Source organism: Athene noctua, chromosome 11, assembly GCF_965140245.1.
Source record: "Athene noctua chromosome 11, bAthNoc1.hap1.1, whole genome shotgun sequence".
Lineage (NCBI taxonomy): Eukaryota > Metazoa > Chordata > Aves > Strigiformes > Strigidae > Athene > Athene noctua.
The window spans coordinates 17150040-17292997 of NC_134047.1; the positions used below are offsets into that span (position 1 = coordinate 17150040).

The window sequence follows — 142958 nt, forward strand, 5'->3', positions numbered from 1 at the left end:
TCCTCGCATCAGAGGGGTGATCAGTGGCTAAGGAAGGACTACTGATTTCAAGCCAGAGTGCAGGTAAGGCACCAGTGGTGCTCTGGTCTTGGTGACCCGAATCTGCTCACCACACTGTCCTTCTCCCACTTCTGCAGGTAGAGGACCCTCTGCCTGTGGACCATTTCATTCCCCTGTGGAAGGGATGTTGGCTACCACCATCAAATTTGGACCTGCCTTCTCTCCTGAGACCCCTCCTACCCTAGGAGGAGGACCAGGAAAGCATGGGGGGGGGGAGGGGGAAAACCAACTGCTTCTTCCCAAGTCCTCCAAGGTGCATGTGCAGAGCATCTGGCTGTCCTCAGTGAGAACACGCCCACAGTGGCACTTTTCCTGGAGCTCCAGGAAAGCAGGACTGTGCATACAGGCAGGTTCTCCTCTCAGGGAGGGGTACCTGAGTGACACTGTACACTGGAGTCTCCTTGACCCTCTTCTTCAGCTTGCCCCACAGGGAAGGTGAGCTGAGCAACATCAAGGCACAAGGATGTCGATGCAGCATTTTTTAAAAGCATCTAAAGATGTCCAAATTTGCAAACCTGGTGCATTTGGTTGTACCGGTCACACTTGTCAGAGTGTAAAAGATTGGAAGCCAACAGGTTTGCAAGTGGAAGAGCTTTCAGATTTCAGCAATCTTTAGGCTTTGCTTGCCTGGAGGCTGCAGGTCTGGTCCTAACACAGTGCCCAAGTGCCACCACTGCTGGGATGGACGGGGCTGTCTGCACAACTCATTGCAGTGCTGAGTGCCTGGCATGGCCCCCTCCCAAAGTCAGTAGAGGAGAGCTCAGGTCCAGTCTGGTTTTACTATAATGTAATATGTATTTGTTGTTTTTTTTCTCCATTGTTGGCTTTTCTCCAGAACTGCCTAACTTTGTCAGGGAATGGACCACTCTTTTCTGACACCGCATATAAAAATTATTTATTTAACTAAACCCATCTTATGTTCATAAATAGAGGGGGACTGCGTGTGGCTGTAGCTGTGTTGTGCAGTGTATTACAAAGCTCATGGTTCCCCCTTTCCAAGTGTGAGGTTTCATCCACTGTCACCCTACAACTGATACAATTTATGAATTAAGAGATAGGGTGCTTTGTATGCTTTGAACACGGCTCACCCATCTCAGCCCCAGGCTGGGATTCCCCAGGGTCCTGCTTGGGGTCTGGGGACTGAGGGAGCAGTGGGGTGACACTGGGGGGCATAGTGGGGACAGCCAGTCCCCAAAACCTCTGGGGGCAGTCATCCCACCCTGTTCTTTGGGGATGTTGGGGTGCCAGGGCCAGGCAGTGCTGGGGGCATTTTGGCTGGAAGACGGACCAGGGACCCACCCGCCCTGGGAAGGCAGAGAGGAACCTGGGCTGGAGCTCCCAGCACAGCTGTGGAGCAGAGGGGTGGGGGCTAATTTAGGGGGATTTAGGACACCTGGTTAAAGAGGACTCCTCCTGTCTGCCCTAAGGTCACAGAGCCTGCAGGAACATCTCTGCTTTGGAGCAAAGGGATGGATGCTGCACAAGGTGGGATCCTGTGGCCACTGCATGGGGGGCAGCAGGGGCTGGGCTGCCACTGCCTGTGTGGTGGTGTGGGTCTGACCACATCCCCACTGCTGCCAAAACCTGGCCAGATCTTGTGGTTGGGTTTGCGGAGGCAGCGCTGGCATGGCTGGAGAGCCCCAAACCTCCACAGGGGAGGTGGAGGTGCCTGCCCATGGTGGGACTGTGGGTGGGAGCCACAGGAAAAACCAAAGATCTTGCTAACAGGCATCATCTGAGAGAGGGAGAAAAGCTGGCTGGGAGCAAGCAGATGGGGAGAGGAGGGGAGAGCTGCAAGGAGTGTGTGTGTGGCCACTCTTGGGTGCCCAAAACCTTCAGGAGCAGAAATACTGTTTGTCACAGGTGAGGAGAAATCACAATCAGAGTACAGCCTTGAAACCCCCTGCAGGCTCCCAGCTTCAGTGCCTGGGAACACCTGCCAGAGGGTTTGGGCTGGGCTGCAATCCCTGGCCCAAATCACCAGGAGGGGATCCAGGAGCTGCAAATCCCATGGAGAAATAGATTTTCATGCGTGGTTGGGTGAAAAAAATTAGAGGGGAGTGAAAAAAACCAGGCATAAAACCACTCACTGAGTTCTGCAGCAAGAGCAGCAGATGCCAGCTGCTGTCTCCCCTGCCTGTGGGCTGCCTGCTCGGCCCCTGTGCCGCTGCCTTTCCTGGGGCTTTTGTTTCTTGCCTCTGTTTCTTCGCTTGCCAAAAATAGCCTGTGGGATTCAGATGTGAGGTAGCGCGTGGGAGGGGAGGAGATGCGATTGCTACCCATCCAGCTGTGGCCTTCTCCCGAGCAGCTTTGTGCTCCTCCCCGGCCCCTGCCCGGTGCCGTGGCAGGTGCAGGTTTCCTCTCTCCGTGGAAAGTTTGAAGGTTGTCAATACATTGATTTTTCCCTTGACGTGGGGCCTCTCTGTCACTCCTTTGGCTATGAATTCTATGATTTCTCAACTGATTTTCTGAGTAGAGAAGGGGATGAGAGCGTAATGAGTACATCGGGCACATCAGCAGGACTGGCACGGGGGGTCGTGGGCGAACGGTGGCAGGAGCAAGCAGCTGCATGGTCATCTCCTGGGAGAGGTGCTTGCATGGCTCAAGACACACTGAGATCACTGTGAAATATATGTGGTTTTTTCTTAGTTTTGCATAAGAAATAAGATTTTGTTGTTTGCTTGGGGTTTTTTTCCTCAAAAATATTGGGATGCCAGTTTTCAAGCAGGGTCTCTCCAGCTCGTGCCACTGAGCTCAGGGCTGCCGCGCAGCAGGAGCTGGAGGGTAGCTGTCCACATGCCATGTGGTTGTGCACAGTGGCAACTCGGGTGACAGGCCTGTCCTAGCATCTCTGTGCACTACTTTGTGGTCTTGTTCTTTTTTATCCCCCTTTCCAGTTAGGCACTGTGTGTCCAGGTGCCAGCCTTACCTCAGGACCCCTCGCACCCCTCGTCAGGGCAGGGTCTCATCTCTTCTAAGAGACCAAATCTATTGCATGCACCCCTGCCTGGGCGTAAAGGTGTCTTCTCCTCCCCCATTTTGGTTTAGGTTTGGGCACACTCGTGCGTGGAGCTGGGGCTGTTGGCGAGAGCAGCCCACCACAAATGGGCACCTCCAGGGCATCCCCAGCTGCAGTGGTGGTTTGGGCTGTGCAGATTAAGTTGTCAGGGTGTTTTTTCTGTTTTTTCACATTGATAGTCGTTTGGAGCCAAACCCCACCGCTTGGAGGATGATGGTGCTGCCTACATCAGAGCTGGGTCATGCAAAGGGGCCATTTGGGACTTGGCGCAAGGAAGAGGCCAAAGGGACAACAACGTATTCAGCAGGAGCAGGATGGAGGGTCTCTGGTTAAGGCCTGGATCTGGCCTCATGGGGACCCGGGAGTGGAGATGTTCCCTCCAAAAGGAGACTGGGGGATGCCTCCTTCTTGTTCTCCTGCCTGGTGCAGGCTCCAGGGCACTCGTGTCTGGATGTAGCCTGGTTCTGCCTTTGCAATAATTCCTCCAAATGTCACTTGGGTTCAAGCAGGCTCCCTTGCAGACTTCCATGTTTTCCCACAATGTGCCCAAGGTCAGTGTTTCTTTTTAACTTGTTCTTTTTCCCTCTCCAACTGCCGTGTTTGGGGAGGGAAAGCAGGGTCTAGCCCTCCTGCCCTTGATCCTCCTCCCACTTTGGCTGTGGGCTGAGAGCATGGCATGTCTCTATCAAAGAGTTAAAAATACCAGTGTGCAGGAGAGGTCTTGTCCAAGCGGTAGACCAAAGGAAATCCTGTCACCACACCTAATCACAGAAAAAAAAAAAAAAAAAGAAAGCACTAACTAAAAAAAAAATCAATCTCAAAACAAGCAGGAAGTCACTTATCTACAGCAATCCGCCAGTGCAGCGGAGAGCTAGTTCTCCATAAAGCATCCTTGTTAGCAGAGTGCAAGCGGGCTTGAGGGATGGAAATGCATCTCCTTCCCCTGGGCCCAGGTGCCCACTGGGTGATGGTGAGAGCAAAAGCCCGAGTGTCAGCATCACCATTCACACTGGTACCCCTGCCAGCACCCAGTAAATCGCAGGGTGGATGATGCAGCCACAGGCATTTTGAGCAAATTGGGGATGTCCAGAGCAAGCTCTGGATTTGCTTTTCTGGTGGAAACAAAGGAAGCAGCACCGAAAGCTAAAAAGGCATTTTTATCCTTCTTTATTTGTTGAAAATGTCAATTAAAAAACTGTTCAAAATAAAAACATGTTAGAAAAGTTGAACTTGCATAAGTAGTTACAGTAAATAAACCTACATGACAAAGATAAACTGGAAGGCAGCTGACACAACATCCATCTAAAGACAGACTCACTGGAACCTATTTACAAAGCACTGTAAACAAAGTAAATATGGAAACATTGCTGTCCATCCGGCATGGCTTCTTTTCCTTTTTATTTTATTTTCTTGTCTTTTTTGGCTTCTAGCTCTTGACAAATGCTTGATCCAAAATGTCCCAGTGTGCCCTCCATCACATTACAGCTTACAAACATGCATATGTACACAGCACAGGTTTCAACTAAACAGGGAAACATTTCTACCCTCTCCTTGAAGTGTAAATGGCCCCTGGCTTGCATCCTTGCACTGGCTGCACACGTGAGTCCGGGCCCCAGCCCACCTTTGGGCAGGCAGCAGGACTGGTAAGTGCTGGTGTGTCCAGGCAGGGCCTCCCAGAACAGCAGCGTGAGCTGCTCAGTGTGCAGCAAAGGCTGTTATCCTGGAAAACAATTAACCAGCACAGCAGGCCTTGACTGCTGACCAAACCACTCAACTGTGAGCCTGGGCGGGGATGTGGAGAGCTGCCATCCAGCTGGGATGCTCTGGAGATGGCAAATGTAGCCAGAGCAGAAAAGACCTCTGTTTTGTCCTAGAAACAGCTTAGACTTAAAGAGCATTTCCTTTTACACTCCTTGTGATGTTTTCGAGTCTAGCTTTCCCCAGACACCATTTACTATGTTCTGGCTGAATTTTAATTGCAAGGAGGGAGTTGTAATTATTGCCTCTATTACATCCTTCATGACCAACGTAACAGTATGACTGTAATGAGCTGTGGTGCATCTGCACACCCTGGGATGATGCTGCCCTGTGATATACTTGTAAGACTTATCATTAACAGGAGATTACTTTTATAATGCTGCTAAGGAAGGAAGGAAAACATCAGTTCTAAACTAGGGTATAACACCAAATAAGATGAAGATAGCTGATACATATGCATGTTGCCTGTGTGCTGTGTTTGAGGAGCTGTGCAGGGATCTAGAAGGGTGCTGCACGTCCTTGCCCCAGGAGCATTCCAGCCCTTGTCAAAGCATAAATATAAATATCTTTCCTATCCCAAGAGAAAGTTCCTTTTTCCCAGCCGAAAGCCCCTTTGGGGCGATGGGGGGAGAAGTGGCTGTTGGCTACGCTCCCAGCCTTCGGGAAGGAGCGATGGGGAGCCTAACGTGGGCAGAAGGGAGCAGGGAACCAGCACATTTGGGGGTTGTTTTTTGTCATCAAGCAGTGTTTACATTTCATACAGAGAAAAGCATGTCCTGCAAGGGGAAGCACAGCAAAACTATAAACTCATACGATACCTGGACACTCAATGTGAAAACAAAGCAGGGGGTGGGGAGTTATAGTTCATGCATAAGAAAAGGGATGGGGGGGCAGAACAGCAGTTACCTGTTGTGCTAATCACGAGCTGTTAGGAGGCAGCACTGTGCAACATACCTTCCCATGCGCTCTGACAGGTGCTCCAGATCTGACTTCCCCAAGGAGTTCAAATGTCTTCATGTTAATTGCACATTTTAATCAGTATCAAGGCCACACGGGAACCACAGTATTGCTGGGCTCTAGTTCGCTACAGTCAACTAATGGGGAAAAAGAAGGTGGATGGGAAAAGCTTCCCCAGTTGTGATTATCTGAAAAGAGGAGCATGGTGCTTTTTGGTTTCTGCTCAATGCCACCTCAATAATGTTTTCATTCAATAAATAGGTACCGGTGCTTTTGAAAAGAATGAAAGCATTAAAAAGTGCTTAAGCTTCCTCTAGGAAACTGCTGCCAAACCCTTTGTGAGCAGCAATCATTAGCAGAGTTTGTATTTGCTCCCAGTAGCAGGTACGATGAGGTATTAGTTGCTGCAGATGAATTGTGAATCATGGACCGCTTGCTTACCGGTTTAGTTGTGATCGATTGTTTCTGGTTTATTTCCTTACTGGATGGAAGAAAAACTATTTTTTTTTCTCTATGACTTTTTTTTGGTAACAAAATTCCCAAAACCAACAAAATAAGGAGCAAGAAGAGGCAAAGGATCCAGTTCCGCTTCCCAGAAAACACCTGAGGTCACACACCACTGCCAGCAGCTTCTCCCCAAATTCAGGCAATCAGGGATGACTTGCGCCCCGTGTCCTCCCTGCCACACTCGTCCGTCTGCTTCAGCAGCCTTCTAACCAGCTTCTCCAAATCCTTCCTGGACTTAAGCTCTTCCTCCAAACACTGTTTCATCCTTTTGTTCTCCTTCAAGGAGAAAAATAAAGGAATAAAGATGCAGTTAATGCCCATGCACTTTACGCAGTGAGGTACTTCTATGCGCCTGGCTGCCTGGTGATGAAGCATCAGGAACATTTGACAGGTCACTGCTGGCTTGTGAGGATGCACAACACGGGTTACTTGTGGTCCGATCCTCTCAAGCAGACCCTTCCTACCTCACAGACCTGCATGAAACTCCCAGTGACTTTGAGCAGGCAGAAGCATCCTGCCACAAACCTAATTTTAGCCTGGGTTGGAAGATCCTTTTCTCCCAGAGTGGTGTCTCCCACCTCCAGGCTTAGGGCTGGAAAAAGGAGGACTCCTCTGAGTCTACAAGAACTGGTATCCACCAGACCCCTATAACATGAACATTCAAATTGAAAGAGCTTCTAGAGTAGGGGGAAAGACCAACCACCCCTTCCCTCCTGCTGGCTCTGGTGCTCAAGAGACTGCGTGGTGAGCTGATTCAGGAGAAAACTAAAGCTGATTCAGGGAGCTGCAGGACTGCATCAGCATCAGCAAGACTTTTCCTGGGCATGGACCAGTCAAAGACAATGACCTGGAGCAGCCTGGCTGGCTTTTGCTCAACTCCCAGCACAAACAATCCCACTCAAATTACCTGCTTCAGTTCTTTGACTTCATCTTTCAGTGCATAAACCGTGTCAACAAGGCTCCTGCAAAAAGAAATGTAAAAAAAAACCAAACCAGAAATAAAAAAAGCTGGAGTGCAGCAAAACAGCAACAGCATGGGAACTTTAAGAGCAAGGTGCTGCTGGGGAAGGTGCTTCCAGATTCTGCTGGACAAGCATCAGGCTGCTCCTACCACTGCTGCCCATGAGGGGACTCTAGAAACACATCCCAGGAGCATTTATAGGCCACCGGTCCAAAATTCAGGGCTCTTTTCTGAAAACTTGAGAATAATACTTTGTTCTGCTATCTTTAAATTATCAACAAAGGTCTGTGGCTTTGGCTTCCTTGTTTATGCTACTGCAATAAATAACAATGATTTTAAAACTGGAAATGCCTGAGCATTTTTTGTAAAATGGCCTTGATTCCTTGAGGTTATGCTGCAGAAAAACAAGCATGAAAGGAATGCACTGTCTGGGTTAGAAAAGGAGCAGATTAATGCAGTCACCCAGCCGCTGAAGCTACTAACAGGCTGGGGTCACTCACAGACAGGGTGCCAGGCAGGCTCCCAAGGGGTAGCAGCAGCCCAGTATGTCAGTAGTTAAAAAAAAAAGAGCCCCTTGTTTGGTTCTGTCTTCCTCAATCCCATTAGCTACATCCGGATAAGCTCTGGGACTCGATAAACTGACTCTTGGGATTTGGCACAGACTCCCAGAGGGCTGTAGCCACGTCACAGCAGCTGGGAAGGCAGCCCTGTTCTTAAAAAGGGACAAAACAGCAACTGAAATAGCCCAGTGGTTCTCACCAGGACTAAGGCAGCAGTCGGTGCTACCAGCCCTGCTCTGCAGAGATGCAGAAGCAGAGGGCACTGGTTTTTAACGTCCTTCCAAAAAGCAACCAGGGGATCTGCAAGTAGAGAGCAGCCACACTTACTTTTCCTCTGTGACAGTCTGGCCATTGCTTCGTGTTTCCTCTATGATGATTTTCTCTTCCTCAGGAAGAAGGACTTGGGGGATGGAGTCTTTACGGGAGCCTGTGTACAAGAATTACTCATCAGGAATTAAAAAGGAGACCTTCCCTGACGCCCAGGCTGCTCCGGAGACAGCACGGCCAATGCAGCCCTTGTTCTCCCGGCTCCTCTGCAAGCCCGGGGCTGGCTGTGACACGGGGGCTGGAGCAGCCGCCGGCTATCTGCCATGGTTTAGTACTGGCTTACACATACCACTAACCTGGACCTAAAGCAGAAAAAGGAAAGTTTTCGCGAGCGTTCACTGCATCTAAAGCTACATCGTGACATAAATGAAATCATTCTATTAGGTTCAAGAGCTCTCAGAAGAAACATGACCTCCCTTTTTCAAATGTGCCATTATTTGATAGTTTGGTGATTTAATTTCACATCTCACCAACAATGATAAATAGTTACATTTCCAGAGTTGAAGATGTTAGATAGGTTCTTATGATGCAGCTTGTTCTTAAACACGCAGCTGATTGAGAGATAATATTCATGCTTCCTTTCTAAAGCTATATGCAACCTGAGATTACCATCAGGTTTTCAGTGCTGACAGCCACAGGCACTGCCTAGGTTTGCTTAATTCCTAACAAGTGCTGGCGAAAGAGCTGTGTCTCATCTGCCCTCCTACCTGCTTCATTCTCTGCGTTTAGAAGAAAAACAATGGCAACTAAACCACTAGGTAGATGAAGCTCCCTTATCTTGAAGGCTGAACACCACACAGTTTCCTAGCATGAGACTTGTTGCTGTATGATGCAACTATCTGGTTTTTCCCAGAGGGGTTATCAGTGTTGCTGGCAGAGTAAGAACTAAATAATCTGGTTGTGTGCCCACCTGAGCTGAGAGCTTGCTGGAAGCCGGCCCCAGTACAGTATGCCTCGATCACCTTCAGGATCTGAGCATCTTCTTCCAGCGCAGCAGTACCTGTAAAACATTGCAGACAAGAGCTATCACAAAAAGCAAAGTGTTCTGGCTTCATCCCTCTCAGCCTTTGCTCCCAAGTCCCTTAAGAGAAGAGCATGCTGTTTCCCTGACTGACACTGTCTCTGGGACTTCGCCTAATTCCCTTTTGCAGTCCTTTACATTTTCTGGCCTTTGCAACATCCTGTGGCATTAAGCACCATGACTAAACAGTATGAAAACACACCTCTAGCTGCTCATCTCAGCAAAGCTCAGGGGGTGATGCCTGACTTTGGGTGCAGGCAACACCAAGAGATGGGTAGGTAGAGCAGCCCTGCTAGGAGGGGTCCAGTGCAGCCACATCAGAGCAGGACTTGGAAATGTGAAGTCTTCATTTCCAGCCTTAGCTCAGCGCTGTCTTCCCGAGGGAGACAACTGACCTTCAAGCTGCACACCGCAACAGCTCACTGCTGGGTGACCATGACCTTTCATGTAAAACCCCAGAGGACTGTCCCAAGAGGACTTCAGAGAGCTGCCAGCACATCCTTCTCTGCAGGTGAACGCCCCTGCAGGGATAAGGCCTTTTTGTGTTCCCTGATCCCCCATGGAAACTGTTCCACGACCTGCTGGCATGACCAGGTAAGGGTTTGTCCCAGCTCTCATATTTTGATGACTGTTAATGTGCAATTTTACTGCAGCTTTTAACTCCTTGGAAGTAGCTCCTTGGCTTCGTACCCAGAACAAGACCACCCACAACCCATGACCTTGTACTAGCAATCATGAGGAGGGTGGTAGCATGTCTGGCAGTCATAGCTGGGAGGGGATCTGTCAGAGGCTGAGGACCAGTGCGCTTCCAGAAGCCTCCTGTGCTCAACAGCACATAGGCTTGTTCACAACGTAAGCATCCTGTGGCATCCTGCACCATAAGAAAGGCTGTTTCCAAAGTCCCAGGGAGATCACCAAGTACACAGAAACCTCCAAATGGAAGAGAAAAAGATAACACTTACTTTTCCGAATAACAAACTCTTCATCAGATGGTTTTCTCTCTGTTTTCCTTTTTGGAAGAAACTTCTTCATTGTTTTTGGACTTTTGCTGGAATCCTATAGAGAAACAGACTCTTGTGTTTAACCAGAACCAAAGGCAGCTCGAACAGAGGAGCAGGGCAGCTGAATGCAGCTATCCGTGTTATGCACAACACATGAGAGCACTACAAAGCAGGCAATGACAAAGTTGGGGAAAATTATGCTTTTTGCCTTTCCCAGGTGGTAGTTGTGGCCCGCTGCTCCCTGGAACAGCAATGGGAACAGCATCCGCAGGTCTGGGCCAGGACAAGCTCCTCTAGCAAATTCAACCCTTGGCTAAGATCCTTTAGCCAAAGAATTCACATTCACAGCACTTTTAGTCCGCTTACCAACTCTGTGGTCTTTGTTAGAAAACCCTATAATATTGTTTATTTCCTTGACTTGATTTGATTTCTAATATAAACCAGTTGGCAAATAACATTGCCTCTAAATGCACACAATTTGTTTGAGAGTATAAATCCCCCACACAGATACACAAACAAATACACACAAAGTTAGTGTTTGCTATGACTCCACAAGTAAGAAACACAAGCTTTTATCTCCTCCACTGAGTTACAAGCCTTGCTGATTTGGAGAGAATTAATGTGTTAGTAGGTTACATGCAATACAGATTTTAAGCAGGAGAAGAGGCATGCCAGGAAGTTTAAGTACCATAATACTAAATCCATATCTCAAAATACGTTTGCCAGCCACTACTGACTCTCATGATAACTTACTGATACAGCCAGGCAAAATTAGGGTCATGCAAGCACGAGAAGCATGAACAGGAACAAGCATTCTTTGCCACAATAAGCCAAAGAGATGTATCTACCCTTACCTTTAAGATATAAGACATCCTCTACAATGAATATGCAAAGAAAGAGAAGATGAGTGTGAGAGACTGATGATTTTATTGACCAAGTCCATTAAATCCACAATTCTAAAACACGTTTAAATGTTAGTCTTGTGATTAATGTGGCACACCTTCTGTGCTGGTTTTAGAGCACTATCAACATGCAAAGGAGAACGGTGTCATGCAAAACTGAAAAAATTACATGTGAAACGCATGGTAAGTGGGCATTAATATACTCTAAACACATCAAAATAGAGAACATGCCTCCTCCGTTAGTAGTAGGTTTCTGTAGATGTTGGTTGGCTAAAACAATGCCTAAAAATGCAGGACCCATTGGTGCTAGGCAATGCTGCAGCCACCCTGTGTGTCCAGCTCCATCTGAGCCCCTCGGGGACTGGCTCCATACTAGTCCTGTGGTCTTAACCCAACGCAGCCGGGATGACGGGATGCTCTGCCATCCTCACTGGAGGCAGCATCAGGCATCGGGATCTCCCAGCTCTGCTGGCAGGACAGGTTGCTCCCTGCACACCCCGTGGAGAGCCCTATCCCTGGGATGCTCGGCACGGGGGCTGCCTGGCTCTCCTGCAGGTCTGGCCAGCCAAGTACTGAATCCCAATATTAGAAACCCTTCACCTAACGCAAAGCAGGCCACTTAAAAAAAAAGTAGAAGAAATAATTCGTGAAACTTCTTCACTTTGCTAACCTGAATCCGGGCACACTGCTTTACCCACAGTACTTGCTCTGTCACTACAAATGATTTACTGGAAACAGAACAGGAAAAATGACCCAATTTCAATGGAAATTTCAGTGCTGTGTGGTACGCAAGCAGGTTCTGGGGTTTCCTGAGCACAGCTAGGTATGAGGAAATGCACAAGACTATGCCATCCCGTCCTACACTACTAGAAGCCAATTAAAGTAACACTGGATGTCTGAAAATCTCTAATCTTTTAATCAAACCCCCCCACTCCCTTCCCTGCAAATAACCTTTGAAATTTGTATTCCTTCATTGTATCTTCATTATAGGAAGGTGTCTGAGCTGTTAGCCTCGTTTATTTTGTACCCTGTTTTTAATTAAAAAACAAACCCAGTGAAATAGGACTTCTGCTTAGCGATTGAGCACGCTGGAGGGAGGGATAAGGCAGATGCAGAGCTGCTTGGGCCAACAACTGAATTTATTTCATATTTGTCATCGCAGCCTCTTGTTTATGATTCCCTCCCCTGAGAAGGAAGCTGCCCCCCAGGCTCAGGTTGGACTGACTGGGTACCAGGCTGAGCCTGCCCAGCTCTGCTCCAGCTCTGGTGGACTCACTGCCTTTGGGTTTCCACCAGTGTGGCCAGCACAGCCCCTCAAGCAGTGGCTGGTCCTAGTGAGCCTCCTCATCAGCCACGTTTTCAGCTGTGAAGTGTTTGCCACAGCCAAGCCCCGTGGTGACATTAAGGTGCTCTGCTGTTGTCCCAGGTCTGGTCCTACCAATTGGCCCTGCAGCAAAGTGACTGCACATCTGTGCCAAACACAAGGACATGACCTGATAAGCTTTTCATTACCTGGGCACTTTCTAGCCTCAGCAGTGCCTTTAAACAAAGGCTCATTAGAGGAAGTGGGGGCTGTCTCTACTGCTTTCCACAGGTGGCCTGTGATACCCCTGTTCCCATGCAAACCACATTTTCGGTCTTTTGACACCTTGCACGATACCATCCAGGCTGCAGCCCTTCGGGGCTCTCTGTCTGCTCAGCTTCTGTGGCAAAAACCTCTTGCCTGGTTTCAACACAGAAAGTTTAACTCCTGCTACGCAGGACAGGGGACAACTGAGAAACCACGAAGAGCCGTGGTATTAATGATATCAATCTGTGATTTTGGCCAAACTTATAAATAAATATCAGCCTTGCACTTTCACACAGAAAAAATTCTCTACTTCAAGCCTCTTCCTATATTTTAATCCACCATGCAAGCAAGAAATGGTTTAGTCTATGTTAGGGATTTGGAACATGCAAAGATTAAGGGTCGTTTCCATTCTGCTTGGTTGGTTTTTGAACAAGTTAATTCCCAAACTGAAAGGCATTGTTTTACAAATTTTAAGAAATAAATGTAAGAAAACACCATGAGGCAACCTAAACTCTTTATCTGGAACAGCAGACCTACAGCCGCCCTGGCTGCCACAGTCTCCATTCCTGAGTGCTGGGGGACTAAGGGGGGGTCCAAGCCCCCTTCCCCATCTCCATGGGGAGCCCAGGCAGTGATGCTCCCAGGGCTGCTGTACCAAGAAAGGTGGCTGACTCAGAACCGGAGTGCTCATTCAGTAAGGGGAACGTTACCCAAACTACTGGTGAGTAATCCCAAAAGTTTAATGTGAGGTAGGGAAGGAGAGCACTGCAACTGCAGCAAGGGGTGAGAATCGGAGCTGGGTTGTATTTTGGGTTTCCCCACGCTGCCTCCTACCTCCCAGGGGTTTCTGCGGGGGAAGCGATCCCTCGCGCTGCTGCCTCCCAGCAAGGTATGGGTGTGTAAAACACTCGGGTGGGCCACGAAGGAGGGTCCAGCCCCACGGCTGCTGCAGGGAGCCCTGCTCCAGCCACTAAAGCACAGGGTGGAAGAGACAAGAAATATCAACAGGCCTTTTTGCTCTTCCTCTTGGTGCAGCATCACTGCTCGATCCTGGGCAATGCTGAGCTGCTGCTAGGCTGGAGCTGGAACATGTCCCAGCAGGGAGCCCAGCTCCCACCCATGGCTCAGAGCAAGGCAGGAGGAGGAGGAGAAGAGGCAGCAGCTCCACCACAGCACTGCCGAAGGAGAGCACTGATGGGATGTGCAAGGCTGTGAGACACCCCGTTGCGGGACTGGTGACATCCAGTAGTCGAGAGCAAACATCAAGCCTGCAAACACGTGCTCACGTTTCACTCACAGCACAAAGTCAGCCACAGAGACAAGCATCCATCGCAGGCCTGGGGCAAAACTTGGCAGAGTGATTTCTCTCAATGTCCCTGTTAACCTCAGCTTCTGTGCCCTTACTACAGGATAAGAAACCTGGACACAAGCACTAGGGATTGCCATGAAATCAGGCTCTTCTGCAGGCACAGGGATGATTACCTCTTTGTAACTCAGCGCTGCCGATGGTCTGAGTGGAGGAGCAGGACGGAGGCAGCTCAAGCTCCAGGGCTTGAGGATTTTGGGGGGTTCTAGAGGTCCACGGATCTGTCCGGCTGAACTAAATGTCTGAAAAAACAGATGAGAAGAAAATGAAGACTGTTAGCCACCAACAATGTAGAGAAGCAGAGGGTGATGGACAAGAGTTCACTGTGAACTCCTTTGTTGCAACAAAAATAGGGCAGGATACACATAAAATGGTACAAGCATGGCATGATTACAAACAAAAATGCGGGATGTGTCTTACAGCTGTACCCATCACCTCGATATCAAGGTGCACTGCCAAAACAGAGAGATCAACCAGCTCCGAGGGACCCCGGGCAGCAGAGAGGCTGGGGAGGCAAGGCGCTTACCGAATGAGTGCTCCAGGACTGCGTTTTGGATACGGTGTTGCACGTCCCTTTGGTGAGCCTTTGCAAGTGGTCAAGCCATTCGTGCAAATCCTGGCTGGTGCTACAGGACACAGTGATCCGCTCTGTCATGTTCCCTGCAACAGAGGGTTAAATAACCATCTTTAGCAAGCCGTAGAGACCCAGGAGGAAACACAGGGTGACCTCAACTTGGCACAGCAGCAAGCAGCTCCTCAGATTGCAAAGTCCAGTGGCTGCAAAAAGGCCAGGGCAAAGATGTGACTGCCCGTCCTGCTCTGGGCACACAGTGCCAGCCAGTGTGGAAGCTGCAGAGAAAAGCTAAGGGAACTGGCGAGATGAATGTGTGAAGAATTATTTAATGTTAAAAGTAAGCAAACACAATATTTCCTGACACCAATTACCACCAGCACAAATAGCTGCAGTGCAGCCAAGGCACTGAACATGAAATGACTGTGTATAGCTAGAGGTAATGAGATAAACTGAAGGGGAAATTTGGGAGAGGCATTAGGAAAGCTACCTGATGATCAGACCTGTTAATCTGACAATAAATGAGGTGCTCGCAGCTGCACAGGATGGATGCTGGACACAGATGGGGCACGCACAGCACAGAGAAGGGCTGCTGGGGCAGGAGATTTGTCTCATATGAAACACTATGATCTCTGAAAGCAGCCCAGTGCCAGAGACATTGCTCAAGAGCACTGGAAGAAGGTTGCCTCAACCAGGAGGGAGATGCTCAGGAACTCAGGCAACACATGGTAAAAGAGCAAAGAGTGTGGTGCAGTGGTTACTGGGAGGAGAAGCACCAGTACCTCCAGTGGCAGATGCTGTTTGGACTGGGAGCACGGCCCCAGGCAGGGGCCCCACTGACCTGCAATTTCAAACGTGTGTTCATTCCCTTCAGCATCTTCCAGCTTTGTCAGCGTCATTCCCGTCAAAGGCAGCTTTCCCTAGGAGAACTGAGGAGTCAGTGTCTGCATCGGCTTCCCAGTGGGCATTGTTCTGCTTGTTTCTGCTGATTCTTTCACTTTGGGAATCGCCATTAAAAACTAATTTGTGAAGGCTTCAGAATGCAGGAAGAGTCTCCTTTAATGGATGGATCTAGATTTCCCTGCACAACTAGGTCAAACCCCTGAAAAGATGTTCCCCTGACAACTGAGTCATACCCGGCTCATCAGCCACCCTTTCCCTTCAATAGGTGCAAACCCTTTTTACAATAGTCAGAAGGATCAACTTCCCCTGTTTTTTCTGAAAGCCTTCCCTGTCCCTCTGTTATGCATGCTGATCTGACTGCTCACCTTACTTCCACTGGTGGGTAAAATAAAAAAAAAACCAGCTAAATCCTTCCTAAATTTTTCCCATCTCCCTTGCATGTGACAAATGATACATCAACACAAGAGCATAGTTTTTCTGGAGGGTACTGATTTTTTCAGGCAACTGGAGAAAAGCCAAGCTCCCAACAGCCTGATTGCAGCCATTCAAATAGTAACACATAAGAAATGCAGAGCTTTGGGGTGCCTCATGCAGTGGAAATTCTGGGTTCTTCACAGTGGGCTTTATAAAAGTGAAATATTTTTCAGGCACAGCACAACACAGAGCTGGCTGGCTGGCCGTGTGGGTCAAAACCCTACAAACTACGTCAGGACACCTTACACATACAAACAACACTCTTGAGAACAGCATGTAGGACAACAGGCTGCAAGGAGTTGGTTTTTTTTTTCTCATTTCACAGCATTCACACCAAATGCTGTTTAACCAGTTGACAGGACAAAGGCACTAACTGTCCTGGCACTCATGGTAAAACCAAGCCCTGGTTCCCAGCCTGGGGCATTTGCATCAAAACAGACAGGTTTAAGGAAGCAGAGGATTTGAATTTGATAAGAGCTATCTGATTTCCTTTTTCACACCTAACGGCTTGCAACTTCAAATTAAGCATGCCTACCTGATAGATGAACCCACTCATCCGTGGGCTTGCAGACAGCATCAGCAAAACGTTTGAAAACAGCAAGAAATATCGCTCTTCTTTCTCCTGCGGGGATAAGAATTCAGGTTAGTCCAGTTTACAATGCATCACAAGTACTTTCCTCCAGCAAAGGGAACCTGTTGCAGCTGGAATCAGACTGTGAGAGATCACCCCCAAACAAATTATTCTGATTTTTTTTTTCCAGCATCTCATTTTTATACTAGTTTTTCCTGCACACATTTTTGTCTGCATCCTGCCAATCCTCTCACAATCATTTCAGAGTGCCTCAGAAGACCATATGTCCCTCAGCATCTCACATCCCAAACAAGACTCCGGGACTAGGCTCTACAGGTCCTTGTTTTACAGATCTTCCCTTCCCAGGGAAAAGTTGCTACAGGGAGCAATTCAGTGATAGCAGGCACTTTCCCACGCCAAACATGCAGTACGCAGGGCTTTAACATCACTGGTGAAGGCCTGTGGCAAGCACTGGTGTGATGCTTTAGGACAGGCAGCACAGGAATCCCTCCAGTTATTTCCAAAGCACAGTCAGCTCTGGAGGGGGACGTCACAGCAGCTGCCACACTGTGCACAGGACATGGCAAAATGGTTATGTCAATGCACACTTTCAAGTCACTCTCATTTCTCAGAGTAAGTCACAGGGGGGAAAGAGGGAAATTAATGTGCTATGCAGCACCCGAGGTGCTTCTTTTGCTTGCAAAGTTTGTCACAAAGGCCTGAAGCTCAGCCCCCAGGGTGCCTGACTCCACAGACATGCAACAGTGCCACTGCACAGCTCTTCTCCAGGTAAAATTATTTATCAGAATTATTTTTCAGCACTTTGCTGGCCTGGAGAGACAGTAGCTGCCACCCTTCATCACTGATCCCGTGAGCAAGGGGATATTTGGACACAATGTCTTTAGGCAGAAGGACCACCACACTCACCTCACTTCCCCCACACTGTACCATAACCTGGGACATGTAGATGATGTTTCCCATTGTTTTTATGTCCTCTCCTTCCCAGCGCTGGATGGATTCAGAGAGGATCTGCAGTTCGAGTTGTTTCCTCTTCCTCAGCTCCTGGCATTGTGACTGGGAATTAGAGCAGGGCGCTTCGTTAGCCAAAGGACAGGCACAAATCTGAACCATCCCAGCGAAGATGGTTTCACCAGCAAAGCACCCACAGCCACGTGGCCTCAGGGCTGGTCACATCAAGGGATCAGGAAAGCCTGCTTTGGCGCTATTACACAAAGTTTGTTAAAAAAAAAAAGAAAAAAAAGACACCCTAGCGATTTATGTAGTAATGAATACATTTAAAATGTCAAAGAAATTGTGAACTGCACCAAGCAGTTCTTTTCTTTCCAAATCAGTCCTACCTCTGAGAGCACAGGGTCACATTTTCCAAACCAAGACAGCCGCAGAGTTAAATGCCTCTAATTTTGCTGCTGCTTAGAGAGATTTTGCCCATTTTGCTCAAACAGCAAAGAGAATTATACTTGCAGAAATGCCAAGCCCCCATGAATCAGATGGGTGGGTCTTTTCTAACCAAAATTTGCAAACCCAAAAGCAAGACTTGGCACAATATTTCAGTGGTGCAGTATAGTAGCGCAAAATGAAGCTTTTGAAGGTGCCATAATTGAAAAGACTGCACCGATGCTCAGCAGCTGGGTCTGGGAGAGCTCCACAGAGCGGCCAGTCCTTCAGCAGCTTTCAGCAAGCAGAGGACCACGCTGACTGAACAAAGACAGCCCTGCAAATCCAAGCAAAACTTGCTTTAACTGACACCTCTGCCAACAGGGAAAATTGCTCCAAAGCCAAACCTGGGCTCAGTTTTCGCTAGCTGTTTGGTTTTTTCCAAACCCCTGTTTCTAACAGAGATTTTTCTCCTTTCCAGTTCAGTTTCATACAAACTCCTTGACTATCCAGATCTTCAAAGAGAGAGGTTGCATTGGGTCTAGTCTGAAAACGAAAAAATTTGAACCAAGCTGTGAGGACTTCCTCTGGTTTTGCAACTGTTTTGATGGCTCCCAGAATGTCCGAATCCAATGCAAATCCCTATAAAATCCACAGCAATCCATCGCAGTCTGTGCAGAGGCACCACCATAAATCACAGCCGCTCTGTGGTCCCCCCCTGCCTTCACTCAGGAGCCTCCCTGATCCTACCACAGGACCACAGGTCCATCTCAAAGGGCATCTCTGCCCGTCTAATCTCAAATCCACACTGAACCTCTTTAGTCGTACCATAATTACATTAAATTACTCAGCACCCAAGTACACATTTCAAGTAAAACTGTCCATCACTTACGAGCATTCCTACAGATCAATGACACCTTGTAATTTAACTGAATGATTCCCCTATTATCTACTAGAATAAATGGAAAGGGAGCTGAGTTTCTAAGTAAATGTAGCATGATCGCCCTTTCCTGTTTTCTATGAACTTTCTCCTCCCCATCTTTTATCTGCACTGCTAAGCACCGAAAACTTGCATCTGCTATGCTAAGGAAGGAAGTTGGACCACATCTGGAGTGGTTATAGTGAAAGGTACTCAGTGGCTACAAAGTGAGATAAACTATAGCTTTTTTAATAACTGAAAAAAGCTTTGCTGGGTAAAACCTTTGTGCACGTGGATGGCTTTTTTCCCCCCTCCTCTTCATCTTGGTGCAGAAGGACTTTGAGGGGTGTAAGAAACACAGCTCACAGAAATAGGTTTGTTATTTCTGACTCATCCCTTCACTGGCAATTGCTCTGTTCCCCGCTGATGGCCACGGCACCCAAAGCCACAAATTACCTGCAATATGGTCAAAGCCTCCTGACGCCCATGGAGCAAACCTCAACAAAACCAAGAGTCACACAATAGTCTCAGAGGGGACCATCCTGCTGGCACCAGCAGTTGAGTCACACACCCCTGTTAACCTTTCACAGCTCATCTCAATAGCAAGGGGCGGTCTAGTTTCAGGTGGCAAATGATTAGGGTATGGAGGCAAAAGGAGATGAAAGGGACCCCGTCGTCACTGCTACCCACACGTGGCTTTCTGCAGCGGAGGAGAAAGTCAGAGGTCCTCCGACTCTGCTGCAGGGACCACAGAGCCAGCATGAAATTGCTGAAACATGCAGCCAGAGGGGCAGCTCTAAGCTTGAAACGTGAAATTAAGATTCTTTATAACCCATCTTTTCCATTCCAAAAGACCTTTTTTTCTAATGAGGACACAAATGTCAGGCTTGACTCATTCTTCATGAAATGCAGCCCTGAAATGGAGCGCTCTATTTTAAGAATTGCCACCTACCACAAGGGACTTGAAGGATGTGACGGCTTTCAAAACCTCTTCGTGATCTGCATGCGCCTCCTAGTGAAGGGAGAGAAAAATCCCTCAGACACCCGCTGCAGCAGCTGCCCTGTGCAGCACCCACTGCCCCAGCACCCAGGGCTGCAGAGCTCACAGGGTGCTGGGGAACGTGGGGCCAAGGGTGCAGACAGCGTGGGCTGCTGAAGGGAGCCCAGGTCCCCCAGATACCTTCCTCACCACCCACTGACTGTGACATGGCTTAAAGCAGCTATGCAATTTGCTGAGACCAATTTAATGAGCGTAAAGTGGCCTGAGCAAAAGCAGATATGATTTTACTTAGAACAGACTCAGCTTACAAAGAAAATCAATCAAAACAGGCTGAGGCGCAGGGTAGATTTCTGGCTTCGCCTTCAGGAAGGAAACTTCCACTGGCATACAAAATATTCCAGCCATCACCCTGTCAAGCATCCCATTTCCATGAGCATCAATGGGAGCTTCAGCTCTGTGTTTAAGGGAGGGCACTCTGAGCAAAGAGCTCGTCCCTTATCTCTGAATGCAGCTGCATGCTAGTACTCTCCTAGCACCTCCTCCTGGATCTAGGGCCCGACATCATAAGCCCTTCACCACCCAGTCCTCATGCCAAGCAAATCCTAAGGTGTCTAGGTTGTGATGGAGCTGTCCTTGAGGCTGTCGGAGGCTGCCTGGGTGTGCTCACCTCTGAACCCATGATAAGGGCTGCCCTGAACATGCCTGTCCTGTCTCCAGCTGCACAGCAGTGCAGAGTGCTACGGTATACCTCCACACTGCATATATCTATATTGCATATATCTATACTCCTCCCACAGTACCACAGCTTAAACCTCAACCCTACTGATTCATGCAACAAAACCCCCACACTCAGATTAGAAACTAAGAGAAATAGGTGACGTGTGTGTCCCCACATCCACTGCCGACCCCCATACAGAATCCATATAGCATCCTGCAAAGAGTGGGCTGTGTCTGGATGGGCAGGGGGGCTGCAGCCAAGCTCAGCTCAGTCCCTGCAGCTGAGCTAAGCCAGGTGAGAGCAGGACAGGTCAGGTCTGGAGTGTGCCCACAGTGCAGGCTCTTATGCCCTCTCACATGCAGAAAAACCCCTGGCTCAAGCACAGAGGTTTTAACCCTCTGGCTGGGATGTTGAATTTGAATGATTGTAGCTAAGTGTGCTGAGTAATTAACTGGTAATTAATACTGGAAGAGGTAAAAAGCAAACCCAGTTAAAAACAGACAGTTACTTCTGTTTTGTTCCCCTCCTTGCACCACCCCTGAGGTTTGCATCCCCACAGCTGGAGTGCACCAGCAGGCGAGTAGCAGAACTCCAGCAGCAGAGACCTCTACAGTCCCCCGGGGGAGAAACGTCCTAAAGCAGATCTGCCACGAGTCGAAGAAGTCTCTGTCCCCCTTCACTGCTCCCCCTGCTTCCAGGCACTCACTCCTCAGCCCCCCCATGTCTCTGCCAGCTGCCAGATCTGTGTCTGCCTGTGCAGCTCTGCCTCCACCCAGGAGCACAAGCGGACAGGCATAGGAATCTCATACAACGATAATAAAACCACTGATTTATTACCCGCTGTGCACATAAACACCAGCTGTAGTCTGACCCTGAACTCTGCTATTACTTGTGCTGGAAATGGCCCATCTTTGAGGAAGGGCTGGGGTGAAGAGCAGGCAATGCCTTTCCACAACATCCCCGAGACTCCTCCACTGCTTTCCCACTTCTAATCTGAAAGGTAGATAACATCCCACGGACACCTCCACGGAGGGGTGGTAAGCACTTTTAGCAACATCGTGCTCAAATACCAACGGGCAGAGGTGCCTCTTGCAGCCGGGGGGGCAGCTCTTGCAGCGTCAGGGCGGGCACAGCCTGCCCAGCAGTCCCACAGCCCACCTACCTCCATGTGCCGCTCCAGCTCCTGCAGCAGCGTCACATATTTATCCAGCCTCAGGAAGGGTTTGCTGAGGCTTGTGGTTAAGATGAGAATGCCTGGGTTGGCCGCACCCTGGCTCTCCATGAACTTCTCCAGCTCATCACTATAAATAGAGACAACAACAACAACAAGGAGGGCTCACCACCGCCGAGGGCTCTGTTTTGCTGCCTCCCACGCTCTCCTGATGGCCGGGGCTCTGCTCTGAGCTGCACCTTTTTAAAGGCAGCCCAGCCTTCCCGCCGAGCATCTCCCACTGCAAAGCCAGCAGGGCAGGCAGGGAACTGTCAGCTTCCAGCCAAGCAAGAGCCTGCTCCCCAGGGATGCAGGGGAGGGTGCTGCGTGGTGGCAGGTGTTGGTGTGCACAGCCTCTGGGGTACAGCAGCTGGTCCCCCGGCACAGCGAGGTGGCACAGGTGGACAGCGTGGGCTGCAGAGGCTGTTGTGTGCTGGAGGATGCTGCAGCAACGCACCGGGACCCTGCTGGGAGCTGGGATGCAGGTGTTAGTGTGTACATCACTCCAGAAAACACAGCCTGTGTGTGTCAGCACATCCGCCAAAGCTGATTCTTTGACTGATTTAGGAAAAGGGAGTCAGACTGAGGAATCACATGCATGAGGCATTTAACAGTCATTTTGTTAGGCTGAATTAAAGCTGGATTTCAGTACGTAAGTTAATATATTGCAAGTTCCCATTAAGGAATGGGGAGACAGCCAGTATAGCCAGGGTCCTGGCTTTCCCATCACTACAGGGAGGACAGGTAAACTGCACTAGGGATGACAGTTGTAGCCTTTTGGCCTGGCATGCTTTTTAGCATGGCATTACACAAATTCAAGCATCTACTCAAGTGGGACAAGCTGAAGAAAGATGTTATTACTGCAAATCAACCATTTAGTTGGACAGCAACTCAATTAATTAACTGGGTAAGTCCGGGTGACTTGCAGACCACCCTCCCTTTTGCAATGATGTGCCACAGGGGAACATACTCCCATCTGCAAGTGTGTGAGCACTTCAGCAGCGGGTGTGAAACAGCATCTGGATCCTTTAGGAAGTAACAATCATAGGAGATGCTACTGCGAGGGCTGAGGTTGCCTCTGTTTTACCCAAGGTAAAAGTCCTGTATGTGCAGGCAGCAGGCAGGACCTGCAAGACCAGCTCTGAACACAAGGAGTGTGAGTTGTCTCCACACTGGAGCTGAGAGCCTATGCTGAAGAGCCCAAAGCCCCAACAGTTTTCTCAGCAGCAGAATCTCATGTTACCCCCTTGCCCTGTTGTGAAAATACAGATCAAAAGCCATGCCAGGCCAAGTATTAATAATAAAAGTAGCTTTTTAAAGGGGGGGGGATTTCAGTCTGAATTTCCTCCTCCATCACTCACCTGTGTTGCGTGAGGACGTTGACTGCGGATGGGTGGTTAGCGCAGTACGTCAGGTACAGGGAGCGGAACTGGGGCATCAGGTTCATGAAACAGCCTCCGACACGCTGCTGGTTCTCTGGGAGCCTACAGACACCAACACACAGCCACAGTGTTAAGTCTCTTGATCTGCATCCTGCAGCTACAGCACAAACAGGTACTCAGGAACGGACCACTGCCCAGGACCACTGCATGAGGACGCTCCCAGGTCACTGTGTAACTACAGCACCAAGCAAAATACCCACACCTGCCATGCAGGAAGGAGGAAGAAGGAGGTCCTCAGATGGGTCTGGGTTTCTGGGGTGCAGACAGTGAGTATCACAACCCATTATCAGCCTGGGACAAGGTGTGACCCAGCCTGTCCTGTCCCACCAGCAGAACTGCAGCTGCTGAGGAAGTGCTGGAAAGAACTGGGTGCAACGCAGGGGTGGTCCCACTGTCTGGGCTGCCCATATGAGAGAGATGGAGAGAGAAAGAGAAGTCACAGCCTAAATATACTTCTAATATTCAGTCTTTTCCCCATCTCTTTTCAGCCCTTCCAAAGGAGAGGCTGAGCTAAAGCTGAACATGTCTGCCAGTCTCCCTGCGGGAAATCACCTCTAATAATTTGCTCTTTGCTCCCTGGAAATCCTCATCTTCATGCCTGCCAGATCACCCACTCTGCATGTGTCCGCATCTTTGGTCTAGGTACACTTTCATGTCAGGTCTAGTGACACTCTCATTCAGCAGATGCCTCAACAGTAGAAGTGTCAGAATTTCTTCTACCTTCCCTCCTGTCAAAGCATTACCTGCCACCTTTCTTCAAACCTGCTATTTTCTCTACATTTAACATGCCTAAGACAGCAGCCAGGAAGAATATTAATGAGCTTGTCTTTCTATTATATTTAGCTGCAGTTTAATAGCTTAACAATCTCAGTGCTGTGGCATGAACTTACTTTGCAACTTCTTCCAAGGCTTGGTTCAGTGTTTGCTGAAATGCAGAGATTTCTTCCACATTTCCCAGCAATGATGCGATGTCCACGGCGCTGAGCCTGAGAGAGTCAAATCACCCATTAGCATCAAAGAGATGTAGCTCTCAGGAGCACCCCCACGGTATTTGTAAGTGGTCCTTCCAAAAAGACCCAATAATTTCTCTCTCCCCAGATACGCCATTAGACATAGGAAAACACAAAATCCATGATCTGTGAGCTACAGACCACAGCCTCCCAGAGAAGATGTCTGCTGTCAAGGATTATCTTAATTGGATTTTAATCACTTAATCACACTAATCTTCTCAGATGCTTAGCTGTCTAATAGGCACAGACAGATGGGATTTCAGACAGGGGTGGGGAGGGAGGTGTGTGCAGACACAGAGACAGCTTTGTCTTCAGGGATTCATGCTGTGGGTTTCCCTATGGGAGAAGGGTCCTACAGAGCAGCCCCTCAGGTAAAGGTTGCTTTGTTCCTTGAACGAGGTTAGAATTTTTCCTAGCCAAAGCTAACGCATCTGCTTCTGTCATCCTTGCTCTCGTACAACCCTCATTTAAGCCATTTGCCGTCTACAAATTTTCACAGCTGAATATATCCCACATGAAGATTTGGGGAAGGGAGGAGAGATGTAAATACAAAGGCCTTAAGACACCACTCTCCCATCAACCTGGACAGGACGATGTCTTAACATCTGCCCTCTGCCCATGATGTCCCAGGCCTGCCCAGTCCTCCCTCAGCATGCTCAGCCAGACGGACCCCGGCCCCAAATGCAGCTGCATGGACAGAGTCACTGAGATGGCACCATTTGGAGGCGATGACTGTAAAGATGAAGCAGTAAGCAGGAGGTGAAGTTAACTGCACCAGATCTTTTATGCAGGGTGAAACCATTGATAGGAATCTGCCGAAAGGCACCTGGGTAAGGACAGGAAGGCACGTGCTGCCTCTGCACCACACTGGCCAGCACGGATGGAAAACACATCAGCTGATTTCTGCAGGTAAGCCCTGACAAAGTGCCCCCGTTGCCCTGGTGTTGCTCAGGCTGTAAGGGATGGCAGCATGCTCTTCCTGAGCAGGGAGGTACTTAATACTGATGGCTGCGCAGACGGGGACACAGGGGAGTCGCTTCTTGCTCAGCAGCAGTTTGGATTTAGCGAGAGGCAATCTCGCCACAGAGAATATGTGTCGTTGTGCGCGGAATGAAGAGATCACTAGGAGATGCCACTTGGGGCTGAGAAGTTACAAGAAGGCAAATGACAAGGGGAGAAGCCATGCAAGGCGTACCGCCGGGAAACATGCATGCTGGGACAGCCACACATGAGCTTGCAGATGGGTTGTAACAGCCAGTCCTCTACCAGATGGAAATGCCCATCTCTGACACAGCCCAAGGCCTGCACGATCTCCAAAAAACAGGAAAGAGCAGAAACCTGTATAACATGGGCTTTTTTTCTGGCTCACAGTGAAGCTGTGAGGCTTTACAAGAAGAGCAGTAACAGTCCCTCAACATTCAAAAGCAGGAAAGTAATGAACTACGGTTGATTTTACAGGGTTCTCTCCACCTCAGATGCCCTTATATCTTACTTATCATAAGACTGGAGGGGTCTTAAGTAAGTTCCCAGAAGTGACTGCAGTTCCTTCGCATAATCTCGTTCTGTTTCCAGAATATTTTGCAACACCTAGGGTGAGAGACAGAGCACTGAGTAGATCTTTGTACTAGCAGCTAGTCAAAGGAACATGACATCAGCTTCCAAGTGCTGAAATGCATGGAAGTGTATTTTAACTTCATAAATCACATTTGTTAATGCAGAACCCAAAACACTCAGCAAAACCCTGGGGGGTCCAATTTTGGGGTTTTACTTTGCAAACTGGGGGAGGCCTGGAAAGCAGGTGTTAAGGGCTGCTGCTTCTTCTCTGGCCAAGCATGAAGACAATGTCAGTTCAGACCTAAGTTTAGTATTTGACCCCCAAGAGGCTCATGCCTAACCCTGCATGCATAACTGGCTGCCAAGGTATGCAAACAAATAATTTGTGCATGCATCCTAGGAGCACTGCTTGCAGGAAGGCAGGCAACAATTTAAATGCAACATTGGCCAGACCAAGGATGGCTCCTGCGGCAGCTCAAGCCAGGGCACAGCTCAACTTGCCACTTCAAGGACGTGCTGAGTTGGGTTTGGTTCTTGTCTCAGCAGCCAATTTGTCACCAGCAGCAGGGTAGGCAAACCCACTGCCTGCACGCTCCCAGTTAGCACTCAAGTTTCTCCGTGTGGATGAGCTTTGGAGACAGTGAAGGTGGCTCACAGCTCTCTGGACATACTGTTTCTGCTTTGCTTTGCTTGAAATATATTTAGACATGCTGATGAGCATGTTTCACCTCCGGCACCAGGAGCCAGAGACATTCACATGCAGGCGTTTTAACTCTCTTACACCACAGGGTTTGCCTGGACACAGCGGGAAGGTACCTGCCCCCCTTTGCCAGACCTCACTGATCCGGTAGCAAGATGGTAGAGGAGGTGATGTTTCTCCACCCCTTCTGCAGCCACAGTTCGTAGCCCGGCAGGCTGACCTGCTCCGAAGCCAAGCCCAGTTAACATGCCAGGCTGTGAGCTGCAGCGGCTTCCCCTTCTCTGCGGGCTGCAGCTGCTGGCAGAGGCACAGGGTAGGCAGCTCAGGGCATAACATCTCCAGCCAAACCCAAGAAAGGGATCATGGATCAGAGCCCTAATTTGGCTTCCTTCACGCCGTGACATTGTCTCCCCATCTTTATCAACAGGAAATAGCCCGCAGGCAATGGCAAGGACTGGAACAGAGACATCGTGCCTTACTCCCCAACACTGATCTCAAAGCTGCCACCTCTGCTGTATTATCTCAGTCGCCTACTTTGAGTCTCTCCTTTTGACATCTTGCAGCAGCTTCCATTTGTGGTTTATTGTCTCGACAGCTTTGAATCAAGGAAATGGCAACAGCTGCATTTAAATACAGAGACACATCCCCAATTGTTACAAATTGCTTCAATGATTTCTAAGGAAAGGAGCCAGTTCAGAAGATTAATAATATGCTACTTATTAAAATGTATGATCAGCACTTTAAAACTTACCACAGGGTAATAATTCTTTGTCAGCTGAGTGCTTTCAAGTCCTTTTAATGCTTTGGGAGAGAGTGGTTTATCTGTACAAAAAAATACATCAATAAATTACAGTGCACAGCTCTCATTATTCCAGCAGCAAAAGCCACTGCCACATCACATCCAGCAAACATAACTTCACCCCTGTGAACACCAAATTTCAATTGCAGGGTTTGTTTGACTGCTTCAGAAAAACTAGGAGCAAACTGAAGGCGTGCATGACACTGAAGGCAGCCGAGCGAGTCGCACCAGAAGCACTGCGCAGCCTCTGCCAACTAACTTACAGGTTTGCTCTGAAATCCCTGGCAGCAGCCCAGTGTCTGGCACTGTTTGGAGCTACAGTGTAGCTTCACCCGGCCCACAAAATTTGGGTTTTGAAACTGGGTGTCTATCAGAAATGCTGGATACAGCGCTTTGTTCCAGGTGATTCACAAGGCACTTGAAGCCAACACCAATCAATATGCTGAACCCTGATCACCGCAGTCATTTGTGCTGCAGAACCCTTCTCTGAGCAAATGTAGGTGTGAACAACAAGCTCCCACAAACCTGGAAGTCAATTCTCATCTTCTTCTGCATTTGCTAAATCCCCATGAATGCCTCTGGCATGGTGCGCACGTGCACACACACACACACACACACACACAAAAATCCCTGCTCCATTTTCCTTCCCTAGAGAAGCCCATTTCCCTCTTTGGGAAAGCTTTGCCAGCTTTCCCAGCACTGTTACCCCTCCGGACTGGGACAGGCTGGCAGCACAAGGCTTCACCTGCCAGCCCTGGCCACACCACACGCCTCATACTGAAATGCCTCTGTGCGTGCGTGTGTGTGCGTGGAGCAGGCAGTCTCTCCTTTCTCCCTGCAGTCACTCACAGAAGGCAATTACTTTCACACCGATAGCAGGAGAGAAGCTTGAAATTGATAAATTTAGCCCCTGGAAACCGCAGCTTGATGTATTGTCTAATTATTGCCCTTGTAGAGTTTTCTGTCACTTCCAGCCGGGAGCTCTGTCCCTCATTTAAAGACTCAGAGGAGCTTTGCTCCATACATCTAGTTATTTCCACCCAAAGCGCACGCTTAGGACACAGTGGAGGTACAGACACTGCTGAAAAACAAGTAACTCCATTTAGAGTGACAAGTCTCACACTTTGGAGGTGAGGAAAGCAGCTCCCGCTGACTTGCAGTGAGACCTCCACCCCCTGCCACCGGACCACAGCCCCCAAGCAGCAGTCCTGGGGCAGGAGAGGGTCAGTTGATGGTCCCTGCATCCATCATTTGCAATATGACCACATGTCCTGAGCAAGTAGAGACCAGGGGAATAAACCCTCCTCCCGTATGAAATGGGTGCTGGAGGAAGTATTTGGAGGGAAAATCTCCTCGGATAAAAAAATGTGATGGGCCTCAATGGGCTGTTATTTCATGCAGCTCTCATCTGATTTTCCCCATAGGAGTGAAGTTTTCTCTCCTTTTTTTAAAGCATTTCTCTTCTCCACTCACTGACTTCATTAGTGATTCCTGGGTTGTGCCAGACAAGCCTTCAATCTCCGCTGCAACGTCCCGCTCCAGCTCAGACATCATTTCCCAGAGGGAAACAGTGGGAGATGAGATATCCTAACAACGATTTTTTTCATTTAGAATTAAATGAAAACTGGCCTAATTCTGAGCACTCACTCATTAATTTTATTTTCCCCTCCTTTGTTTTTTGCTTGCAAGTGTGGGAGCAAGGATGTCTAACAGGGGTTGTACATTTTACAGCAACTTTGCAGACCACTGCTGAGGCCAGTGCTGATCCTGAGCCATAAAACCAGCACCAAGCACACAACAGGTCTTTGTCCAGGGGCAGACCTCAAGGCACATTAAGGAATTAAAGTTGCATTTTGTAAAAAAACAAGTTTACTGTCATACAATGGCCTCAGAAGCACAACAGGGTGAGCTGTGTGAATGGATATATAACGCTAGAAGGCAGCTAGCCAGAGGCATGCTCCACATCACCACCGCTCCACATCTGGTTAAAATCCCATCGCAGAAAATGTTAAGGACACTCAACACAAAGCTCAATAAAGGCAAATGTCATTAGATGGATCGTCCCCTCCCTCTTCCTTTCTCAATATCACATCAGAAGTTGTATCTGGGGAAAATGTACTATGTGAAATCAGCCATCACTATGGTCAAAACCAGGGGACCGTTCCCTGTGGCCATAGAGTTTTTGTTGGTTTCCTCACAGTGACTATGAGAATCCATTCCACCACTGCCAGAAATGGCAGGATCAAAAGCAAATACGTTGCCTGACCGAGGTCTCTAACAAAAAGCTAATTCTGTGCTCAGACACTGGAACAACGTGGCAGCTCCCCAGGACAAAGGGGACCCATGCAGCCACCTTCTGGCTTCATCCTCTGGCGATGTCCCCACTCCTGCGGGGGCTGCTGGGGCTTGGGGGAGCAATGGAAAGGCACGATGTGCTGGGGAAGAGAGCAGCTCTCAATCAACTCAAGCAAAAGACTAGGCTTTACCCTTCTGGCCTCATTCATCCTTCCATTAGCCCCGCTGCTTAAAGGACACAAACAGTCCTTAACAAATAGCAGCAATTTCCCAGAGGCACAAGGATCTACATTGCATTATACCGCTGTCATTCAATCAGCCCTTGAAAGCAATTTGCTTACCGGTGGATTTGATTTCTCTGACGTAGTTGCTTGGGAACCAGCCTGTTTTTCCATTCAAGGTCCCTTCCCACCAGCCCCCTTCTTCAACCCGGGTGACATAAATAATGTCTCCTTTGTTAACGGAGAGTTCATCCTCATTGGTCTGCTTAAAATTGAACCTGGCCTTTACCACCAGCTGATGACTGCCATTCTCGGTCATCTCCTAAGGAAAGAAACATGGAAAAACATCAGTAAATAGTCCAAAAAAGCAGAAACCACTACGACAAGCTATTGTTCTTCTTTGTTGTGACAGCTGCTTTTTCAGTAGTGCTCTTTATAACAGCAATAATGTCTTGCTTTTGTGTAAGCACTCCTGCCAGAGGACCACAAGGTCCCTCCCAAGCATTAATTTATTTTCACAGTGCAATGGAAGGCAGATAAGAATCACTCTTCTCATGTCACAGAGTGGAGCACTGCTGTTTGGAGAAGCTAGGAGACTCTCTCCAGCCAGAGCAGCAAAGCCATGATGGAGACCAGGGGAGAACAAGCCCCTCTGGCATGCTTGACCCAGAGGTACTGCTCATACCCCTTTAACCCCCCAGCCATCAAACCCTTGATGAAATGTTAAATAAAGGATACCACAGGCTTGGACTGCCTCCTTAAAACCCTCGTTGACTGTGAAGCCGTGTCGTTGGAGTCAGTGTGGGGACCTCCAGCCGCAGAGCTAAGAGACGATAGATGTGAACATGGCCGTTTTGACGGCTGATCTGGTGAGGCAAAAACAACATCTGAGTTTTACCCAACTGTCCATCATCCCTCTGCATCACTGCAAAGCAAAGAGTAAAGCCTGTAAAGAAAACGAGAACAGGGCACAACAGTTGAAGGAGCATCTATCAGAGCAGAATAGCAAGCACACTGCATCTCCAGCGAGGGTACTCCTAGTTGATGGTTTTGCTGGGCTGGGTTAACCCTTCCACGATGGAAGAAGTTGAACTGCATCGTGAGGCACTCCTAGGTTATGCCAGCTCTGCAGCCACACATCCAATCACAGTATGTTTTTGAAATCCCCCTTAAAACTGCAGAAAACCAGAATAACACTCAGCCCAATGCTGCCCAAGCAGGAACGTTTCTGGGATCCGAGTAAGCACTGCTGAAGGTGTTTCAAAATTCAGCTCACAAGTGAGCGCTCTTAGGTCACCTCTGCAGCTGCAGCGTGGGCTTCCTCGCTGAGTGGGGAAAAATGCTGAACAGCTGGTCAACACAATCGCTTCTCTATTTAGATAAGTCCTTCTGGGTTCATTATACAGCTGAAAGAGGCTAGGCACAATTTTGATTACTGTTCATGGACCACTGCCATTACCATGTGAGAGACAGATTCAGACCAGACTGAGGAAGGGCAGGAGCATCATCCCCAGGAGACTGGCAGCCTCCAGAAAAGCTCAGACAGTCCCAGCAGCTCTTGGAGTTGCCTCCCTCACATGCCCGAAGCTCAACATTTTGCAAAATAGTCTCTGGGCTTGTTCCTGTCACACCCTGTCTGATACTGGAAATAATGCTGGTGCTCCGACACATACTTAATTTTCACAATTAGTGATTTTTTTCTATATTGATACCAAAAAAACTTGCCAGAGGGTAAAAAGTTTCCTAGTCACAATTGCCCTGTGCTTGAGATTGAGTCAGTGGCCTCATCACCAAAAGCTCCTGACTCCTGCAGAACCTGGCAGCACTCAGCCTCAGAATCCTGCTTGGATGCTGCAAAGCAGTAAAAACAAGGTATTCAAATTACCCAGTATTTCCCAGTACTTCTCTGCTACTGTATCTCATACCACACCACAGGACAACACTCAGATCACCTCCTTTCTATGTGCCATGGTGCTCAAATGAGGCAACAGTAGATGTTATCATTTCAGTAAACTGCGAAGTATTTTTGAGGTTTGCCTTGTAGCTTCTTTTTAGATTTAAAAACATTTCTGTATCCCAGAGCTGTTGTTTTCCACCTGCAATGTGGACCTCGCATGCCCATGGACCTCAAAAGGAGGACAGAGAAGAGCAGTCTGCAGGTATCACTGTGCTGGGTGCACAAGTCCCCTGGATGACGTTTGGAGTTCTTTGAAAACGCTGCAAGAAGAGTGGGTGATCAAACCACGAAGCACGTGCAGTAATCGGAAAACACAAACTTTAAGGCTGCTGTTCCCCCATTCTCATCCAGTCTGAATGTCAACATGGAAAAGTCATTCTGAAAGGGAAGTTTGGTGGGAGTACAGGAACTCAGCTGCGCCATTATTCTCCCCAGAGGATCGTTGTTTCAACAGGAAAACACCTCATCCTTAGATTGGGCCTGGAGCAACACAACGGAGCTCTTGGAGAATGGACTCGATTTGTCCTTCTCCAACGCCTTGCACAATGGGGACCAGGTCTGTGACTACGACTTCCAGGTGCTGCTGCCTTACAAGCCCCCAGCCAGACCATACCCACGCACCAGTCTGCCCAGTCCATGCTCCAGCGATGGACAACATCCACATTAAATCTCGTATGCTGTCAGTGAGTCAGTTTTCTCTCTTGCTCTGCTCATTCATATACAGTTGTGTAACTGCCTGATGACCGCACGGCGAATTCCCAGCTCCCTGGGCTGCAGCAACAGCAAAATCCCTCTGTGTGGAAAACCCACTTTGCAAACACAGAGTGGTTTTTTTCTCTGAAGCATCCTGATATTTGAGCAGGAGCGGTTTCAGCTGCTCCCAGCAACTCACAGGCCAGGAGGGGTGGCCAACTGCCAGTGTGAGATGTTCTTCCCCTGATTCCTTCTAAAAAAGGAGGGCGTAAACCACGAGTCCAGACTTCTCCACTTATTTAAGCCATCAGCAACAGTCCCACGGAAATGACTTGGTTACTGTAAATTTTATGATTCTCCCTGCCCCTCCCAATCTTCCAAAGCTTTTATAAATATCTGCAGCAACCTAGAAACAAATGTAAAACTGACTTTGACAGTTTGGCAGGGAAGTGTATCATTTATATTGCATCATGACAGCGTCCTATTTTATGCCTGGTCCAGCATGGAACACTGCTGCCATATGTTGCTTAAACTATGGTTAAAATAGCTGGGTTTTCTGCTCACATTCCTACACTATTTTTGGCAGATGAGCCTCGCCTGATCCAGCACAGCTGGTTTTCCTCCCCTGCCCTCTCTTTCAGATCAAAGCATCAAGCTCTGTATTGCTGTTATTTGATGGACAGCTGCTGAACTTTCAGTTTATCCACTACAAATGATGCCTCTAGTTACTTGCGTAACAAGATTCAAGAAGACACAAGGATTTGGACTTCAAATGGATGCTCAGAAACACCTTCTCACAGCGTTTCCTTAGCTGTCACCTACTTCCCTCTGCCTCTGACAAGGGTGTTGGGATGCAGCAGCTCTGTGGATGTCGGGATGTGCAGGCATGCTGGAGCCCTGGCCACAGCAGGAGCTGCTGTAGCTGGTACCAGGCTTGTCCTGATGCTCCATTCAGGCCTTGGCCTCTGGTGAGATGGACAAACCAGACTGTCTGCAGTGGCTGTTTGTAGGACACAGGCTTCTGCTTCTCAGGAACTTGGCCAAGCCACCAAAAAGCAAACGTTTTAGACATGTATTTATTTTACCCTGTACTTTTCCCAAGGGTGCTCTCTGCCTGAGCAGCTAATTATATCGTAGGCATTGCGCTTTTTAACATTTAAACAGAGAAAGCATATGTTCAAACAGATGTTTGCCTTGAAACCAAGAGGATCCCGGCTTCCCTATAGCCCCATCAGTAACGTGTGATAGAAACTATTCCCCAGCAAAGCCACATCCTGAGCCTCACTCAGTGACTGCACGGGTGAGCTGGGACATGGGTGGCTGCAAGAATAAGAGTTGGGGCTGTAAATAAGGGGACTGCTGTGATAATGGCACCGTGGCCTCACCGACCCACCGGCACACACCCCATCACCCCCCTCCAGTGCAGGAACGGGCAAGCGCAGAGGCAGGAAAGTTTCTCACTCGTTTTGCTTTCAGAATAACAAAGGTAATCATAATGACAACATTTGAAAAGCTTGCTCCCAGCCTAGGTAACCTGTATTTTATATCCCCCTTCATATTGAACCGCAAGAGCTTTCTCCACGGGGTCACCGGGTGCTGTCATTTAATGGAGCAATTAAAGGCTCCATAGGGAGCGAGCTGGCGGCAGAGCTGAGTGCTGGCTGTAGAAAGGCAGTCTATGAACCCGAATTTCTCCAGAGCAGCATATATGTGTGTGCATGTACGTTTATAAACTATGATTATCATTAGTCATGATATATATTTTATTATACATTATATATTATATGTTGCTGTTTGTATAATATATACAAGATAATTTATACAAGTCCATATAACGTATAAATAGAGTATACATTTTTTGTATGTATTATTTTATAAAACCTTGCATCAGAACAGAACAGAAAAGAGAAAAAAGAGAGGAGAGGGTCCAGTCTCAGCAATAAGGTTGTTTCACTGAATACCTGAGCAGCCCCTGTACGAGCAGAAGAGAACTTAGTTGAAAGAGAGGTGAAAAAACTGAGACCACCACCACAAACCAGATCTAGACAAAACACGGTAAGCCAACAGAAATACCTTCCCATGAAGGGAAAATCGTGGGTTTGGGTTTTGAATTTTCCTCCTTTTTAATTGCCTAAAATGTAATCTGCAACAGGGAAACTGAACTCTTCTCCTGGTGCTGGACTTTGGTGGTTATGAAGGGCTCTCTGTGCAAATCCATTTGTATGACAGGGAGCCATAAACACTTTCTGCCCTGCAAATTCTTCCCAGCTCCATGCAGACCTGCTCCTCATTCCCTCAGAAAAGAGTCCCTGGTCCTCTCACCCCTCCCCAGAGGACCATGCTGTCATCACCCTCCCCATTGAACTTCTTCTTTCACAGCCTATGTGACTGAGTATCAGTTTAAAGCAGCCTGTGAGGAACAGCCACATATTTGGGATCGAAACAAGAGGAGGTGATTTGCTGTGCTTCAGCAGCCCACTCCTGCACCCAGGGAGGCAGGACAAGCCATCAGCTTGACTCCTAAATCCAAGAGCCTATTCCACAGACCCAGAGAGAAACATCAATACAATTGACTGAGCATCTGGCAACGTTTCTTTTGACATTTAGTAAAGATCTTATGCAGATGGATCTGGTTTTCTCTTCGGCTTTAAAACACACTATTTAAAATCTGATATTTGCATTGTGGGAGGTGCATGTTCATTTACACTGAGCCTCTTTTACAATGACCTAATTTGAAATCTCTTAATGCTGTCAAAACTGAGCAGAGGTCCCTTAGCCATAATCATTAAGCTCTGCAAAGTGCGTACAGCTACTCCGGAACACTACATCTAAACCCAAAGTTGGTAGAAGCATGAAATGTCGATCCCACTGTCCAGCATCAGGCATCACTGCTGGCAGCACAATTTGCCTCCAGAAATCATCATAAACTAGGAATTACCAAAAAAACTCACCCAACCCAAGCATACATATGAGACAGAACTTGAAAAGACAGAAAAAAAACACCTTTTTTCTTACCTTCAGTAGCTTTATTTACAGCTGTTAATGTACTCAGGACCTTGGAGAACTGTTCTCCGGTGTATAAATCATGTGGATCAAACACCTGCGAAAGAGGAACTTGGTGAGTTGAGCACGAAACATCTTACTCCAGCCATCTGAGCAGCCCACGTAGAGAGCGACAGTGAGGATTAAGTAGCCCGTATGTCTCTGCAGGGGAAGGGTGTTTATTCAGGGCTGACAAGTCCCATTTCCTTTACAGAGAGTGAATTCCTGGGGCGCCGGTGGCAGGCGGTGTGGGAAGGGCAGGGGCACCCGGCAGCATTTGGAGCGTAACACTGGGGACAGGGAAGGAAGAAATCAGGGCTTGTCTGCAGAGCAGGGGCTCCTCTGAAAACCACGGAGAAGGTTATTGCTTGCCTTGAGGGAAGGAAAGATTTTTGCTGCTATTTTTGTTATCAAAAGCTAAAGAGATTGAGGCTGTACATATACATGTATATATACACACACACACATACTCTCCACAGCAGGAGAAACAAACACACAGAATTTTCTGTTATTGCAATAGGACATATATTATACATCCACATTTTTTTTACAGGAAGCCAAAACCAGTTATTTTACATGCAAAAATTCCGCTCTAATGAATTTTGTGTTGATAAGCCTCAATGGCAAAACAGACACACATAGTTAGCAAGGGTTTCTTTTCTCTGACTGGTAAGCTGGACCCTGTACACCCAGCCTTTCAGAAATCACCACCAGCACAATGAGGGGCAATTTGAGTTTTCAAAACACTGCCACCCCCTCTGACACCTGAAAAATGCCCTCAAGTTCATACAGGCTGTACAAATCCTACCATTCACGAAGCAAAGATAAGCGATAGAAAAAGGACCCTGTTATTGGTACCACCAAGGCACCATCTGCTAATCCCCAAATACATGTTGTCTTGCAGATGGAGACCACAGATCCACAAATCCAATGAACAGGAAAGATGATTTTAAAGCTCTCCCAGCAGACACCAAACACCTCCAATGCACTAAGTGTATCATGCTAAGTACACGAGCCTTAATTACCTCTAGGGTAGTACTGCCCTTTAAAATGGCCCTTCCTTGCTTTCCACATACAGCTCCTTGATTACGCTTGGCATATTTCAAATAGGAAGGGGACTGGCCTCTTCTGCAGCCCTGGATGCTTGCGGCATCTCTTCCTCTCGACACACGCATCAGTGCAGCAACAAAGTCCAACACAGGCGGTACAAAGGCTGTTCTTTGTTGAGGATATATTTAAAAATTGACTCAGCCACCCAATACTTGGAAAAAGGCTTTACCCTAAAGAAATTTAATCCACACTCAGAGGGGGAACAGCCTGCTGTCATTACAAATATTAAAATCAGTAGCTCCACAGCTCTGATCGCATCTACCGCTCTGCACATTTCGGGACATCCCCACCTACCTTGGGCTGTTTCTGAGCTGATCTACTGCCCGCTCTCGCTTGGGTTTGCTCCTTTGGACCCCACGGACCCCATCCCCTCTGCCAACTGGTGCGTGAACTAGTTTTCCTGCCTCGCAATTGCAGGCAGTGCTATCTGAGCATCGCCTCCAGCCCTCAGCAGCCACGCTGGCATCTCCGTGGAAAGGGAGATGGTAATGGAGAGCCCGGGTGTGCGCTGACCCTGTTGGCAGCCACCAGAAGATGCAACGCTACAGCAACGCGCCTTCACCCTCCTGCCAAGCAGAAGGAAAGTAAACAGCGAGGCTGGGATGTTTGCATGCATCTCTCCGGTGTGTCACTTTCTCAGTCATACCCTTTTTCTTCTACTTCAGTAAGTCCAGAAAAACAAGTCCTGCCTTGGATAAATGGCATCTTTTTTTTTTTAAAAGACCAAAGCAGTAAAATACATCTCTGACCCTTCAACAATAATGCTGTAAGCTCAAAGTCACCAGCCTGACAAAGTCCAGAGGAAAATGGTGGTGGGAAGGATATGCAAAAAATTGTAGCACAAAAGCAAGCAGTAACTTTCAGGACTTTCCTCCCATGATGGAGAAATTGTCTGCAATAGCAACTGTGGAACAACAGCTACGTGAAAACTCATCTGGATCAGCTACTGTAATGTAAATACATTCTGCAGCTTGTTCCAGAATAAATTCATCATACAGAAAAGTCCTCATTTATAAGCTAAAATTTACTTTTTCCAGCACAATCCATCTATAATTCCACTCCTGAGTAAAAGAGAAGCTGCAAGGCTAGAAGAAAAATAGAGGGGGGAAAGGCTTTTTTTGCTCTTAGCTCATGGAAGCTCTGCTCGATATAAGTAAAACCCTGCTTGTATCTATGGCTGTCATCTGAGGATTTCCACCAAAACGCTTTTCCAACTCTCAGAGTCACAGACTGCAGCTGCCTTGGGGAAACACGCCGGCTGCTCCGCCAGGCATCACACCGGGTGAGAGAAAACCTGCACTGCTGCTGCGCTGTCCTCCTTCCCAAAGCCTGACAGCGGGAAGGCGAGGAGGGGCTGGTGCTCGCAGGGCAGAGACCAGAGGAGCACCCGGCTTGTTTGGCAAGGGCGAAAAAAAAAATCAAAGCCAGGTGCATCCAGCACCCCAAAATCCCAGTAGCGGGATGGGAGGCGCGGAAAAGTTCGGGGAAGCCGGCTCGTGTTTCGCGCCCGAGCTGTTTTATCCGCACAAACTATTTCCACAGTTAGACAAACCCCAGCAAACCCCAAGCTGGGTGCAAAGCCCAAAGCTCGGCGCGCCCAAAGCCGAGGGTGGGGGCTGGAGCCAGGCCGAACCACGGCGCTCCCCCCGCCACCGATGCCGCCGTTTCGGGCGCGTCCCGTTTCCCCGGACTCCGCCGGCCCCGCGGAACCGGCGAGACGGAGCCAGGCCGGCGGCCGGGGAGAGCCCCCGCCACGGCACAGCCCCCCCCCGACGGCAGGGCACAGCCCGCCCGCAGCCCCCCCGGTTCGGAAGCCCCCGGGAACCCCCGGCTTCGGTGCGGCAGAGCGTTCAGACCCCCCGGCAGCCCCCAAACCCGGTTTGCGGCAACGAGCCGCGCTCCAACCTCTGGCGACGCTCAGGGGGGACACCCGTGGGTGCTGCCCGGCGGAGGGTGACACCCGTGAGAGCTGCCCCGTGAGGGGCGACACTCCAGGGGACCGGCTGGGGACACCCGCGGGGACCACCCGGAGACACCGGCGGGGCTGCCGGAGGATGGGGACGCCGGCGAGGCCGGGCCATGCTCAGCGGCGGGGACACGGCGGGGCCCGCCCGGTGCCGGGGCCCGCCCGGTGCGGTCGGTTACTCACGGCGGCGGACGGGCGGTCGCGCAGCCCCGGGACATGGCGGCGGCGGCGGGCGGTGCTGCGGGCCGCGGGGCGGCCGCTGCGGCTCTGACCCGGAGCCGGATCGCGGGCGGGGAAGGGAAGGGAAGGGGAAGTGACAGGCGGCGCCGCCGCCCCGCTCCGCCCCGCCGCTCGCTGCGGGACGCGGCCGGGCCGTGCGGGCGCAGCTCCCTCCGCCGGCCGCGGGCGGGAGGGGGGAGACGGACGGGAAAGGGGGAAGGGAGATGGGAATGGGAAGGAAAGAAGGGCTAGGGGATGGGAGAGAGTAAGTTAGGAAAGAAGGGGAAGAAGAAAGGAGAAAAAAGGGAAAGGGAAGGGGAAAGGGAAGGGGAAAGGGAAGGGGAAAGGGAAGGGGAAAGGGAAGGGGAAAGGGAAGGGGAAAGGGAAGGGGAAAGGGAAGGGGAAAGGGAAGGGGAAAGGGAAGGGGAAAGGGAAGGGGAAAGGGAAGGGGAAAGGGAAGGGGAAAGGGAAGGGGAAAGGGAAGGGGAAAGGGAAGGGGAAAGGGAAGGGGAAAGGGAAGGGGAAAGGGAAGGGGAAAGGGAAGGGGAAAGGGAAGGGGAAAGGGAAGGGGAAAGGGAAGGGGAAAGGAAAGGGAAGGGAAGGGGAAAGGGAAGGGAAGGGGAAAGGGAAGGGAAGGGGAAAGGGAAGGGAAGGGGAAAGGGAAGGAAAGGAAAGGAAAGGAAAGGAAAGGAAAGGAAAGGAAAGGAAAGGAAAGGAAAGGAAAGGAAAGGAAAGGAAAGGAAAGGAAAGGAAAGGGGAAAAAGGAAAGGAAAGGGGAAAAAGGAAAGGGGAAAAAGGAAAGGGGAAAAAGGAAAGGGGAAAAAGGAAAGGGGAAAAAGGAAAGGGGAAAAAGGAAAGGGGAAAAAGGAAAGGGGAAAAAGGAAAGGGGAAAAAGGAAAGGGGAAAAAGGAAAGGGGAAAAAGGAAAGGGGAAAAAGGAAAGGGGAAAAAGGAAAGGGGAAAAAGGAAAGGGGAAAAAGGAAAGGGGAAAAAGGAAAGGGGAAAAAGGAAAGGGGAAAAAGGAAAGGGGAAAAAGGAAAGGGGAAAGGGGAAAGAGGAAAGGGGAAAAAGGAAAGGGGAAAGGAGAAAAAGGAAAGGGGAAAGGAGAAAAAGGAAAGGGGAAAGGAGAAAAAGGAAAGGGGAAAGGAGAAAAAGGAAAGGGGAAAGGAGAAAAAGGAAAGGGGAAAGGAGAAAAAGGAAAGGGGAAAGGAGAAAAAGGAAAGGAGAAAGGAGAAAAAGGAAAGGGGAAAGGAGAAAAAGGAAAGGGGAAAGGAGAAAAAGGAAAGGGGAAAGGGGAAAGAAGGAAAGGGGAAAGGAGAAAAAGGAAAAAGGGGAAGGGAAAAGTAAAAATGAGAGGGAAAGGAAAATCCAGGCTATTTGAATGGTAATTACAGCAGGTTTGCACCACTGAAGCGAGAAATCCTGCAGAAGGGCCTGTAGCTGAGGCACACTTCGGTTGAGGCAGTGCGTTCTCAGAGACAGCACGTCCTGGCCACGGCGAGCACGGTGCCTCTGCTGCGTGTGCCCATCTGTTCGGGGAACACTGCTGCGGGGAGCATGACATCCCCCGGCACCTCAGCACAACAGCGGGCTGCAGCGTGGAGAGGAACCCAGCCCTGTGCTGACATCCAGGGTGAAACCCGGGTGTAGGCCCTGACCCCATGCAGGGCCACGGGGGTGTCAGAGATAGCCCCTCCCTGCTCCGGGACACGGGGTCACTCTGAATTCAGACACACCCATTCCCCAGGGCTTGTGCTGTCGAGGCTGGGCAGGAGCTCTCGCTTTTGATGTCTCCCAGCTAGGAAAGGTAACGTCACTTTGGAGCAAAGCCAAAGCAGAGCACGCTTTGGGATCACAGGGATGGAGAACCAAGGGGATGATGATTTTTCATCTGCTCTCCCACGCCCTCAGTCCAGGTACGAACAGTTTGGTGAAAATTGCAACCACCTCCAACTACAGAAATAGCTTCAGTTCTGCCCACAATAGCAACGACACACTGCATGCTCTATGATCGTTCTGGACAGTCAGGTTGAATCCAGCTATTGATTTATCTTGCAGATCTTAGCCCACAAAATTCAGCTCCTTGCCAGAATTTTTGTAGTCGTATTAACAATAAAATGCTGCTGCTGAATGAAGGTCTTGTGCTTCTTCAGCAGTAAATGATGCTTCAGCTGCTGTTGTTATATGCACAATGGTGTCAAGAACAAAAGCAAAGACTAATAGTTCCCACTTGTGCCTTCAAGAACAAGCTAGGCCAGGAGCTTTCTACCTGATTTTTCTCTTTCCTCATGATCTTTTCCCTGTATACACTACACTAGACTCCACCTGGCTGTCAGGACAGAACCTCTTGCTTCCACTTTCCACCTCAACCTGCTTGCATCTAGCTGTCACTGCCTTAGCAGTACTCACTCACTGGACACGATCTTGGGTCATATACACAACTCAGAGGTTGAAGCCACAGTGTAAATGAAGCATAATCAGGTTATCTACACTGTTCCTCAGTCCAAGCCACCAAAGAATCCTCTCAGGACACTTAAGCTCCAAAGAGGTGCCCGTGTTCTCTGCCTAGTCCTCTCTCTCAGCAGAGCTGGGCTGACAGACATTCTTATGACTTGGATCAAATTCTAGCACTGAAAAGCAACTGGAAAATTTTAGACATGGTCTCATTGTTTTACCTTATTACAGCACTTGTCTAATTAGAACAAGGTGTTGATTCCCCTGCTTGCCTTCTTTTTTAGGACTAACACATTTGAAGCAGCAAATGTTTGCAGGCTTCAGTCCTGGGCTGAAGCTAAGGAAGAGTTTGGTTATTTATACCCTGCAATGAGATGAACTCTTCCAGCTCACCCCACCAGCCTGTAGAGCTGCTGCAACTTAACCGAGCCACCTCAAAGCAGGAAGGTCACAGAGTGTCCTTCTCCCTCCCTTAAACTGTATCCAAATGTTTCACCATTCCTGTAAAACAGAAGAAGATGTTGTTTGCCTCGCTGTGTCTTTCTTCCACTTCCTCAGCTTGAGTTACCAGGACAACAAAGAAGGGTAGGAGGGAAGTGCATATGTGTAGCTCTGCAGGAGTAACCTCTTTGCATGCCCTCCCACTGGAAGAGATTGGCAAGCAGTATCTGTTCAGTGGAAGATGGGATTTGGGTTTCAACCGAAAGCAGTTGGGAAACCCCACCCTCCACACTGCTCACCTTCCCTGCATGCTAGCAATGCCCAGTGAAGTGATGTATCCATCTCCAAAGGGCAGCTGTATGAGAGGAACAAATTTAAGGCGTAGTGTGAAGGCAGGCACTGCTTTGGCAAAGTACAATGAAGCCATGGGATGCTAGGACAGGATGATAATGTCCTGTATGAAGTTCTTCATGCTTGAGATTCCCCAGGATGAGCCCCTTTTGCACAAATCAGTATCCAGAGTAGAAGTTGCGAGCTCTGAACTTCCTCAGAACATCCTCTTTTGCTCACATCTGCAACAGGAACAGAATCTCTGACCTTAACACATACTTGTCAGTCTCAAGACAGGAGAAGTGGCTCAGATCCGGCCTCAGGCTACTTCTTCATATCTAAGGAACAAGAGTTCTCCGTGACATTTGGAAAAGGGCAGAATTTGACAGAAACATTAGGGTTTTATTGTCAAATTCAAGGTCTGGGTAAGCAGCAGGATGGTTGTCAGAGAATTCAAACCTATTAAGCCAAGAGCTTTCCTGATACTCTTTTCTCAGGCTAGGTTACTGGAGCAGAACAGATTTTCTACCCTATGCTCATCTTTGGACATAATATCCAATCACTGCAACTTCAGTGCTGATGGGTCTTGGAGCTGGAAGGTTCCCTGCCTGTCCTGATGCTCCAAACATGCTTTCAGAGTAAATGTGCTGCAGAGAAACCCCCTCTGAAAGGCAGTGGCCCTTCCCTAGACAAACTAAGCATCAAGCATGAGGGAGGACCACCTATAGGTATGCTGCTTAGAGCATCTTTGCCAAGAGGGTCCAAACAGTGCAGCTTTCAGAAGGAGCAGATGGTAGAGGGTTTTCATGTCTCCTCTGGCTTTGCCTTCAGAGCACTCATAAAAGCTGGCAACACAGAAGAAGAGCCAGAGGGAAACATAAGCACTCTTGACTTGTGCCATGTCTTGTCCACCATCTCGGCTGTGCTACCTTGAGCATTCCTCTGCCTGAGGGTAAGAGAAGAGGCAGGAAGAAGCAAAATTCTTGTCTTCACTTGGCGTTCTAATATGACTTAATATTTTGGAAAAAAATAAGAATAAATAATTTTCATTTTATGTAAAATTTAAACTCAAGAGATCTGGGCTTTTATCCAGCTTTTTGAGGTCTCCTTTCATAGCAACTAAAACCGGGGCAACCACATGAGCACTAGAGAAGATGCTGAATGGTCAGAATATTTCAGAGATTGAGTTAGAAGAAAAAAAAAAAGTCAGAAACCTTTTCTTAAATTAAAGCCGAGGAAGAAAAGGCACAGGGAGGATCAGAGCAACACCCCGAGCTGGACACACAATGTTGCTAGCTGACAGTATCTGAAAATTGTGGAGTGTGACTGCAATATTGCAGAACTGGCTTTCAAAACTATGAGATGTTAAAGCATAACAAAGTTGAGAACTGTTCCCTTGTCCTATCTTTTAGCTATTTAAGGCTCCTATTTTTTAACATTTTCCACCACAACCATTATAATTAGTTTTCAAACAGAAAAATAAACTCTCTGAAAAACAGAGGAAATCACATGGTCAGTACCAGAAGACTGGCGACAACAGATTTCTGATGTGATAGGCCTTCAGTGATTCTATATATATCTGCTCTTAAAACTGGGCTGCTGCAGCAGGCTCTGAGAAATGCATTACTGGGAAACAACAGGCTAGTGAAACAGTTCTGGAATGAGCAAATTTTCACGCTGGTTAGCTAAAAAGCTCTGAAGAGAAGAAGAAAGGCTCTTTGCTTGTTTTGACCTTCAAAGGAAAAGTGCAGGAACTGAGCTACCATGGGTTGGATTCTTCTCACTGTTGTACATGAATATTCTGTGTAATGTCCAAGGATGCTGTCCCTGCTTCTGGCAGAATTTGTGTTCAGAATATATTTTTTCCACAATGTTGAGCATATTTCAAACAAGACAGTGACAGCCCTTAGTTATAGGTTTATTTTTCATTGTAGGAATTTAAGTGTGATACAAAAGTCTTTACATTTTAAATCCATATGCACTTAGTAAAAAATATGATTAGCTGAACTCTTAAGTGATTCATTTAGACTCTGGTGTTGCAAATATGAGCTATGTTTAAGCATAAGAATCAGCATATAGATAGGATTGGGAATAGCCACTGAAAAGGTGTCTTCATTAGGATTATTTTTATGTGCAAGGAACAATTTAATATTATGTGTTTGGCAGAATCTCATGCAACAGTTAAAAGAGGATGAAAAATACTGCAGTATTAATAATATTTCACCTTCATATGAAAGCAAGGCTAAAACCTGTGATCCCTTCTAATAATGAAAACAGATGTAAACAGGTCCATGCTGCTCAACTCTGTTTAGACAGACCTCCTGGTTTTGCTGCACATATTTTTACCTGACCATTTAGGTTTGTCTTAAAGGACGAGAAGGAATCTGTTAAGCTCACTGTCAATACACTCTGTTTCCAAATTCTCCAGACAGAATATTAAATTACCCATGCTCTACTTTATGTTATTAATGCAAAAGATAAGGAATGACTACCAATTTCATCCCTCTGGTATCTGGCTTCCTTTCAGAAGGCTGATTAAACAAGCATTTATGATAATAAAAGGAAGGATCCAAGTTGACTTACCTCCACTTTAAGGAGTGCACAGCCTTTCAAGAACTCTTGAATATTACTGATGCAATCAGCTTCATTTTTAGGCTCCAGGCAATACTAAAGAAAGAAAATCCACTGAGATCATTGCATTACCTTCCGTATAGCCTCTATTCAGGAGGCCTGCATGAATATTGACATGTGCGTTTTATACTGAATTAGGGAAGCTTCTTAAGGGGGCGGATGGGGGTGGCAGGCAAGCTGTCGAAGCAGGAAGAAAGAGCCACTGGAGGAAGTGATGCATACATCGAAATGGTCGGCATCTTGTTTTGAATGTCAACATATGACAGTGCCCTAAGTGACAGTGGGAAATTGATGACCTTTGGGAACACACTGCCCCCAACCTTCACATACAAGCAAAAGATAAGGAGCTAGCAAACCTGATTTTTGCATAATAAAGGCTCCTGTTTCACAGGGTGGAGAACCTGTTTTAGTTTTTTTATTTAAACAGCTTCTCTTCTGTGTTGCCATTTCCTATCTCTCATAGGACTTGTTCCCTTTTTTTCTCCTGCAGTTACCACACTTCTGGACTGTCTGAATATATGCCTTGTAAAACTGTAATAGGAGGTACTCACATGGCTTAAAAGGCTTCGGTACCAATGGATTTCCTGGCCTTGGGACAGTTCAAAGTGGCATGGATGCAAGGTTTGTCATTTATTCCTAATCTAATCTGCTTCTCTAGTGTATTTCCTGACTAATGAAGTATTTTACAGTAAGAGTTCTGAAAGAGTGAATATATTTACAGTTGTAATTAATGATATTTACGTAAATACAAACTGCATATCCTTCTATTCAAGACCAAGATATTTTGATCTCTAGTAGGCCCAGTATTTCCTGCTGCTGAATGAACGTGCGTAACTCGGCCAACTGCAACCTTTCATTTTTTTTCTGGATGTAGATGCAAAAATCGAAGAACTAAAGATACGATCATACTTTGCCCTCAGTTAGATACAACTAGTAACTGAAACGTAAAACATTTCTCTCTCTGATGCTCCTTGCTCAATCTACCTACCAAAGAAAACTGTACCTCAGAATGACCAGGGCAGAATGATACTGAGCAGTGCTGCTTCAGTCTAGCAAAGTACATCTTAAAGAGTTACCTTTTCTGCAGATCCCGGAAGAAGTCGATTAATGAGTTTACAAAGCACAGTTCCATCTTTCAGAGAAGTTTTCAGGAACTCCTCCGGATCATCTACTATTTTCTTAGGGGAATTTAAAACTCCTAATGAAATAAGCCATGTTACAATTTGTTCTTCTGGATTCATCGCGGAGAGCTCTGCTGCCAGCGCAGTTCTCCTGTGCAGCAGCCTGCTGGAACCCACATCCGTGATTACATCTTCCTGCCTCTGCTGCTGCTTGCAGAGCTCAAGTGTGAAACTACTTTTTTTTTTTTTTTTTTTTTTTGCTCAGCACAGAAACTCACCAGATCTTCAGAACCAGAAGTACCGTTACTCTAAGGTAAGCAACTTTTTTTTTTTTAGTACAATACTTTCTTGCACTCTTTTACTTTACGGAGACAGTGAAAGCAGATGTTTAATTTTCAACATTATTGAAAATAGAAGTTATTTTATGCGGATACATTCTCCACCAAAACGATCTTACCTAGAGACTTCCTCCTTGTGGTAGCTGGCATCCTATCATCTGGCAAACTTGGTCTTAACTTGTGGCAATTGCCCAAAGAAGTAAATGTAAATTCGCAATGAGAATGTTGCGTGGAACAGCACTGGAGATATACTCCCCCCACCTGGAGTACTGCCTTACCTCTGGGGCCCCCAACATTAGGACATGGACCTGCTCAAGGGGGTCTGGAGGAGGCCATGAAGATGATGAGGGGGCTGGAGCACCTCCCTGTGAGGACAGGCTGCTTCAGCCTGGAGAAGCCTCCAGGGAGATCTTATAGTGGCCTTCCAGTACTTACAGGGGCTACAGGAAAGCTGGGGAGGGACTCTTGATCAGGGGGTGTAGGGATAGGATGAGGGGTAACGGTTTTAAACTGAAGGATAAATTTAGATTAGATCTAAGGAAGAAATTCTTCCCTGTGAGGGGGGTGAGGCCCTGGCACAGGTTGCCCAGAGCAGCTGTGCCTGCCTCCTCCCTGGAAGGGTTGAAGGCCAGGTTGGACGGGGCTTGGAGCGACCTGGGCTAGTGGAAGGTGTCCCTGCCCATGGCAGGGGGGTGGAACTAGGTGATCTTTAAGGTTCCTTCCAACCCAAACCATTCTGTGATTTGCAGCATTAAAACTGAACTTCATCCTAAAGATTGGGGAAACGTCACGTTATATAAACATTTTTTAACTTTACATGGCAAACCTTGTGATTGAAATTGCCTATATAGTAGTTCTCTATTTTCAAGATCTGATTTTTGAAAATTCTGATCATACACTTTATACAGAAAAAAAATATATTTTTTTCAATTATTTTATACAAGGAGTGCACATGTCATCTGAAATAACTTTTGGAAGCTCATAGTTTCTCAAAATAAACATTTGGGTAACTTCAAAAAGTTAATAAATTTAAGTCCTCCAAACCTGATAAAGGTACTTCCCAACTATTTTACTTGTCCTATTAAAACGTTATTTTCCACCAACTCTTCAGGATCTATTGTATGGAGTAGTACCCATTTGTCACCCTGCCCTGGGACAGTATTAACCATCACTACTGATCGCATTGACTAAGCTAAGTCCAGTCATCTTGCCATTTTCTTCTCCTTTTTAACTGTCCTTTCACCAGAACAGATGGAAAATGAAGCAATTCTCTGTTTATAATGCCAAAGAAGTTGGAACACCGTGGACTGAAGCAACAGGAACAAATTATCTTAGAGACCAGAATTTCTTGGTGACAACATTCTGAGCCAATTCCTACCGCTGTTCCTTGAAGCAACTGTTGTAAAGACATCAGTGCTCCCAAACTGCTCAGGCTGGTAATTGAAAGGTAGGGAGAAACAGAGGAGCAAAAGGATAAATGACAGACAGTAGGCATGGGTTTGTATCTACTTTCCAGGCCTTATGAGTGGTACTGGGACCTACGTAAGGATCATTTTTAACAGCCACAAGAAATTAGAATTACCTTTTTAGGGTTACAGACTTGACCTTTACGAGGACATGGGGATGAGTTCTCGTTCTCTGTTGTGTGGAAATACTAGTAACGCATAGCTGCAGCCAGTGGGAATGATAAAGCTGGCTGAAGCTAAATCACAAAACTCATTGCCATCTGGTGAAGTACATCTACAACTATCCATATGTGTGCAAAGCACTTCAGATTTATGACTAATTAAAAGAACTTTAGGGTTTTCTTTTTTCCAACTCTCATGAGCAGTACTATTTTGTAAAGTGAGTACTTGCAGTCTCCACTTTCATAGCTTGCTTTTTCCAAATCTGTAGTAGGCAAGACAACTGCTAATGCTCCTTAGATGGGGACAATCATTTGTATATGGAAAACATCCACTTCAGTCACCTCATCAGAATATACCAGTTTCTGATGTAAAGAGCAAGAGAAATATTTCAACACAGGTAAAGTTACACACCCACTTCATCAAACTCGGTGTTACAAACCTGAACATAGAATTCTGAGCATTTCACACACTCCCTCCTCTAAAGCAAACCTGGTTTTGTGTAGATAGGCAGGTTTAGTTTCATTACTACTTCATATGAAGCTATTGCAGCCAAGCAGATGTTAATGGTTCTAACTAGTTAAATAAAAATAATTCCCACATCTTCAACACTTACCAGCTCCTTAGAAGACCTGGAGACAAATGCATATTCAAAAATGCACCCAAATTTAAGGCATTCCTGATTAGGCACCTGAATGCCAACCTTACATTTTTCAGAAAAGACCCATCTAAAAATGTTCCAGCTTGTTCACCTGCCCCTGCACTAAAAATTTTAGTTCTGTGGCAACACCAGGGTATGCAGGTAGAGCTACCAAGCAAGGAACAGTTTTTGGTCTGGTCTTTGGAAAAGGGACATATCAAATTAATTGCCATGTCATCTCTTGCAGAGTAAACCTCCACCCCCAGGTTACAAATACACTTTTATTTGTAGCTTAGTTTACACCAATGATAGCTATATAGCACAGTATTATTTAAAAAAACAACAAAAAAGGGAGGTTGGGGGTGATCTATGCCCAATTATCAAAGGAGTCTGATACATCAGTACCAGTATGGTACAGGAGCAAGTTAGGAACAGCATTCAGATGTTCAGAAAACATTCTAGAGTGCTTCTCAAAGTTACTTTTAAGTAACTTGCTTTTTTTCAGCAGAGAGGGAAAACACCCAGTACAAATAACAATGCTGGAGTATTTTTCAGCTGCAGAATCTACTGATACCTGACGCTGAACTAGTTACTTCCAGTGATGTAGTTTACACTGGAAGTAGATTCTCATTATTTAGCATTTTTGGCAGGTATCAATATTTTTTTGTATGATAGCTCATATGTTGGCATTAGTTTTAGTTAGGACAATCTCACTCAGCCTGAACAGCAGTGCCCAGACTATAAGCTACTGTTGAAAACGGAGTCTCTTAATATTACAGTATATTATTCTTTCTTGCAGAAGATATACTCTCCAAGATCATTTTGTAACAATAAACCTCCACAGGATGTAACACTAGTAATCTTTCCCATCATGCAAGTGTCATTGAGTAACAGGTATTTTAATTTAAAAAAAAGAAAAACAAACCCAAACCCGTAATGCTTTTATTTAACAGTAAATTTATTAGAACTGGGAAATACTGCAATTCTACCCATCTGCTACACACAGGCAAATTTAATTCTACAATCTGCACTCCATAACTGAAGTTTAAAGTGATATTCTTACCCCAAAACTCAAAGTTAATTTTAAGTTCCTAGACAAGGTATGCATGCTGCTTCTTTAACTACTTGTTATAAACTGAGTTTAAATGAGATCAGTTTATGTCTACCAGAGAAGTCAGTGTAAACTTTATTAGTCGTGACCGTTTAAACACTTCAGTCAATCTGAGGTTAGTTTTCTACATGAAATACTGGTGCCTGAGGATTCCTGTCATATACACTGGCACATCAACATATGTCTAAGATAAAAATGCATCAAAACCAAGGTGAAGTTTTGAAAGAAGCATCTTGCTGCAAGAGATGCACTGCTGTCCGGAATTTTGCAAAAATCTAGTACACACAAGAACACCAATTATTCTGGGGATTTATCACCAATATAGTCTCAGACATCAACACCTTCTTCCTCTCAGCCAGAAGGCCTGGACTATTACAAAACCATTAACATAAGAACGTACTAAAACTTTTCATGGTTTCTCAGTGAAGAAGAATTTGTAACAATTTAGTCCTCTCTATTTTAGAGGACTAAACCTCACTCCTATATAATGTGTTCTTTTTCTCAGCATAAACAGAGAGCACCCTATGTAAAGGGCAACCCCCAAGTACTATTCTGCTGCAAAATCTACTGATGCAAGTACACTGACTAAAAAAGGAGCTCACTCTTGACTCTTGGAAGATGCTAGCTACGGCAACTGACTATCCAACAGACTAGTAGTGCTACTTTCAAAGGCAACTCCTGAATACTACAACTCTCTTAAAGTGGGTAACCCCACACTCAAAAGCCAAGCTTTATCAGTTGCATTTTGTTATCCTTCGATTTTCCAACGCATATCCACTGCTGTACTGCCTTCTTCTAGTCACCATAACTGAAAAAAGGAAACGCAAGTTAGTACAGTCTCAGAAAACAAGAGACAAAAAAAGCTATATCACCTTTGAGTTGGCCATGTTTACATGCACAATGCATACATTTGGATTGCATTCAATCTGTCCCAACAGCATGAAAATACATCAATAGCTAACCACAATAATCAAAACAATCCAAGGACTACCTGTATTAATGCACACTTCTTGTACAACACCGTCTTCAGAGCAAGTACTAAGTAAAGCCTCTGTAATTCCTGTGCAGTATCCCCCTCCAAACTTTGCCTATCCCAAAATCCCACTAGCTCCTGACCATCCCAAGCATGATACTCAGGAGTCCTGTAAGAAACTGGTACACACTGGTATCAATCTTTATATAATCATATGCTATAAATTATACAAAACTTGGGAGGTGAACAGCTTGCTTAATTAGTAGAATTACATCCATACTTTTTACAGAGTTAGTATTACCTTTCCTGCCATGAGTTAAGTTCCATTCACTGCTCTCTAAATTAACACTGGCACCATGCCTGTTAAGAATTTGGAAATGTTTATAAGCTGCAGAGTAGGCTGAGAAAGCGTGCTTTTACCTTTAGTAGCTTTATTAATTACAACACGGCCCACTACCACCAGTAAGTGACAAAACAGATCCAGTAAACTGAGAAAAAAGCATTTAATTTTTCCAAAAGAAGCAGCTTTTTCACTTGCCAGAAGTAATTAGCCTTCAGCTTCCCAGCTAATACAGTGAATTGAAGCACACACACATAAAAAAATTTGAAAACATTCTGACACAATCTATACAATGATTTGGCAAAACCTTTTAATGTTGCCTAGGATGCTTCATATTAAAGACTGTATTCCACCTCTACTATTAGAGGATTCATGATCTGGACAGCATCAAATTATAAATGACACTATGGTGCCATGCTACTGACATCGATTTTTTAATTAAAAAAGGTTAGGGTTTTTTTATCTTTAAAGAGACACCTATAGTTTAAACAGTGTCCTTTCCAGCAGGATTTATGATTTAAGTATTTCAACAGTCACGCTTAAGAGGAACACAAAGGTAAGGAAAGGAACACTTCCTGTTGGTTGAAATCTTATCATGTGACAGAAAAATAAGAAGTTGGTCAGGTAGCAGTTTTCTTTAACTATAAGCTTCCTTTTACTCAGAACAGAAAATACTCATGATGTTTCTGTGTTTGATCTGAAATACAATCCAGTACCCCAAAATAAAAGCATATTTTTTCTTCTTTATCAAGGTAGCAGCAGCAACTTATCAGAAGTATTTAGAAAGCATTACTGGCATATTCCGGGCAAAGGTACTGCACAGCTATTTAGTGGCTGTTGCTGAGACTCTTGAAAAGACTAAACTGTAATCCAACCAAAACTACAAACATCACGCAGTATACAACAGAACCTACACTTCACACAAGATGGAAACTCCCTGAAATCAGTGACTGTGTCAGATGAACAACACGGTACCAATTACAGCTTTTTGTTTTCACCTTTTCAAAGCTAGTTCTCAAAAGCAGCGTTTTAAACTAACAATAAAACATGTTCTTATGTTTACAAAGTACTTTTAAAACTATTTTAAAAATTACATTAAAAGTACAAATGCTTCTTACATAATTACTTTCCTTCAAAAAGGGATGTCCTTACCCTTCACTCTATACTGAATTTTAACAGATTTTGCACACGTTAAAAATTATTTTCCTTTTTTAACAAAAATAACTATTAAGTTTTCTGAAAAGCTGTATTAGCATGACAGCCACTACCACTTTCTTTTTTGTCCTGGTGAATTATCAGCCACTCTTCCACAGAAAGTCCGAAGACAGTTATTCCTACACCTACTTGAAAAACAATTTTAATAGCATAGGCTTCAAAGTCATGAAACACAGCTGACCTATAGTTTTAAACAATTCTGAAGATGCCCAGAAGTCTACAATTTAATTCAAGGACCTCAGCAGAGACTGATTCCTAATTAAAGATTATACTCAGTATAAATATTAAATTGCACATTCTGCACATTTAACAAGACTGATTAAATGTCTGTACTAACATTTATTATTCCAATTCAGATTTTTATGGTCCGGTCTTATAAAGATTCTTAGACCAAGTACTCTGTAGCAGGATTTAAAGTGCATTTGTAATCATATTTTTTTATGGGCAGCCATACCCAAACTGGACCGATTTCTGCAGATGAGAAGTCTCTTACTGTCATTCCTAACTTGGTAGGCTTAAAAAGCCTACTTAAACCTCCTCCCTCAGAATTCAAACAAGAAGTTGAAAATATTGTTTAGCCATGAAGAATATCCATCCAAATCTATAAACACAGAACCACCAGAATCTTCCTTAGAGCTATTATACCAACACAGTATTTACCTTATGTATTGGTACAGGCACCACTCATCTCTGTCATCAACATAGATGAACTAGCATTACTTCAGTGGTTCTCTTCTAGAAGTTATCATCCTGCAATCAAGAGAAGATATAACAAATTGAGAAAAGTACATTTTACACCATGAGCCAACCTACAGTGCTTCCCCCCCATTTCAAAAAAGTCGCAAGCTTGGGTTTGCAGATTATTCTGTTGCAAGTTTTACTACTTCTTTTTTAAGTGGTGGAGGATTCACTGGCTTGGAATGGACTGGAATGGCTTAGTGATAGGTTGCATGGCTTATGGATTCTCATTCCTTTTCAATGGTGCACTGCCATGTTAAATCCATTAAGTTGGACGACAAAATTTACTGAGGACTAAACAGTAGTACAAAGCTTTTGGGTTTGTGGTTTGGTTTTTTTTTTTTTAGTTGGAGGTCTTCATGTCTACTATATTCAAGAGCATCTTTTCAACTTCATGGCTTTACCTGAGTCATAGCAACTTGCCACAGGTTCTGCCACATGTACTAGATATCCCTGTAACGCAGTGTCAAACTAAAGTCAGGCATCCAACTAAACGTCAAGTTTGCAATGGCTTGCTTCAAACTCTCAATAGCCGAGCTGATATTTGTCAATCTAAACCAATTCCTGATTTCACAAGGCTTTAATTTTGTTAAAATATTATATATGCAGCCTCTTTAAGCATCTTCACTGAGATACTGGGCACAAAATACCCCCTCCCAACCCTACTTGGCAATAATCTGTCTACAGTAAGCTGCATTATGTCTTTAGTTTCAAAATTGGTGCCATAAATGCTTTTATCCAAGAAGAAATGTTGAATTTGGAGAACTTCTAATGTATTGCAGTATTTCTTTTCCTTTTTTTTTTAATAGCTAGACAGCACTTCCATTGCCATGACGTGCAGCTTGTCTTACTGTACTAGAGGAAGATAACTTGGTTCAATTTTGACTTAGACTGAAAAACTAGTTTGCTTTGCTTACCATCTTTGCTGTTTCACAGGCATTTGATGCTTTAAATCAGCTGTGGAATGCTGAAAGATTCACTTGTTTTTATGAAGCCATAAGCCTTTGAGAAGTTGGAGAGAAAGACTTCTTTGCTTATCTTATTTTCTCCTTTGGAATCAAAGATGTTCCTTTAAAAGTGAAACACTACAGAGTTGCAAAAATTTGAAACAGTATGAGTAAGCATCGTTTTGCAGCTTCTTTGATGGAATTGGTCAATTTATTTTTTTTTTTTTTTTACAGTATTCTGTAGCTGACTTACATGTACACGATTTATTTGGAGGGGAGATCTTTTCAAACTCCCCATGAAACAGTAGGAAGGCAGAAAATAGTATTATCCACTTGCTTTTTCGGGTTAAGTGAATGATATCCTCTATTTTTCTTTAAACAAGGATCGGATGGCATTTTGTACTGGAAACAAGTGACTTCAAATTTTAGGCACAACTGAAACTTTGTGTGGAATATCCCCACCACCCTCCAAAACACAAGCAATACTTTGTTTAAGAATGAGATGCTCAACATGTAGAACAATCCATCTCCATGTTAGATGGTTGGATGTTGTGTGGAAGATCTTAAGAACTGCTTGTTCCATTCATGAGGAAAATCAGATGGGAAGTGTGGCATTTTAGGGAAACTTTACTTTGAAAATTACAACACTAGTACACAGCTCAAGTTTCATACATTTAACATCTGCGTTTTGAAAGAAATGTTAACAATTTTGAAATGAAATTAAACATTGGTTTAACTTTTCCTCACAAAAGCATAAAAGTCATGGAGGAGAAAACTTAACAGGCAACAATAAAAAAAGGTAAAAACAACTTTTCCTCTTAGTAGTCCTCTGGTAATAAAGATAGAACAACTTCCACTTTTCTGTTTTGAGAAGTAATCTGTCTTGGTCCAAAAGTTTAAGAGTGTTTTTAGTATCTGTTTCTGCCTCCACCTCTATCGGATCTGCTTCCGCCACGGCCGCCACCTCTGGGGGCTCCGCGGCTTGAACTACTGTAAGAATCACGAGGAGGTGGATAGCCCCTCTCCATGGATGGGGGAAGACCCCTGTCTTGTCTTCCAACACGGTCACGGCCACTTGAGTAGACATCACTTCTGCTGCTTGAGTAACTTTCTCGGCTTCCATATCCATCTCGTGTGCTGCCGTAATCATCATATCGACTGCTTCCACCATAAGATGGCGGGGGCCCTCGTGCAGGTGGAGCACTACGTGAGTTACCTGCAGGGTCAATGGTCAGGTAATATGGCAACACCATAAGTTATATATAACAATTTCAATCTGAATTTACAGAATTGCTGTATTTAAATGTTTACTGCTACTCTTTTGTATGTATTGAGATGTTCTTAATATAATCTGCCACATTAATGGTATTTAAAAGTGGGGATTGCATATCAGGCAGTGAGTGGATTTAAAGACTCTGAAGGGATGAAGACGGTGTTTATTCAGGCAGGCTCTTTACTGGGTATTCCAGAACAGCTTGTTATTTTAGAGAAGAAACTCAGCCATATTTTCCAGAGATAGTTGCAATTCTGAACTGTAGACTTTGCTTCTTTAGCTTATAGCTTATTTAACAAGATGATCAAATGATAACAACTGCACATTCACTGTAGGGGAAAAAAGTGTGCCACTTCCCCCTAAAACATGAGCAACCTAGTAAAAGTCAGATTTTTATGACACTTGTACAGATTACTACGTGATCCTCAAAATGGATTCTTACCATAACTCTCATATGAATCTCTGTAGGAGCCTCCACTTGGATGATCTGAGTAGTCTCTGTCACGTCCACCACCGTATCCATCACGATCACTATAGGAGGAAAGACTACTAAGACTTAGTACAAATCAGTGAGATCACAGCAACAATAAAGTGACAGGGAGAAAAATCCAACAGTAGGTACCTATATCCCCTAGAGGGGTATTCGTCACGTGAACTGGAATGACCATAATCACGATATGCGTAGTCTCGTGGAGGTGGCGCATAGTCCCGTGTATCCCTGGAACTGGGATAATCTCTGCTTGAGTAACTACAGAGAAAAGAATTGATATGTTAGCCATATGTCACACCTCAAAAGATCAGGAATCAAAATCTCTCTCTGAACAAAAAAGACAAATTAAATTAGTGAGAGAATTTACCCGTCTTTAGTGCTATAGCCATCATCTCTCGGAGACATGTAGACATCTCTTCGTGATGGCATTGGTTCTCTGCGTGGAGGACCACCGTAACTGTCTCTTCCACGTGACACAGGAGCTTAAGAGAAACAGCCCAAATTTTTTTAATTAGCATTTAGCCACACAGAAGACTCCAAGGCACATATTAACACTCTTTATAGCAATTTAAAACTACCTCTGTAGCCTATATTTATACTACTTTACATTTACGCTTGTAGAGGTTTAAAGCAGCACTAGAAGGAACATATCAAATCACACCAAACTGCTCCAAATGGCTACAAGATTATATTGGTATGAAGAGAACTAACAGATTAGAAAAACAACACACCATTCCACAGCATATCTAAGTTATAATTAATGATGTGCAACAATTCCTGAAGAAAGAATAAGGTGCTACAGAGCTGACCAAGCAACAAATTCACTAAGTCCTTACCTCTTCCTCCCATACTGCTGCTACGCACTGGTCCTGAAGGTGCAGATCTTTTAGGTGGAGGGCCTCCACTTCGTGGAGGTGGACCTCTCTTCATGGGAAGTGGCCCTCGAGAAGACCCTAGAAGGATAAGCCATGAACCAACTTATTATTTCTGTGATAGTCACTGATATGCCCCTAAAGCCTGAACTACAATAACCTAGCACTGTTATTACTGCTATGTGATCAACAGTAAACCTCTAAAATTAGACCTCAAAGCCTTCTCTTGTGTTTTGGCCGCTATTAGATGCTACTGGTAGAATTGTGAGCCCAGGTTAGCTTTAGACAGCCTAAATTCCTGTCAAGAACTGTCTTTTAGAACTTATCCAAAAGCCACAGGGTGTGGTGACACAAGGCCAAAAGACAGCTGATATCTGTAATCAGTCACAGCTTAAATGCTCAACAAGTTACTGTTCTCAGAAGACAAGAGCCACCTGGGAAGATGTACTAGAGAAGATCCTACATAGAGAGGGAACAGAGGCACTACAGAGTCTGTAGAGCCTACTACAGACTCTTCAAGACAGGAGTTTTCACTATTTCCAGGGTTTTTTTGGCATTACAACTTTACTGTTTTACCTCAGGTGCTACTTGTTTTTTCATTTAAGCAACAGTTTTGATACTGAAAAGTCTCTGAATAAATAGCTGTATCTTAAGTTAAAGAATATCCAGTATTAAGTAATGTACTATCCTTCTACTTCAGAAAGCTTCAACTCAACACACTATTTTGTAACAACAAATAAGGCTCAGTTTTCCTAACTCCCACTATGACTTGGAAGGATCCAGAATTTAATAAGTTTAGACCACTTGCTAGTAAGAATGAAAGGCAGTTCCCTTTCCCTGGTGTAAGAGAATCACTTTTTCAACTTGAATATCAGAAAGCTTCCTTTCTCACGTGCAGGGCAGGAGTTTTGCTTTTCTTTCATAGCCAAAAGTCAAGTGAAGTGTTAGTTGTAGAAGGGAATCTTCATATTTGAAAGCCTTTTCTTAAGGTGTACTTGCCTAATCAGAAATTTGACTAAACTGCTGAGATCATATTTCATCATTTTAATAAAGAACAAGGAGTGCACTATTCAGCTGTTTGACCTTTTTTTTTTCCAGTAGGATTACTGTCATCTTCCAATGGGATTCTTGTATGTTGTCCAAGTATATAATGAGAGAGGTAAATACATACCCAAGTGACTCCCTCTTGAAGGTGGTCCTCTCGCGCCACTTCCGCCTCTTGCACCTCTAAGGCCCCTGGGAGGACCTCTGCTTCGTGGAGGGGGTGGCGGTCCACGCCTACCACCACTTTCAAAGGATGGCTTGGTTGCTTGTTCCACTTTAATTGCTTTCCCATCTAATGACTAAAGAAGAAGCTGCTTTACTTACTGCTCAGTCATGTTTGTATTTCTTAAATTAAGCCCCTCTTGCTTCACTATTACAGGGCTTCCATTTTATAAAGTTAGAGCAACTCTAGAACAGATTTCAGTCTTCAGTATTAGTCCCCATGTACTCAGCAGCACGTTGGGCCTAATTTCTACAGTACTTCATTCTTGTGGTATTGATGAAAAAAAATACAGAGCAGCATCAGAAAGGACTTTCAGTGAAAACACAAGTGTCCAATGATTACGGCAGCCCCATGTCATTTATTCTGTAAATGAAACATGATTTATGATCTCCAATTTATTTTCAATTGCCACGGACTTTTGTACCAAACTAGGACTGCACCAGTAGTTACAGGATTAAGCTGAAGGTATCTTAGCTTCAGTTGGGATTTCTGGCAATGGGGAGGCCGTTTAGTACATTTTCTTGATGTCCTGATAAAACGGTGATCACTGAAGTATTTAGAAGTAATTTCAGCATCTACAAAGCAGACCAAGTATAATTCACCCCTCTTTTCTACTATTTCAAGTTGGGTTTTCAAAAAAGGTGACCGTTACAATTTACTCTATTACTTGCTTTTCCAGAGTGAACGTGTTTTGTGGTTTGGGGTTTTTTTGTTTGTTTGGGGTTTTTGTTGTGTAGGTTGGTGGTTTTTTTGTAGAAAAAAGTGTAAAGCTCTTTCTGGAATATAGACCTGCAATAATAGGAACTCTGCAGCCAACTATTATACCTCAAACATGATCAGGTGGCAAGACATATCGAGTAAATCAACTAATTAATCAAATTTCTGTGTAAACTTTCAGACACCACACTTCCGGTAATTGTAGCAGAGCCAAGATTACAAGCTCTGCTGAAGTTAGGTTACTGCACATCTCTCCTGGCAAACACGGTTTAAGTTGCCTTTTTTAGCAGTTAAATATTTAACTCTGGTATGACAACTCATTAATTATACAGGTAGGAAGTGTTGTTTATTACACTTCTTTGCAGCAATAAATGAACAAGAATATGACTGGTAGTAACAATGTCTTGCTCTGAGCTGCTGACAGTATACCCACAGGTCCAACTTGATCCATTGTGAGGAAAAAAAAAATTAAAATACTAGCAAAATCATATCGGTCTTGACTTTGACTCAGTGGAAGTATTTTACTTATGGAAAGTTTCTCAAAAAGCCTTTTGGCATCACAAGCTGAAACATTCCAGAAGCGAGTGTCAGTACCTCTAATCACTGGAACTTCTCAGTTTGTACAGTATTCTCTTGTCATCATCATCCGTCTCAGTCATCCTTCTCAAAACAGGAACAGTGGGCTTGAAGCTTTAAGCTTTGCCATCATGACCACTGCTGTCCTCAAATTCATAGCAGATTTTTGACAGTTTGAAGTTTGGAAACCAAACATCATCCCCTTCTGCCAGCACAGGTTCTGAAAACCTGGATGCTAGGTCCAAGTTCTTTCCTTTTTTATACAGGAGGTACAGTTGTCTTTATAATTTCTCCTCCTATTTCCTTCTGCCTTGCACTTATGTGTCTTACCTAGGCAAAAGATAGGTTTCATTTGAAACTGCTTTATGCAAGCAGTCTTAAAAAGCTATGCCTAGGATCCAAAAAGACCTTTCATTTAGGTCCAAGAAGATTATTTTTCTTTTGTTAGCAAGAAGGTATTTGTCAAAGTTTGTCCTATTTTAAAGCAGAGGGGACAACTCCATTTTATAGGTTCTTAGCTCAAAGAAGAAAGTCTCATCTCAGTGAACAGATAAAACACACAAGGCATCTCAGCATAAGGAATTTTTTTTTTTTCAACAAGCCCAGAGCACTGGCTGTCACAGTTGGTGTTTGTAACCTTGATTCAGAGAGTTACAGTAGCATTTTAGTATATGGCCACCATAAAGTGGAGTCACCTTGGTGCTAAAAAGCAGGAAAGTAATTTAAGATACGAGTCATTTAAGGATAATAGATTGGCAATCATAAAAATTCCTATATATGGAATGAACAATCTATACAGCTTTGTAAGGTGAGAAAGAGAACCTTGACCAAATAGAATTAGAGAACTGTCCTGCAAACTGTACAACATTCCAACAGAAAAGATGAATGAAATTTGGGAAGTTTTGTGAGTGGGGCAGAAATCAGGTATTCCAAAGAAACCATTACAGAAACTTGCATGAAACTGCAGCCCTAACACCACACAGGGCTTTTCTCTCCAACGGATCATTTTACTGTTGGTGCTGTAGTGATTCCACCATTTCTGCACGTTCCTTGATGGAACATCAAGTGGGCCTCCTTTAACCCAATAAATTCAAGAACTGAAGATCTTTTATTACCAGGCTGAGCTTCTACATATTGTATTGCTTCTTCACCAAAAGAATTGGAAACACTTCCTGTTGATTAGAGGTAGACAACCTTCTGTAGTGCTGAGTACAGTTTAGACTGCTGTGTGGATTGTAGTGTTTTCTTGCAACCTCTAAGCAGTCCAGCTGGCTTGGCAGGTCTACACTGGAATTAAATCTTTGGCTTGTCCTGGATGTTTCTTCTAAGGTCATATCCTCTAATTATCCATTATGTCTTCAGGACTTAAAATCAAAAGATCATGAGAACGGTCTACTGCACAGAATGACCTTTACTGACTTGGAGTATTCACACTTGTGTCCAGATAATCACATGCATTTCATGACACCAGGACATAGACTTGACCACCATGAATTAAGGCTGCTCTTAAAGGTTAGTAATTTGCTATGCTAAAGTACTTTCTAACATTTCTTCTGTGCTTGCTCAGACATGCTAACATTGATCCAATTCCGCAGAGAAAGTAATTTAAGTGAAAAGCCTCCACTCCCACTCCAATATCATCATCTGCTGACCTCTTTCTGCAGGACTGAAATTAATCTTCAACAAGCAAGCTTAGACTAGTCTATGCTTGTCCCATTTTAGAATGAAGTATAATTAACCCTCTTCCTTCCCAGCCAGAAAGGAATGAGACACTGGATAAAATTTTTTAATCAACATTTGCAAAGCAAAAAATCAAATACAAAATCACTCTTGCAGAATCTAAGTCAGCCTCTTCTACTGGCTGCAACTTGCTTATTCTGTCATTCTGAATAAATTCAACCCACTGGTGATGCAGAACTCTTCCCCCTGACTAGAGGTCAACTCCTTACAGACTGCTTGAAGTATCATCTGGCTGCACAGTGCTTCTGCTGCTGCTTCTTAAGTAAGTGCCTGAAACTCTCATGAGCATTCCAATTATTCATTTCAAAATGGACAGAAAAACTCCAAGTTCTGGTTTATTACAATGATCTCTTCCAACAGGGTGGCTCAAGCATCACTCCTCCTCAGATCTAGATAGAATGCAGTCATTGAGGTACAAGCAGTACTTCTTGTCCAGAAGGCTTTCTGAAGATGAGGACGAGAGACTACTTCATGAACCTCTTCCACATCTTCCATATCCATGGTCCAATCAAGCTAGACCAGTACTGGAACTATACACAGCAGCACCTGAAGGTTTGTATTAAAAAGGTCATTCTAGGCCAAATCCCAAGTGAGGATGTTCTTTTCATATGCTATTTGCTGTTTAAATTTCAAAGCCGATGAAGATACTTTCAGATTTGTAGTGTTGAAGACAGAAAACTTGAGAATGATGATCCACAAGGCAGTACTTTCTAGCATTTCTTGACCGTGATGCAGGCTGTGCATTCCAGAACATGTAGACATTACCTCAGCCACACTCAATCTCACTTAGCTACCTCACTAACCATTACTTTCCTGAACGTTTCCAATGTGACCAAACACATGCCACAACATTCAAGATTTACAACAGCTGGTGATTATTTTCAGAGGTATTTTCATTTGAAAGCAGCACTCCACAAACACTTCGGATTAGTGACTGATCTTTCAGTCTGATAACTAGTCGTTGGTGCTTGAAGTTACCTTATGAGGGTGCAGTGTAATGACTACTTCAGAGGAAATCAATCAGAACTGCAATGAACAATGCTTCAGAACTGTAGCAAACTACACAATGAGTAAGTTCAATAAAAGGAGCACCTCTAAGGATGTTTAGGCTAGTACAGAAAGGATGTTATCTGACTTGTCACTCCCTGCCTTGACAAAAACTAACTTGTTTAAAAAGTAAACAAATCTCCAAAGAACATATCACTAGATGTCATGAGGTTGTCCTGAAGCACCCAGAACACTACAGCAAGCTCATTTCTCTTATTCCCAAAGTGAAAGTATTTATTATGATTTACCGACTGCAATGACTTTTCTTCCACTTCAATGTCTTACGCTAACAAGACAAACAGCTATCAAAATCCCAAGCATTAACCAATCAGAATCAGTAGACTTCACCTTACGTGAATAGCATCTCGGAGACACTGCTTAAAAAAAGGCCAATGCAGTGTGACCTTAACACAACCATTCAGATTATGCACGAAGAGCAGTCTGAAATTCAAGTTAACTGAGAAGACTGTTTTCACTGCCTAAAGAGACAGCACCTCTCTGAAGATGAGCAGCTGTTGACCATTAAGTTGCTTGCAAACTTGCACCTAGCTTTTCAAAACACATGCCAGACCAGACTCAGATCACAATAGCCTACAATTATTTAAACTATCCTTGTATTTATCTGCTTCAAAGTCCTAGGTTTTTCTTTTTAAAGACATTACATATGCATTAAATTATTTCTTCTTAAAATCGTATCATTGCATTGTAGGGCATAAACAAGCAAATTCAACTGCTGGCTCACTTCAAAGTTATTTCACATTAACTGGCAAGACAGTCCCCTTATACATGCCAAGTAGATTGCTGATGCAACTCACAAATGTAGGAGGTTATCTACAGATTACCAGATAGCACATCAACACTTCAGCACAGTAGGGAAGTCCATTAAACCCATGTTAAGGGAACCATTAATAGTTGTCAGGTAAGCCACTTCCCTGAAGCGTCACTTACACAGTACTGCTTTCAAACATGATAAAACAAAAACGTTATAGGAGACATGCAAGAACTAAGAGGTGACTACTAAAAAGCCCTCCATCATCTACTAAATAAAAATGAGAGTATAACTCTCTGCCAGCCAGTCTTCACTTTCTACTGTCAAATCCATAACCAGGAGAAAGTGATTCCAGCTTCACAGGGACAAAGACTTTTTGCCAAATTTAAAGTTATGACTTGTCTCCAGGGTCTTCTAACCCACTGTCTTCGTAAATTTTATTACTAGTTAATTTACCTCAAAGATCAATACTGCTGGTCAGTAGCAATGGCAATATATAATTGGTCTTAATTCCTACCTTTCCATTCATATCTCTGGCGGCATCTTTCGCATCTGCTGGACTCTCAAACGTGACAAACGCAAATCCTCTGGATTTGTTGGTTTCACGATCTTTCATCAAAAGGACTGCAGAAATAAAGCCAAGTTACCCTTTCCTGTAATTAAGTAGCAACACTTAACCTTTATTTAACCTTTTAAGCTCAGAACTTCTTAGAGGACATGAAAGCACCATCATTTCAGATGATCAATGCCAAAAACGTCATCACAGCTATGTCGTTTTTATTTTTTGTCATCTTAAAATAGAAAATTTTTTACCTTCCACAATGCGTCCATATTTGCCAAATACAGCCTCGAGGGCTTTTTCATTAGTCTCTGTGTTCAGGCCCCCAATGAACAGTTTCCCTGGACGATCTGCTTCAACCATTTTGATTCTGCAAATGACCTAGTGAAAGCGTAAGGTTGTTATTAACAAAACAGACTGCAACAGTCACTTCCATACCACTCAAATTACTTCATTCCTCAAAAGTACAAGCAAATTTTCTTGAGCAAGATGTCAATTAAGAGATATGAGGTATGAAGAAAATTAAAAGTAAGAATTTTCAGACTAAAACAACTACAAGTAGTACTGCCTTCGGTTAATTTATTTGAAATACTGTATAATGTGAAGTACTATAAAGTGGAACAAAGCACTGCTAAGAACTCTCTTGAGATGAAGTTATATTGATGAATGTGAAAGTCTTTCAGTTACTTTTTGTCCTCAATGATAATCCAAGAACTCTGTCCGTCTAAATCCTGACAAATGTTTCAAGAAATTTACTTAATATGTCAAAGTAATATCAAAATATTAACTTCAAGGTTAGCTTTGGCCAATATTCCAAATTAAGCTCCTTCTTTAAATTAAAGTACATCGAGACTACGCCAAAGTCCTTGCCTGCACAACATATCAGCCTTAAAGAAAACCAGACCATCGCTGCAGTTCTAACATAACAAGGCCACAACTAAGGCAAGACGGGGGCGAGAAGGCTCAAACAGGAAAAAAAAAAAAGCCTAAGACAAAGCAAAACCTCAAAGCGCCTGGCAAAGCGCCTGGCGCCTGTGGACAAACGTTCCCCGCATGCCTCCAGCCCAATGGCGGGAAAGCCCGCAGCAGCGTGCAAGGAGGGCCTGCGCAGCTGCCCCAGCACACCGGGAGCGCACGGACAAAGCAGCCCCTGGGCCGCGGGACAGCGGCGGGGCCGGGCCGCCCCGGAGGCCACGGCGTGCCCGCGGCCGCCCCCCTCTCTAGCCCGCGAAGGAGCGCACCGGGCCGGGAATCGGGGGGAGCGGGGGAGGGGTGGGGGGAGCATCAGACCCTCCGCGGTCTTCAGGCACCTCCACAAAATGGCGGACACCTTCGGCAGGGACTCTTCTCCCTCCCGGCGCCAAACGACCACCTCAGCGCTAAGCCGGCCGCTCATCTCAACCCCGTTTTGAGCTGTCCGCCCGGCCCTCCAAGCGCAGCCGCCGCCCTCCCTTCGTCCTCCTCGGGGATGCGGAGGCCCACCCGGCGGGACCTCGAGCAGAAGCCCCCGCACCTAAAATGGCGGCCACCGCGCCTCACGCGGCCGCAGGACACCCCCTCCCCTCGCCCCGCCACGGCCGCACCGCTCCCTCGGCCCCACACAGGGCCCGGCGGACAGGCCTGGCTCCGCCGAGCCGCGGGCCCGCAGCAGCGGGCGGCCGAGACCCAGCTCCCTCAACCACGGGCCGAGCCCTTCGCCTCGCCACCCCCTTCCGCGGCCCGCTCCCGCCCCGCAGGGTCCCGCTCTCCCCCTCCCCCGAGCCGCCCGGGCCTGCTCCGCTCAGCCCGGCAGCGCTCACCTCCGCTCCCACCGAACCGCAACTGCGCAATGGGAGCGAACAAAGGCGCTGCAGGCCTTTATACCGCTGACGTCACCGGCCGGCTGCAGCCCCGGATGCAGGCGGCGGCGAGCCCGCAGGGGGAGGCCGCGGCCCGCCCGGCGCCGGGGTCCCCCGGGGCCGCCTCAGCTCTCCCGGGGCCGCGGGGAGCGGCCCGCCGGCGGTGCCCGGGGCGCCCCGGCCCGCCTGGAGCCGGGGCGTGCACCGGCCGGAGGACCGGTTGCATCACTACTTTGGAAGCAAAATCAGTCACAGGAGGGTCAGTTTAGCTGTAGGGAAGTGTCTGCGCGGGAGGTTCACCCCGTCCTGCTAAAACGGCCTGAAAGGCATTTTTAGTTAGTTTAATTAGTATGTATGTCTGTCAGTACCCCTTCCTTGGAGACTTACAGTAAACTGGAAGAAATGTGGTTTAAAATGAAATGTTGTTGATAGCACAAAGTTGTGGGCCGGTTCAACTATTCTTTAATTATACCTGAAGTTCAGTTGTGGCTATTTTATTCTGCTGGCTAAAACCTGATAGATGAAAAGTTAGGAGGGAGTTTGTGCATACATAAATTGGTTAAAATTTGAATCTGTAGATTATCTAAACCGGTACTAATCTGTCAACAAGCTCTATTAGAGTCACCCAGTCTAATCACCATGCAGTTTTTCAATTTAAAAACAAAAATGGATTTTTCTGTTATGTTCTTAAAATTAAGTGACAAAACCAAAAGGGAAGTTGTCTGATTGTGTATTCTCTGTGGCTTTTAATCAGGACAGCTATTCTGCAAGTCTGTCTGTCTCCATTTGTAACTTCTTGTAGAAATTCCAGAAGCACGGAGAACTTGGTCACTGAAAACTGGCAGCCAGGACCTGTAAATAACACCCATTCCTACGTCTTGAAGAAGTACCCTTAGAGTTGATTTCTACAAGATGCAAAAGCTAAGGAATTGCAGGTTCCTTGCACGTTTTAAGATTTCATATAGCTCCTGACTCATCCTTGTGCAGTGAGGGTATCACAGGTAAATTACTTAATACACTTGGTTTCCATGCTGAAATCCCCCTAGGATTAACCAGGAGATTTAGAACCTTAAGTGAATCCCCTAATTTAATCAGCAAGGGCAGTTTACACCATTTTATCTCAGAATGTACTTAAGAAAACTAGTCAAAACTAGACGAGTAATCAAGGACTAACAAACGCAGCTAAGACTGCCAAAGGCCCTGTGGAACCCCTCAGAGCCCCACAGCCACATGCTTAATGACTATGCCGATATGATAATTTGTTCTGGGGGATTTTACGTAGAAGTATGTAATAGTGATGTACAGTTTGGCTGAAGCAACATACGGTGGACATGGGTGGAACGATTCCTTCATGTCCCTGGCCAAATAAAGTAATGTCTGCTCATTCATGCGAAACCCAGCATTAAGGAGCTTTATTCCTGATTTTGGTGACAGTTCCCACTTTGGTAATAGGATGCCAACAGCCGGTCCCTGTGCATTCCTGGGGATCTGTGGTGCAGAGGGATGCCTGGCAGGTCTGAGGAGCTGGTCTCCAGAGTGCAGCACCTGCATCAGCGGTGGCAGGGCACCAGGGTTTTTTTCATATGACTTTTCAGAGGGTATCCATGCTGCACAGTAGGCAGTGGGTCTCTTGTACACAACAATAATCCCTTTCCTTACAGACACCACAGCATGCCTTCATTGAGAAGTTCCTAGAGCTGGCTGTGCTCTACAATAAACCTGGTGGGAGCTTGTGAGAGACTGAAATGTCAAATGATTGTCTCAAAGCCTGCTTGTGTGTGTGCTCCAAGCCACGAGGTGGTGTAAGTAATGCCTCAAACATTCATCGAGGACCAGCTGTGGCCTTTGTAATTAGTCTAAGGAACAGCCAAGGAAGCAGGAGTATATGGAAGGATGCACCCTCCCACTCCCTTGCAGTTGTATTGACAGACTCCTTAGATAAGCCTCAAAGAGGGGGACTGAATGAAACCAAATGTTTCCCATCAAGCACAAGGATCGCTGATCACTGGATCCATTGTGTAAACCCAATACTTTGTGGCTCTATCGTGTATGCCAGATGGCCACTTCACCAGTGAGGAGGTGATAAAAACTGATAAGAGGTGATCATTTTTGCCCCAGAAGCCAGATGATTGCTCAAGAAGCATGAAGTCAGAAAATCTCTGGGAACTGAGACAAAAACAAAGGTGGGCAGGGTGAGCACAACCACTTCTCAACTGGTCAAATGGGTGGTGCACCCCATTCCCCCTCTTTATATGTGCAGAACCCATGCTCCACCTTTTTTCTTGTCTCTCATGGAAATGATTTCATGGAATACCTGCCTCTCTTTGTCTAGTATGCAAATCAGCTGATAAAATGAGCTTAAAAGTTGACAGAGAACTTTGCTGTTTGTACACCTACCACTGAAGAACTGAAGACCAACAGGACGCTGCTGTATCCATGGTGGTGATTATTCTTGCAACTCTATTCTGGATGCTTGGTTGATTTCTTTCTTTTCCTTCCATTCTGTCCTATCACTACCACTCTTCACTTTTAATAATAAAAGCTGGTTTGGGTGTATGACATTTGATCTTGTTTGTGACTTAATCTCGCTCTTGGGGTCATATCGAAACCTCCTCCAACACTGGATCAGGACAGAGCTAGAAGGAACAACATGCTGCCTTTCCCAACTGTATGTACTTCCCTCCCAACCTTTTCCTGCGCTGCATGGAGCAGTAAGAGGGGCTGGGCGGGGTTGAAGCAACCAGAAACAGTCTCCTAAGGCTGTGTTGGCCTGTAGGAGTCATAGGAGACAAATATGGTCCACCAGCATATTGCCTTATCCACTTTCTTAACATGTGGGATGGACATTGCTCAACTCCTCTGGGACTTCTCCCCTGTGGTATTCTACAGACCTTTATTTCTGAGAGGTGCCAGAGAGTCCATAGACTCTACTGGTACTGCCCAGTGCCGCTACAGCTGTGGAGCTGCATAATTGTTTCATCCTGACAAAAACATCAGACTCTGTTCTGATTTTCAGCTTTTCGGTCTCCTCTGCTCAGACACTGATATTCAACTGCTCTTTGTGTTAGGGAAGGCAGAAGGCAACATTACTTCAGACTACCTCATAGACCTGCTGAGAATACAAAAGAAGGTAGCTCTCAAACACTTCTCTAGACTGTAGTACATACTTAAAGATGATCACCTTTCCCGCATAGATGCTAAGAGTTTCTGGATGCTGTTACTATGCATGGGAAAAGGGAAAGATGACCTGTAACGAAGTGGGAGGGCACTGCACGTGATAACAATGCAGTTGCTGAAGAATGGCATAGCTAGATACTCATCCAATTATCATATGAAAAAAGGTTCAAATTCTAGTTTCAATACAAAAGAATTTAAATCTCAGATCCTCCCTGCAATGGATGGTGAAAACTACAGCGAATTGTTAGTCTGGTAAGAAACATGCTAAAAATAGTCTCCATCTATATCTGGAGTCTCTGTGTGCATCTACACAGTAGTGTATTTGCTGACTTCTCCCAAGTAATTGGAAAGATAAGTGAATGCAAACTAAAGTTTCTTTTTTCTTCTCTGATTAAAAAGTAAAATATTTCATTGGTAACTCCAGAATTCATTTTATTAACATATACTGTACGTGTAGCTAGATAGGACTGGATGAACATAATTACACTTGAAACAGCATTTGAATATAACTGATGTAATTGTATTAGGGCCAAATTCTTCTGGCCTTTGACCTAAAAGATACCTTCGTCAGGCTTTTCATCAAAACCTTAGTTCCATCTGCACTGCAAAATGGAACAGTGTTTTACTGTGTTCCACTACATAGTTTACATATGGTCTTGCTCCAAGTTCAGTAAGTCAGATCTTTTTCCTAGAAGATTAAAAGATATATATTTTTTTTTCCTGTCCTCTCCTTTTTTTTTTTTTTCTTGTTCTTTTTTGTAAGTTTGAATTTTTGTAGAAAAACTACAGAAATCTTCAGAAAACAAACAGCAGTCTGAATGGAAACTAATCCCTCATGCTTCATTCAGTAAGAAGTTCAGGGTTGAAGAGCCATGATAGTTTCCTTTGCAAATGACCTCTCAACTTTGAATTTTCTGATAGGAAATGAAGATAGTGATAAGTGGTCCTAATGCTCCTATAGAATAGGAAACAGACTTAGATGGGATAACTGGGGAAAGAGACCAGAAAAACTCTACCAACCTTTACACAGAACATAGTTGCTATCAAACTAACATAGATAGACTCACTCTTGCATTATCGCAGCTTAGAAAATTTTCCATACATTTTTAAAAGGAGAAGAAATGCAATTAAGTATGTTACTTATAAACCCACTGAAGTGCTAAGGCTTGGACAGCAGGCCCAAGCCAGAGCTGACCTATAGATGAATCCTGTATATTTTGTAACAGATAACCATTGTGCTAGTAGGTATTGTACTAAGCTATAACAACCACTTATGCTGATGTAAAAAGTGCTAAAGCATTGAAATACTGAAGCCTGAACAACAGGCCCCAAGCCGAAGCTGCTAACTTAGCATGTAGTCATTAACAAAGTATGTAAACTTGCTAGTGAAAGATGCAGCTTAGACAGAATATAATCAGTAGTGAGGATGAACGGCCGAGAGAATGGATCCAACTTTCCTTTCTCAGCCTTGTTCAAGGCTGAGATCCCAAGTATTTGGCCTTGTTAGAAACTCCCTTGTTTTCCCTCCGCGAGCCCTGGCCAGACTTTGGGTGGAATCCAACAGGAGAATGAAACCAGATATTTTCCACTCGAAACAAAGGTGCCAGTTATTCTGGCCTGCTGATTTTTGGTATATAAGGCTGGACCCGCTTGCAGCGACTTTGGAAGCCTCACCTACGGGTGGAGGCACCGCGTAGGCTTTCCCCCTTGCCGGGACAGGCTCTCCAAGCCCCCGCTGTAACCGGGGCTGCCCAGCCACTGCGGGGCTGGGTGATGGTAACGTGTGCGAGTGGTGATGGAACTTTCTTAATCACTATTCTCTCTCTCGTGTAGTCATGATTTGATGCATTACCCTGTATTCTCCTATTTGTTGCTTTAGGTGCATTATTCTGTCTTTTCTTACTGCATATTTTCTGTATTACTCTGTTACATTTTTTAGTTATCTCTAGTAAAATATGCCTACTCTTTTCACTCTGGTGTTTGATTTTAATTGGTATCCTTAATCAGCAAAACTCCCACATACATATAAACTGATCCTTTGTGCCTTTTCACTGATAACCATAAAAATGAGGCCACTAGATGGGAGATGTGGACAACATTCTATGAGGGTAATATTTTATGAATTTTTATGGTAGCTTTCACCTAAAATGTAACTCTCTTCAATGAAACCTATGATGTTTAACAATGTATTTGAATTTACACTACAAACTTGTTCATACAGAGGGCAGTATTTTGGATCTCCCTTGTACCATGCTGTGTATTTTCATCAGACATACTGGCCTTTTACCAAGTTCATTATACTTTGGGTTTAAACTGGATAAAGGGTTCAGGAGAGCTGGGGAATGAGGACTAATGAATACATAAATAATCTGATCACATAAGACTCATTCAGAATGAATAAAAAAGGGAATGTAATTCCCTCTAGATATATGGTCAAAAACTAATAACTGAAAAGATCCATTTAATACTCGTGACAAAGAGCAATTTTCTAGGCAGCTGTCAGTTGATAGGTATTTGTAGAAATTCAGCATTTTTCCTCTGTAGAACTCAGACTATAGTGGATGAGAGCAGCACAAAATAATTGTTTCTGGAACTGACTTTGTCAACCATTTCTAAACTGGAACTCCCTAACATGCTTCTCTCAAATCACCTGTTTGGGATATAATTGTGGCCCCTTTCAGTTTAGCAATACCAGGTGGATCACAAGTTCCTAAGACATAGCTGGAGCTGCCTGTAATGACAACTCAAATTTTCCAGGCTCAGTGGAAAAGACACAAGATAAGCAATTACTATGCACCCTTTATTCTTCCTCCTTTTGCCTGGTGCCATCCTATGGTAAGGGCAACTCACTGCTGATGGATGAGTTGTTGGACATGGAGGTTTTGCAGGGGTAATGCAAACGTAATGTCACAGGTTGGAAACCAGAGTGGCAACATCTTGCCTAAATAGGAAATACAGAGAGGAAGATGGAGGTGCTGTCTACCCAGTATCGACAGCAATGCTTTTAGCACGATTATCTTGGACAGCAGTGTGTATCTGTCTTGCCACGGTAGCATGGAGCTTGGCTTGCAGCCATTGCTGTACTTACCCTGCTTCTCAGACAGGTTTTGCAGCTGTCCCCAAGCGCTGCTCCTGCCACTGCCACCTGAACGAGCCAGCCTGGAGCTTGGCATCACGTTTGTGGCACCTGTGTGGCCGCGTTGTAGCAAAGAGCCATGAGACAGCAGGAGCTGGTGTGCATCCCGCTGCCATTGGCTGCAAACATCACCAACCGCTAGACCAGACATCAAAAAAATCATCAAATGTAATTCTTAAAAGTCACAGATGAAGGTTGTAATACAAAATCTCGGATTTCCACCCCTAATTTCTGAGCTGGTAAGATCCAGTTTAAGTCTTTCGCTGATATCTTGGGGGCTAACACCTGAAAAAAACGTTCCGGTACGAGTCACCACAGGGGACTTTGGGGAAAAAAAACTGAGTTGAGCGCTGAAGGCAACAAGAAGGGAAACCACGTCCCCACCGAGAGAGAGACGACAGCCCGGCCAAACGTCCCGGAGCCAAGCGCGGCCTCCGGGAGGAGCAGCGCCGCCCGCCTCAGGGTGCCCTCCCTCAAGATGGCGCCCGGGGCCTCACCCCCTCACCGCGCAGGCGCCGCGGCCCCAACGCGCTTGTGACGCCGCCGCTACCGGCCTCCGCCTCGGCTGAGGCCGCCTCTGCAAGGCGCTGGCCGGGGAGTCGGGGCTGCAGCCTCGGCTCATGGTGCCTTCGCCCCTTCAGGCTGGAAGATGAGGCTGCTGGCGGCCGGACTTTTGCTGGTGGCACCCCTCTGCGCCGCCTTCTACTTGCCCGGTTTGGCGCCCGTCAGCTTCTGTGAGGAGGGTGAGGAGAGCGAGGGCTGCAAGGTGAGAGCCCTCCCGGGAGGGCCCGACACGGGCGGCCCGTCCCCCCCCCCGCGCCGCGGAAGCCCCGAGCGGGGGCAGGGTTTCAGCGGCGACGGGGGGGCCGCTGGGTACTCCCCGCCCCGCTGCGTGCGGGCTCCGGCCGCTCTCCCTCAGGCGACAACCCTTGCTCCGGGAAGGTAACCGCCCCGCGCGCCCTTTCCCTTGGTGCACCCGGTGGTTGTTTTACGGTGAACCCCCTCCTTTTCTCGCTGGACGTTCCGGCCGGCCGGGAGGGTCCTTCGGCGGTGCTTGGTTCCTTGGTGCAGCCTCCTGTGGCGGCGGCGCTGCCGGGGGAGGGCGGCTCTGGCCCGGCCCGGTCCGCGGCGGCGGTCGGGGCCTGTCAGAAGTCTGTGGTAACTCCGCCGTGGGATAGTGAGCTCCGAAACTTGTAACAGCTCTTGCCAGCTAGCGATGCGATTCGTGTTGGCCGCACATCAGTTTTTGCAAGTCTCTATTTTCATACTTTTTCTCTTCTTGCCCTTCCCTGTTTCAGTCACTAATCGAGCTCTTCGTGAACAGACTGGACTCAGTAGAATCGGTTCTGCCATATGAGTATGATGCGTAAGTACATCGCAACAGGCTTCCAGAAGCATTTGGAAAGCCAGTTTTCTGTTCTCAGTGCAGCGATGCAACTCCTGATACAGCATGTGTGTTTCTTGTAAGCAGTACTTGGAATGTAGGGATGGAAGAATAAATCCAGTGCTCAGCGGCAGGAATGAAATCCGAGAGGGTGGAAGCGATGAAGGTCACACCTGTGCCTCCTGACCGCCCTCTGTTATGGTTAAAGACAAGGTTGCTGGGTTTCAAAGGGGTGCATTTTTTTTAACTGAGTACTAGATTTAGCATTGACTGATACATTTGAAAGTTCTTCCTGTTAGCCAAGTCTAGGAAGACAGGAGCTTCCATGTTCCTGGCAACTAAAAGAAATTGGAAGAAGAGTCATTGGAGTTTTTCCTTTTCCCACCAAAACTCTGTATCTGATTCTCATTTTTTAACTTTGATTCTAGTCTGTGAAAATTATTACCTGCTTTTGCATATATTTATAGGCCTACAAAGCAGTGATACATAGTACGTTTTGCAGCCTTGCTGCTGGGCATACAGAAAAGAGAAACTTGCAGGTGTTTTAGGTCTTATTCTGTGCAGTAGAACAGTAGCAGCAAGACTAGAGACTAGCTTGAAAAGCCCATGGTGTCTCTATTTGCATTAAAATTTATGGAAACCATTGAATTTAGGACCACTTATTGAGGAAAAGTACTTATTCTTTGAAGATAAATTTTTTTTTTTTTTTTTTCATAACCTACTGCTACCCATGTTCGAGTAACACAGATCCAGAATGGTTACGTTCTCTCCCATATTCAGCTGCTTCAGTCTGCATGTAGTTGAGAAGAAATGGTGAATGGCATTTGGTGGTGTGGCACATTAATATTAAAAGCACTTCCCTTCTTTGGAACATGTTTCATGTTAAATACTATTTGTAAAGACTCCTTTAAGAAAGGGGTTTAGTTGTTTTTCTGAAAATTTTTTTCAAGAAAAATGGGCAGTCCATAGCATAGTCTCTTTTTTCTTAACATGAAGCATTGTATTGTTTCTTTAAATTGCTATTTGAAAAGTGGTCTTGGACTAAGCATCGTGCATTTTGTTAAAGATATTTCAGATTTGCCATATCTTGGTTGAAATTGATATAAAAATAGAAATATTTCTATATAATGCATGCCAGATTTTTTTGCAAAGGCTGTCAAAATTTTACTAACAGTGACTGACCCACCAAAAGAAATATTAAAACTGTCATATTAAGGACATAACTTACAGTTTATTTACAGTTCTGTGACAATTAAAAATTAAAGGTAATATTTTCCACTTTTTTCCAGTTTTGACTTCTGTCAAGATATGGAGGAGAAAAGACCATCAGAAAATCTTGGACAAGTGCTGTTTGGGGAGAGAATAGCATCATCTCCATATAAGGTTATTTTATCCCTTGAAGTTAAACCTGTTTAAATTTCATAGCTGTTGTTCTGATGGCTGTAATACGCAGATGTAGCTGAAGATTTGATGATTGTGTGATTATTTTTATTTTTTTTAAATGCAAGCTTTATAGTGTGTATGTAGTAAAACCAAAACCCCTCCCACCCCAAAGGCATCTTAGGGTGGCTAATTATACAGCTGAGCCAGGCATCAATCTTCTTTCCTGTTCCTCTGTGGTAGACAAGTCCAGAAACTGTATCTTAAGCAGTTCTTTCACAGCTGGGTGTATAGTGTGTTAGGTGATCTGAAATTAGTAGTTTTTTAAATGTAATATTGGAACTGGTGGTTCAGGAACTGTTTCATATACTTGGTTGTAGTATTGGGCAACTCCCAGAGTGGGAAGGAGAAATCCATTTGGGGCTCACTTCCAGCTTTTCCTTGCTTGTACAGACTTAACATCTGTTGTCTAAAACCAGATTTTTCATTGTTGATGCATGTCACTTGAAACCTTCCGTAAAATAAATCTATGGAGGTATTTTGTAGAATAAGTATGTAATATTTTTCTGTCTCCTGCCCTGTGTTAGCAATGACCAAATGTAGCATGTCTAAAAAGGTGTCTAATCAACTTGGGAAAATTATTAGCAGTCGAGATACAGTCAAACACTGGCTCTTAATACTGGAAAGCTGTGTACTGTTCAAGTGCAGTTTCCAGACTGGGATTTGCTGGTGAAACTGAAAACTGGACTTTGTGTGTGAATGTTGCTATAATAGATAATCCAAATCCCTGTGAGCAAAAGAGGCAGCAGAGTTTCTGAGTCTGCTGCTGCTCAGTCATTAGGGACCTAGCCACATCTTTTCATAGTACTGTTAAGGAGGTGATGCCTCTTCCCTTGTGTAAACTGCTTCTAGAAGTCTCTTTTGATTCTGAACTAGCGTAATATTAAGTCTTCTGACAACAAGAAGCTTTTAAATACGTGGTATAATGGGTCACTTGGGCTGGATACCCACTGAACAGATTTAAGTATTATAACAATTACTTGTTTGAAATGGCTGCATGCTTCGGTAATTAGAAAATGCTGTGATTCGTTAGCACTTAGGCCTTGATAAAGTTAGAATTTTCAGTTATGTTTTAAGTGTGTTAGCTCACTGACAGGTAAATCCTAACTGGGTCAGAATAGAAGTTTGATATACAAATGTGAGCATATTTGTTTTAGGAGGTACCTACACTTGAAGCTTAGATGTTGTGCAACTTGTTGCATTTTTGGCAGCTTTATCTAATAACTTAGTCCTCATGGGGAAACACAGCTAAAATTAACATGAAACATGCAGAAAGGGTGTAATTAAGAATCTGTTTTAGCAGATGGTGAAATTACCAAAATAAAACAAACTGGTAAAAGAGAAAAGCAATACCTTTTCTACTGATTTTCAGATTTCAGTCCTCAGGGTTTATCTAGAGATAGCTTATCTGGGCTATTGAAGAGATTTTTAGCAATGTGAAAGGGATTGTTGGTGCTGCTAATACACAAATCTTGACATTTAGGTTAAAGCTGTTGTACAGGAAATTCTGGTTTTAGAAACTTTTATAGCAAGAAAGCGAAGCATCTCAAAAATGTCACCTGTACCTGGAAAAAAGAAAGAGACTCTAAAGTTAGATTTTTTGGAAGCAAACCTGAAATGACTCTTTCTGTGTGCTTTATTTAACAGTTCACTTTTAAAAAGCAAGAAACATGCAAGAAGGTTTGTACAAGATCGTATGACCCAGGAAATAGTGCTGATAAAACCAAACTGTCCTTTTTGAAGAAAGGAATGCAGCTGAATTATCAGCATCACTGGTAAGCTGAGATATGTGCTTGAGGTTGGGGTGGGTTTTTTCCTGCTTTTTTAACATTGTTATCTATGTTCTAAATGGTTCCTTTTTTCCTTCTATGTGATAGTTGTCCTCTACTGTGCATCTTGTGAGTGCTACTGAAAACTATGTGCATTACATGAATGTAAATGTCAATGTAAAATAAGGTGCATCCCTTTCTGAGGACATGTTTTTTGATTTCTGTCTAGGATAATTGATAACATGCCTGTGACGTGGTGCTATGATGTGGAAGATGGACAAAAATACTGTAATCCAGGATTTCCAATAGGGTGTTTTGTTACTCCAGATGGTAGAGTTAAAGATGCTTGTGTTATAAATGTAAGTGGTTGAACTTTTTTTGTTAATGTAACAGATGTAATTTCATTTACAGTTTTATTTTTAAGCTTTCTTTTCTTGAGAAAGAACAGATACCCTTGTAAACATATTTAATGTTCAGAATGTGGGCACTGACAAAGCAGAATGCTGCTTCTGTATGGAGCGTCTCACTAATACAATTGTCCAAAAAAAGTTCATATAGGTCTTTTGACCAATATAGATAAAGCTATAAAACAACAGTATTGGTGTCTAAAAGCTTTAGAAAATTGAGTTTTTGCTCTGAAACTTAAGGTGTATCCATCCTTGTACCTATCACTTCTTCATCCATGTTGTATTTGTGTGCAAGACCTTCTTCTATCAATCAGATAGCAGCTTTCTAGTGAAGACCTAGAAATGAGCACTGTGTTCTAGTTGCAAAAGTTATGTCTAGCACAGTTTACAAGTTAAATGTGTCAGGGTTTTCCCAGATGGCTAGAAGATAACAAACACAGCTGTGACAGGGAAAGAATTATATTGACAACAGTTTGAAATGTGTCAGTCATCCTGGGAGTTTCATGGTGAACTAGCACAGTTACAGATAATAGTGACACAGTTTTCTCTCTCCTGGGGTGAGGGACCACACTCCTCTCGGTGAGAGTGCTGTCTGCTGTGACTGCCATATGACATACTGCTTGTATGCAGTGCAGTCAGTTTATTTGTATTCAGCAGGTCTGATGCTTCTTGGAAGCGATGCACTTACTGTGCACGTTCACTTTACTCTGTCTACAGTCACCTTCCAACTCAGTTACTCCTCAGGCTCCGTAGACTATTCAAAATATGAATTGAATAACCTGTCCCAGTTAGGTGTTACATCTCACATACAAAGTAATAAAGTTGATGTTGTGTTGGAAGCTATCTGCTACACAGAAAATGGTTGTCGCAAAGTCAGTAACTTGGATGAAAAGTTGTTTTTTTTTTTATGAGGAGGCTTTCATACATAGGCATTGATAATTGAATTTTCTAGTGAGTGTTTAGGGAGTCTGTACTGTGTACCCATAAAGTGCTGTGCAGATTGTGTGTGCTAGCTGTGACAGCATAGCTGTCATACCCTGCATCAGTTTTAGTCTGTGAATGCTAATCGTGATGAGAATGTTGCATAGTGTAGCGCTGGAGGGATGGTTGTTACATGGGCAAATATGGGTGTAGCACTGTGGATATGACTGTAATCTCTGGGCTGAGCTGAAGAATGTCATCCTCTTTTAGAAGTATAGCCAAATGTCTATTCCAGCAGACATAATTACCTCTTTAGAAATGAGTGCAGGAAAGGGGTTGTTGTCATGGATAACTGCAGGTTGTCCTTGAATTTATGCAGCGGGTGAGCTATATTGTCACTTTAACTGCTGCTTTGGAAGTGGAGGAAACAGGTAGCTAAAGATGGGTTTATAGTATGACACCGGTATGATTCTGGTCTTCTCCCAATGGGAATCTTGATCATAGTGAAAGAAGAGATAAATTTAATGCGAGACACCTTTATATTTTGCTGGGAGTGGGCAAGGGATGGGAGCTGTATGGCAATTGCCTAATGTATACAAAAAATAAATGTGGTTTGCTTTTTGGGGTTTTTTTTACTTGGAAACTCAACTAGCAGTCTGTCACCCTGGTCCACTAATTCAAATTAAAGTTTTTTAAACAATGACAGTGTTGAGGAGAAAAGAAAATCTAGGTCAACTTCATTGACTCTCATATCGTCTGAGCTTTATATAATTCCTCATAATTTCAAATTCTGAAAGGATAGTGATGACAAAGCAGAATAACTACTGAAGGTGAAAGGTAGTTTTTTGAAGCAGAACCTGGTTTGTAAGCTGTGGTAGCTGGAGCGTCTACCAAGACAACTGTGGTGGGGGAAGAAATGGTGAATCTGAATTACTTGTAGTTTGAATAACTACATCTTTGAACCTGTTTTGGCAGCCTTTTGTGCTAAATACAAAAATGGTGTCAAATAACATTTAAATTTTACTAGTAACACAGATGTGATACTGTAGTTGGTTTGTATTAATAGAATATAGAGAAGAAAATAAATATTTTGTACAGGTATGTTTAAAAAAAGTGAATGTTGAAGTATTTCCCTTTTTCCTTGCTCCTTCATTGGACAGTTGTCTCATTTTAAAGTTCTTGACTGCTTGCGCCCTCTCCTGTTGGAGAAATTTCTCAATCTCTTGATGATATCTTGTAGTCAGAGTTTAACAAGAAGAACACTTTCTACCTCTTCAACCACGTTGACATAACAATCATGTACCATAGTGGGAAGGATGAAAACTGGCCTGGTGCAAGACTGGTGATGGCAAGACTGAAACCGCAAAGGTAATTTGCATTAAACAGCAAGTTCTACTGTAGTAACCTCTAACAGTAGTTGCAAACTTAGAAATGATACTTGGTGTTAGTAAGTTCTGAGGAACTGCTTATTCTGACTTCTAGTAAAGCTTTCAGTATACTGGTTCATGGCTGGAACAAAGAGCTGTTCCATGACTCTAAATGTCATTTAACTTTGCTTTTAAAATGTTCCCCAAAGTCCCTCCTGATGGATAAACTGCTTGTGCAGACTGATAGAACCTGACACAAACAGTAGAAACTTTCTCATGTTTTTATTGATTTGCAGCTGGATGTGCGTTACTTTGTTTTGAAAGACACGTTTTCAGATATTCTGAGAAACATCCTTTAACTGTGTGACAGTTTCCCATGTCTTCTTGCTTATTAGTGCTGCCTTGCCTCCCAAATATATTTTGTATGAATATACAGTATCTGTGCAGGTGTACTTCTGTGTTAGTTTGGATATGGAGGTATAAGTAAATATCAAGTTAATATTGGTATTCAGAACAACAGATGATGACTGATTTCCTAAGAAGACTAACTTATTTTCTTAAACAGTAGCTTCTTAGTTTCTGTGTTGACCAGAGAGGAGATGCAACAATTCAGAGGTCAGAAACAGACTGAAGTGATTACTTTGGACTCTCGTCAGTCTGTTCATGCACAATTTGTATTTACCTATATTTGAAAACTGCAGTCCCATTTACAAGATTTCACAGTAGGTGCTTTTTTTTAGCTAAGCTCTTCCCTCTTTTCTACAGAGATTAAGTAGATTTTTAAATTACACTACCACATTTTCTCAAGTCATAGACATGTATTGTGCAGCATGACTCAGATATACTTGTGTTTTCTGTTGCAATGGTATAGTGTGTTTTTAAGGAATTATACTTGCTATGCAAGTTTATTCCTTCCATTTACATGTGCTCTGAGATGGTAACAAGAAGTTTTTACCAACCTTCTCCATTTATAAGTTGCATCCTGAATGGCTGTAAAATGAGAATGTGTCTTGTCACTAGTATCGCAGACCACAAGGGGGCACAGGTAGGTTGCACATAACCTTAATTTTGTCACTCTCTGACCTGGTCTTTTACTTGGTGTTTTGCTTCAGCCTTGAAGCTCTACTGATTTGTGGTTGGAGCACCCTAGGCCTTTCATGAAAGTTTTTATTATCTTGTGGCTTGACTTAATTGTTGACATATAATAATGTATGGAGGATAGAATTGTTTATTTAAATTGTGTAAATACAAGTTGCCCAAGACTGTATGAGAGGGAAGCTTTTTTCCAGTGTCAGAGGAGGTTCACAGGAGTGAATTCAAGCAGACCTTAAGGTTTCTTTGACTTTGTGCTTCTGTAGTTGCAGCAGTTCTAAGGTACTGCAGAGAAGGGTATGCATATTTGAATTTTAGAATGTAGAATGTTCTGAGTTCTATATTTTTCAGAGTACACAAGTCTGATGAGAGGTGAAATTAGATGACTGGTATAGGAATGGAAAGGTTCCCACAGGGATTTCATAATAGAATCATCATCATCATTGGATGGTTTGGGTTGGAAGGGATCTTAAAGATCCATCTAGTTCCAACTCTACTCCCCATCTTTCCTGTAGCCCCATTTAAGTACTGTCAGGCTCCTGTAAGGTCTCCCTGGAGCTTTCTCCTCTTCAGGCTCAACAACCCCAACTCTCTCAGCCTGTCCTCACAGGGAGATGTTCCATCCCCTGATCATCTTCGTGGCCTCCTCCAGACCCTCTCGAGCAGGTCCACATCCTTCTAATGTTGGAGGCCCCAGAGCTGGACACAGCACTGCAGGGGAGGTCTCATGAGAGTAGAGTAGAAGAGGATTTCTTTTGCCCCAGTGTAAAAAACAAAAAACAAAAAAAACCCCCACCAACCCAAAACCCAACAAAACAAAAAAAACCCCACAACACCCCCAAAAAAAACGAAAAACTTGAGGGCAGGTAAAGAACCTGTGGAGATTGCTAAGAAATTCTCTGTTTTTCTTACTGACAAGCACACACTGAGGTTAAGTCCCTCACCAATAATGCAGTCTTGTTCAAATGTAGAAGGGAGATATGATGGCAGAAGAGGGGTATTTTGTGTTAAAATTACCATCTTAGCAGGTAAAGATCTTCAGACTTCACAGCCTGGTTAACCAAGCACCGTTTTAGTTTAGGACTAGGACTTCATTCTGATCACGGCAGAAAAGTGGGTAGGTGAAACGACATTCCATAACCTTTAGAGGTCTGCAGTTCTCATCTCCCACATGCTTAGCAAACAGCTTTACCTATAACGTTCTCAAATGCCTGAAGTGTGAACAGATACTAACTGAATGTAGGATAGTGATCCAAGACCCAAATCCCTAGGGGGCTTTCTGTGGGGTTTTTAGCTCTCACCGCAAGTGCTCCTGTGAAGTAATAGTTCTGGTGTGCCTTTAAGGCTGTTACAGAAATTCCGAATAATGATACCTAATTAAAAACATGATTTTATTTTTCTCATGTTATCTCTAGCTACAGACATAAGTATTAATAAAATATATAAGTTATTCGGCCTTTGTTGGTAGAAGAACAGAAAAGCAAGTTCTCAAAGAAGTTGTATAGCTGGTACAAAACGGTATACACAGCTCTCCTTGGTTTTGTTTTTGTTTTGTTTTTTAAATAAAAATTTGTTTAATTACCTTACAAAAGAATTTGTGAAAATTCATCCTATAGAGCATATGCACTTTTATTTAACTTTTTTTTTCTTCCCCTTAGCTACAAACATACAGATGAGAACAACTTAAGTTGCGAAGGTCCACCCATGGAGATTCCTGGAGAGTTCACCAATAAACTGAATTTGATCTACACTTATTCTGTGACATTTGAAGTAAGTATTGAATCTGTTACATGAATATGTAATTTCCCTAAAGAATGAAATTAAAACAACTGGATAATTTGCTAATAGCCATAACTGGATTAAGGCAGTGTAAATACCATAAGATATTGTGGTCTTGTGAAACAGTTTTCCCAAAACCTGTTACTTTTCTGTTACTGTAGTTTAAGTGACACTTGGAATGCTAATAAAGACTTTTTTCTTTCCCTGTTTTATTACTAATAGAAAGGTAGTAGATTGAGAAACTGCCAAGAGTTGTCTTCCTGTAGTGTGCTCTGTTTTCAGAGTACTGAGAGTGTCATGTTGAAGAAATGTTTATATTGTATGTGGAGACACTTTTGTGTTAAATGTTGATTTTTAGCTTATTGTAAAACTCACCTTTTTCTTGTGAAATTGCAGGTTTTGTCTCATTTTGTATTGCTTTTATTCAATAGCTGCTTTTTTTTTTTTATAGGTGACCATTTAGTTTTAGAGTTAATACTCTCATGTTTACTAATACTCTAATGTTTTATTCAGCCTGTTATGACTTAGACAGGAGCAAATTAGGCTTTCTTGCAACTGAGTCTTTACCCAAGCATGGAAAGTGAGCCTCCTGTGGGGGTGAGAACAATTTGATTCAAGCTACTTCTAACCTTGGTTCCAGTCTGTCCCAAAAGCATGGTTGTTTCCTGATGTAAGACACCAGTCTTCCAGGATTTGGCTTGAGACCACCAGCTTATTTTGTATGGGCAGTCAAGCAGCCGTCATATGATAACAGCTTTCATTCCACCAAATTGAATTTGATTTGAACCACTGACCTTGAGGTGCAAGGCTCTATATCCTGTTACTTTTCCCTGGAGACACGCAATCCTCCTTAGACTCTCTAATTTTGCTACATGAATGAGCCTCCTGTCTATTAACATTTATGTTTAAATCTTGATGATAAATTGCAATTTAGAGTTGCAGTATGAGCTTTGTCTGGTTATTCACGCTATGTGTTAGGCATTTGGGTTACCTACTCCCCTCTTGTCGGGCGTGGAGCAGACGAGGCTCAGCTGCTCTGGGTTTAGGTGCTTCCAGCAGATGGCACTCGGCACGTCTCAATCGCCCGGCCCTGCAAAACTGCTTGTTTTCTCCATTATCTGTTAGCCTTGATTTAAATAGTACCTGATGCGTTTCACTTTTTATTAGTAGTTTCAAAATAACTTAAAAGGCAAATATTTTTCAGTGAGAAGTATTTTTAAATAGAGGAACATTCGTTTCAGTAAGCCCGAATATAAAATGCATAACTGTGTTATGGTCCTTTCTAACATGGCAGCTGACTTCTCCCGAGGGAGCAATGGTATCTACTTTAATTCATTGAAATGGGCAAGGTATTCAGTTCTGTGTATGTGAAAAGGATATACATCCTGTGGCTAATGTTTAGTACACAAGTGTACAAAAATGTAAGCATGTGAGCAGTTTGGTACTCCAGTAACAAACTTTAGACCTGCACTTCTGAAACTGACCCAACTGGCTGTGAATTACTGATCAACTACTGATTGGGCTGATAAAGAATAACTTTTGGCAACTTCAGCCACCTTGTTGTGTTGGTGCAGTGCTTCACTAATCCAGAGTGAGAAACAGAATGTAAAAATTCTAGGCTGGAGACATAGTCTAAATTTTGCAAATTAACTACAAATTTACTAGCTGGTGAATAAATGGAGAAGTTGAGCAGAATTTCATGCCAGTCAGAAGATAGAATTTGGTAGCAGGACGGCAGGTGTACATTCATTCCATGAGACAAGCTGTGAAGGACAGGGCTTGGGTGTCAGAAAGAATCATCACTTCTACAGCTCTCGCAGAAATACATGGGTTAGAGTAGGAGACAAAGGAGAATAAAAGTGTCTTTCAAAGATGAAAGTTGCTGAATGATTCCTTCTTAAATCCTTCACGGGGATATCCAGAAATGAAAGTTGTCTGTCAGGAATCAGACAGCATTGTGGCAGAGAGAGAGGAAGCCTCTGCTAAATATGTAAAAAATGACAAGAGAGAAAAATTCCAGGGGAAACTAGAAACATATTGGTAGAGTATGTTAAAGACAGTTGAAGTTTCAAGATCAGTGTGCTGTGCTGGGAGTATGTCATAGTAATGGCATGGTTGTTTTTCAGCATGCATTTGGGAGCTGCCAGCAGCTATATACCAAATCATGGAAAGATGAGGCTTGGTGAAACCTCATTTGAAGGTAGATGATGTAGATAGGAGATTTCAATAAACAAGATACTCTGAGAGGCTCAAAGTTTAGATATTAGTGCTGAATGGAAGGTTTGTGGAAGAGATTTGATGTGCTTATTCCTTCTCAGAGACTGCAACAATCTTGTACTTGTTTCTATTAATTGGTATTTAATTTCTTCATAGGAAAAGAATAATATTAAGTGGGCTTCCAGATGGGACTACATTTTGGAATCCATGCCACATACAAACATCCAGTGGTTCAGGTAAGAAATTGTGTTTTGTCAGTGAATAACCTTGCAGGGGAGCACAAAGATATCTTATTTGTGCTTCTAGGGATGTATAACTTTGGCTGTGGCAGAACAAGGTCTGTTAGTTTTCAGGCAAGAAAGCTTTCTTGGTTTTCTATGTGAAGTAACTTTTATCAGTCTTCCATCTCTTGGGAGCAACTGTAGTATTGCATTTCAGCAAAGGAATGCACCATTAGTGTCCAAAAGGAAAGCAGCTTCCATCGTTTTACTTTATCATCTCCCTTCTATAGAACTTTTGAGACGTTGCTGCTCTGCAGTGTTCTTACTGTTACTGTCTGGCTTTCTGTAACGCCAAATAAGAGGTACATATGTGTACTGCGTGTTTTGTACTCAGCAGCTGCTTACAGTAAAAAGAAGGGCTTTTTTTAACGAGTAAAAGATGTATATGAAAAGCTCTTACTTATTTCCCTCTACTACGCAAATGATGTGAAGTATATAATTTATGTTGAAATGTTAGTGTTTTACAGTATAAAGTGTTTGAAAAGGCTTATCTGATTAACTGTGTCTCTACAAAATATTAAATGGCATGATGCAGCTTTCAGTGGTTGATAGATATAAAATCTTGACAAAGTCTGCTTTAAGAGCTGTAGGTGTTTCACTAGAGAAATAACTTCTGAGCTATATGAGGAGGAAAATAAAAGCAATATGTAACTGTCTTGAGAATTAAGCATATATCATAAAATACTATTCTCACTTCTGTCTCCTAAGAAATCATAAGGGTACACAATTTAAAACAATTTATCTTCTCTGGGTGGGAACATTCTAAAAGGTCTGAATGACTTAAAGTTGAAATATCTAAGGCTGTTCCTCAGATTTGAGAGTACATGTGGTATGAATTGGAGTGCATGTCCTGAAACCTGAGTACGTGGATTGAAAGTTTGACTTTTTCTTTATCTACAGTATAATGAATTCCCTCGTAATTGTTCTCTTCTTATCTGGCATGGTGGCTATGATCATTCTGAGGACTCTTCATAAAGACATTGCAAGATACAACCAGATTGACTCTTCTGTGAGTAAGATTTACAGCTTTTACATGAGCGCATTTTTCTGGTGATAGTGGTTTCTATTGATTAGTTTTGAATACAGTCTAAAGAGATATATAACTACCAAGAATCTGATATGTGCTAATATATCTGGGAGTTAAAAATAGCTTCACTGCTGTTTCATCTTTTCTAACAGCCGCAATACATGGGCAGATGTGAGAGTTTTGCTTTTCTAGTGTCATTTAGTGAACTTGCAGTATGTAAGGACAAACCAGGTTTTAGAAGTATGTGGAATGAATCACAGAAACTTTTTGATAGTGAAGAAACTCATATTTGAAATGTAAATTGCTTTATTCCAAGGAAAGCATCTTTTTTTTTAAATAAGTACTCCTACAGTACCAACAGCTACAAGACATAGTGCAGACATTGAAAAGTGTTCTGATGTTGGTTCACCATCAAGATGTGGCCATTGCTCTTGAGTCCTGTGGTTGCATTATGGAGTCAGTCTGGTTGTATGACACTGACCTAAGCAGTCAGTGTGTTATTTATGAAATCTTCATCCTTGGAGATACTCAGAAGCCATCTGGACATGGTTCTGGGTAACCTGCTTTAGGTGGCCCTGCTTGAGCAGGGAGGTTGAACAAGATGACCTCCACAGGTCCCTTCCAGCATCAGCTGTTGAGTGATTCTGTGACTCCAGCAACCTGGGATTATGTGTAAGATTCTGTGTCAAGGCAGCCCTGTTTTGAGTCACATTATGTGGCCTTAGCACAGGACCTGCACTTCTATCTGTTGTAGAGACATTTGTAGCACAGAAGCAAAGACTTTGCTACCCACATTAGCGTATTTTCTACCTAAATATGTGTTTTATAGTCTGAACAACCAAATATGTGAAGAGAACAGTTATTTTTATTGATAACTGTTTTCCCCCTCTTCAAGAGATCAGGGTTAAAACTACTGCGGTGAGGTATTGTCCCCATTTGTAACAAAGCTGCATTAGGAAGCTCAGCTGCTGTAATTTTCCCAATTCCAACATGGTATTTCTTTATAGTAGTTTGTAGTGTCCAGAAAGCAAACGTGATAGCATGTGACTTGTGACGTTTGGAAAGTTTGTGGTCTAAATTTCATGAGAAGCATGATGCTATACACCTTCCTAAAGCAATGTATTAAAAAATCCCCCCACAAACCCAACCTGTATGAGGTAACTATTGCAGAAATGGTCAAAAATTAAATCAACAGCTAATAATGGAGTGAAATTAGTGTGAGATTCAGTGACTGTCTCGCTAAATGTCATGGAAGAGATTCTGATTTACATAGACTTAATACAATTTGATGCTACCTTTTGTCTGTGGCTAGAAAGTGTGGTGGAATCATATCCTTTGTCTCCAGTTAGGAGATTATAATATTGCTGTTCATGTGCAACACAGCTTCTGATTTCTGACCGTGTTAGAACTACTTGGTATGTATATAAATTGATTTTTGTTGTTGTTTAAATACAATTCTCCTGGTGATCACTGTGTCAAAGTGAGTCTGGTTTGTCTGACTTAATATAATGACTGAAGCTTATTGCCATCCAACTGAACCTGTTGTGAGTTCTTTTGAAATATGTACTCCTTAAAAAAGGGAAAGGGGCAGGTCCCTGTAGTGGCTTGCTACCATGGTGGAAGAGAATATAACTGATTGTGAGTGAAAGGCTGAGTAAAAATTACTCTTTCTCATTGATAAAAGTGGTATCTGCAAGCCAAAGGTGAGAAATAATGTCAGATACTACAAAGGTTTGAATTTTCACTGTTACTGCTGTGTATCTGGATAAAGAAATTCTTTAAAATGCACAAAAATGTTTCATATTGGAACTAAAACATCTGAAAGTACTTTTATTCTTCTTTGTGGTTTTGATATTTAATGTCTTTTGTTAATGCAAATCCAGACAGTAATTAAAGTGGAAGAATTTTTCCACGTCCTTTAACTGATAGTTTTTGTGAAGCTCTTGTTTGATCTCTCAATTAAATTATGTTCAATATCTTATACAGTGTTGTCTTTATTAGTTGGTCGTTCTTAATGTGATAGAGCAAGGCTTGTAGAAGCTTGATTAGTTTTTATGGATAACAGCAGGGATAGGTGTGACTTTCAAAAACCCACACTTTTTTTATTTTCTTGCCAGTTGTGAGAGACGTAAAGATCAGTTAAATTTCAAGGAACTGATTTAAAAAGGTGTGAAATAATTGTGCAAAAGAGGACCTGAGGAAGCTGCTGTGAAGCAAATTAGTATCTCACGCTTAGGGAATGCTGGTGGTTCTACTTGAAAAGAGATCGATGCACAAGCCAGTGACTGTTGTCTTAGTATGCACATTTAACAGTCAGCTAATACCAACTCGTTTTTAGTGTGATGTAGATTTAGTGAGACATACATTAATGAAGGTTTATAAATAGATTCCTGAACTGAATTTAAGAGAATTCATGTCAATATCTTTTCAACAGTGAGAGGTAACTGTTGTCCTATTTGATTGTGACTACTTGAGTGTAGGAGACTTAAATCTTTGTTAGAATATTTTGAGAACTAAGCTAAATTAATGGATAACATGAGGAATACTGCACTTTTTAAAAATTTGGTGTAATTTTTAGTATATTGGCCAAGCTCAAACTATCTTTTTAGATATTTCTCAAATTTTTTTGTAACTATAACGTGTAGCTTCCTTCTTGGATTAGTTGTACAATTCTTATCCTCATCTTTGAACACTAAAGGTTAGCAATATAAAATACTGCTGAATTCTTTAAACAAAAGTGTGGAAAATGCTGACTCATAGCTAATTGGCCTGTAATTAAGGAGTTTTATTAAAAATCCAGTTTAGAGACACACACTCTGGCCTATAGGCCCATACAAGATCACTCAGGGGTTTCAATCTGCCAAGCTTGATTTTTCTTTATTTTTCTTAAACCAAGGTATTTACCATGTAGCTATGTGTTTTAAAGTTTGTAATTGAACCAGAGGGTGTCTTTTGAGTGCATTGGCCAGATTAGGTGTCAGTAAGAAATCTAATACCAACCAGTGCAAATTTATACGTTTTCCTTGTTATATCAGGAGCTAAAGTACTGAGCATTTATTTGTGCTTAGTGTTCACCATTTTGAAAACAGATAAAGATTTCCTTCAGATGCTAATCTCTTAAATTCTTTCATTCCTCAAAACCAGAAGAAAGACTTCTCCCAAGTATCTTACCTCAACTTTCTCATTATCACCACAGTTAGTTCAAGTTCAGACTTACAGGAAAGTGTGGTCTTTATGTTTCTTTAACCAAACCAACCTTTCTTTACTGATGTGTTGGAATTCTAGATACCTTGTATAATTTTATTTGCAGGCATAGTTGGTTTTTATTTTTATAAAGAGTTATCTTGTGTTTAATAGTTTTCAATTTTTGTATTAGTATACCACATTTCTGAGAGTCATTTCTATCCAACAAACACAAGCAGAGGTATCAGTATGGAGAAGGCAATCTTCCAGGGGAAAAAAAAAAAGACATAATCTGTTGCAAGTTAAGATGCTCTATGTATTTGCCAGTTTGGCCTGTATTCTTTCTACCCTATTTTTTTGTGTGCTGTAATTCTAGTGGCAAGCAGTCCCTTGAACTAAACTCAGTACTCTTAGGTTGAATGAAACCTGTGGTTTTCATTTTGTGAGGGAGAGAGTGGTCTCTTGAAGAGGTTGGTTATTTGTGGTCACGTGGGTTTGGGCTTTTTTGTTAGGGGATGTGTTTGTTTTGAGTGACATCATTGAGAAGTTTTATTCTTCAGCAGTGGTTCCTTAGAGCCACTGGACTGAGCATCTCTCCTGTGCCATCCATCCGTTCACTTCTGACAGCAGGACAAAGAATACTTGCCCCTAGTGATTCTAGGGAGCAAACTTTCTTCTGGAGTACTGGGACCACTTCATTCTTTTCCAGTATTGTCATTGAGACCAAGTGTTTTGTAATGAAAGCAGAAAAAGATAAATGCTTGAACTAGATTGGAATGTTATAATCCAAGTTAAATTAAATGCTTTGGTTTAGTTTTAAATTTAGAATGATGTTATATGGTTTGGCTAATTACATTTTGTTTCTTCTTGCTTTAAGAGGTATTTTCTTGATAAATCCTGCCTTTTTCTTTCACTGAACCATTAGAGGGTTGTAAAATCAATGAGTGATGAATCACATGCAATTAGTCTGTCTTTTGATTAAGTTTAGATCCAGCTTTAAATATGTATTTTGCATCTTGTTTGTATAAATTCACTACTGCATTATGTATCTCTGCTAAAGACATTATTGATCTTATACAGGAAGATGCCCAAGAGGAATTTGGATGGAAGCTGGTTCACGGGGATGTGTTTAGACCTCCAAGGAAGGGAATGTTACTGTCTGTCTTTTTGGGCCAAGGAACGCAAATTTTCATTATGACATTTATTACTTTATGTAAGTAACTTTATTAAGGCGATGTGTTTGTAGTGTAAGAAACAAATGATAGAAGCCTTCTTTTGGAAATAAAGTCTTTCCTTCAGTAAAATATTAATGCTGTTTCATAACAATAATCAAGATGGATTCAGTAACACTGTTTTAAGTGGTGTCGTTCAAAACATTGTGGTATCTGGGCTAATTCAGATTCTTCATGATTGCAGAAATGAAGAGTCCTTGTTACAAGTTTCTTTTTAAAAAACAAAAACAGTTTGTCACGGTGTAAATTATCCAAGGATCCAGTAATGCAAGTTCAAAGACATGTAATGAAAGCTTTAATGTTCTTGGAACACTTTGTCTAATATGTTTGACACAACAGCCTGCAGCCATGCAGAAATAAGAGCACAAATGCACGCCAATGGAATAATACAGAGACAGCATTGAGATAATGAGAGCCTACTAGTCATATAATACGTGTGATGATGTAACATGTCACAAGTTGGTGTTTTATTATATGTTATCAACATATGACCATTCCTTTTATTACTGCACAGTAGAATTAGGAAGTATACTGGTATTTATTAGAAAAGAATTTTTCAAATTCTGCTCTCCAGGTTTTAACTAGATTTTTTCGTCTTTCATAGAGGAGCTGCTTTTTTTTCCCTATTCATTACATGATGCTATAAGATTAAAAGAATTTTCTTGTTGGGCTTGTCTTTTGGTGTTGAACACAACTCTTTAACCTAACTGTGATAGTTTCCTGTGAAACCTGTGTAGTATAGAAAGAAATGGGGGGGGGACGACCTTTTTCTGTTTAAAACAAAACTTCCTGCTAGAAATCACTGACAGACGCCTTTTCTGAGAATATTTCTGGGCTGGCCTCTACAATTAGTTCAGACACAGGCAGCCACCTTTTAGTAGAGAGGTTTATTTTCAAGGTAGTGCATTCTTGAGTAAAGTGTTGTCCATCATGGTGGCTGAGAGTCTTTTGTGGGATTTCAAGCAAGTGACTTCATACCTCTGAGATCTTCTGTCTTCATGCTTATTTCTACCTTAAAGCAAAACAAAACCCAAACCAAACTAAAACCTAAAAAAAGCCCAATAACTTCCCCTACCAACAAAAAAACTCCTTAGCTCTGTCGAAGTTTTGGGCTTCTCCAGACCTACTGTTCTCAGATGCTCTTCGTGTCACATATTAAACTGTTACTTAGTGTGCATAAGTATTGCTCATGGATGTTTACAGGAGGACTAGGATTTTGGAAGCAGACTTTTTCAAGCTGGAATTTGCTTCAGGTTCATTGATCATCTCTGTGTGGCATTTTATTTTTCAGTCTTTTAGCTACAAAAAATTTTCTATTTAAGAGATGAGGTGGAAATAATGCTTTATTATGAACGGAACAGTGACATTAGGAGTGTGGTCATGTGATGGGGATATAGGAGAGATTATGCACATAGTCTTCATATTAATATCTGGTAGTGAAAGGGATAAACCTATGCAGTAATAAGTGTTACACGGACATTTTGGCATGTGTCCACAAATTACTAAATCCTTTTGTCTCTTTAGTCCTAGCTTGCCTTGGTTTTCTGTCTCCTGCCAACCGCGGTGCTTTGATGACCTGTGCAGTTGTATTGTGGGTCTTACTGGGAACTCCAGCTGGTTACGTGTCTGCTAGAATGTACAAGAGTAAGTATGTGTTTGTTTAACATGAAACAGCAGACTAAATTTGGAATTGCTCAGCTTAACATAAACTGCAGACTGGACCTGGTGTCTCGGGCAACAAATCTGCTTCTTGCTGCCGTACTGCAAAACAGTTGGGAAAAGTTCTGAAATTGAAATTGTTTTTACTTTTTCCCTCAGCATTTAGAGGCGAGAAGTGGAAGACAAATGTTTTGCTTACAGCTCTGCTTTGCCCTGGGTTAGTATTGTTTCCTCTCATTCTTTCCTTTATTCTTAAGTATAACTGAATCTGAGGTGGGAAGGACGGGGGGGGGGGGGGGGGGGAAGTAAATCACACAGATAAACATCATGATTATTTTCTTTGTTGGTTTCCAAGTTGCTGTTCCTCTTGCATATTGCCAATCTGTGAATATAAAGAAAAGTGAATTCTAAGGAGCTGGAGCCTAGTACTTTAGAAGACAGCAGCTTAACATCTTGTTTTGTAATCAGCTATGGGGATAGGAGGGCTCTCTTGCAAGGTCACAGCCTTGGAGAATCACTGCACCAGAGCATTAGGCATGGTGAGGAGGTAATTCCAACTTGGTACCACAGCATTTGGTATGTTCCAGGTAATCTGTCTTAACTGTTAATAGATATGGTTGCTTTATTAGGAAGTATGTGGTTTTGTGATAGCTTTGGAGTATCTGTAGTGCTCTTCTGTAAATAGGGACAGCCCTTTAGGCAGAAACTCCATTACGTTAGATACAGTATCAGTGTTTTCTTGTAACCATGTTACTGAAAAAGACTCAGGATACATAATTTAGGTTTATTAAGTAAATAGCTATATACTGCTGTACTAAACACTAGATGTTTACTATGCTTCTGGGTGAGAATGATGCAGAGATTCTCTTAAAGGGGTTATAATTTTTTATATAAGTGTAGGTAGTGTCCAGTTTCAGATATGACTGTAGCATGTACCATACTATGGCCAATACTGTTGTGCTTGGGAAGGGTGATGGCTCTCCTACCTTTTGTTTTCTCATAGCTCTCAAGGCCTTCTGTGAGAAATAGGTCAGTGAAGGAAGTATTTCTTGGTTGCAACTTTGGGTACATGAAACTACCTTTTGACAAATGTCCTTGGCAAAAGTTGAGGAAAAGGCTATAAATAATTTCTTAAGGTATCTCTCCCCCAAAAAAAGCCCAGAATGAATAAAGCATGGTCTGGTTTTGAGTATAGTAGAATTTCATCAAATGAAATGTAATTCATTCGATAACAACTCAGTGTAGTATTTCTATGAGGAAATTTATTTCTAAACAAAATGTACTTCAGTCTCCCTGCTGTCATTTAGATATTATCTTGAGAGAGAAGAAAATACTTATTGGTGGAAGAAATATTGTGCTGATCGTTTAAGCTCCCAAATAAATTAAGTTTCACAGAGGAAGTAAAATGATTGGGGATAGTAGAATATGAACAGATGTCTTGATTATGCTATGCTAGTTCAGTAAATTTGCATAATATCATAAACAGCCTAAGGCCATTATAGTCTCAGTAGACTGATGTGAGTTCATATTTGCAGTATTTTTTCCTAACTTTGGAAGGGGATAAGTGGCATCTGTGCTGTGAGCTTGGGCAGATGATAAAAATTAGCAAGACTTCTAAAATGGATTTGATTTTTTTGTTTGTTTTTTTTGTTCAACAAATGCTTACATCAGGGGTTGCTTGGGTGTGCTTATTTAACAAGTCCATTTCCCCAAACAGTTTTGGCAAGTGTAAGGCCTCTCCTAGGAAAAAAGAAGCCTGCCTATTGCTCTAATCCTCCTTCCTTCCTTTTTAAATTAAATACGGTGGAGGCTGCATGTTCACTTCAGGGCAGTTTAAATTCTGCCTCAGGAACACTTTTTTAACAAAACCCAGACAATGGTGCACTTCGAAGGGGCCCTTCCTGAGGCAAATTTTCTGTGATACATCTTTGAATCTATGAATAATGGAAATTCAAGCAGGCTTTTATGTGGGGTTCCCTTGCATTTTGCTTTGCTTTCAGAACGGGATGGGTTTGAAATCTTCATCATATGTCTTGGAGTTGTTTTCTGGTGTTTTCCCAGGATGTTTGGAAAATGAAGCAAAAGCACTTAACTGGGGGAAGAAGAACAGGTCTGGAGACATGTCATGACTGATACAGTCTTTAATTCTCAAAAGGTGCAGGTTACTTACCTGTAACAGCATGAGGTGTTAGTACAAAGATTCTTGTAGGGAGGAGCCCTCTTTAATCCACCCTTCTGCCAGCATGATGCTGTGATACATGCTGCAGCATGGTACACATTTGTTGTGACAGTGACCTGTGGCTTCTTAAATAAGAGGTTTTGCTATTACTCGTTTTATTTCAGAGGGAATTTACTGGTTAGAAAGGGCCTAAATAAAGGAATTAAATGGCTGGCAATAATGGGAAAGGTGACTCAGATAAGAGGGGTTTTATTTATCTTTTAACATTCCTTGTATAGATTTTCACAGTTGAATCTTTCTGTTACTTTTTGGTTTTGTGTGCAGAGTCTTTACTTAAATAGTGGCTTTATCACAGATACGTGCGTTATAGCCATTGGGTGTTGCAAGCATTTTTACATTAACTGCACTATTGCTGAAAGCAACTAGAACTGTTAGGGAGTGAAAGACTGCAAGAAGCTACATTTTTTTGATGAAGAAAACTGGTTTATGTTTTTTAGTATTAACTGATATTTATTCTTTACTGAATATTTTAATATATTTTCTGAACTTTTTTCAGGATTGTCTTTGCTGATTTCTTCATTATGAATCTCATTCTGTGGGTGAAAGGATCCTCAGCTGCCATCCCTTTTGGCACTTTGGTTGCTATCCTAGCTATGTGGTTTGGAATTTCAGTCCCACTGACCTTTGTTGGTGCATATTTTGGCTTCAAAGAGAAGGTAGAGCTCTTTAAATACAGTTTTGAACTATACGTGTCTTCTGCAGTTGAGCCATTGAATCCCTAAGCATACAAGATCTGATTGGATTGAAACATCTATGGCCCTACAACTGTAACATGATGTTTCATGTTGTCATGATTTTGAAACACTATATTCTTGTAATGTCACACTAAACTTTTCTTCTGTCCATTCATTAGAATCCACTTTTAATAGTGTCTTGGAGGTCTTGCTTGCCTTTTGTACTTCAGTAATAACTCAGCAGTTTCATTTTTGTAGTGTTTCAGAAGTACTTATCTAGTTTGTGATAATGCCAGACAACTAAGAAAACGGGATTTTTATTAAGGACGAAACAGTTTTATTTCCTTTTTGTTACAACTTGCTTACTGACCAATAGTTGGAGTATCTAAAGCGGATGTGTTTTCCTAATGATGGATATCGTTTGTAGTTTTCTTGGTTTAGTAACTTGTGGTGGCTTATGGATGAAAATAAAGCTATGTTTATAAAATCTTTGGATCTCTAATATTAGAAGCAAGCTTATTTATGATGTAACAATTTATCTTTTTTTCTTTTGAAGCCTATCGAACATCCAGTCCGTACAAACCAGATTCCTCGCCAAATTCCAGAACAGTCTTTTTTCACAAAGCCATTGCCTGGTATCATAATGGGTGGTATCTTGCCCTTTGGCTGCATTTTTATTCAACTTTTTTTCATTCTGAATAGCATTTGGTGAGTATCACTGGGTTTTTTTTCCTAGTTATGCTACTTTGATAATAAAGATACAGTTGAGTTTGAACATTCCAAACAAATGAATATGAGGAATAAACCAATCCTTAAAATTTTTGAACTTCTTGCAGATTTATGTGGAATTTCCAGAATCTGCATATCTATTGCTGTGCTTATAAATTATAAAACTAGTAGTTCTTATTGACAACTGCAAAGTATGAAATTTTAGTCCTGTTTCCTTGTTTTATCTTTCCAGTTCCGAACAGCACAAACATGGTTTCATGCTGTTCTGGTTAGTTGGAGTCTAATCTGCTGTGTAACTATATTATGATTTATGTACTAATACAATCTAGCAGTTTCAGCTGTTAAATCAGATTCAGGTGAAGAATTTGGGATTGCATGCTCTGCAAAACAGACTCCACGCCCTGTGAAACATCCACACCACTCCTAATGTTGTCAAAACCTAGTCAAGCAGGTGCATGGAAAATTAAACCAATGCAATCTTTCATAACTTTCACAATGTAAATATGAAATGTTTAATATATTATTGTTCAATGGAAAATATTAACCTGAAGGTGCCAAGTTTTTAAGGTGTCCTCTGTTTACTTTGAGATTTCTTACTGACAGTTTTCTAAATCATTTCTTAAATGGAAGTATATTAGATATTCTAGCCTTTCACTTTAGTCCTCAACAAAAATAGAAACCATGGAATATAGCTATGCTAGAAAACGTAATCAGCTGACAAACAGGGCTTTTGTAGCTGAAATCACTGAATTCCCAAATTGTTTCTCATTATTTATCCTACAGAAGGGAAGCATGGAGGGAACGGGCAACTTCCACTCCCTCTGTCAAATCTTGCACTGCAGTAATTGTCACCATCACTCAGTGAAGTTGATTTGGTTACTTCCCTTATCTGTAAGACACCAGAATTTGAGTGTTTTGGTGTTTGGTTAGCCTTTGTATTGGAGTCAGTCTGGGGATAGACTGGAAGTGGAGGAGCATCTGATTGGATGTAGTGAGGAGATGCAGAGGCACTTGGAACACTTAGCTGCAGTAGTAGGAAGGAAGTGGGTTTTGTAACTGGGAAAGAGTACAGGTGATGCAAGTGTTAGGGAAGCTAAAGGAGACCTGAAGGAAGCTGCTCATAACTGTTCTCTGTGAAAACTGATTAAAGCTCATTCATATCAGGAAATATAATTGAGGACTTTGAGCTCTGTAAAGCAATGGTTTTATTGACAGAGTACATTCAGATAGAGAGAAAAATCTTTTTATGAATCAGCCAATAGTGGTATAGACAAAGTTATGCCAGTGGTGTGGATATTTTTTTTTTTTATTAGCTTAGCATCTTGGCCAGGTAACACTGTAAATTAACTTGGAGAACTTCAACCAAAAATTAGACTCTTTTTTTTTTTTTTAATTTATCTTTTTATTTTAGGTCTCATCAGATGTACTACATGTTTGGTTTCCTGTTCCTAGTTTTCATCATTCTTCTAATTACGTGTTCTGAGGCTACAGTTTTGCTGTGTTACTTCCATTTGTGTGCAGAGGTAAAAGTACAGTTTTGATGTAGATACCACTTGTAGCTGGAAGATGTTAGAAATAGAGTTGAGGTTTCACATGTTCTGTGATGTGTTGGACACTGTGAATGGATTGTATTGTCAGCCCTTGATGTGCCTATCTTAGCCACTCTTCTGAAATGTGCCTTTTGCTTCAAAATCCACCATTTGTAGCAGATAAGCAAAAATGAACAGCCTTGATCTTAGAGTAATTTCATGTTTGCAGTGGAAGCCATGCAGGGGACTTTAAGAAAAAAAAGTAGCTATGTGCTATGTTGAAATTTTTCTTTTTTTGAGATACATTTTGGAGAATTAAATATATTTCATAAGACAATGTTATTTTTGTAACCAGCTTGCTTATATTGTGTATTCTATGCGATAGCTCTTACTGAATGGTTTATTCTTTCTTTCAGGATTATCATTGGTGGTGGCGATCATTCTTGACAAGCAGCTTTACAGCAGTTTATCTCTTTATCTATGCAGTTCATTACTTCTTCTCTAAACTCCAGATAACAGGAACTGCTAGCACCATTTTATACTTCGGTTACACAATGATCATGGTCTTGATTTTTTTCCTTTTCACAGGTAAGTACATAGTTCAAACTAAAATGAATGCAGGGGTTTCCATTTTTGAAATAAGAAATATTAGGTGAAATCTAGACTACCTAAAATGTTAAATACAATTAATGACTCTCTTGGAAGTGTTACTTCTGTGGTTTATGACATCACACACCACAGGATGATATTCTTTTAAGTCTTTATTTCTGACTTGAAATTATATTATAATTTTTCTTTATTGCATATTAGCAGTGAGTTCAAACCATTATATTTTCAAAGTGCTGTTCTTGTTCACTTTGATATCAGGGGTGTTTAACTTGATTCTGGATTTCATAATTGGTTCTAGAAGCTCTATGGTTAGAGATACTGCACTCTGCAAATGGAAAATAAAAGATGTTTTCTGCTTTCACTATTAGCCAATGAAGCAGGTTAGTGCTGGGAAAAAAGTGAATATTGACAATTGAGAGTTCTGGTACTGTTAGAGGTGGTCTTACCTGCTTATTAAGCACCACTTAATGGCAGGAATGTACCTTAATTGGAGGAACCTATTTGGAATATGGCTCTCCATTTTTATTAGTCCAGCTTTTCTGATGTTACTCATGCAGACTAAATGTCTTCTACTGAATTACTCTAATGTTCATAATCACTTGACTTGAACTATAATTTCAAGGTTGATTTGATGTGAAATCTGTGCCAGATTTAGCATGTGCTAGATGAAATTAGAAGCTCTTTGAAGGGTACTGGCCCTTAAAAGTAGCCAAGAGCATTTTATATTGGTGTTCATCATACTGCTGCTGTTTGTATGTGTAGTTTTAACACACGAAGTCAGATCTTTTATGTATCACTGTGCTTAGTTAGCATCATGAAGTACTGCAGTGGTAGATCTAGACAAAATGCTAGTTCGTATATAATGGGTTGTTCATAAAACCAACCTTTACATTCATTCCTATAGATTTGTAATAGAGGATCTCTCTGTGGATGGCATGATGGTTTGGATTGTTACTACTTAATATCTTCTGCCTGATTATTGAAACCTGCTGTAATTACTTTGTGTTGGCTTTATGAAATGCATCACTTATCTCCCTTGATGCAGTTAAAAAAGAATGGCTAAAACAAGTAATGAAAGTAAGTCTTAGCATCAGACTTCAAGTTTGTCAGTTCAGCAGGTGAGAAGGACCTCTTTCATCTTTATTGCCTCTAATACTGATTGATATGAGGCAAAAAAACAACCATTCATAATAAAACACTGAAGGAAATTACTCTAAACAAAGCAATTACACTGTAGAAATTATATTTAATAACATTAACTGGCACTTACTGCTAGATTGTTACTGTTGTTTGTTATTTAGACCTGTGTCTCTTCAAAAGAAAGTAAAAAAAAAAAAAGTAGGGAGAAAAAAAAGGATTTAATTCTTCTAATTTTTAATTATTAGAAGGCAAACATAGAAGTTGGCATATTGCCAGTTAAATGGCAGCTTAAATCCTGGTGAAACAGACCAGGTCTAGATGTCCTCTATAATATCTATCGATCGGTATTTTAAAAAAACCCAAACTATAGTCTAAAATGTTTTAATTACTTTTAAACTAAAGCAATATGTTAGTATGTGTTTGAATTTTAGCATAGGTTAGTTGCTAACCTGCCCATTTCAATTTCACTTACAAGATGCAAATTGGTAGAATTAAAAATATCCCTTTCATACATAAAATGATAATTGAAACTGTCATGGCAGCTGCTGAAATGGTATTAAAAGCTTCAGATGTGCTGATCCTAGAGTTTGTGATGTGGAGGCCAGTGAGGCCCCAAAAGTACAATAATAAATTGTGCTCTGTCACTTTGGCAGGGTTTTTTTGGTGGTGTTTTTGTTTTTTTTTTTTTTTTAAATAGAACCACAGTGGTGATGGCTAGGCTACTTTTATATAGGTCATGAGGAAAGCTACTACACAGTTCCTTTTTTTATATTTTTTTCCACAGAATAGCTAGTCACCAGAAGGTTACTGGGTATAATAGGTATATGGAGTGTGTAGTAAAACCTTGCTAATGTAAAATGCTGTGGTAAATTTCTTTCCCATGTTTTGATGATTGATTCTTGGCCTGAAATGTAAGCTATTCTAGATAGGTGACTCAAGCAGAAGAAATATAACTTTGTTTTGTTTTGTAAAATATTCCTTAATAGCACTTGCTTTGGAAAATACAAGTTGAGTCCTTCATGAGTTTATGGAGGTGAGGGGTTTGCTAATGTAACTTTACACACAGTTTGCATTAATAGCATTCTTCCTGTGTGTATGTTCCCAAAATGGGACCTTGATCTGTTCCACTTAAGTTAGCACTAGGTATTTTGGTTTATTCTTGCCTGTTAGGCCTCAGGAACTGTGACAGAAATACGATGGGTAGTGTTAATACCTCCTATGTGATGGTGTGTTGTGCTACTGTGGATGTTACAAAAGAGATAAGAATAAGTAAATAGGAACTGAATGCTTGGATAGCAACAACAATAATATAAGCTGACTAGTGAAATCTACAATTAATGTGCACACCCAAACAAGACAATTTTATTTTAATGTACAAAGTGTGGCTAATCTTTCAAGAAATAAGTGTGGTTGAATGGGGATAGCTACATGATTACATGCATTTTATGCTAGAAGGCGAAAAAATGCTGAACATAGTCAAAGCATGTTGCTTTACAGTGACCTCTATTTTTGAACATCATTTTCACTTGTGAGTTAATGCCATTTTCAAAATTGAGTTTTGATCTTCTGGGTAGATTGTGTTTAGAATCCGAGATTCTGAAGCACCCACCACTGAGCAGTGATTGAAACCAGTATGATACAGAGAGCTTTTAAGGTACATAAGAAGTATCAGCCAAGTGCAGAGTGCTTTTCTATTTGCTTTCTTACAATCTGTTCGTGCTTTGAATTCTTTTTTCTTCATTAAACAATAAAGCTAGAAGAAGAATAGAGCAGAACAGTCTGCTTAATGTATTTTGGCATTACTCTGTGCAATAGTCCTTGTTTCTAATTTTGAATTTAAACTAGTTTAATAACTTTCCCTTACCCAATTAGATGCTAGCTTTCTGTGGATGAGATCTTCCTGTGTGTAAGAAAGCTGTTGCTGAGTGGTAGTATATATATTGCAGACCAGAGTATTCAACAGTATTTAAACCAGAGGACAAAAAGATCAAAAACAACTGAGGTGTCAGTGTTTCCCTAGTAAGTATAAATGGATGTGTTGGACAGACTTTGCTTCTTGGCTTGAGAAATGACTTGAGACATCTTCACAAGTGGGTTCTTGAATTTTAAATAGCTCCTGCAAAAATTATCTTTCAGCTGTACCTCCCTAGGATGATCAGTGATATACAGCAGGCTGCAGTGGAGGAATTGGTGTCAGGCTTGGTATCTTTGTGCTGTGTCTTTGACAGAGATGTGCATATTAAAGCTGTAAAAAACCTTACAGTGGAAAGGAGTTTAAACCAATCAGAAAATAATCAGAGAGGTCTCAACTCTTTCAACTAGTGGGGTTTTTGTTTATTTGTGTGGGGGTTTGGGGGTTGGCTTGTTTGTTTGTTTTCAGTGCTTACTGTTAGAATTTAACGGCTTTTAAAAAAAACCTTTGGGCATCTGTATTCTGTCATGTAGTGTTCATTGATGTCTGTCAGTGAAGCAGTAAGCTCTAGAGGTATGCTCCTTGTTGATAGTGCTTCAAAACTTTGGCTTCGGTTTGAATGTGTTTTGAAAGAAGCAAATACAAACAAAGATGCTAGGGTGGGTTTATCTAAAGCTTACCTAAATAGTCCTCCTCTTCTAATGAGAGGCACATTTTAAGTAAGGGATGATTTTAATTTTGGTGCACGATGTGCTTAGAAAAATGCTGAAGATTGAAGAGCTGAGTATGCACTTCAAGAAAATACATTTCAAGCCATACTACTTGAGATAGCAAAGTTGTATTTTAACTAGTGCAAGGAATAATGGCAATTTTACTGCGTAGAGCTACAGTTGTGGGAAACTGATCGTTCACTTACCTGTATTTTAAGATTGGCCTTAATCGAAGTTGTTAAAAGGGGAATATGAGAACCTGTTACACTAGTCAGCACTGGCCTAAAGATCCAGTATGTTGATGCTTTTCTATAAAGTGCTAAAATTTGAAACAAGTGGCAAACTTGTGAAATGGGCTCAAATGTAGAAAATGTATTCTAGCTAGAATTTTGAAACAAGCCAAACTAGTTCAGAGTTATTTTCTTCCTCAATCATTATTAATTTGCAGATCTCTTTTTTCTGATTGGGATATTAATTCCTGTATAGAAAATTGGAACCTTTTTGACTGAATCACCTTTTGTGGACCTCTTGGTGGTTCATGGAATCACAAGCACCCTCCCAGATCTGAGTTGGAAAAACCACTGAGTTTCAGTGGAACCAGGCACTGTACTGCTTATATTCTTAAAAACAAAGTTAAGTTTTTTGCTGCACTACCATAAGCAGTACTGTCGGTAAAGCAGCTATACAGCTTAAAGCAGTTTGTTTCCTTAACTTACACTAATTTCTGTCTATTAATACTGATTCTGTAATATCAACATAACTGTGTGCTGACCTGAGCTTTTGGAAGTTCCTAGTTTGAGTGTTTGACCCATGTTAAAAAAAAAAAAAAAAAAAAAAGCACTAAAGACAGGTGGTTGATTTGCTGTGATTAATTCTGGATTCTAAATCTGCAGTTGAATTACTGAGGTAGATTTTCAACCTAGTTGTGATTCTTCCAGCACCTTTAAACCGTTCTGATCTTTGAGCATCAAGAATACTGTTTAGGAGAGGTGCTTTTGGGGTCCTTAGTTCGATGCTCTTTTTGAAGTTTGTGGTACATAGAGCTATCCACAGCTGGAGTTTGTAGGATACATTTATTCATGGGAGGGAAGAAAACATTATGATACTGGTAAGCCCTAATTACCTGTGTGGAAGTAACAACAGAAGGAAACTCTGCTGACCACGGAAGGTACATGAGGCTGTATGCATCTTGGTGGTGAGTCTAGCCTTTTACTCATCAACTTCTAAGTTTATGGTTCAAATCAGGTGTCTGACAAATGTTACCACTTACTGCTCATGTTAGGAAACATAGCCTTACTCTAGTTCCACTACCCTGGCAAAATTTCAGATAAAAGTTTAAAAAAGGAGCAGGGGTTACTTGGTCTTTGAGTTGCTAAACAGACTTTTTTTTAGGAGTGAAGTTGAAAATCAATGTTGCCGAAACCTGTGAAAATCTGTTTAGAGATGAAATTCTTGTTCGCAGTATGAAGTCTTCAGATTCTGCTATGAATGAAGCTGTGTTTTATAGAAAGCTGGTGTATCAGAAAGATTCAGTGACAAGGATTGGAGGAAAATACTGTGGATTTAGAGTGTGTTCCCATATTAAGTTATGGCATGCTCAGAAAACTGTGTGGAAAAATCTTATTCTTGTGTTAGTTATAGGTTTTTGTTATGATGTTACAGTTTTGTTCTAGAACAGCAGATAGATTTTTTTAAGGTATCTCATCTGTTAAACATTTGGAAGAAACATCGCTTTCAAAGCCATAAAAGTGGGCTATATTATAAAAACAACTAGAAAGCATATGCTGAGAACCATTATTAGGAAAAAACCATGAGAGTAAGGCTTAGAGTAACGATGCTGATATTGGAGTATTGGACACAGTAGGAAGGAGTGAGAATTGACCATAAACTGCAAAGACTTAGTGATGTCACAGCCTACAAAGGAATTAAATTCCTTCTGCGGTTGGTGTCTGATCTCCTATCAACAGCAGTAAATCTGCTGTCTCCTACTGTTTCAGAGGATGATAACTGCAAACTTGGAGGGAAGGGGTAATCTGTGGCATATAATGGTAGGCTGTCAAAAAAGCCTTTAACTGCAAATATACATGGTAGCACAAAGAATACAAGAATTGGCACATAGATAATAAGCATCCAAAGACAAGTTCCTCACTTAGCAAATGTATAGATGTGGTCTGAAAGACAGAAATATAACAAATGTGGAAAAGACAAGTGCTTAATAAAGAACCTCCTCGTTAGTAAACCAGTCACACTGAAATATTGAAATTGGAGCTGATGTTAAACCCGGGCTGTACAAACAGAAAAGGATGAATGTAAAACTGGAGGAGCTGAGTGCGTGATCTTGTAAGACCCGGTAGGGTAGCAGGTAAGGCCTGTCACAGGGTTGGTGGGTAGCTGTGTCTTTGAGAGCGAATTCAGCTGATACAGAGAACTTCCTTTTTTTTAGGCTTAACATCTGTGTGGCAGTTTACCCCTAGGTAAAAACATGAGGAACAATACTTCCCTTAGAGGCTTAAGACTTAATGTCTCCTTGCATATGAAGTTCTTAAAGTAATTTAAAAATAAATGTGATGGACAGTGTCTTTGCAGTTGCCCCATAATAGTGACTGTGAGGTGCAAATTACAGACTTGTTTTTCATCTTGAAAATTGGTATAGACTAATCTCATTCAGTGTCATCTCCTCTTTCCATCACCTTGCTCTGCACTATGCGAATTTGAGCCACAGGAATTGATATGTGGCCCAAAGTCTCTCCAGTAGGTAGTTGTGGGGTTTTTTTTCTCCTACTGTTGGGTTGGATCACTGAAGAACTGGATTGGTAAGTAATGAAGGAAGGATGTACCAAACCAGACCATAGGTCTGCTACCCGAGCACCCTAACAGCGGTGATTCCAGGAAGGGGTGTGAGAACAGGACAAGCTTATACTGGTACTTTCTTCTGGCCTCCCATCAGCTGTGGCTCAAGGGGTTTTTTTTTTAGTATTTGAAATGGTGTCTCTGTAATTAATAGCTTTTGGATTTCATTGTTCATGAACTTGTTCAGCTGCCCGGACTAGCATATGGTTTTATTATCTATACTGACCTGTGACAAGAAAATTCATGGCTTGAATACACATTGCACAAAACTATGTATTTTGGTTTGTGTCACTGCTTGTTCCATTTGATGCTTGCTCCCAACTGCTATAGACCTCAGAACATTGCTTTGGCAAAAGGAAGTAACAGGATATACAGAGTAAGAAGTTCCCTGTTCTTGAGTATAAATAGAGCACAATGAACAGAGAACTGGGCCAGGTGATTTTTCCCAAGGCCTTGTTTTGTGTCATAATTCATAGGTGGCTGTGAACTACTATAGACCTAAAAAACCCAGGTAGGTGTTGACTTTGTGTGCGTATAAAAGTCACTTTCTTAAATGGTGCTCTGTGCCTGCTAGTGGTGATAGTAGCATCACCTTCAGTCATTTAAATGTACGTCAAACAGCCTGGGCCTAAAAGTCATCTTTGATCTAAATCAATAATTTAGCCTAGGGATGAATGTGTGTTGTTAAATTTAACAAGTGCTGTTATTCTGGATAGTTAGCTGGATTACAATGTTATATTCTGTCCTGCTGGGAAGTACTTGTTAGATTTTTCTCTCAGAGCAAGCTGAAAGATAAACTAACCATTTTCACTTTCTCATTTTAGGGACTATTGGATTTTTTGCCTGCTTCTGGTTTGTAAGTAAGATTTACAGTGTTGTGAAAGTGGACTGAAAAGCTTCAAAGTGTCTTTTGAACATATCTCCCTTGCTGTTTGATAATTTTTACCATGTACTGAAAAACATCCTGTGTAATTATTCTAATTTGTAAAAGCTGAAGAGCAGACTAAAGTATAAAATACAGATTTTTATGGAAGGAAATGGCACCATTGGAAAAAAGGTTACATCAGTATACTCATTGAATATGTTAATTGTAATAATTCTAAAAAGTGTATCCAGAATTTGATTTAGGACAAATAAAAATTCTGTGAACTATTTTATCTGAAAAACGAGTGCATTAAACAGTCCTCCAGCTGAAATTCCTTGTGATTTTTTTTTTTTTTGTTACCTCTTGGTTACCATTTATATACAATGAAAACATAGAACTGTCAAGTAAATCTATGTAAAATGTGAATTTTTTTAACTTAACTATGATTGTACATATTATCCTGCACCTTCTTTACAACTAGATACCTTCTTATAAATGTACATGCATTTAGTGTAACGTAGACTTTATTAAAAATATCGACACTGGTTTTTGTTCAAATAAAACTGCACAACTCTAGCTGACTTGTTTCATTTCTTGTTAATTAGGCCTTTGCTACTTGGACACAGATCACACTAGTTTGACCAGTTGACAGCTTTTGAGTTTTATGTTGTTTATACATCCCAGTTTGGCTGTGACTTTGGCTGCAGCTTGTCCATGCAAGCAGGACTTGTAGGTCACTTGAATCCATGGCTCTAGGATGGGCAGGGGCTTCTGAAGCTGCTGCTGCTGCTATTACCTGTGCCTCAGTCTCACTTATTCTAACCTGCCCCAAGATATTTTTTCCTGGGCAAACCATTATTTTCTATCAAAGAGTGAAAACCTTTTCCTTCTTTTAGCTCTCTGAAACACTTTGTTTTGTGAAGACTCTGTGCAGCTTGCTGGGAAGTTTAGCGGTGAATCTAGTGGGCTTGGGAATGGGTGATTCTTAAAGGTGAAGCCTTTCTTCCTGTCCTGCAGAGCTTGTGTTTAAACGCTGAATTACGTGAGATGAGTATCTTAATAGCCTCTTCAGTTACAAGATTGCAGACATTCGTCTCTCAGGAATGTCAAGGCTTTAAAGAGGCTCCCCAGAATTTTGAATTGCACTTGAAGCTGAGCAGAGAGTCACTGCAGACACATAATTCAAATGGCTGTGTTACTGACCCCATTGGAGATGAGTAAGGGGATGTTCACTCAGATTAATGGGTGAAATACTCAAAGCTTATTAACTGGCATATAGAAACATTCATTGGTAGAAGCTGCTTTTCAATGTCTAAGCTGGCAATTTCACAAGACCCAAAATGACTCCATATCTTTTCATAAGTCATACAAATACCAGGTAATTGTAGTTAATGTTTAATATCCTTTCCAAATTGGAATCTTTTGTATGAGGATTTCAACTTTCACCTCTAGTGTAGTTATTCCTTCCAGGTTACTGAAGTGTAGGACAGATCACCAGGCTAAGCTGGGATGAGTACCAGGCTATGTCTTTTGAACAGTGCCTGTTGCATAAAAATGAGGCTTTAGACAACTTAATAAAAAGAGCCAAGCATTAATATACTGGGAGGAGCTGGCTACAATAAAGATTATTTTAAGTGTGGTTCAGGTATGCTCTTGATGACAACTCAGCCTTCCAAATGTTTTCTCTCCTTCCATTAAAATCCTCGTTCCCTTTCTGTTTCCTCCCAGAGGTGGAAAACTGCAGAACTGCCATTGGAGAAATCAGCTTGCTGTTATCTGCTGGTTCAAGAGCACCATTCACTCTATTAAAAATTTCATGCTCTTGAAATTGATGCTGCTCTGTTTTTAAAAAGGTCTTTCCTATTAAATCTTATATTTAAAGTTGGGGAGGGGAATGTTACTGGATACTTTAAAAAAAAAAAAAAATTGTTGGCTGAAGCTGCTTTTGAATTTTACATGTTCAAAGGGAAATAAATTCATGAGAGAATTTGGAGCTACAATTGGCATAAAATCCCAGCAGGAAAATTTGCCAGATTAATAAATATGCATTTCACAAGAGGCAAAGTAAAATGAGTTGTAAAATTGTGTTTATGGAGCTGCCTTTGCTTTTAGTGTGACTACTACTGAGCTTAAAAGTAGAAACTGGGTTAAGCAAGTTTCTGAAGCTTGCTGGTAGTCTAGAGCTGAAGCCATAAAAGTAAAATTGGTTTTTCTCATGCAGTTATCATCAGAGAACTTGGTTTGTTTTTTGTAATGACCCACATTCTACAAATCTGGCATAATTCATAATTTGACAGTCTTTGTGGCAGAGACAAAATGTGGAGCAATAGAGTGTATCTAAAACAGTCAGAAAATGACAAGTTTTGGTCTTGTTTCTTCAAATTAGATGGATACAGTCTTGGCAAAGATAATTATTCTGCTGCAATGGTCTGTCATGGGCTGTACATTTGAGTATAATTAAAGTGATTTTTAAGGATGCTCTCTAGTTATAAGCTACAGGGATGAGCTGGGGCAGGCACTATCCTGTCTGACTAATAGCTGAGTGGTGGTGTGTTTTCAAATAGTTTGTCCATTTATTTTCCCATCTGTGGATGCTTGTGAGATTTGTTGCTGCATTCCCCCGGTCAGAGACGACTGCCCCTGTTGTCTCTTGAAGTCCTCTATGTGCTGTTTGCAGATAATCTGGATATAAACTCTCAGAATTTTCTGACGTCAACTTTTTGACCAAAGAAAAGCTGTAAGTTGTCTTTTGACTTTGGAGTTCTAGAGAAAGCCACCAGGATGTAAGTTAAATACAAATTGTTATAAACATGTATCAGTTTAAAGGTGGTGTAAGCCCTAGCCAGGAAGTAGACAAACTTAGGTTTAATTTTGAGTGCAGAATGGGCTGTAATAATGTGGTTTTCCAGTGACTCTCAGTGCTCTTTGGCAGTTTTTAAATCATGGGTGAAGGTCCTGTCCACTCTGAATCAGACATAAGTTTTGAAGATGAAATGGTCAGTGTGGGGACATGGATGTTTTAAGTGCTTAGATTGCCAGTAACTGGTGTCTGATCTCTAACCCATTTTATATTAATTTATGAATAATAGCTGTCACATGGAAATAACTGTTACTCATCTACTGTCATTAGAACAATGGGCTTAATAAAGCACTCCCTATCCCGTTGCAGATACTCAAGCCTTCCTGCCCTTTTTAAAAAAGAAAAACATTAGGCTAAGTTTTAGCTTTTCTGAAGTGCGTGTAAGGCATCTACATTGCATTTTTCTGATGTTCCCAATAATGGACTCGCAGCAGACAAAGTAAAGCATCTCCTGTATAAGACTCTTCTTGTAATAAGCACCCCAATCCAGCAGACTTTGTAGAATGTCATATTTGTCATATTTTAAGTAAAACTTGACAAGATACAACAGAACCTCAAAGGAAGGAGGGATTTCAGTGCTGATGTTTTACATTTCATTCCACTTGCTTGAACAGTGTTGAACAGATACAGCCTCATCTTCATTCCTGGATGTAAATGCCAAGAACAAGGCCATGCTGATGTAGAGCAAGGGTGGGAGCTGGGTGCAGTGTATTTATGGGATTTATGCCAATACCTGTGTAAAACTCCTTGAGGACTATAAATGGTGCTTCTCGGGGGGAGCTGGCAACACATGGAGTATTCAGGGAGGATGTTTAACGAACAGCCATAAACTTGTCTGCAGTGACTTGCTTAATGTTCCTTATATCAGTTGCGCTTTTGTGTTTGATAACACATTCCTAAATTCACTTTTAAAATTTGTCTCAAAATTAAGTCTGCTCTGCCAGTAGCTTGAATGTTACAGAGATCTGTTGCAAAGGTCTGCGTGAGAGGAAATTTAAACCAAACTCTGCCTGCTAATGTGTACATGGGATCTCTTCTGGAACCTGTGGGTGAGATCTTCAACAGCAATCACCACATGAAGATCCAGCTGTGAAAATCACACATAAAAGAAAGAATATTGGGTGGTTTTCATCACAAGAATTGGGGCCAAGGCAAATGGCTGCGGAAGTGGATGGAAAAAGCTTAGGTCATGCTGGTCAGAAACTGCAAGGAAAGGAGGATTCTTAAAACATACGATTTCCTGATGGAGATCTGTCCTCCATAGCTTCACCCCAGGTGTTCATGAGCTGCATCACCAAAGGTAATAGAGATAAAGTAATAAAAGTTCAGCACAGGTGGCACTGTTTCTCTGACCACTCATGGTACTTTGCATTTTCACTTGCAAGCAGGAACGAAATCACTGCATTTCAACTGAACAGCTGCTGGTGTTTCCAGGCTTAAGAATAGGAAGATGAGACTGCTGTGCTCTTCACCTGCAGCTATGACTTGTTTAATTCAACTAAACTTAAATCTGTCTTAAAAGCAGTGTCTGCTAAACTCTTGTCATGGACCTGAGTTACTTCACTCTTCTGATTTTTATTAAATATGAACTATGTGCACTAACCATTATTTTTAGAAAAGGCGTGCAGAGCCATGTGCGTGACTTTGGGTTACGTGGCCTTGATTTTTTTTTTTTTTTTCCTTTCTCTTTCATTCCTGGGGACACCGTTTTGCCCTGAGCTGAACTCCTCCTGCCAGAGAAGTGCGTAAAGGAGGGTCTGATTCCATTTCCTAGAGCTTCCCAGTGCACTCCTGCAAGTGATGGAGAGCAGGACGGGAGCCCGGAGGTTACAGCCCTTGCAGCATGTACGCGACCAAATTATTTTAGCTTCTTTGTTAAGGCCAAAGTCATGACTTGACCGCAGTGTGATTCACTTGTGGAAAATGGACTCTTTTATGGCAAAGAATGGGTGGGAAAGGGCTTAACAACAGCCTAAGCTTTCCCTTAGGATAATAACCAGTGATCTCCTGGAGACATAGTGCATCCTTCTTAGTACGGTTTCTTTGCACCCAGGTGGGATGTCTTTGGCTTTGCTGGGATAAAAGCAGGATGGGTGTCTTTCATGTTCTGTGGAGGTGCTGCAAGCCTGTACCCAAAACTTCAGGTCAGGGTCACCATCTATTTTGATACCCAAAGTAACAGTTATGAAGTTCACAGCATGGTACTTTATCTTCCTAATCTAGATGCCTCTTAGTTACAGGCTGCACACACTAATTAGCTCTTCTCGTAGAAACCGGGAAACCCTTAGACTCTGTGAAGTTATTAGTGCCAGAATTTTTATAGATAACATTAGCGTCTGTGGAGTTTACCCAAGGTAATTTATGTTCTATTTGCAACTCAGGGAGAACTCTTAGATGTTTGACATCATAAAACAGTAAAACTGGGAGATTTATTACAGGGGCAGAGAGAACAGGGCTCTTGAGCTGCTTTGTTTATCATAAAAAGTTGGGTTAATCAGATGTGCACATGTGTCTTCCATATTTTCTGGTTTCATTTCCCTCCTGTGCTGTTCCTTGACAGGCTCTGTGGTAGATGAAAAGGTGTGGGAGCCCTGGAAAAAGTCCTTTGGACTCTACAGGATGAGGATTATATTCGTACATCCAGAGGATGTTTATCTCCCTCTTGAGTTACCATTAGTACAAAAAAAGAGACATACACAACTGAGCACTCAATGAGGCCATAACTTCTACCGGAGAAGGGCAATATAGGAAATCCCAGTGGTGTGGTTGCTGGGGGGATCAAGAGATGATGCTCCTGGACCCTGCTGGAGCCACCACTGTGATGTCAGCACCCTGGGAATGCTCATCCCCATGGATGCAGGCCAAAAGTGACATGGTAATGATACATTCTGGGTGGGGCTGGGGAGGACTGCCTCTGACTGGGTGTCCTGGCTCTACTGGCTTCACAAGACACTCTGCCTGGAGAGCTGCTCCCACTGCTGTCCTGAGATCAGCGTGGCTGCAACAGCCCTGCCTCTTCATTAGGGGGGTTTCTGCAGTACCAATGTGAGTAGTGTCTGGGTGTTTTGGGAGGGCTTGCAGGGAATCCCTGTCACCGTGGAGGTGCTTTGACCAGGAGTGTTTGGCTCGGCTCTGCTGGGAGATGCTGCTCATGCCTTTATATTCCCAGGTCCTTGCTTTGTACAGCCTGCACATGGGCTCGGGGTTAAACTTAAACAGGATTAAGAGAGAATCCATCAGATTGGCAGGGGCCAAGGTGTAGGTTCCCTTGTGGGTTAGCATGGGGAACTTTTTCCAACAAATTTCCTACTGATGCTGGCACTGGGCATCTGAAGATGATCCCCATCCTGTCTGCTATAGCTACTCAGCTTTTGGTCTTTGTTGGCTGGTCTTCTCTTTGCCATGGCCGCATGGGGTGCACTGAGGAGGTGTTCTCAGATGCTCCCAAGCAGCAGCAGGAGAGACCCTCCAGGTGTCTCAGTGGTGTTGGTCTGTGAGCAGAAAGAGAAATGTTGTTAGCATCTGGAAAGTCCCATGCTGTTCAAGCAGGTTGAAACAGCTGCCCCCAGCCAGGCATCCCTCTGGGAGGGGTGCCGATGGGGTGGCAGCAGGGAGCTCCCAGCCAGAGCAGGGCAAGAAGGGCTGTGAGCCCTCAAGCTCCACACAGGCTCAGCTGGCTTCCAGCTTTCTCCTGTCTCTCCTCTCCAAACACCTCCTTTGGAGGTTGCATCAGCAGGGAAGCTTTGGTTAAGTGGGAGAAAAAAAAAAAAAAAAGGCATACTTCAGCTGAAACGACTGCCCATCATCCTTCATGCATTGCAGGGTGAGCTCGCTGCAGAAAGAAGTGCCATGGGAATTAGGGAAGCCCGAGCAGAGGTAGAAGAAAAGCAGGCAAAATGGTTAGTGTGTGTCTTGGGGGGTTGTGTGAACAGCTTCATGCAGGGCAGGCTGGTGGAGCTGAGCTAGCTCCCGCATCAAAGAAGGAAAGCGGTGAACTGGTATTAATTGTGCAGCTGAGGGTGGTTAATTAGCAAAGCTCATAAGACCCTGTGACTTTCTGAAGTTGTTAGGGATTTCAGGTGTGGTGAGGAGGGGAGCTGGGAAGGATGTGAGTGTTGGGTTGTTGGCTGGAGCTTCTGCTGGTCCCATACTCCAAGCAACAGGATGAGATGTGAGTTAAACCACTGTTGTTGAACTTCCCCTCTCTGAAGGGGTGGGTGGGGGGAAAGGGGTGTTTGTGGTTGTAACTCTGATGATATTGCCTTGGTATGGGGGAAAGTTTCCTGGGCAGAGGTGGGTTGTGTGGTCATCCGGGAAGGTGGGAGCTGGTTTCTGAGGCTGCCTTGGAGCAGGGATTGTTTCCAAGCAGGAGGGTCCTCTGCCATGGTATGTCCCAGCAGGGTGTCCTCAGGCTGTGATGTCACTGTCACAGCAAGCTTGGGGGCTCCCAGACCATGTACTTCCCCAGGAGCTGGCAAACATGTGCTTTCTGGAGAGCAGCAGGGTCCTGGTGCTGCAGGACCTTGAGATGGAGGGAAGTATTGTCCTGGGCTTAACTGAGACTGAATGACTTCATGGTAAAGCATCCAAATTGGGAAATTTAAAGCGGGGAATGAAAGCCTGTAAGCTTGGTCTGTTAGCTGGGGCGTTTCTGTGCCTAGGGGTGTAAAGCTAGAAGGATAATACTTGTCTTGCAGTGGCAATGGGGGAAGGTTCTTGCCCTCAGTGGTGGCAGGACAGGCATATCCCTTCCATGGGTGGCTAGATATTGCACATGGCATCAGCCTGCCACGCTGTGGTCTGTGTTATGGCTGGTGGAGGTACGTCTGTAATGCATTTAGGGCTTGCACTTTATGAAAGGGCTGACTGGGATGGCTGTGGACCTGGAGAACTCCTGCAGACCTTGTAGGGCAACGTTGTGTCGGGTGACATAGGGAGGAGGATGCCTTTTACCTCCACAACTTCTGACTCAACCCCAAGCTAGCCTGAAAGAAAATCCCTCTGGAGCCCTTGAATGGGTCCATGGCAGGTGCGTCAAACCCAGCAGGCAGCTGTCATCTCTAGCTCCCTCTTAGTGTGGCAGATGCTGCAGCTTGTGCTTCCTAGGAGCAGCCAGGCTTTCCTGGCCTGATGCAGGTATCCATCAGGAAGGGCAGGATGCCTTCCCATGCACTGCATCATTAACAACTTTAAACTGTCGTTCCTGAATATTGTACATAATTTCTTTACATACTGACTAGAGGTATCCAGGCTTTAGAAACCTGCTCACTGTGTATGAAATCACATGCCAGCGGTGATCTGATTAGCTGGCTCCTTGGGATCTTGCCACGGGGCACGTGGGAAGCGGCCTCTTTATTTCTCCCTTCTTCCAGCTTTGAATGGCTCCCAAGTTTCCTCCTGCTCTTTCCCTTAATGAATTGTGCCGCGCTGGGACAGACCTCTCGGCTGAAAGAGTCTAATTGCTGGAGTAAGGATCAAATAGCCATTAGAGTGTTTGCTACTAATTAATTATTGCTTGTCGCTGCTCGGAAGTGGAAGGGCTCAATTGCAATGTAACAGGCTTACCAGTGCTAAATAACTCCTGTTTACAGCTACAGGGACCTGAAGGCTGGTGGTTACTTGCTGCTTGTAGTGCTGGTCTTCTGGGGACATGGGGAGGGCTGAGCCCCCTATCTGTGTCACGCTGATTTTTATTTTTTTTTTTCTCCCTCCAAAGTCTTGTGGTTGATTGCTCATCCTGAATGGTTTTAGTTGGTTTAAAATGGGTGGTGTCACCCTTTACCAGTCAAACATTGCACTCTAGGAAACATCAAAGAACTAATTAACCTGCCAGACTGCTTAACAATATTACAAAAAAGATTTCTTGTAACTAAATACAGGACATATCTGCTGTCTACTTTGCTCGCTTTTAATTTAGAAAAGGTGGAAAGCTGGTGGGGAGAAGAGGAGAAATCTGCTCATCCAACTGGAGGACTGATGGTTGACAACCAAGCGGCAGTGATTTATGGCTGGGTAATTTTCCAGCTGCCATAGTTTGTATTAGCGCAAATGAGAATTGATGGCAGTTTGAGTTAATAGCCGATGCAGTGAAGAGCTGGCACATGGTAGCTTTGATCTTCTCTGCCACGGGAGCAACTGCTTCTCAAACCATCCAGGTTCGTCTGCTGAAACCCGGAGAAGCAGGTGGGCCCCAGCCGTGTGTGGAGGGCTGGGTGCCTGGGAGAAAGGGGGGAAGGTGCAACCTGGAAAGGTCTGTGAGTGGGGCAGTGCTGTGGGAGCAGAGCCCAGCGCGTGCCCAGCATGGCTGCGAGGGAATTTGGGTTTCTCTCTTTGCTCTTCCTTTCCTTGCTTCTCCCCCAAGCCTTGTCTGCGCTGTGCTCTTCCTTAAGCATCTCACACTGCTCCTCCAAGCACTGGTAAAACAGCCAAGGACAGTACTCGTCTACCAAGTCATGATGGGCCACACCACCAAGCATCGCATTGATGCTGAGGCTACTGGACAAGGAGCCAGGGTGTTTGAGTGCCATTAAAAAAAGAAACTGAAAGTTTTCCCCTCCTTTCCCTTGCTGATGCTCAGGAGATATTTGGGAACCCTCTACCCAGCCTTATCGTGCCCCAATCAGAGGGATGCAGAGGCTGGGGTAGGAGCATCATGCCTGTGGAGCGGGAGCAGGGGACGGGAGCAGGACTGGAGCAGGGTGCCAGTGTCGTGGTGGGGGCAGGACTGGTGCTGGCACCGTGGTGGTGCCCACCCTGCGTGCACAGGGCTCTCCTGGCCGGAGGGAAATGCCAGCAGCCATCGGAGCAATGGAGAGGTGTTTAGTGGAGAAGAAAGTAAGTGCATGGAGAGAGCATTCACCAAACCTGAAGGCCCTCAGGGCTGCCCTGTGAGCATCCCAGGGTGTCAACCCAGCTCCGAACTTATGGGAACACATCAGTGTGTGGTCCCCAAACCAGGCATTACGCTCTCTATAAGGTGTTTTAAATTTTTCACTGAATTATTTTCTCAGCTCTAGCAGTGATAGAGGTTTTTATTCCAATGTGGTTTATTTCCAATAATTAAGGGGAATAATGAGACAGTTGCTGGCAAAGCACATTACTTATAGCATAATAATTTTTGTTTTAAGGTTTTCCCCAGTGTCAAAGTTTTGCAGTAGCTCTCATTAGGAATAGAATGCACACCAGTCTTTGACAAGTGGCAGTGAGAGGAGCGTAGCCTAGCGGGAAGAGTCTGAAATATTTAAATATAAATTATTTACCTTAAAAGTTGATTCTCTGAATGCTTCTTGCCACAGTACCTGACTAATTACCATGTTATCAAAGCACAGGGCAAACCTGTAAGCCTCAGCATTTGGAGTGGTTTGACAGATAAGCCTTCCTGGCAGAAATAGATGTAACTTCGCTATTATCAGTCTGGTTCACTTTTGAATTTTGAATTACTTTTTTTTTTTTTTTTTTTTTTTAAAAAAAAGACCCTAATAGTCTGTTTTATGTAAACCGCTCAGAGATTAGGAGTTGATTTCAAAGATCATCCTCCATAAAGTCTCTTGATCATATTTTATGGTTCCTGTGACTCATGGGTGTAATCTTGTATCCCTGGGATATTCATGACATGTTCGTCTAATTCCCCATGGTAGCTAATCTCACTTCTGTACCTTAAAAAAATATTAAAATATCTTTAAAGCAGGGCTGGTAAAAAGGCAACTTTTACAGCCAATCTTCAGCTCCAATTGCTCCTGCTGGGGAAGTCATAATGATGAATTTGTGACATAATTTCTCTGGCAACATGCTGGGATTTCATAAATGGGGATGGTGATTATAGAGCAGGATCAGGTGAAGCTGGATTGTGATGGAAAAAACCCCGATTCAAATGCAAATTGTTCAATAATGGCATAGGGGATACCAGAAATTACTGGCAATTTATTTTATTTGGGTTAAGCTCCTCATTCCGTCTTCTCTAGTTGGAAAGTCACTCTTTTAAGGACGTGAGCAAAAGAAACGGCTGGAAAACATATCTTTCTCCTCTCAAGAGAACAAAATTGTCCTAATTTAATAATAATTAATCAGTTAGTGTCATTAATAACAACGTTCTGTATTTCTATGATTCCTCCCATTCAAGATTCTTCAAGTGCTTCACAAACCCTAATTGATTCCACCTTACCACTCCTTGTAGCAGGACCACATAATTTACCCCATTTTCTGGAGACAGGAAGGTGTGTGAGCCAGGCAAATCATTTTAATCAGGTTAAATGATTTGCCCAAGGTCAGACAAGGGACCAAAGTCAGGACAGAGCTGTATTTCATAGATCAGCCTCTCCCCAGCTGGGTTTTGGCTATGGGACAGTGCATGTGGCTATTGCATGGTCATGCAAGCGCTGGCCACCCAGTTGCCGCCTCAGAATAAAGCTGGCAGTTTTCTGGTGTCTGGCACATAGAGTTGGGAATAGGAGCAAGCCCTATGGGCATGCATCAGTGGTGAAACCAGCAGAATTGGCTTTCTGTTAGTTATTCTCACTGAAATTGGAAGCAAATTGGTTCGTTTTTTAGGTTTTTCTTTGACTCACCCCTCCACACCCCCCCTCAGTCACTTGGAATTTAAACTGTTTAGCTGAGGATTAAACTAATTGCTCCTGTAAAATGCTGTTCCCACACCATCTAGTGTACATCTGTTAACTGGGGAGGGATAACTGAACCAGTTGCCAGATGGTCTCTTGGATTTGGGTGGCCGGGAGCCAAGGAGCTGCCAGTTGGCGGTTTGTGGGGTTCTAGCAAAGAAGTCACGCTACGTGCACATTCCCCTCGGTTACTCTTCTCTGCCTTAATGAAGATACTGCCTAATGCAATAAAACAGCCATTAGCCCCCTCCCTGCACTCCCCCCTCCCCAAAAAGGATGAGTTTATAAGTCTGATTTGTCTGACTTGAGGCAGACTTTTGCAGGAGCTCGGGTTCTCCGCACGCTATGTGTGCAGAGGCACTTTCTCAAGTACGTGAGTTATTCAATCCCCCGCCTGCCGGCTGCCTCTTTACGTGCTGTAGTGGAAAGATGCTATTGCAACAAAACTGCTCTTTGAAAGTGTTTTCTACCTTTATAGCTAGCAACTCGAACTTCATTGCTTAGCCTTGGTTATCGAATGAAACATTCATAATGCATATTGGCTCACATCACACTGTACCACTTCAAAAACTTCAACCTGAGGGCTAGCTGCTGTGCTTTGTGTTTAAAAAGTATGCAGTATTTACCCGTGCTTGGAGGAGGACACACACCCACTCTGCTGGAAAGGAGTGTTATGTCAGACTCTGAAGAGACTGTCTGTAACTCAGAACATCTTTCCCAAGACTGGGATCCTCAGAGGTGACAACTAGGTGGTATATTTTTCATGGGACTGCTGCTAGGGTCAGCCATGGCATCCAGAACCCAATCCAAGCATGGATCTTGCTCTGTTTCTGACCATGCAATGCTCGACAGGGATTGGAATCACATCTGGCGGGTGGTGGAGTTACTCCCTGGGGTGGTTTGGAGCGGAAAGGGGCATCCTATGCTGCAGGTACAGTACAGAGGAGGTAGAGAGCAGTACCTGAGCTGGTAGCCAGCACTCCCACGTAGGAAACCTTGCCAGCACAAAGTCTTTTCACGGTGCATGCCTTTGATAGCCCTGAAAATCCAAAGCTACCTGCTGGGGTAGGAAAGGACAGAGCTTGGAGCAAATCCCGTTTCACAGCAATGTTTTCTTTTTGGCAGAGTGTGTATTTACTGAGAAATATTAGGCTTATGTGACTTACGCTGAACACACTGCAGTGCAAATACTCAGCTGGATCCCCTGCAGTGTAAGTACTTCCTAAGCCATGATAGTGTTACTCTCCTACCTGGGCTGGAGCTTGCATGCAGTAATGTGCATGTGTCTCTCCAGGTGAAGCACTGCTCAGTAAAAAAAAAACTAATAAAAGCAATGGATGCACTTGGAGGTGACCATATGGTCAAATCCAACTGCTCTTGACAGCCAGAGCCTCATCCAGAGCCTGCTGTATTCTGTGGGAAGATTCCTACTGAAGTGGAGAGACTTTGCAGGTGGAAACTTCCTACATCTGGGGGGTTTATCTGCACACATCTGTTTATCTGTGTGGGCTGTGGTGCCCATAGCTGTCACAATAGGTTGTGGAGTGGAAAGTACCTTGAGATGAGTTAGTGAAAATGGGGCTTTCTTCTAGTTGAGGAGCTCTGGGGTGCTGCAATGGGACACTTTTTTTTTTTTCCCCTCTTACATGAGCAAACCCTTTACTGACCTGGCTTGGTGAGTCTACTGGCTTGAACACTGTGGCTCTTGCAGAGCTCTTCTCAGAGGCCAACCCCAGCAGGAGCACAAGGGAAACTCAAGGAAGGGGGGAATTTATGGCTTCACCATTAAAATAACACTTAGGCAGATGAAAATTTGCTGTTTGGTTTACTGCTAGAGAGGTGGTGGACATGGACAAGTTCCAACCAAAACAATTTGTTAGGGGGAAGTCCAGTCAGCCATGGTTTCCTCTCTGTTCTGTGAGATGGAGTGACAGCACCTCCAAACCCCTCGGTGCCGGGGTCAGACCATGGGGCTGCACTCCCCTCCCACCCTGCCTGCGTAGCTCCTGTGACCTGAACTGGTGGCAGATCCTAGTTCTCTCCTGATGCTGGGAGAGGAAGCTCAGCTTGATGAGGACATTGGAGTCTCTGGCTTTGGGGGATGATTTGCCACCTTGCAGGAGCCCATGCCCATGGGCTCTTGGGGGTTTTCCCCTTGGCTGTGTGTGGGTGATTCCCTCCCGTGCCTGTGGCGGGCGATGAGGACTTTCTCTGGTGGCAGAGCAGCACGGACTGAAGGGGTGGTTGCACCTCTGGGTCTGCATCACCTGGAGGGTGACCGAGCCTACTTCCATTCATTTCTGGAAATTTTTTTTTTTCTTAGTTGTTCGTGTAAAAAACCTACTTCCCATAGTCAGTGACTGCCAACTGAGTTTTTCTGCTATGCAATGCAAAGCCAATAACATAAAGGCTGATGAATCTTGCCCTCTGCCGTGCCCCATGCTTTTCTTTTCTGGGATAGACTGAACCGTTTGGCTCTGTTAATGATGGTGTTAAATGGACTGCTGTTGCTTTGAGAGGTGACTTAATTTTTTCTTAAAAGGAGGAGTTTGGCAAGGGACAGAAGTGGTACGTGCCCCCAGTGCTGGTCTTGCACAGCTTGCAAGCTTCCCCATGGTGCGTTGCGCTGGTGAGCAAATCTCCTGGCACTGCAGAGCAGTGGCTGTTCCCAAATGTGTGCTGTGCTGATGGGGATTGCTCAGACTCTGTCTGTGGAGAGCCGGGAGATGCTCTGTGCCTGGAGAGTTGCTTGGTCAAGTTGGGCCCAACCTCTGGTGGGGCAATGCCTGTGTGGAGGCTCTCTCGGGACATGACATCACTTGGTGAATGTTTGCATAGCTCCTGCTAGAAGCAGGGCTGGGATCTGTGAGTGACCCTGTGTAGGCATGGGAAACAGCCCTGACCCTGCGGAGCTTTCTCCTGGCTTGCTGTGGTGCCCCGTGTCACGCTCCTGGTGAACCCCTGACTGTGCCTCTCATTCAGCAGGGGAGCACGGGTCAGGCAGAGACTTCCCCAGTCAGGGGCTTGTGATGAGAATAGTACACAGCTATATACGGAGATGTCTGTGCTGCCGTTCAAACCCGCATCCTTTTGTTCCTACTCTGGAGGACCGGGATGTTCCCTGCCAAAGCGCTGTTCTCTGGAGGAATAACACCCTGTCCTGGGGGCCCCAACCCAGAAGCAGGCAGCTGCCTGTACTGTTGCCCGGCCAGGGTGATGTAGGGCATCTATGCCTTTTCCTTTTTCTCCAGTTTCAGTCTGGAAAGACTTCTAGAAAAATATGCTTGAACACTTGAGGTTTGGGCAGGGACCTGGGTAGGAGCAGGGGAGGGAGGAGAGGGGTCCTGGTGGGTATTTGTTATCATCGGGGGATGTTCCTGCTTGCTTTGAGTTCCTTCATCTTGCCCAGGCCCAGCAGTGCCACAGAGCTGGTTTATGGATGCAACCACCACCGTTGCCCATGTGTTGCAGGCTTCCCTCTCCAGCAGCCTCACACCGTGCCGGATCTGTCCCTGGACCTCTTGGCAGGTTATGGTTTATGCAAGCAATGATGCAGCTTGATGGCAAGGAAATAAATAAAATTTTTTAAGGGCTTTTCTGTTCCTTGTTGTGGCTGCTGGGAGGTTGGGGATGCCTTGACAATTTCTTTGCAAAACCTGTGTTTCCAGGCATGTTTTGCTGTGCAGGGAGGTCCCACAGAAGGAGTAAGCAGCGATGGTGACTGCATGCAGCAGAGTTGCTGGGGCTGGGACCCTTCCAGAGGCTGCCTGGGCTGGGGACAGGCGGGAGAGTGCCCTTTCAGGTTGAGAGGTCCAGAGACTTCTAGCACGGCAGGGTTTTGGGTGTGCATGTGACAGTGTGGGGAGCAGACGACTTGAGTTTCTTTTCTTCTCCACTGGCTGCAAGCCTCTGGTGGTGGGTTGGGGCTGGCCTGCAGCAGGAGCTGCCAGATCATACCCATCGCTGCGCTGCAGCTCTCCTGGGACCACGCTGTGTCAGCCTTGCTCACAGCCCTCCTGCTGAGCTCCACGTTGCCCATTTGTCTTGTTCCTGCTTGGCTTCTCCTGCTCCCGCGTGCTGCTCACGCATGTGCAACGCCAGAGAAGGACAAAATGTGTGTGTGGCACTGGAGGAAGGAGAAGATGAATAGAGACAGGGCTCAGAAGGGAGTTTTACCTGCTGTGTCTGTACAGGGATGTGGGTAATGCCTTGTCTAAAATTTCCAAGGAATATAAAGTAGAAAATAGCATGCTTTCTTGGGACTGGAGAAATAAAGACAACATCCTGAACAGGATCCATCAAGAATGTAGTGCTGCTGCTTGGATGCTCAAAGGGCAGGGCCCAGAGGCTGCCCTTGGAGCAATATTAAATATATCACCAAGTCAAGTTACGTGAGTGTACAAACTCCATCAGTGCAGTCATGTTCTGCCCTGCCCACCCCCAAGAAGGGAGCTGGTGCATCTCTGTCCTTGCAAGGCACATCTGAGAAATAGAGGATGAAATGTGAAGCAAGACTTTATGGTTGTTTTTAAGGATGAATCAAAGAGATAAAGGCAAACTGAGATGCTGAGAAGGTGCTCGTACAAAAGAAGCTCCCTTATTGAAATTACAGGCATGCAAATCCAGAAAAGCCTCATGGGTTGGATCTAGGGTGCTGATTTTGGTAAGCTCCTTAATCATTATGATCCCTCCTTGCCTGGGCTATGGGGAAACTGGCCTTCAGAAATGAGGGTCTGGGATGAGCACGACAGTCCCTGAAGTTGTGTGGTTGCAAGCGAGGGGCTCCATGGGGCTGTGACACAAGACAGAAGAGTGAACGAAATGCTCAAGGGTAGAGGACAAACCCCAGTTCTTCAGTCTCAATTTCTCAAGCAATGCTGAGCTGTGATGCTTAGAGGGTCCTTTGGCAATGACTGATGATGAAGTGTTAGTTTTGGGTTCTGTGCTCAGCCAGTGCATTCTGAGGCTTGCTTTTTCACCTGGTGCAGAAGCTCAGGTTTATTGCAGCCCTTGTGCAGACAGGATCCTTGGAGGCTGCAAAAGCCACGGGCAGCTTGGTAACGTCAGCCTGGCTTTAGGAGGGCACATGACTTTGCAGGGAGCCATCCTGCTGCGCAGAGCTGCGTCACTCCTTCGCACATCCAAGTCATTAACGTGCAAGGAAATTTGGGAGATCATCATTCAAGACTCCGTGTCTTCCACATAATGGCCTCGATTTCTCTGAGCTCATTTGGAATGGGTTTGGGGGTCGGATGAGAAATGAAGCAGGATCAGGGATAGTCTGAGGGAAGCTCCCATTTACGTGCATTTCTCTCTTTCCGAAAAGAGGTCTCCAGCCATGTGCATGTGTAGCAGAAAGTGGTCTGGGCAAAGAACATGCCCTCAAAGCAATTCCAGTTCTGTCCTAGGGGTGTGCCTTGCGTTTTGCATAAACTGAACTCGGTCCAATATGCTCTGCATGTTAGATTATGGCTTTGTGAGCACGTTCAAAAGCGAGACTAGTATTAGTAGGCACCCACACTTCAATTTATGCTAAAAGCCAACAGATGGGGAAAGAAAATGCCAGGAAACCGGGCCCTGATCAGGTGGCTTGAGCTGTGCTCATACTGTATTTAGACAATAGGCTGTATTGCATATTTGGAGGCTGATCTTGTGAAAATGAAACCCTGCTGGTGCTAACCCACAGAGGCTTTGCACACTGGGAAAATGGCCAAATTCCTCTGGAAAATGGTGAACCTCCAGCTGGGGGAATTAATGAAAATTCACTTTTGCCAAAAAGTGGAATTTCATCTTTTTGCATGACAAAGATTGGCTCTTGCTGATAGAGATTCCCTCTCTCCTGCCACCCCATCCTGCACACACGCAGAAGGAAACGTGTGCTCCCTGCAGCAGTTCTGGGTATTTGACTGTCACGAGTAATTTGTTCCCCATATCTGCTAGGACTAAAACAAGAAGTCAGGGCTTTTGGCTGCAGTAGGAATGGGTAGGCTTCGTGCTCAGAAACTCTTCCTAGATGTAAGGGGTCACCAGGGATGGGATTGCCCAGGGCATCTGTAGCATTGTTTGAGAACAGCATGGTGTGTTTGCAGACAGGCAGGCTTACACAGTCTGTCTTGAAGTGGGGAAATGGACTAAGGCATCTCTTCTAGCTCTGCTTCCTATGATTTCTGACACCTGCTCCTCAAGTTAGCTATTGGGCAACTTGGAGTCTGTGCTGGAGGAGATGGCTGGCAGCACAGTTCTGATCCCAGCATGGCCTTGTCCTGGAGTTTCCTTGCTTTCTGGAAAGCTTTGTAGTGGTTTGGCTGTTCATCAGTTGAATCTGGCTTCACTGGGATGATTCCCTGTCTCCATCCAAAGTGAGACCAGGCTTTTGCTCTTTGTACCAGTTGTGTAAGTGAACTCCCCAAAATGCCCTGCTCTGTCCTATCCCCTTGCCCAGGCTGACTTCAGGGAGACTAAATTCACAAAGACCACATGCATGAGGCAAAGTCTCTAGAGGGCAACATCTCCTCAGTCCTCCATGGGTCAAGTCTTTCAGAGAATTTTGACCTAAATAACTCTCCCAGGACAGTTTTCTCAAGTCGTCTTCTCTGATTTCCAACACCTGGTTTTGGAGGTGGGTGTTCAGTTCCCCTCCATTAGCTCAGCTCCATTCCTTCTCTGGCACAGACTGTAGGATCTCTGCTGGTAGCACAGGTAAGATAACCGAGCACCTCAGATGAACACCAATCCAGGCAGTATTTTAGTTCTGAAAGTGCAGTAAAGAGCATTTCAAGGATTTTGCTCTTCTAGAAGAGCTGTCTGTTTCTGAGCAGAAACCTGATCCAAAGTGCTCTTATAAAGTCTCATGCTATTTTCTTCACTAGCTCAGTGGTTAAGTTCCTTGACAGTATCTCTTAGCCAAACTGCCTGATAATCACAACTGGAGTAAGTGAGAAGGCCAGTTTATCTTCAAATGCAATAATTATATGTGGAAGAAAAATAACTCAGCATGTTGTGCTGTATCTTGCTGTCCTTCCTAAGGAGACGAGGCAGCAGGATGACCTGGAGGATGCAGTGCTGCTTTAGTGGGGAGGATGGCTGGCTTTCCTGTCAAAATCCAGTCTTTGATCTTACCACTGGGTTTTTAGCTTATGAGGGGAAAAGAGGGAAGTCCAGGATCTTTCATCGTTTCTAATGTAAAGGGGAACAAAAGGATCTGGAATCACCGATCACATCTGTCTTGGAGGACCCGCAATGGGTTGTGTTTAGGGTAATCTGCCTGATTTTAAAGGAAAAACAATATCTGGGCCTATACTTTTAATGTCCTTGAAAAATATTGCTGTGCTCCCTGAAAAATAACCTGCAAAGGGATTTTCCTTTTGGGAAAGGCACACTGCAGTGCTGTTGTAGCCAGGGATAAGTGAATTCATTGCTTCTAGTCCAGGTATGTAGCCATCGCCCACTCCTTGCATGGCTCCAGCAGGTGAGTTGGCCCAGCTACATCGTTTTTGCTTACTGTACTGTAAGTTTGTCTGCTCATCTTAAAAGCCAAAGGCTGGGAACATCTGGCAAGTGATGGAAAGGATTTTTCAGAACCTGGTGCCATTGGATTGCAGAAAAATGGGGAGTGGGTGCAGTATTCTTGGTGGGTCGGGGTGGCCAGGTGGGATCTTCTGTTGTCGTTTCCCTCTGCATGGAAGCAGCTTATCTGCTGCTGGCTGGGTGGCCTGAATATACAGCACCTTGCCCTGGGGCTCCCTTGCTGGTCCCTGGCCACCAAGAGCTTTGCTGGGGTCACAACATGAGCCCAGCAGCAGCCCTGGCTCCCGCTGCCCGCTCCGTGGGGCCTGGCACCCGCTTCCAGCTGCTGCACTGGCCTCGGGAACTGCCTTGCTGCATTCAACAAATATGGGCTGTGGGGAGAAATGAGAACATCTTTAACCACCCCGGAGAGATTTGGGTCGTGCTTATGACTTGAATGTTTACTTGACGAAGAGTGAATTGATGCAGTCCCCTGTGCCCCCTCGCAGCCCTTGGGAACCACTTGTGAAATGAATAGCAATTGTTCTCTGCTCAATTAGTCATATATAAGTGAATGCCTCATGGTGGCCGTCCCCAGAATGGTGCGTAATTGATGCATTTCACCGATGGTTACACCAGAAGGATCTCACTTTCTTTGCATGGCAAAGGATGGGGAAAAGATACAATGACGGCTGAGTTGTCCTCGGCCTCTTGAGAGGAAGCGTGCGGTTGGTGTATGGGATGCTATTGAGCCGGTCGCGGTGCTCTTGAAACATATTGAGCTTATTAGAAGTGCATGTTGACTCTGGGACTTCAGTCTGACTGCGTGGCAAAACAGTTAGGCCAACGAATATGTGATAATGTTTTTTATAAATGTGATAATTAGATAAAAGAAGGGGGAGTTGGAGTTTAGGCTCGAAGACACTAATTAAATTCACATTGACAAATCAACATATTGGTCTCATATGGATTAAAGCAGCCCTGAAATGCTTCTTTTGTTTAGATTACACTAATTAAATTCACACATTTTGCCAATCCACAACAGTTACCTTGAAACACAGAAGGCTGAAGCTAAAGCTTCAAAATGCACGTCAGTGAAAGTACCGAAGTCAGAGCATTTTTGCAGAGCAAATAGTCGAGAATTTTAGGAAATTTTGGGGCTAACGTTTGTGAAACTTTTATACCTTTGCAACCAAACGCTGTCAGAATGATGCATGCTTTTACTTAAACGCTGAGTGCTTAACTGCAGTTTTAAATTATGCTCAGTGATGAGGTAATAAAGTATTTCAGTAAATATGTCTCGGAGGAGAACTTGGGAAGGAAAAAACACATCTATTCCCAGTAGCCAGTCTGTTCAGGTCAGTATTTAAAAACCATAGGTCACACGTCAGAGAATTATGGCCTGCTGCTGGCAATATTTTTGGAAGTTAGGACTTCATAAATATATCAACTACTCGATGCAGGGTTGCCCCACAGCAGCTGCCACCACGCAAAAGCCAGGGGATAGGATAGTTTTAAAAAATGAATCTAATATTTGTGTTCAACAGTGAATTTTTATTGGGTTAAATCCTTAAAAACTGAGCTCACTGATGTGTGCATCACTCCGAAATGGGAGAGGTAGTGTCAAACTGGGAGCACCCTGTGTCGAGCCATTGGTGGCTGTGTCCCTTCAGGGCAGGTGGGTGCCTTGGGAACATTCTTTTTTAGGGTGCAGGCTGCCTCTCCAGCCTCCCCCAGCTGGAGAGGACCCCAGTAGCATTGCAGTGGTTTGTTTTGTGCTGGGCAAAACCCATCTTTCATCTTTAAGGACAAAAATCCCAGCGCAAGTCTCATCTCCAAAGTCTTAGGTGTGAGGCCCCCTGCAATAATCCTGAGTCATCACCGTCTAGTCATTAGCGAATATTCTATTTTCTGTCAGTAAACACAATTTAAGCACTTAGCAGTTAAGCTTCTTAAGATTCATAGCTGATGAGGGAGCAATTAGGACAGGATTTTAATGAATACACACAAACTGGGGGGTTCCCGCTGGGGGAAAAGAGAGGTTCGAGCTCGGCCTAGAAAAGCGTTCAAACACATGGCAGTAAAATGCACTTAAACAGGAACTCTTTACTTTGGGGCTAATTATACTAAACTTTGCCGTGTTACCTGTTTAAAATCTGTCTGTCAAACAGGCAGCTGGCCCTGTAGCAGAGTTGGGGTTACTGCTGCAACTGGTGCAGCACTATCACAATAATTTACTACATTTCCTTGATTACACTTTTTTGTCCGTGTTCTTCCCAGAAGGTTTGATAGTTACAGGGTTTCATCACTACAACAGGGAGATTTGGGGCTTTATTTTGATACAGACTGCACTTTGAATTTAAGTGTTTCCAGCTGCAGGTGGAAAGTGAGTCCGTGTGGGCCAGTGGGAAAGCAAAGAGGCAGGACTCTGAGGAGCAGGGGGGGCTGTGAGGGGTGGCAGCACTTTTCACCAGTGGTTTTTCATCTCTACTGTGAGATGGGGCTTTAGTTTTGTGGTTTGTTGTTTTGTTTTTTTTTAATCAAAGCACTGAGACACTGGTGGATGGAGAGTGCTCTATAAATACAAATTTCATTCACTTCTCTCTGGGGCGCAGGTGAATCGCAGTGAATGGATTGCAGGCACCTGGGGATGAATGGGCATCGTCTGGGATAAAAGCAGCACCTTAGGGGCTCTGCTCTCCTTGCTCCAGTTTAAACAGACATGGAGGTGGCTGGGCAAGGGCTCATGCCTGGGGATGGCTTTGTGCCCCTGAAGCCCTCCCAGACCCATAGTGGCTCATATCTACAGGGACTACCCATGGGAGGGAAAGAGGATGGTGCAGTGGCTTTTCTATGTAGTGACCTTGAAGGTCCCCTGGAGTCCAACACATAGCTCCTTGTCATCTTCAAACTCCTTGACAGATGTTAAGTAATTAATCCTGCCTAATTTGATCTGTTTGTCCGTGACTTGCACTTGTTCTTCACCAGCCATGTTGAGGAGTGGTTGGATGCTGCTGCATGTGTAAGGTGAGGACCAGCAGTGGCAAGGGCTGGTTGCTGGGAATTGTCTTATAGCACCCCTCATTTTGAGAAAAAATATTGGTTTGTTATAATACAGGATTTCTGTCACCCATCTTTGCCCAAGGTGGGATTTTTGGGTTGTTCTTGCCCTGCAGTTGGGATGCTGGCACTGGTACTGGTGCAGAGGCTCTGGCTCGCAGGGTGTCCAGTGGGGAGATGGCACTGGGTCCCCAAGTTGGACCCATCAGGGGACAGTCCCCGCACACAGCACTTGCTTCTCTGGGTGGTTGTGTTTGAACCCTGAAAGCTCCTTAGAGCCTCTGGCTTTGTCTCAGCACACCGCGGGGATTGCTGCTGCTGAAGCTGCAGTTCTTGCTTAGCTCTGCTGGTGACAGTGTCGTCTGAGTAAAAACCCACTCTGGCTCTCGAGGGTGGTGAAATGCTGAGCGCCTCTGTCCCAGCCCTGCTGGGATGTGGGGATCCAGCTGCTGGCCCTGTCCCTGGGACATGTGTGGCTGGGCAAGGGCGGGTGTCTGGGCTGTGGGGATGGGAGAGGAGGTTGAGCTGGGAAGGGAAGAAGCCGGTGAGGAGGAGGGATAAAGTGTAGGGATCTCAGCTCAGTTTTAACTGACTATTCAGATGTTAGATTTGCTCAAGCTAGCAGAAGTTCAGACTAATGCTGCTGTGACTGGTTTAAAAATGCCCGTTGCCCTGGAGGGTGCTGAGGTCCTTAGCCCGAACCCAGTGAGGTCCCCTGGGAGCTGGGCTGGGTCAGACCACTGACTGCAGGGATTTTTTTATGGGGCTGCACCAATGACCCACCCCAAAATGGTCATATGGTCCTGTGGAAACTGGGGGTGGCAACTGGCCAAGGCAGCTGCACATCTGGAGCTGTGCAAACTCTGGACAGCACAAACGCATTTTTGTTTTTTCAGTTAGATCACAGCGGGCACCGAGCCCTGTACTGGTACTTGGATGTGTCCGCACTTTTCCCATGCCTTGCTCTGCCTGCCTATCTCAGCTGTGTAATTACATTTTGCAGAGGATCTATCAACTGCCAGGTCCCCAGCCTGTAGCCAGTATTTACAAGACAGCCCGCTACTGGAGAAATGAGCTGTGCTTTTAGGCCAGTGGTGACCAGTGCCCTTGAGAGGAGAAATGCTCAGCTGTGTATAAGGTGCATCTGAAAATTGCACAATAAATGAAGCCAAGTGGAAACTTGGATGGGAAAGGATTAGTTGATGAACTAAATAATTGCATGCTGCCAGTCTTCCTTCATGTGAGCGTAATGAGCGTGTAATTCAGGTAATGAGCAGAAGCCAAGGGCCCACCCTGCCTACTAGTGGACTGCAAGACCACAGTCCCTGGGATTTGGTCTGACCCTGGTGTAATTCAGATTTGTTGATGTCACCCCGTGCTCTTAGCCCTCTGGAAAATCAGCTACTCTTTAATTGTAACCTGTCCCATCCCATGGTAAGCGCCCCCTCCTGCTGATTACCCCCTCATTTTAAAAATAAAGAGCACCCAGTGTTTGATGCAAGGATGATAGGCTTTGCACCTCCAACCTCCACTGCTCCTGGTGAACAGCTCACACGTCACGGGTGCCCAGCAGCCGTGATGTCCCCAGGCTCTGTGGGTGCCAGGAATGCCGCTGACTGCACAAGTCCCTGCTAGTGGAGAGGGGCTGGGCATGTGCTTGTGTGAAAATTCATTTTTCCTGGGGCTTTTTAGCTGCAATATGGCTGTAATGATAAGTGTTCCCACTCTAAAGGAGCCTGGCAGGTATCTCAGATGTCTTTTGGGGGGCATAGCAACTCTTTTTTTTGGCTTTTTGCAGGCTTCCAATCCCAAAGATGTCCTTTCTTTTTCAGAACAAGCTATTCTAAAAAAAAAAAAAAAAAAAAGAGACCAACAGAATAATTTGCTTAAGACTCAGATTCACAGCAGCAAGTAAGATATAATTGCACCCTTTGATCTTCAAAGATCTCATCCAGTGTCTGCTGAAGTCAGTGAAAGCCACTCTGTTTGACTTCAATGAACATTTATAATATACAACTCAGAAATATCCTTCCATTTTATCTATAAATGTCTGATGCCTCTCTGGTGAAAATAAACTTCAGTGTGTAAGTTTGGGCGTTTTAACATAATTTTATGTGGCATGAAAGTGTTTCATATTTGAACATGAAAGGAATAAAATTTGTTTACCCCAAAAAACACAACTGCTATTAAAGAAGCATGTGGCATCAAGCCCAGATCACCTAATAGGAGTTTATGCAACACTCATAGCTGCATCAGCTTTGCCGAAACAAGTACTCAGTTGCTAATGAGCTGCCAGCCAAGCAGCGATGCTGCCATCTGAAAACCTTACAGGCATATGCCAAGGACCAGAAAAAGATATGTGTGATATAGAAACCCAGAAAATTATCTTCATTATGTCAGATTAATTCTGCACATAGTCCAGTGTTTTAGCCTACTGTAAAACTGGAACTATCTCTATGTAAATGCACTAAATAATTATCTGAGATTTGCCTGTATGGGAGGGGGTGTGCTGCTTTCCATCTTCATCCTTATATACATCCTCAGCAGCAAATGTTACAGGCTAGTCCAGAGGGGAAGGTTTTAGCAGCAGGAGGAATTTGTAATAGAAATCAAATATTAGTACAAGCATGATGATATCTTGCCCAAATGAGACTTGATTACATTATTAATCTTGATAGTTATACCTAATTTTTTTTGTGTGTGATTTGAATATTGGATTAAAAAGCCAAAAGATAAGTCACTGAAATGACTTGGTTTCTTGGGAAATCCAGGCGAAAAGGTGGATTTACCACCGAGCAATATTTTGGTGGGCTCTGGGATAAGTTTGCAGGATTTTATCCTGCTGACAGAGGCCTTGCCCTGCAGAAATCCTGTGCCAGAGCTACCCATCGTACAGGCCACACGCAGCGAAGCAGTTCAGTGCGTGCTTGAGCACCCTGGCCACCGAGGGGAACTGAGCCCTCTGTTACAGTTAAACACATGCTTGTGCTTTTGATGAACAGGAATGGTTTTAATGACACACTAATGATTACCAGCATTGTGGCCTCAATACATTTTCATCAAACATATCATCACCTAATGGGATGTACCCTTCTGTGCGCAGCCATCTCTGTGGTACCTTATCTCCTTTCCAGTCTAGGTTGTGTCTCATTCTCCTTTTCTCTACCATTATTGCTTTGTACAACTTTATACACCTCTCTCCAATTCATAGTGGTTTTGGGCAGGGGAGCACCAGACTGTGGTCCTGCTCCCAGGGTGATGCACCCCATGGGTGGGTGCTGTGGGAAGGGGCTCTCACCAGCATCAGCCTGTGCAAGCTCAGCCAGGGCCCTGCCAGCTGTGAAACCTGGAGCATTTCTAGCAGCTGAGACGGCTGAAAATATGTGTGTATCGAGGATCTGGCAGACTGGATCCTAGACATTTCAAAGACCAAATATCTCACAGTGGGGGTGTTTAACATCCGATATCTTACTTTTTTTAAAAGTCCTTTTTATTTCTTTTTTTTTTTTTTTATATATATAGACCAGTTGTAATGGGGTAGGAAGTCTCAGTGTTTGGTCCTTATATTTAATTTTCAGTGGGATTGCTCTAGTTCTCCCACCTACTTTTTGAAGGCTGCTTGTAGGGTGTGTAGTTCAGCAAAGCATAACATTGTAAGAAAAGATAATTTTTGTAAAAATCACTGAAACCTCACTTTGCAGGCTGATTTATATTTTTTCTTTAAATTACAGCAGGATAGTTATTACTCCTTGAGTCCCCTAGATTCTCTTTGGGATCTGGTGTGAATGAAGGAAAAATCCCTGGAGAGTCTTTGAAAACGTAAACATGTGTCTGTGTTCAGTATGTTTAAGTACAGTATGAAAGGGTGTAATCACAGGACGGTTTGGGTTGGAAGGGACCTTAAAGTTCATCCAATGCAATGAGCAGGGAATCTCCAACTCGATCAGGTTGCTCAGAGCCCCGTCCAACCTGGCCTGAATGTTTCCAGGGATGGGGCATCTGCCACCTCTCTGGGCAACCTGTTCCAGTGTTTCACCACCCTCAAATAATTTGCCATTGGGATACGAGTTAACATAATTTCTAAAGAGGGAATAGTGAGTCTTAATCATTATCATCACCTTTGAATTCTGCTATTTAGGTATCTGCTAACTGTTAATTTTGTTGTAGGAACGGTATGAACGTAACAGTTTCTCTGTGTGGGATGCAATGCAGCAATGCTTCTGAGAGCTGAGTCTAAGGCTTTCCACAGGACCAAACTTAAAAAGATGACTGCAAGCAATTATTTTCATTTTGTTTTAAATCTCTATGGGTTATTCCTCTCTTCCCCTAATCCTTAAAACCCTATCCCATCTCGGTGCAGGGACAGGGATTCTGGCCCTCTAACAGCTCCCACCACAGTGGTGGGCACTGCACATGTGATTTCCCCCTCAGAAAGATGCAGGCAGGAGGGGGCATGTAGAAAAGTTTGGAAGGTAAAGAAAACTGGTGAGAAACCATGAGCAGAGGTGCTAGAGGTAGTGGCAGGGTATGTACAGCTGAGCGGGTTGGATTTGGTGCTTACTGATGGTTTTGTGACTGGCGTTTTGGTCTTGCTGGTTTTGGGGGAGTTATTCTGGGTGAGAGATTGTTATCGCATGAGCTGGGGTCAGAGTAAGGCAAGAGGAGAGAAGACGAGAGAGAGCAGCAGGCTCAGAGGGGAAAGTGCTCTCCACAGTGTTGGAGATGAATGCGGCAGGGAGAGGAGCCTGCGTATTTGCAAAGTTTAGGTGGCAGTGCTGGGTGACTTTTGTGAAGCTTACTGTTGCCACAGTGTACATGAGACTTTCTTGTGTTAGGGAAAACCTTAGGAGCCAGATGCAGCCATGATGAGAGACGGACACACCAATGGAGGCTGTGCCCGCTGGTGGCTAGTGTGGCACGTTAGGACCAGCTCAAGACAGAAAAAACTAATCCAGCATTGCAACCAAAGAGTGTAAATGCCACCATGTTCCCAGGAACGTTTCTGAGCTCCTGCCATTAAAGATTACCTTACATACAGCCGGCATCAACTGGACATAGCTCAATTTTAATGGTGCAACAGTGACAACCAGTGGCCAGCTGGGCTAATCCGGACGAGTGCCATCCCTCCAAACCAGAGCTGGGGTCATGCTGGCACAGCTCTGCCCAAGCAGTGGGAGACACCCCACCAGGGAGGCTTCTGAGAGCAGCAGGCTTTGATGTTTCCTTCTGCAGGGTCGTGATCCTGTACTCCTAAAGAATGAAATGTCAGCGTAGTGGTTTTGGGCTGAATTTCTGATACTGAGTGCTCAACTTGGCAGAGGACAGTTGGAGGACAACTTTTGGTGTAAATGGTCACAGAGGGCAGAGCCTCTGATGCTGCCAATTTACATCTGGAGATAGGCTCACCTCCAAAGGCTTTATTTCCTTATCACATCCTTGTGTGCTGCAAATGGACATGACCTCGTGGTATATGGTTGAACAGCTTATATAAGACTTTGCTTTTTATCTCTGGGAGGGAGGGAAGCAGCAAATGCCTGTGACTCAAAGGTCTGTTTGTAACCCAGCAGCTCCATCAGCCCCATGAGATTTGGAGAACCTGTGGATTTATGGGGTGCATTGGTCCAGGTGGCCTCTCCTGGGGCATCTGCCTTTTGGGGAGGTGTGGGTCTGCTCTGGGAGGCATAATCCGATCTTGTCCAATGTGTGACCAGCTCTGCTTGGCAGAACTCCTCCAGAGACTGGCATGGTATGTTGGCTCTGCTGGTGCCTGCTTTTTGCTGGCCCCTGCCCAGGGTCCGTGAGCACTGGATCATCCCCAGTGATGTACCCACTAGAGACTTTGCACTGGGACATCCAAAAGCAAAGCCTCTGTCTCCAAAAGCTCAGTTTTGACTCAAATTGGAATGGTGTTGGCCCCTTTTCTGTTGGTGCCAGTGAGATGGTCTTGGGCAGGGGCAATGCAGCCAGCATCCTGCCTGCGCCGTGGCTTGGAGCAGCTTCTCTGCAGCCTCGATTCAGTCTGTTTGCTCATTTTGTTTTTCCCTCCCCTCAACCTCAAAGAAGTCATTTAGACCCCAAAGTGCTTGTCTTACTCTTTGTGTGCAGAGGATCCTGCCATTCGCCAAACACTTTTATCCCGGGAAAAGCAGAAATAATCCCACTGCCTGCCTCCACCTGGGTGCTGCTGCATCCCACTCGCAGCATCCTCAAGGACTCGGCGCTGTGTCTAAGCACATGATCTCACTGCAGCCTTTCCCCTCCTGAGAGAAGTTCAGGGCTGTGTGGGAGCTGCTGGGGCTTGAGGTCCTCCTGCTCCACGTCTGCCATCTGTTTTGGGCAGGCCTTGGTCCCTTTCCCAGGGAGGTGGCAGCATCCCTCCCGGGGCCACAGCAGGGCGGGCGCACAGGGGAGGGCAGCCTTTGCTTTTCTCCTGCATGTTTGGCACTTCAAAGGCTGCTGATCTCGTTGCTGCTCACAAATCAGTAGATGATACAGACGTGCATATCTGGTTATATTGTGAAGGAAACCGGTTTCATAAGCAAGGGTTTGAACAGCTCGAGTCAACTAGCCGAGTCACGGGACTGCCAGTCAGTTGCCACTTGCGCGATCTGGATTGATTTTTGAGAATCTGGGACCAAGGTAAGCCCCTTGAGAGCTGGCACATGCAGCCCAAGGGTATTGACCCCTCTTGTGCAGGGAATGGTGTTAGACCAAGCTGCCCCACGGGCATCTGTGATGACCCTGAGACACCAGGAACCACTTTGAGCCCTTAGTGGGCAAATTTTGATGAAATCTGAAAAACTCTGGAGAAAACTCTCTGGTCTGTCTTGGCCCAATGTGAATGTGTCGTGCATCTCAGTTTGGGGTTTCCTGCGTGAGTTGCAGCTCCCAGCGAAGTGGTGTCGACTTCCAGTTGCAGTGCTGGAACTAAGACTAACTTGTTTGATTGAAATTTGTAGTTCATAAGATCTTAAATTCTTGTCCCATTGGCTGTTTTGACCTCCGGGACCATTCACAGCAATTCTGTTGTGTTTTGAGTTTTTTAAGATTTAAGAATTGATTTAAAAGTTTAAGAGTTTGGGGTATAAGAGCACCCATGCATGAAGCTGAGCTGCTTCTCGTTGGGGAGAGGCAAGGCAAAGCCCAGCTGACATCGCGCTGCGCCTGCGGGGCCGGAGAGCCGAGATGAAGCTGAGGACCCAGCAGCGCATCGCGGCCCTCTCCGCCGGGGCGCCCTGGCTTAGGATCTGCTCTCCTCCTGCGCCTTGTCTCCCTGACCAGATTGGGCTAAAAGTAAAAAGTAAAACAGGAGGTGAAACCCTTTACTTCTGTTTGTTAATCTTTCTTCTATCTTTCTTTCTCCTTTCTTTTTTTCCCCTTTCTTTCTTTCTTTCATTCTTTCATTCTTTTTTTTTTTTTTTTTTTATTAGCAGGGCTCCTTTTTTCTCTCTCTTTTGCCTCAATAGAAAGAAAAAAAGTTTTGTCAGCACTCCTGTTTCTTTTGTTGTTTTCTTTTTCTCAGAAGTCTTTTCTGCTTTTATCCTAATCCCAGGCATGCATGAGGGAACAGTTGTGCTCTGTTGTTTGTCTGTTCTGCTAGTTTTGAACCAGTAGGGCTCCCGCTTTGTTCTCTTTATTTTCTGAACACAGAAAGGTAAAAGAGTAGGAATAGCGATTGAAACTCTTAAGAAGAGAAACCTTCGATATTTATTTAGATTTAATTCATTTTTTGCCATGTTGGTAATAATTAAGGGATGATGACAAATAAAAAAAAAGGGGGAAAAAAGAAGGGGGAAAGGAAAGAAACCTCTTTTCGCCCCTCTAAGATTGGAGTTTTTCTACCCGGAATATTTTTAACTTATACCCCTTGAGACACTGCATTTTTAAGCACGTTGTCCAATTTATTCACTCTCTGGAACCAGACAACGATTTAACATATGCCAGGGTTGCTTTTCCCCCCCCCCCTCATGGAGAATTGCTCCTTTGTAGAGATGGTTTCATGATTGAAGCACGTATTAGAAAAGCAGCATTGGGCCAGTTTACCTGATGCGATGTCAGCCTGATTTTCGAGTCAGATCTGGGGTTTAAGCCTTATATTTATGGCTTTAAATCCACTCTGGCACTTCTCAGATTTTTGGGGTGCATGTTGCAGAACTGTCGATAAACCTCGCACAGATTTTATGACTTCTAGGTATTTCTTTAGTAGTTGGACATACTGGCTGATAAATTGCCTGAAATGTTTTAACAAATTAAACTAAAACTAAGCACGGATCCATCTGTTTCTGTTTCATCCCTGCAAAACAAACCTTTTATGATTTTGGTATCCAACATGTGCTTGTTCTCTGTTGCCATGGAGATGCTGTAGGCCTGAAATTTTTTTTCACAGGCTCTTACGATGAAGTTTTTTTTGAAAACTGTTTTGATTAATTTTTCCTCCACTTCAACTTCTCTCTCACTTAAACTGTTTTCCCCTTTTGTTTCCTACTTGATTTATGGCAGGTCGCTGTCATTTAAATAGATGCGCGTTTTGAAATTCCTTCTTTCTGTTCGAATGCAAAGAAAAAAAAAAAGAAAAAAAAATAACCCATGCAAGTCATGCTCAAAGACTTGGTTATTGTTGCTTGTTGGATTTCTGCTCTCTGTGGTTGTCGGGCCTAATTCAAAGTAATTCAGGCTACTCAGTGGGGGCAGTGCATAGCTCCACAGGAAATTATGATAGCAAAAGTCTTCCTGTAGAGCTCTACACTTGGCACTACAAAGTGCCTCGGGCTGCAGTTACCTGAATAGGGTTGAATTAGACCAGACAACCGCATCATCCCACTTCTTAATCTATTAGAGCGATATACAAGTGGCAATTGTTGATTGCAAAAATGGGATTAAGAGGCTCTTCAAGTGAATTGATTTTCTTGTGAGAACAAAAAGAGGAAAGAGAAGGCTCGTTTGAATCACACAGCCAGAAAGTTTCGTGAATGGGTTCCACTCCAAATGTTAGAATTAAAGCAACCAGTGTTTCCCCATGGAGCATGCAGGTGAGAGGAATAAACTGCTGAAAAACAGAAAATGATGTCTAAAATTTAAAGTTTGTGGCACTCTCACCAAATTGCAGCTCTCCTCCCGCCACCCCTCCCTCCCTCCCTGCTCCCAGCAGCAACAACAAATCCTTGTTTCAGCCGAAGACTTTGTTGCTCTTCATCAGCCTCTGCTTATTATTCTTTAATCTTTATTTTTATCAGCACGTTTCACTTATTTATTTTGTTTTAACTCGGGGAAGAAAAGGGAAGGAAAGCTGCTTCAACTCTTCCTGGTTTTCCCTGAACCTTTCAATTTATTCCTTCCCCCACCAAGATCAAAAGTGCTGTGTGTCTCCCAAGACACCTCCAAAACGCAGTGCCTGTGCTGCTCCTGAGGTGACTCCTTGGGGGTTTCACCCAGCCCTGCCTGTGCTTGCTTTTCCCCTCGGGGCTACTGTTTTCACTACAACCACAAGTTTTGTGTGGCCAAGTGTTATAAATCTCCCATTAACCTCAGTTTATCATCCATTAGGAAAAGCAGAGCCTGGCATTTGAGCTTCGCTGGGATGGGTCCTGCTATTTATTTTTGGATGGCTCTTGGTGATGTTGGAAATCATTTTGCCTTGGCTGAAAGACAAGGTGCTGAGTGTACGTGTGATGGATATTGAGCTGTACAGCGAAGGTAGTGGTGAAGGCACGTCCTGTGCCGGGTGTACTGGAGGGCAGTGCTCGGACAGGGCTAGCTGTCAGCAGTGTGGAGAATAGAAATGACATCCAGTGGGGAAAAAGGGCTGCCAGAGCAGATGGAGTGAGCCTGGTGCTAGCGCAGGCATTGGAACTGGCTGGGAGGAGATAGCAGGGAAGGCCCTTTCCTGGGCACAGGGATGAGAAAACTCCCCTCCCACCATAAAAGCGGAGAGCTCACCCCGGGAGCTGGCGCCAGGCAGGGATGCAGGGGGTGAGCCACTTTCAAGTGGCTTCAAAGATTTTGGGGAGGGGAAGAAGCAGCTGAACTAGACGTTGCTTCATGGGTTGGAGAGGACATGTCCACCCTCATCACGTCATCACCAGTGTGGCCACTCAGGGCTTGTTGTGGGGTTTGTTTGCCCTTCTTTAAATTTGTTGTTGTGGACTTGTTTTCTCACCTGGCCCCTGCACAGCAAATGGCTTGATGAGAATTGTCTTGGGGCAGAAAGGGCTGACGGAGTCATTGCTGTGAACTGGGGGGGCACAGCCACCAGTGAGGGTCTCAGTCCACTGCTTTGGGGAGGGGCAGAACCAAATTGGGAGCAAAAGCACCATCTCAGTGCTTTACTTGACAGTCCTTTATTTCAGAAGATAGTTATATTCTTGTAAAACCTTTCCTTCCTGGTAGGTGGTGGTAGGAGAGGGTTAGGTTTCTATGGCACCAGAGAGCCAAAGCACCCTACATGCATGTTCGCAAGTGCTGTGAATCCAAATGAAACAATAAGACAAAATTTGCCTCCCATTGAAGGTTGCATTTGTACTTTTCTGAAGTCTTCACCTTGGGCAGCCCCCTTAAGTCCCAGCACATTCCAGCCCTTGCTCAGCTCTAACGGTTTTACAGGGTGTAATTTCCAAAGACCCAGTTGCCCAGGTTTCCTCATTTCTCCCCATGGAAGGATTTTCCCCAAAATCTCGGTAACGGGATGCCAGGAGCGCCCACCAGGTGCCAGCATCCACGGGCAGCAGGCGGGCGTGAATTCCCCCTTTACAGCAGCATTGCTTTCTCTAACTGCAACCCATTAATTGTTCCGTATTTAATTACCCAAGATTGCATCAGGTCCGTGTAGCGTATTTGCATGTGTGCTATCATTTATGTCATAATAAATGAATTTCCTTTTCAGGATTCCCCGCAGCCGATGGCTGGGCTTCTGTTCCTCCTTGACTGTTCTGACTTTGAACAGGTTTATTCAGCTGTTGTCTGCTAAGCCCTACAGAAAAGAACAATAGCTTCTGATCTGCCTTTTATGGGTTATTGGGAACTGGTGGTCCGCACTACAGCTTTGGTCAGTGATTAACCAGAGTGAAAACAAACTACACAAGGCTAAGTTGATGTTGGAGGAGGAATGAACCCACTTCATTAAGGCTTTAAGAGGAAACCTTTTCTTCTTCAATGCTTGTTCACAACTTTTCAGGTCTCTATTTAATCACGTAATTCTCTCTAAGTAGGAAGAGAAGCTTGCCTCACAGCGAGAGGTCTTTTGCCACATGACAACTTAGAAAGATAAATTATATATAAATATCTTCATGGTTTTGTGGAGAGGAAACCAAATTCAGTTTTACTGCATGCAGCAGTTTCTTAGGTGCTGTGGCCTTCCCGACATCCCGCTGCAGGAGGGGAAATATTTGCTGCAATTGCCTTAACTTTTGGCATGTGTCTGTGTGTAGGGTGAGCAAATCATATCTGACCAGCACCAGACACCGGCGGCCGACGGGGGCCAAGGCAGATGAAGAGGCAGCAATAATAGCAACCCTCCTTTACAACGCCACTGAGCCAAAATGGAAGGGATCCTTAGGGTGGGTTTTTTATTCCATTGCCTGGAGAAATCACACCCTCCTGCATCCTGGGGATCTCTTTGCAGTTGGCCCCCCGGGGAGCTAAAAGAAAAGGCAGGAGATTTGGGGCGGATGAATTTGGTGCCGGTGAACGTGGCGAGTGTCTCCAGCCCGTGAGGTCCAGCCTTCGCGCTGCGCTGAGTAATCGCACAAAGCACATCATGTCAGGGTGGCCCGCGTGCTTTTGTTTAGTATAATTTATTATTATTATTTTTTTTAGCATGGCAGTTAATTATAGTTGGGGAGCATATGACTTCAACCCAAACCAGCAGTAATAAATCAACCCGTTGGCTCCTCTGGGGGTGCCCAGCAGCAGCAAAGCCTGTTGTTCCCACAGTCCCTGCACTTCCAACCATGCAGGCAGCAGCCCTTCCTGGCTATTGGTGCATGGACAGGGAAGGATAACACGGATACTCTAGGAAATGTCAGGGAGCTGCTTGCTGCTCACCTTCAGAATCTCTACTGAGCTCCAGGTGGATAGCAGCAGTCTTGGTCAGGCAGATCCCAGCAATGCAAAGGGGTGCGTGTTAATTTGGCGTCTGTGGGATGGGCATGGCTGGTCCAGGCTCCTGCTCACGTGCTGGGATAGATGCAGGTTGCCTTTGGGGCCAGGATAGAGTGGGTTTTTGCTGGGTGGATGCAGGTCACCCGGTGTTCTCATTTTTCCCTCTGAAGGCTCTGCCTGGGAACATGTAGGAGATCCCACTGAGCGGAGGTGACTGTACCACTGGGTACGTCTGCTGGCAGGGCTGTCTCCTGACCTGCCTGGGCACAGCACCCTGCTTTCATTGCAGTTCACTCAACACCCTGAAACTCCCTGCTCAACAGCCCAAGTTCAGCACGAAGCCTGGATTTAAGCAGTCAAAATCACCAGCTGCTGTTGTAGGGAGACCAAGGGTGGCTTCCTAAGAGCAGGGCACACACAGTATGGGGTGAGTCCCTGCATGCACCCCAACACCTGCAGCTTTTCCAGGGCTGCTCCCCTCTCCTGCCAACCCTAGCTGTAGTCCTATTTCTAAACCCCTTCCCAGCTCCCAGGAGTGGACACAGCATTCCCTTCTCTACCTGCCCCAAGTGATGTACATCGTTCCTCTGCACCCATCTGTTAAACTTGTTGGGGAAAGCATGAACCTTGAAGAAAGGACACTTGAGGAGGAGCAATTTCTAGTCCCAGTGAGGCAGGAGGGGGGCAACAGAGGGGGTCTTGGCCTGGGGCACCCTTCACACTGCAGAAGCCTTGGGTAAGACTTTGCTCTGCTCTTGGTGCAGCGTTGCACCGAGGAGGGATGGACCCACCCGGGGCAGGAACAGAAAACCCACCAGTCCCCTCTGGGGCGAACAGCAGCTGCAGCTAAACAGGTTGGGATATATGGGATGGGGCAAAGAGAGTAAGACTTCTGTAGAGAAGATCTCCCACTTCTCATAAAGGCAAGAAAAGTAACAGGTGATATTTTTCTCCTTAAATTGAACAGAGGGCATAATTTTCCCTCCAGTGGTGCATTGCAAAGCATGATTTTGCATAAAACTATCATTCTGTTTTCTCCAGGTGTTTTGTAACTTGATTAATTTTGGTTACAAAAATGTTTAAATACTTCATTAGCTGAATTCTTTGAACTTGAATTACAGGAACTTGTTGAAATAATGTTAACAAAGTGCTTTGGTAGGAGTGGAGGGCAGAGAGGGAGGAAAGCTGGGATGGGAGCAGCATGGGTTTGCAGCAGGCCCAGTGCAGGGTTTGGCTATTAAATGACAGCACTAAGATGTCTCAATTAATAATTAAAATATATGTTTAAATAATGCATCAAAGGAAATTGCTTAAATTGCAAACTCGAGATTTTTGGGGTAAGTTCACGTTCAGACTCAGGCTTCAAGTGTGGGAGGAATTCAGATATCTAATGTACCAACATGAAACGGGGATTTCAAAAGCTTTAGCTTTTGTGTTAAAATGATGAAAAGAGAGGTAGGAAAAGAGACTGCCGAGCTCCTCAGAGTGTTTGTGAACAAAATAGCACCTTTTTGGGGAAACAAAGGCAACCCTTCAGAGTCTATCAAACAGTTTATGCCCAACTGCTGCAAAAATTGGGCAGCAAAAAGTGTGCGAGATCCTTTAGATGATTCCTCCAGAGGAAAGGCTAAGCTACAGGTTGAACAGAGAAAACAGAAGGCAGATGTGCCTTGGAAAGAAGGATTATCAGACTAGTGTCCATTTAGGAGTCTGCAGCTGAATGAGGAGAAGAAACGGAAGCAGTGTGAGACTTCCCATGATGTTTTATATCTGGTCCAGAGCTCTCCTTGGGGGCAGCGCAGGGTCTCACGGCATCAGCCCAGAATGTGCCACGTACCTGGAGATGTGGGGAGATTTGTGCATCCTTCCCCCAGTGAGGTCCAGTGCTTTTCTGCAGCCGTGGCAGCTGGCACCGGTCAGTTCATGGCTGCAATCAGCTGGTTTTGGCTTTTCCCATCCTTTGACTCCCTCCTGCTCAGCCCTGTGTAAGATGTGCAGAAACTGGCTGCTCCAGCCTGTCCTGTGCCCTCCATCTGCTGGTTTTGGCCCCCGCAGGAATGTGACTTTGCACTTGGAAACGTGGTGTGTGCAGGGCAGCACAGCAGGACAGGGAGAATGGGGAAGAGCCCCTTCCAAAGCAATGTTGCTCCAGCGTGATGGCATGTTTATCTTGCTTGCATCTCTCCTGCCAGTTAGCGCCACATCACTGGCACTGGACTGTCCCCATCCCCATGTGGGGCTTCTCCCATGTGGAGAAGGGCCCGTTTGTGCATGGGAAGCCTTTTCATCAGAAAGGCTGGAGACCAGAAGCAGCCACTGGTGTCCTAATGGCTGTCTGTGCCCCAGTGCAGGGAAGCTATCCTGCTCCCATGCAGAAAATCCATGTCTGGGCTGAGTGACAGCTCATCAAAGCCTTGCCAGTGCTCTCAAACACACAACTAAGCGCATATCTTTCTTTTTAAGCATAGTGCATGATTTGAGGCTGAGAGAAGCACCCTGTCCTGAGCATTGCTCCTGTGCCAACACCCCAGGAAAGGGATGATGCCAGCGGGGTCGTGATGGATGCAGCCACGATCCTGGCTCAGTCCTGGGGTGGGAAGAATAAACTGCACCAGGGGAGGTCAGCTGTGCTACCTTTCTGAACAGAGTGGAGAGGATTATATCATCCCATAGCAAATGGGTCGGTTTGGATCTCCTTAACAAGATCTGTCCTAAGGGAAGTTGGTACTCAAATAGTAATGGATCCGCATGCTCCTGGCCTTTGTCCTTTTGGTATCAGGCTATGTCCAGGGTTGGTTTGAGAATCAGAAATTGTGCAATGCTGGAAGTTTTATGCTCTCAGCCATCTTGGCTGTGCCAGGGCAGTGGCAGAGCTGCCTCAAGCAGATGCAGTCTTTGTTTCAGCTGGAGAAGCAGCGAGGTTGGGCTTTCCCAGGATCTCATCCCAACACCAGGGATGGCACAGCTCAGTTTCACCCATCTTGCATGAGCCTAGTTGGGTTCCTTCCCCTCCGGGTGCTTGCAGGGAGGTAAACCCTCCTCCCACTGCCAAACCCCAAATTCTCCTCTCCCACATCCCCTGGGGATGGGGCTGGGTGGCAGCAGCATGTCCTGGCTGGTTTTCACCATTGTTTCACTCCCACAGCAGTAGGGTTTGGCCACGTTTATGTCTGTCTGGTTTGACTCCAACATAAACCTCTCTCAGGCTGAATAGAGGGGGATTGCTTGGTGCAAAAGGCCGGCTTTCCCTTCACACATGAGGGGTTTGCTCCATTATGCTTTGACGTCCTGCAAAGAAGCTGCCTCGGCATCAATGGCATCTAACACGGTGACACATGTAGGGCCCGAGGGCTCCGGGAGCAGGTTTAAATAGGACCATTGAATCTGTCCGCCTGCGCGCACGTGACTGTTGGTGGCAGGAGCCCAGCAATCAATTGAGCTGTCAATGCGTGCCCATGGACCAAATTTTGGAGTTTCTGCCCTGTGTGACTGATCTCCTTGCATCAGGTCTGATCCAAGCCTTGGAACAATATTTGGCTGTGCAGGGAGTGACCAGGAAGTGGGGGGGGGGGGGGGGGGGCAGGGGTACAGGACCTGTCCAGTGGGTTACTACACTGTGGTTTTCTCAAACCTGTTGAAAGGAAAGAATTTAAACTGCAAATTGTTTCCCTCCATAGCTGAGTGTTGCACAAAGAAAAAAGTCTCTCTGTTCAGGGCTTTTTAGACTCTGGGGCTTTGGAGATGTACCTAATGGAGAGAGAAGTAGGTAGTGTTTAACCATCAGAGAAAATAGTGTTTAACCATAAGCATATCTCTCTAACTTTGGCTTACAGTCCTAACCGTGAGTGGGTCTGAGCATCAAAGACAATGTTGCTGATACTGACACCACAGGGATTTCACCCCTTTTACCAGGGGGCAAGAAAAGGTCTGATTTCTGTGGATGGGTTTTCCCACAAATTGCTGCTGCTGGTCCAGACTTCTCCAGCCTGACATGGCCCTGGAGGCTGTAGTTCAGCCCTGGAGCATGAGGGCTGTGACCAGGCACCTCTTCCCCCAGCCTGCACATGCTGCTGAGCTCTCCAGCAGCTGCTCAGGGCCACCACAGCATTTTCATACAGCAAGTATCTGAGCAGGCCTGGCTGGTCCAAAGGTACCTCCTCCAGATGAGAATGTGAGTTTGTGTAATACACAGTGACAGTGATGATGTTTTTTCTTGTGTGTGCTGGTGTTTGCCCATCTGTAGGGTACCCATCAGCATTTTTTGGAGCACACAGACGTGATGTTTGAAGAATCAGCCCCATGGGCTCAGCCTGTGAAGTGATGCCCAAGTAGGGGCTGGCTCTATGTGGGCTGCAGTTATGACCCAGATTTATTAAGGTCATCAGGTGTCTATTGATTTTTGGCTGCTCTTTATGGCCCCAAAGCCTCACTTTTCACCTGGGAACAGCTGGACAAAGGCTCCCAAAGGAGGGGGGTGTTTTGTAGCAAGCAGCTCTTTGCACCTCTGCAGAAAGCATGTGCTGTGAGGGCAGTGGAGCTGCTGGTCCTGGGACAACGTGACTCTGTCTGGGATGGAGAAGAAAGAGTCTACGGCAGCTTTGAACCATGCTGGGCCAGTGAGGTAACTTGCAATCTCCGTTCCCTTGTGAGTAGGAGCTCTTTTT

At 44.2% G+C, this 142958-nt stretch overlaps 3 protein-coding genes and 1 non-coding gene across 13 annotated transcripts; 1 reads left to right on the plus strand and 3 right to left on the minus strand.

Annotated features, from left to right (window-relative positions):
- Window positions 1-4230: 4230 nt before the first annotated feature.
- Window positions 4231-47292, minus strand: ARHGEF6 (Rac/Cdc42 guanine nucleotide exchange factor 6). Of its 8 annotated transcripts, none has more exons than XM_074914894.1 (22): window positions 45710-47292; window positions 44586-44669; window positions 35457-35541; window positions 30530-30657; window positions 29912-30113; window positions 27228-27298; window positions 25715-25809; window positions 24103-24198; window positions 23132-23254; window positions 21723-21861; window positions 19795-19854; window positions 17456-17602; window positions 16493-16579; window positions 15422-15500; window positions 14536-14669; window positions 14126-14281; window positions 11026-11046; window positions 10133-10226; window positions 9060-9149; window positions 8150-8249; window positions 7209-7263; window positions 4231-6577 (listed from the first exon to the last, which is right to left on the minus strand). In XM_074914894.1, exons 1-22 carry the CDS (start codon window positions 45872-45874, stop codon window positions 6437-6439), a joined length of 2352 nt encoding a protein of 783 aa, XP_074770995.1. In that variant the 5' UTR covers window positions 45875-47292; the 3' UTR covers window positions 4231-6436. The 8 variants fall into 8 exon arrangements, with proteins under 8 accessions (XP_074770995.1, XP_074770998.1, XP_074770996.1 ...); XM_074914897.1 differs by having other exon boundaries at window positions 14126-14251; window positions 30557-30657; window positions 45710-47291; XM_074914895.1 differs by having other exon boundaries at window positions 14126-14251; window positions 45710-47289.
- A 6995-nt stretch (window positions 47293-54287) lies between these two features.
- RBMX (RNA binding motif protein X-linked) lies at window positions 54288-64904 on the minus strand. 3 transcript variants are annotated; one of them, XM_074915616.1, is made up of 9 exons: window positions 64791-64904; window positions 63246-63372; window positions 62950-63056; window positions 57488-57659; window positions 56281-56397; window positions 55812-55926; window positions 55577-55702; window positions 55397-55485; window positions 54288-54897 (listed from the first exon to the last, which is right to left on the minus strand). In XM_074915616.1, exons 2-9 carry the CDS (start codon window positions 63352-63354, stop codon window positions 54590-54592), a joined length of 1143 nt encoding a protein of 380 aa, XP_074771717.1. In that variant the 5' UTR covers window positions 63355-63372; window positions 64791-64904; the 3' UTR covers window positions 54288-54589. The 3 variants fall into 3 exon arrangements, with proteins under 3 accessions (XP_074771717.1, XP_074771716.1, XP_074771718.1); XM_074915615.1 differs by having other exon boundaries at window positions 55397-55500; XM_074915617.1 differs by having other exon boundaries at window positions 55397-55503.
- On the minus strand, window positions 63127-63199 carry LOC141964836 (small nucleolar RNA SNORD61). The gene has a single exon (XR_012634397.1). It is a non-coding gene; the product is annotated as a small nucleolar RNA SNORD61 (small nucleolar RNA).
- A 6780-nt stretch (window positions 64905-71684) lies between the features above and the next one.
- Window positions 71685-104733, plus strand: LOC141964573 (transmembrane 9 superfamily member 2-like). Its single transcript, XM_074915137.1, has 17 exons — window positions 71685-71908; window positions 72441-72508; window positions 73816-73909; window positions 75614-75741; window positions 75965-76094; window positions 78304-78431; window positions 81181-81292; window positions 83675-83754; window positions 84700-84808; window positions 89090-89222; window positions 90766-90885; window positions 91060-91117; window positions 93636-93795; window positions 94370-94521; window positions 95954-96065; window positions 96488-96659; window positions 104117-104733. Exons 1-17 carry the CDS (start codon window positions 71792-71794, stop codon window positions 104182-104184), a joined length of 1941 nt encoding a protein of 646 aa, XP_074771238.1. The 5' UTR covers window positions 71685-71791; the 3' UTR covers window positions 104185-104733.
- The last annotated feature ends 38225 nt before the right edge of the window (window positions 104734-142958 follow it).

Bases quoted from the DNA above. Each gene is read 5' to 3' on its own strand.
- ARHGEF6 (XM_074914894.1), bottom strand. From the start codon at position 45,874: ATGAATCCAGAAGAACAAATTGTAACATGGCTTATTTCATTAGGAGTT. The intron at 25,810-27,227 runs GTAAGTTTTAAA...CTCTCACCCTAG, and splicing joins CAAAGAATTATTACCCTGTG to GTGTTGCAAAATATTCTGGA. The intron at 24,199-25,714 runs GTAAGATATAAG...TGACTCTCTCAG, and splicing joins CCCCTCCAGTCTTATGATAA to GCTCAGCGCCGTGGACATCG.
- RBMX (XM_074915617.1), bottom strand. From the start codon at position 63,354: ATGGTTGAAGCAGATCGTCCAGGGAAACTGTTCATTGGGGGCCTGAAC. The intron at 55,504-55,576 runs GTACCTACTGTT...ACTAAGTCTTAG, and splicing joins TACCCCTCTAGGGGATATAG to TAGTCTTTCCTCCTATAGTG. The intron at 54,898-55,396 runs GTAAGAATCCAT...TTGACCCTGCAG, and splicing joins AGATTCATATGAGAGTTATG to GTAACTCACGTAGTGCTCCA.
- LOC141964573 (XM_074915137.1), top strand. From the start codon at position 71,792: ATGAGGCTGCTGGCGGCCGGACTTTTGCTGGTGGCACCCCTCTGCGCC. The intron at 72,509-73,815 runs GTAAGTACATCG...ACTTTTTTCCAG, and splicing joins CTGCCATATGAGTATGATGC to TTTTGACTTCTGTCAAGATA. The intron at 76,095-78,303 runs GTAAGTGGTTGA...GATATCTTGTAG, and splicing joins AAGATGCTTGTGTTATAAAT to TCAGAGTTTAACAAGAAGAA.